Here is a 139,764-nt window from a genome sequence, read left to right on the forward strand (position 1 = left end):
GGCCTGGTTGCAATATTTTCAAAATGTCTTTATTGGGGAATTAATAATGGTTTACAGTCAACAGTAAAATACAATAGTTTGTACATGCATAAAATTTCCCAGTTTTCCACATAACAATACAACCCCCACTAGGTCCTCCACATCTACTACTTCTGAGTATCCTCCCCCCCTTTTTTTAAATCTCTTTTCTCTTTAGGGTCATGATGGAATTGGAGTTCAGAGCCCTCTGGTCATTATCATTCCCTAACATTTACCCCTCTGGGAGTATCCTTATTTCGCTAAGCATAATCATCTCCAGTTCCATCCATTTTGTCCCAAAGGACACAATGTCATCTTTTTTGGTTGCAGAGTAGTATTTCACGGAGTATATATATCCCATCACTTCTTTAGCCAGTCATCTGTCGATGGGCATCTAGGTTGCTCCCACTCTGGCTATTGTGGATAATACACTTATGAGCATAAGGCATAGGGGTGCATATGTCCCTCGGAGTTAGTGTTTCAGTGTCCTTTGGATAAATGCCTAAGAGTGGTATTGCTGGAAGGTCATTCCATTATCGTTTACTGAAGGACTCTCCAGTCTTCCAAAGGGGCAGTACCAGTTTGCATTCTCACCACAACCTCGGGCGAGCAGTTTGGAACTTGGGTGGTGAAGCCTGCCCTGCTCAACACTTGCATTGTCATATAATCTTTCAGTGAGGGTCCTAAGTCTAACATGTGTGGAAACAAGCTTCAAGGGGCCAGGGTAGTGGCTCAAGGTTTCAGAAGTAGAAAATGAGCAGAGCAGGCAGGATTGAAAGCAGACACTAAGGCCCCAGAACCCACTCTGGTAGTCACAAGTAGTTAAGTGCATCATAGGCAGAACCTCTGGATTACATGGGAGAAAAGGTTTCTCTGCTGAAAATTTGCTAAGTAGAAATTCCTCTTCTGATCTCAGCCATATATGGAACTTAAGAATTGAGGACAGAAGGGGAAAATACAAAGTAAAGGTTGGATTGAATCTGGCGTACTGCACCAAAGCAAAGGATCCTGGGGAAGGAGGGTAGGGAGGGGGCTGGTGCATGATGGTAGAAACGGACCTAAGTTGGGGGTGAGTGTTTTATAGACAACTGTCATGGGGAGATGAGAAATTGTACCCGTGTTTCAACAATTATACTGTAACTCATTTACCCACTCCCCCCCCCAACCATGAAGTGATAAAAATAATTCCCCTTCTCCTGAGGCGCATGGTTGTCACGCTTAAAAGGAAGTGTACAGGGAGTCAGGCGGTAGTGCAGTGGGTTAAGTACAGGTGGCGCAAAGCACAAGGACCAGCATAAGGTTCCTGGTTTGAGCCCCAGGCTCCCCACCTGCAAGGGAGTCACTTCACAAGCGTGAAGCAGGTCTGCAGGTGTGTCTCTTTCCCTCCCCCTCTCTGTCATCCCCTCCTCTGTCCATTTATCTCTGTCCTATCCAACAACGAAGACATCAATAACTGCAACAATAATAAATACAACAACAATAAAAAACAAGGGCAACAAAAGGGAAAATAAATAAATATTAAAAAACTTAAAAAATAAATAAATCCTTTAAAAAAAAAGGAAGTGTAGAGGGTATCAGACGGTAGCACATCTGGCTAAACACGTTACTATGCACAAGGACCCAGGTTTGAGCCCCCATTCCCCACTTACTTGCAGGGGGAAAGCTTCACAAGTGGTGAAGCAAGTACTGCAGGTGTCTCTCTGTCTCTCCCTATCTCCTCTACCCTCTCAATTTCTGTCTTATCAAATAAAGAAATTAAAAACAAGAAAGGTGAGCAGGTGGTGGCACACCTGGTCGAGCACATATGTTACAATGCACAAGGACCTAGGTTCAAGCCCGTGGTCCTCACATGCAAAGGGAAAAGTTTCACAATTAGTGAAGCAGTGCTGCAGGTGTCTGTCTCTTTACCTACCTCCTCCCACTTCCTGTCAATTTCTGGCTATTCTCTGTCCAATAACTAAAGATTATATATATATATATATATTTGCCTCCAGAGTTATCACTGGGGCTTGGTGCCTGCACTATGAATCCACTGCTCCTGGAGGTTATTTTTCCCCTTTTTGTTGCCCTTGATGTTTATCGTTGTTGTGGTTATTATTATTGTTATTAATGCTGTTGTTGTTAGTTAAGACAAACAAATGGATAGAGGAGGGGAAGACAGAGATGGGGAGAGAAAGACACCTGCAGACTTGCTTCACTACTTGTGAAGCGACCCCCCCCCCCCCGCAGGTGGGGAGCCGGGGGCTCAAACAGGGATCCTTACACAGGTCCTTGCGCTTTGCACCACATGCGCTTAACCGGCTGCGCTACCACCCGACCCACTAATAAAATTTTTTTTTTCAAAAAGAAATACAAAACAAGGGGTAAAATGTCCAGTGGGAGCCATGGATTCATTGTGCAGGCACTGAGCCCCAGTGACAAACCTGGAGGCAATAAAGATAAATACATATAGGGAGTCGGGTGGTAGCACAGCGGGTTAAGCGCAGGTGGCGCAAAGTGCAAGGACCTGCGTAAGGATCCCGGTTTGAGCCCCAGGCTCCCCACCTGCAGGGGAGTCGCTTCACAAGTGGTGAAACAGGTCTGCAAGTGTCTGTCTCTCTACCCCTCTCTTGTCTTCCCCTCCTCTGTCCATTTCTCTCTGTCCTATCCGACAACAACGACATCAATAACAATAGCAATAACTACAACAATAAAAGCCAAGGGCAACAAAAGGGAAAATAAAGAAAGGAATATAAAAAAATTAAAAGATAAATATATATAAATATTTTTAAAAGGCAATATACAAACCAGGGAGGTAAATTATTGGCAGAGCAAGCTCCTCGAGCATATGAATCCTGGGTTCATTCCCCAGTCCACCCCCCAAAATGAGGTATGCAACAAAGACAGGTCTTCTAATTGCTGAGCATGAAGCAGAATAAGTAGGGTAGGTTCTTCAGTGTGACCTCTGTGATGGCATCCCAGGCCCTAAGTGCTCACTGTTCCCATGACAATTCCATGTAATCAGTGGTGTGCCCTGAGTGCTGGTGTTATTCACTAGCTGCGTGCTGTTAACATCTCTTAACCTCTCTGAACTTTCTTTTGCTTATCTGGAAAATGGGGGCCACTGTATTGGGGGGTGGCTGAGGACTAGCGAAGAGTTTTAAGGAGCTGACTTCAAGATGCCATAACTACTGAGGAAGGCAGGTTGGAGGCAGAGGTCCTTGGGCCTGGTTCCAGGGAAGGAGGTGGAGGCCATCTGCTGGCCACTGAAGGGAGAGTTGGAAGGGTGACATGGGATCCAGGGCCATATGGAGGGTCTGGGACTGCTGGGGACTGCAGTCTGGGGCAGCCTTCTTTCAGCAGAGTTCTTTGGTCCTGGTGTGGGCTGTGTTTCATGGGTCCAGGGAGCTAGAAGAAAGGTGCCAGGGTGAGTGGGGTTGGGTGAGGTGCCCGAGCAGACCATGGGAGAAGGGGCTGAGACAGGTAGTCTGGGACTTTTTTTTTTTTAACCAGAGCACCATATCTCTGGTTTATGGTAGTATGGGGGATTGAACCTGGTAACCATGGATGAGTGTCTGTTTGCATGACCATTCTACTATCTTCCCCGCCCCCAAGTCGGACTTTGAACTGGAAAGGAATGCACATGGCCATGAGAGAGAGAGCAGATGGGGCTGGGGAGGGCAGTGTGACCCGAATAGTGGGGTGAGCAAAAGTGGCAAGCACTGCAGGAAGGGTCTAGGGCGAAGGCAAAGAAGAGCAGAAGCAGGTGCTCATGTTCTAAGTGAGTGTGGCAATCCCTGTTTTCTCCTCACTGGGCTCTGTCCCTGAAGACAGCCTCCAGAAATTAAGAATCCCCAGATGGGGAGTCGGGCTGTAGCGCAGCGGGTTAAGTGCAGGTGGCGCCAAGCGCAAGGACCAGCATAAGGATCCTGGTTCGAGCTCGGGCTCCCCACCTGCAGGGAAGTCACTTCACAGGCGGTGAAGCAGGTCTGCAGGTGTCTATCTTTCTCTCCCCGTGTCTTCCCGTCCTCTCTCCATTTCTCTCTGTCCTATCCAATAACGACGTTATCAATAACAACAACAATAATAACTACAACAATAGTGTGGTTCGGGAGGTAGCACAGTGGATAAAGCATTGGACAAAGCATTGGACTCTCAAGCATGAGGCTCTCAGTTCAATCACCAGCAGCACATGTACCAGAGTGATGTCTGGCTCTTTCTCCTCCTATGTTTCTCATAAATAAATAAATTAAATAAATAAAATCTTTTAAAAACATCCCTTAAAAATAACTACAATAGGGAGTCAGGCTGTAGCACAGCGGGTTAAGCACAGGTGGTGCAAAGCACAAGGACTGGCATAAGGATCCCGGTTCGAACCCCGGCTCCCCACCTGCAGGGGAGTCGCTTCACAGGTGGTGAAGCAGGTCTGCAGGTGTCTTTCTTTCTCTCCTCCTCTCTGTCTTCCCCTCCTCTCTCCAATTCTCTCTGTCCTATCCAACAATAATAATAACTACAACAATAAAACAACAAGGGCAACAAAAGGAATAAATAAATAAAATATTTTAAAAAATTTAAAAAATAACTACAATAAACTTACAAGGGCAGCAAAAGGGAATAAATATGTTAAAAAGATAAAAAATAAAAAAACCCAAATCCCCAGATGATCGGACCCCACTTCTCATTTTCTCTAGGGTTGTTGCTCTTCATTTCATGAGGGAAACACACCAGAGGGAACTCTCCCACTCAGGAAAACGCTTGTGATTTCCCGCTGCCATGTCTGAATGCCCTGGACTTGGCACACACCTCAAGGACCTGTTCTTTCCCCAGGCCTGGAGTTCTCCTGCCCTCTGCATCTAGCTGCAGTTTTGCGTGCCCTCATGGCGTCTCCTGGGGAGTAGGGTGCAGGCACAAACGGGCTGGCATGATGTGACCAAGCTGCAGTCTCCCTCCACCTGAACCTCGGTCTCTGTTCCCTAGGCCAGTCCTAATTCAAGTACCCAGCCCCAGAGGGTCTAGAGCCAGAGGCAGCTGGTAAAATTGGAACCCAAGTCTCTAGCAAGTGCTTACCTAGCATTTCATCCTGCCCAAAGAAAACCTACGCTGTCCGTTTGGAGCTGGGATGGGGGAATCTGATAAATGTTCTTTGGGTGACAGAGCACCAAACTCTGAGGGTTTGTGGTGTATTCAGGTGGATTAGAGTGCTGTTGGAGAGGAGGGGTATGTGGTTTAATTCCCATGGTCCATGCATTCAAACGGAACTCGGTTCAGTCTTTGAGGAACAGAACAAATACATTCAGATCTTTGGGTTGTTGGCAGGGCAGAATGAAAAGACAGGAGACAGGCTATTTATATGCTGCTTTATTTCTGTAAAGATACACTGAAACGTTAAGATGATAATAGCTAATGACAACATGTAGAAATCGGGTGTCAGTTGGGCTAACCACTCCTACGAGAATGGTGTATTGTCATTACAGGTTACTCTGATATCTCATTGTACTATGTCATATAACAGCGTCATAGAATATAGCAAATAGGTGATCCTGCATCTCACGTAAGCGCTGTGTGGTCAAGGCTTCCATCTACGGGCAGTGCCCCCCCCCCAGCCCTCCAGAGAGCCAGCTAAGCTCTGGAGGAGCAAGGGACTTGGCGGGCTTCTAAGTATACACGGATAATAAGACAGCTATTGTGTTACATGGGATTCAGCTTGTCACTGTCTGGAAATATCACATCCGTGTCAGTGATGGTCCTGGCGCCTGTGTAGCCAGCCTTCTAGAATGTTCAGCTGACTTCTGCAGGTGAAGCTTAAAACTGCAGGAACCTTAGGCAGGGGGTGAGGCTAAAATATTTTCATGCAAGTTTCCAAACCCATAAACTACATTGCTATGAATTAAAACAAATTAAAATGCCATCAATTAAAAAAAAAGAAATAAAAAACCACCAACAAAACAAAGAAGAAAAAGGAGAGAGCTGAGTTAGTTCTGTCAAAGCTTCCAGAAGCGTCGGCTGCGGCGCTGTTCCTTGGAAGCAGGCTCGTTTTCCTAGCTCTGCCTCTACTTTCCAAATCACCTGCAAGTCCCACTCATGAGAGGGGGACACTCAGAAAAACACACCACTCGGGCCAATCAAAAGTTAGTAAGGGATCGGGAGGAGATCAGTTGAGAAGTACAGCTAAGTTCAAAATGTCAGACTCCGGGAAGTTCAGGTTAGTCCTTTGAAAGCATAGAAGAACAGAAGGAAAATTCCAAAGAGGAAGTTAAACCATGCATTTCCGGAAGTTCTCTGCTCACAGAACAAGGGTGAGCAGCCAAGTTGGAGCAGCCGCTGCAACTTGTGTGTGTGTGTGTGTGTGTGTGTGTGTGTGTGTGTGTGTGTCCTGGTGACACAGTGTTTGGGATTGGGGTGGGGGGTGTGCATGGGGGGGTCTCTATGGTTTCTGAAGCTTCTTGCATACATCACTAAGCGGCTACTTGGTTAGCACTTTTCTGCTCTATGATAAACATGCAGTCAGTCTAGCTACATGGTGGCCATCTGACCGCAGCTATGGAGAAAAGGAATTCTGCACTAAGGCCTACTCTGATCGCTGGGTGCCCCGAGCTGGGGGCGAGTAGTGCTGTAAAATGGAGAAGACAGGGGTAGCAACTTGGAGGGGGTGTAGGATCCCTCTGTCCCTAGGGATGGTGCAAGGGCAGAGAGCGAGAGCACAAAAGATTGAGACTCAGATTCCATTTTACAGGATGGGGTTGTTCATCTACAGCTTTTTGGCACAGTCGGGGCAGTACACTTGCTCCGCGTGGAACACGAAACGCTTGTTTGCCAGGTTCATGGAGCATTTTTTGCAGTGGAAGCAGTAGTCGTGCCAGGATTGTCCTTCATAGGCCACCACACTGGAGCCTTTACCAAACCCTGGGGAGAGAGCAGAAGAGAACAGAAGGGACAGCTGAGTGGGTACAGGTGCCAGGCCAGCCGCTGCCGCCGCCACTGCCTTGTCCACAACAAGTGCCCGGCTTGAGGTCCCACCCCTGGCATCGTGCACTGTCCCCCACACCGCCGCCGACGCGACCCTGCTGCGGCTCTCATGGACCTGAGGAGATGCCCGAGTTCAGTCAAGGGCTCCCCCTCGAGTCAAGGAGCCCACATTCCCCTGGCCACCGCTCTCACCCTACCCTGCGCCGCACCGACCGCCCAACATAACCAGGTACTTTGATTTAGGTCAGGGCCGTGGCATCAAAGTGGCCACCAGGAGGCAAACTTGGACCGTTTGCAGGGTGTGCACTTACCGGGCCTCGAGGAGCTGCTAAGCTTCGATTTTTTCTATAAAGAACCACCACCCATGAGGGACAAGTCCTCTCTCCACCCGGATGCCTGCCCCGGAGGTTGGCGCTGGGAAACAGGGTGAGAGGCAAGCGTTTCCCGTGGCACACTGGGGGCTTCCTAGCTTTAGACACTGGGTGGCTCACTCTTGACACAGTCCTTTTCCCTGAGGATGGCAAAAGTCTTCTCAAATGGACATTTCAAGGCTTCGGGGGGCGATGGGAACAGGTGGAGGTGAGGGGGAGGGGGATGGGGGGACCCGGGGCATGTGGTGGACCAGCCGCGAGATGAGCAAATGAAGTGATTGCACCCCAATACAGCCCGCAGGCACCCCTACACTAGTCCTCCTTTATGTGGAGAGGGGTTCCCCAGTCTCCAGCTCTCCAGCCTCCCCTCTTTGCACTCCCACCCTCTCCTCCCTCCCTCCTCCCCCTCCTGCCCTCCCCCCTCCCCCCTCCCCCCAGTCCCTGGCGAAGTGCCTTCCCCACTCAGGCCGGTGAACTCCAGTGGCAGCAGAAGTTAGTCAGCGGTTGTCAGGAAGTGTTCTGTAGTGCGAAGGCTAACCTGGCCTTGGGGGGGAGGGGAGGTCGGGGGAACAGCTGGGACAGCGAATCCAGACTATGTGGGGTGGGAGGAGGAGGGCATTCATTCTCTGGGGCCTTTGTGGATGACACGGACACCGTAGGAAAATGAGAGATGGTTATTACCATGCGCAAAAACCTAGCCTGGCCGACTTAGCAAGGACTCTTTAGCCTACCAGTGATGGGGTTCTTGCATCCAGCACACTTCTTGGCCACAAAGTTCTTGTAGCAATCCACGCAGTAATACTGGTCCTCCACAGCGGTGAAACGCTGCCCAGCCAGCTTCTTAGAGCAGGTAACACACACAAAGCACTCGGCATGCCAGGGCTGATCCTGGTAAGTGATTCCTCCAGAGGTGATGGCCTAGACCAGGGAGTGTAGCACCGGATTCAGATTCAACAACCATTTTGTTGAATGCCTACCATGTGCCAGGCACTGTGCTGGGCGCTTTGGTATAACAGTATCTCATTTAACCGCCACGACGGCCATGGGAGGCAGGGGTGGTTATTATCCCCGAGTTGCAGGTGAGGACCTGAGGCTCAGACGAGGCAGACCCCCAAGCGAGGTCAGCCAGCCATAAGGGTGTGGGGACAGGCCTCAAGAGCTGGAACGGGCCTGCCCCTGGCAGAAGGGTGGTGCCCGGGCTGGCTGGCTCTGCCAGCCCCTTTTCCTCACCTGTAACTCGGGAATAATAACTCCTGCGTTGCAGGGCCGCCCTGACGATGGAATGGGATAGTGTGTGTGAAAAGTGCTCTGCAGGCTGTCTAAGGCTCCTGGAAACGTGGAGTGCCCTCGGCTACGTACCTTGTTGCACTTCACGCACTGCTTGGCAAACTTGGTCTCGTGGCAAGTCACGCAGTAGAAGTCCTCCCCCCGGGGGAAGAAGCTCCCAGTCCCGATGACTTGCTTGCAGTTGCTGCAGGTGAAGCAGTCTTTGTGCCACACAGTGCCCTTGTACTCCACGTTCTCATCACCTGCAGGGGAGGGGGGGGATGCCAGAAGATGGCCCCACCAGTAGGGCCCCTAAAGATCCCCCTGGGTCTGGGTGGGGCACATGCTGCCTGGGGCCCTGCCTCTCCGGTGGGGGGGTGGGGTGAGGACAGATCTCGATCATGCCTTCCTCCTGGGGGCACCCGCCCGTTTCCTTGAAGGGGGGTGCGGGGGGAGTGTGCTTTAGGACTAAATGCTTGAGTCCAGGTCCCCACTCCCCACCAGATGGAGAGACACAGCGGTGACCCGGAGTGACCAGGCACCCTGAGGAAGAAGCATGCTGTGATCACTTACTCCACCCAAGTCAGAAAGTGCTACATACTTTTCACTCCTTTCTCCTGCCACAGACAGTTCTCGTCAGCGTGCGTTAGCTCCGAGAGTGTGTGCGTGTGTGCTAGCATATATGTGTACGCAGACCTCCACGGAGTCAGGTATGCGTGCAGATATACGCTGACATCTAAGGACATCTAGAGGCGGCTGCAAGCCCTGCCATGGCCCTCTCCGCCCTCAGGCCTCCTCCCTGGCTGCCCGGGAAGAGAGCGTGGGCAGTACCTGCTACTATTGCCTTGAAGCAGCCCTTGCACTTGGGGGAATCCACCCGAGTGGCACACTTGTTGCACAGGATCTTGCTGTCCTTGGCCACAAACGTCTCACTGGCCAAAGGATGGTGGCACTTGAAGCAGTGGAAACAGGAGTCGTGCCAAAAGCGGTTCTTATAGTGTACCTCCTAGAACACAACAGAGGACAACAGGCAAAGGTGAGGGGGGTGGAACAGGGAGCTGGGGGTGGGGGCTGCTGTTATGACTCAGTGAGTCCCACCCTGGGCTGCCCACCAGGGGAGTGTTCCCATCAATAAGGGGTGACACTGTGGGGAGGCAGAAAAACTGTGACGCTCCAGTCCAGGAAGTGTCCAAGGTACCCGGTGTGAGTCCTGGACTAGATGGAGAGGGACACTGAGCCTGGAGCCTGGTCGGGGCCCAGGTTTCTGTCTCCATCCCCCACCCCCATCCAGGGTCTATTCCCCCCCCCCAACCCACCTTGGAGTCAGCACCAATGGGCTTGCGGCACTCAGCACAGGTGTTGGCACAGAACTTGTCAAAGCACTTCAGGCAGCAGTGGTGGCCATCCTTCTCCACATACTTCTTCCCCTGCAGGTTGTCCCTGCAGTAGAAGCAATTGAACTTCTCCGACATGGTGCCCACCTTGTATCTGGAAGGACCTGTGGGGACAAGCAGGCCGAGCAAGTGAGCGAGGGCAAGGCTAGCAGGCTCCCGGGGAACAGCCGCACACCACGGCATGGGTGGCCTGGTTTGGTGCGACACACGGGCAGCTGACACTTCTTGCAGGCTCTTTTTCTGCAACTTCTGGGGTGGAAGGCACCGTCACTTTCCACTCCTCTGCAGTTTCACTCATCTGAACCACATCAGACTGCTGGCACTGTGCTATGTTAGGCCTCGGAGCCAACTCTACTCACTGGATTAACAGATCTGCACCTTAGGTGCTGGTCGGTGGTGCACCTGGTTGAGCGTATACCTTACCACGTGCAAGGACCAGCCCTCCACTTGCAATGGGGGGGGGGCGCTTCAGGCGTGGTGAGAGGCAGGTCTGTAAGTGTCTTTTTCTCCCTCTCTATCATCCCCCCACTATTCTGAATGTCTCTGTGTCCTATCAAATAATGGGAAGAAAACTGAAAAAGAAAAGGGAGGGGCACAGTGAGAAATGGATTCATTGTGCAGGCACCGAGCCCCGGCAATAACCCTGGTGGCAGAAATGAACAAATAAATAAATAAATAAATATAAAATAAGATAGAATGGGAGTTGGGCGGTAGCGCAGCGGGTTAAGCGCACATGGCACAAAGCACAAGGACCGGCGTAAGGATCCCACTTCCAGCCCCCGGTTCCCCACCTGCAGGGGTGTCGCTTCACAGGCAATGAAGCAGGTCTGCAAGTGTCTGTCTTTCTCACCCCTCTCTGTCTTCACTTCCTCTCTCGATTTCTCTCTGTCCTATCCAACAACGACGACATCAATAACAACAGTAACTACAACAATACAAGGGCAACAAAAGGGAATAAATGAATACATATAAAAAATAAGATAAAATATCTGTACTTGGATGATGGAAAAAGACATAAGTTGAAGGTGTGAGTTTTCCACAGATACCTATCACAAGGAGATGAGAAATGGTGCCCCTGTGTCAACAACTGTAGTGTAAGTCCCCAACTATACCGTAATTAAGCCCCCAATAAAGCGAAACACACATACACAGACACGCAGACACGCAGACACGCAGACACACACACACACACACAGATAAACTTAGCAAACAGACGACTTTTAAACTCCAGGAAAGATCCTGAAAGATTCTGTCTATGTACTGACTGCTGAGCCCTGGGCAATCATGCACCAGAGAATCCATTAAAACCGGCATTCCCCCCCCCCCCCCCGGGAGCCGACAAGCCCTTGCAACTGTGACTCACTCATCACACGGACGTGTGGTCTTGTGATTCTATGCCAAAAATCAAGCCCCCCTCCCTTCCCAACTCTTGTTCAAGTAAGCAAGGGACAGAGAATTCCACAAAGTGCTGCTGTCTTGAGATTTCAGTATTTAAAGCGGTGAGCATTCTATATTATTCAGGGTGGAGAGGGGGGGAAAAAAGAACCTTTAAAAAAGTGTTAAATTCATGACATCAAGAGCGTCTTTTCCAGACTTCACATAAACTCTGCTGTCATTTCCCCACCCAAGACCACATGTCACCAGAGAGGTAGCAAGTATGATTCTCTATTCCCTTTCCACTTCTTTAAACAGATGCTAATTTATCCCCTCCCCCGCAAAAAAAAATCAAAACCATAAAACTCCCAATGATCAGTAGAGAATCATTTCACTGGCTAAGGAAAAACTGCAATTGAGGCTATTTTCTCTAAGCACCCCAAGTATAATTCAGAGAGAAAGAACGAGGGAAAAGAAATAAGCAGTTGCCTGGTACTCACCACAGCTCTTCCACTAACGAAATGGCCCCAAACTCCCACTCTGGGTCCCATTCCCAGTTTTTTAATTTTTTTTATACAAACACATGTCCAAGTTGTTTGCCTCCTGTTGCCACAGGCAACCAAACAGCAGAGAGTGAGCTAAGGAAACCACACCCTGCATCTCTGAGCCGCCTAGGTCGACTCTTACTCAGAACCAGGTCCCTTCCTGTGTGACCAGCTCCCAAACAAAGGGCACCAGGACACTGGCCAGCAGAATGTTCTGGGCCAGCTCCGGTTCCTTCTGCCTCCCAGACAGAACCCTTATTCTCTGCAGACCTGAGCACTGCAACACGTGAGCAACATTCTTGTGCAAAGACAGCTGCTATGGATACTTGTGTCCCTCTCTGTTCAGGAGGGTCAGCAAGACCAGAAAATGGCATTCCTGTACAACCCACCCCCCAAAAGAACCCCAGGATGTACTGTTAAATAATTAAAATAGAAACACAAAGTAAAGACACAATGAAACCAGGGTCTACCTCCCTGAGCCACACCTGTTCGCAGAAGGCAGCTGTTGCTTCTAGCCTCTGTGTGTCTGAAAAAAAATATGTACCCGTCACAGAGATTGTATATGGAAAATCACTCTCCTTGAGTCATTCCTGTTTCTTTCTCAGCGGTCACACAAAATCCTTGTCTTTTCCATATTGGGCCTGTGCATTCAATAATGACTGACTTTTCTTTTTTTAAGCTAGGAACTGAATAGAGAAAACTAGAGAATGGGAAGGCTATCATGGGAGAGGGTGGGTTATGGGGATTGGGTGGTGGGAATTGTGTGGAGTTGTACCCCTCCTACCTTATGCTTTTGTTCACTAATCCTTTCTTAAATAAAAAATTTAAAAAAAAATGAATCTCCAGTAACAGTGAAAGCCAGAAAATTGGATGATCAGTGACTTCTAAATGCCACTTGGCAGGAAATAACCATTTGTAAGATTAGACAGCATTGGCTTCCTGTATGGCTACTAACCGCAGCTACTTTGCTTCTTTAGAAACTATCTTCCTGGACCATATTTGAAACAAAACAAAACAAAAAAACCCTCATTCTCCCTTACTTAAGTCTCTGTTAAAAATAAACTTGAGACTAATCACTCTCTTTTGATGCCTTTCAAAGAAACAAAAAAATGAATTTCAAATAGTTGTGTATTACAAAATTCCAGACAGGATCCCATCGAAGGAAAGGGCCCCATACCTCATGATATTTGAGTCCTAGCCTTGTGACAGAAATGTACATAAGTTACAATGTCGTCTGTAACCTTAAAATAACATCACAAGAAAAGAAAGTCACACTAGCAAACAGTAAATTCTGTCTAGAGGTTTGGGAGAGAAGGAAAACTCCACTATGTACTTCAGTACCACACAGATCTTACCTGCCAAGTCATTCAAACTTTAAAACCACATATTTTCAGACCTTTATGTTGCCAAAGCCAAGTTCTCCACTGGTTACTTTCTGTGTTCTGAGCATGACTTGCTCAGAGTTTTGAGGCATCCAGATGATGGCTCACCAAAGAACACCAAAGAACTAGAGCTGGAACGTGGAGTCAGTCAGTGAAGTTGTTCACCACACTATCATTCCTATGGTCTAGGGTCTTAAACCAAGCAAGAAGAAACTACATGAATGAAGCCCAAGTTCATGGCCCTGCCAAGGAGACTTCCATCTCTTGGTGTTTTTGACTCCTCATTTGAGGAATTTTTCTGTCCCCCCCCTTCTTGAGTATGCAAAACCCAAGGCCCCCTTTTATTTCCCAACACTTCACACTAAAACCCAGGAAGTCTGCAACAGAGAAGGGCAGATTTTGCTAAGGGCATATCCTTTCAAAACTGATTTCACAGTTGACTCTAGGAGAGAGAGAGAGAGAGAGAGAGAGAGAGAGAGAGATATTACACTTATTTGCCAAGATAAAACAGACACTTCTAGGAATGTTGGATTTATTGCCTAATAAGTAAATAAGCTGGGAATAAATACTTAAAGCATGTTAACAATGTTGATGTCAGATTCATGAACTTTAGTACTTTTTTTTTTGAAAGAAATAACAATTAAGTGGAACTGTGGGTGACCCAAATTAGCTTATCTAGCTTTACGATTATTTATTTGGTCCAGGGCAATTTTAGACCTCCACACAGTGTGCTTGGGATGAAGTTTGAGTAATGTTTTCCTACTGACTTGATAGTTGCTGTGTCAAAACTTCGCAGAAAATGGCTTCAAAAGCATAATACTTTGTTACAATCTCTCTTCCGAGAGGCTAACAACTTTAAGAAAACTGCTCATAAATGGCAAGACCTTAGAGATTCCTGAAACACAGCAAATGACCTGGTCTGTGGGCCCCACAAAAGAATATGTGCCACAATCAAGTTCTGAATTCAAGAAATCACAAAAGACTTTGTACTTGCCTTTCTTTCCCTTTGTTAGAAATAAGAGAATATTGCTCAACAATTTGTTTCGCTTCGTATGTTTACTCTCTTTTCAGTCACCAGGTTCCAGATGTCATCAGGATGCTGGCCAGGCTTCCCTAGACTGAAGACCCCACCAATGTGTCCTGGAGCTCAGCTTCCCCAGAGACCCACCCTACTAGGGAAAGAGAGAAGCAGACTGGGAGTATGGACCCACCAGTCAACGCCCATGTTCAGCGGGGAAGCAATGACAGAAGCCAGACCTTCCACCTTCTGCAACCCTCAATGACCCTGGGTCCATGCTCCCAGAGGGATAGAGAATGGGAAAGCTATCAGGGGAGGGGGTGGGATATGGAGATTGGGTGGTGGGAATTGTGTGGAGTTGTACCCCTCCTACCCTATGGTTTTGTTAATTAATCCTTTCTTAAATAAAAAAAAAGAAAAGAAAGAAAGAAAGAAAGAAAGAATAGTCTACGGCCACACCACACTGAACACGCCCAATCTTGTCTGATCTCGGAAGCTAAGTAGGGTCGAGCCTTGTTAGTACTTGGGATGGGAGAAATAAGAGAACAGAGAAAAGCAAAGATGTACTTTATTTCTATAGGACTCTCTTGAATTTTACATGGTTATAACTACTTTGGCATTTAGCTCTTAGAGAATATTCTGGTACCCTCTGCAACTGGTAACTACATAAAATGTGAAGTCTTTAACCTTGTGAGACTTCCACATCTGTTGATCTTGATCTGTTTCTCTTCTTTGGGAAAGAGCATGTAATCAATCCTTAAATAAAACATGGGACACTGTACAGCAAACCATAACAAAGGGACTTTTCAAAGTTAACCCAATTAACAAATAATGTGATGATAACATTAACTATCGATTGTCTTTTTGAACCCTAAGACAGCAGGAACCTCACATCTCCACTATAGAGCCCCTACTTCCCCCAGTCCTGGAACCCTTGGATAGGGCTCACTTTCCCGTATGCCTCTCCCAATCCATATCAAATAATATTGCATCCGCCGACCACAACCTAACCAACGCAACGATTGCCACCTCAACAGGCTTCACCTCAGGCTGTATCCAGAGACTTCACGTGTGGAATGACAACCCTTCAGCTTCATTACTCGGGTGAGACCTTTCCTTTTATAGTACACTCTAATTTCATCTCAGGTAGTTCACTTTCTAACAAAGTCCCATAATCTAGATATACACCAGTTTCTGTGAGAGAGAGCTTATGTGCACACGTATCCATAAACTACTGCAAAATATATACCTGAAAGCAGAAGTACACTAGAGTTTGCAGTGAGTACCTCCCTAACACTTCCTCTCCACTATTCCAAGCTTGGGATCCATGATTGCTCAACAAATTGTTTGGCTTCATATGTTAACTCTCTTTTCAATCACCAGGTTCCAGATGCCACCAGGATGCTGGCTAGGCTTCCCTGGATTGAAGACCCCACCAATGTGTCCTGGAGCTCAGCTTCCCCAGAGACATACCCTACTAGGGAAAGAGAGAGGCAGACTGGGAGTATGGACCAACCAGTCAACGCCCATGTTCAGCGGGGAAGCAATTACAGAAGCCAGACCTTGTACCTTCTGCAACCCTCAATGACCCTGGGTCCATGCTCCCAGAGGGCTAGAGAATGGGAAAGCTATCATGGGAGGGGGTGGGTTATGGGGATTGGGTGGTGGGAATTGTGTGGAGTTGTACCCCTCCTACCTTATGTTTTTGTTCATTAATCCTTTCTTAATAAAAAATTTTAAAAAATTAAAAAATAAAACATGGGACACATATCATTATGACATATGTCCCTGCCCACCCATCTTTGTCCAGGACTAGTTGTCTGGGGTGGCTCTTTGGCTGACTGAATCTTCACAGTGCAGATATAGATGAGGTTTCCCTATCACAATCAAGTTTTCAAATACAGTTGGTCCTCAAGTTGCACTGTGCCATGATAACGCTGGTGAAGAAAAGGAAGCCTTAGCTGACGCAGAACACAATCGTGTTATCTGAGGACCAGGTTTCTGGTTTCAATACATGTTGTTTCACTAAGCGTTGCAGTTCTCAAGAACCTATTGATGGTATTAACTGGGGAGTGACTACACATTAGGGGTCCTGGGGACCATAGCCAGTGGCTTATATGCAAAAGTCACATATGTGTGACTGTAGATTCTGATAGATGGAGGTAAGTCACCATCACTACACTTCTAATTTTTTAAAACTATTTATTTATTCCCTTTTGTTGCCCTTGTTTTATTGTTGTTGTTATTGATGTCGTTGTTGTTGGATAGGACAGAGAGAAATGGAGAGAGGAGGGGAAGACAGAGAGGGGGAGAGAAAGATAGACACCTACAGACCTGCTTCACCGCCTGTGAAGCGACTCCCCTGCAGGTGGGGATCCGGGGGGCTCAAACCGGGATCCTTATGCCGGTCCTTGCACTTTGCGCCACCTGCGTTTAACCCGCTGCGCTACCGCCTGACTCCAATTTTTTAAAAAAATAAATCCACTTTATAACAAAGATTTCAGTTTTTTAATCAAGGAGGCACCTCCTGTTATCCTAAGGTCCAATAGTCCTTTACAGATTAGTAAAATGACCTTTACAGATTAGTAATATGTAATAGTCCTTTACAGATTAGTAATATTAGTAATATGAGAGACAACGTAATGGTCATATACCAAAAGACTTTTCATGCCAGAGACTCTAAGGTCCCATGTTCAATTCCCAGAATCCCCATAAGCCAGAGCTGAGCAGTGCTTTGGCCTTTCTCTCTTTGTATCTCTGTCATTAAAACAAACTATAAATAAAAGAAATGTGACTGGGAGACCTCAGTGTTAGTATATTTTCCAAAGTGGTAGCTTGACTTTCTTCCTATGCCTATTACAAAAGACACGTCATTCTTTAAACAAGCTTCTTCCTTCAGAAAATTGCTGAACTAAATCCAATGTGCTAAGGGGCACGGTACAGAAACCTCAGTATCTCAACAAAATGTTTTGCCTTCTGGTTTAATAGGGTACCCAAACAAGTGATATACCCCCGCAACATTTGGCAGTCATTTTCTATTATATGCTTCTTGATTACAGAAGACTCAGTTTGTATTTAATAGCCCTGATTACAAGTGTCTTTTCACTTGTATTTATTGTGAGTGCTCATTGTTTTCCTCATGCCCAATTGGCTGGAAAGTAGATTATCTAAGGAAAAACACAGTGTTATGACCAGGCAGCACTTTCCTAACTGTGTGCATTCCCTGAAGGGTATGATTTACAGTATAAACACTGAATAGCAACCCAAATGGAAAGAAAATCTGTTTATTTCTGATCTGTTAATTGCTAAGTCGAGCATACCAGTACCTTAGTCACTCCACGTGTAAATATTGGCTTCTAAAGAAAGGGTATGCATACTGCTTTCTTAAGAACATTCCACAAACAGAATGAAGCCTCAGTGATGACGGGGATGCTTGTGAAGTTGACATGCTAAGGCACCTGAAAGTGTTGTCAAACATGTGGGAATAAACACCTGAATAGCTGCAAGGAGACAGAGTTCATGAGTCATGGCCAAAAAGTCATCTTTTAAAGAATTGCTTGGAAAATCAGGAAGTCCATTTCCCCCCTTTGAAACAGAACCCATACAGAACAATTCAATGGTTTCTGTAGCCCCATTCAACTGCTGCATTTAGCAGTGAACATAAATGGGGGGGTGTGGTTAGTGAGAAAGGGATACTGAGTATACCAAACTCTGGAGGGGAGGTACTGAGAAAATAACAGTGCAGTTTTAGATCAGATCTGGTATCAGGCAGGTTGGACAGAGAGTATTAAACTTTGTGCCTCCACTGGTCCAGATTATAGTACTAGTAGATCCAGTACTAGTGTGTCTGTACATGAAATCCTTCTTTATGGGCACTATGTTCCACCATTCACGTACAGAGAAAAAGCACTTCCGGCCCAACAGCAAGAAAATATGTGTTTTTGAGTTATTCCAGTTGTGGTTAAGTAGTGGATGGTCGTCTGGCGGTCATTAAAAGCACAAAACATTCAGTCTTACCCTCGCCCAAAATCTTTTGACACTCATTTTTCAGTTATTTTAAGAGGCTTCTCACCCCACTGTTTTATTTCCCATCACTGTCCCAAGAGAAGATGGTGGGAGTGGGGAACCCACAACACGGCAGTGGGTACAGGGAATCAGTTGCTATTTAAAAGGGCAAGGGAGTGCCTGCACTCTGTCTACACCTGCCCCCCCACCCCCGCCCAATCCAGTCCTCAAACTTGAAAGGTCAAAGAGTGAAGGCATTGGAGCTACAGGATTTTGCAGACTGCAAGTGTTCACTCATAAAAATAGAAATTCTTGCCCTTGAAAATATAATCTCATATGAAATAAACTCTAGTCCAGTAATCCGTGTCTCTACTTTGTCCATATAAAGTCCACTCCAGAGCAGTGTGGATGTCCTTTCTGTGGAAATCTCTCTCCAGTCTGCTTCTATAGATCTGTGACCCTGCACACACCCCAGTTCAAGCCCCCAGCTCCCCACCTACAGGGGTGTCGCTTCACAGGCAGTGAAGCAGGTCTGCAGTTGTCTATCTTTCTCTCTCCCCCGTCTTCCCCTCCTCTCTCCATTTCTCTCTCCGTCCTAATAACAACGATATAGTAACTACAATAACAACAACAATAGTAACTACAACAACAATAAAAAACAACAAGGGCAACAGAAGGGAAAAAGAAAAACAAACAAACAAAAATATCTGTGACCCTAACACCACACACATTGTGGTTCCTGGTTTTTAGAAACCAGCGAAAAGGTATCAATGGTTTGTCCGGCATAAGTCACATTTGTAGCTTCCAGACTTAAAAGAACAAGAACATCAGGGTCTGTACAAGTGAAAACCCAAGATTGGGTGGTGCTATAATTATGTCACCTTTTAAATATATTTCCCTATTCTCTCACCAAGTAAGTAAATAAAATGGGGAGTCGCTACCAGTTAGCATGAGGTCAAGGTCCACTGGAGCAAGTGGTGCAGTCGAACAGTCTGCCCACACCCAGAGAAGTGTATCTACTGGCTGATTACCACAATCTCAGGCAGGTGGTACCATGTTTGTGCAAAGGCTCCTGGGGGCCAGGGTGGGAGAGAAACAAACAGTTCTTGAACATTTGTCAACAAGGGAGATATTGCACATTAGTTCATAGAAGCAGGGAACTCTGTTTCAGTCTATCTGTTTTAAAGCTTCAGAAGAGACATTTGTAAAAAGCATTCCTGTTGTCTAAATAGCAGTTGGCTCTTAAAGAGCTTGCAGAAGTAATTTTTCCCAAAAGAATGCCACTGGTTATTACTTTGTCCCTTAATCTGAGAGCCGGGTGACAGGACCAAGTGCCTGGTTTTGAGGAAGGAACTGTTAGCAGCTCAGGCAGGGTGTAAGAGAATAGCAGCAACATTTCTGGCCTTGGAGGAGAGAGAGCTGCTTTCAAAGCACTGGGCTTTCTGGAGAGGGAGGGGGGCTCCTGTCCCCTAGTCCCTAGTTTCAGGATATCTTGGTCAGAGGGCTTCCTTAAGTCGGCTTGCAAAACAAGAGGACAGCTCTGGTGCAGATGAGGGTGTAGAGGCTCCAAAGCTTGCGCTCCCTCCTTATAATAATTAGTAACCTCTTTGTCACCTTGAAAGCATCATGTTTCTGCAGGAAAGCTAAAGACACTGTTCAGAAAAAGGGGAAGATGTGGTAAGTCATTAAGGCCGTTTGTAGTCATAAACATTGGTGCCTCCGGTTCTGTATTCCATTGAGCTTGTCTAAACACCTGCACTTTGGTTTAAAGCACTGTCAAGATGAAGATTTCTATTTTATAAACAACCAAAAAAAAAAAAGTCCTAACTTCCCCCAAGTCTCTTTCCTCACAGTCTCTTACAGTTTCATAAAAAGTCCTGAAAAAGCTGGAGAGAGAGAGAGAGAAGACAAATGTTTGTCTTCTAAGATAAGTATGAGAGAGAGAGAGAGAGAGAGAGAGAGAGAGAGAGAGAGAGAGGAGAGAAATGTTTGTCTTTTAAGATAAGTATGCCATTCAAATTGTCCCTTTCACTTGACTGAGAACACTGACTGAAATATCAGCGTTAGAAAGAAGACAAAGACCTAAGGGACAGAGACCAGGAAGGACTTATTTACTACTTAGACAAGACTAATAAAACCATTTCCATCAAAAACAATCTTTAAGGTAAACCAAGAATTCATTGCTTCAACAAAACTGTGCTCAAGAGAGGAACAAAGAGCAGGCAGCGTTTACCTGAGGTTTTCTGGGAAGCCATGGCTCAGAGATCCAGTTCAGGAGCAGCACCTACTAGACCAGTCCTCCCTCCGGCCCAGCTGATAAGGCTGTGGCTCACTCTTGAACATACATTTAAGGGGAAGCGGCTAACACAAAAATAACCGAGAGCAGATGGCCCAACCCTCCCTAGAGATCACAACCTTAATCCCACTAGAAAATTCTTAACCATTTTAGGTGATCCATGGGAGAAGAATAGGGCCCAGTAAAAATACCAAACACTACATATAAATACCTGTGTGGCTACTCAGCGTCCAAATTAGCTTCAGAGCCAGAGAGGCCACACAGAGTCATCCTTGTACCGGAATAAAAGTTGGACTCAGCTCTGGCATAGCTGAACGCTGAGCTACCCTTAGCAATTCACTTCATGTGCCTACAGAGCTCATTCTGGGCCCCATGAAGGGCTCATTTTTGCACTGCTAGAGATAAAAGCAACTCTTAGGAGACAGACCAAATGTTGCCAGGAGAATTAAAGGGGATTAGACACTCTGAATATAGAGGCTGAGAGCATTATCTATGTCCTCCTTGGTGCATGCCAAAGACAGCTACCAGCCACCCAGTTCTTTCATGTGAGAAAGATCAGGCCTGTATAGGGCACGTCCACGTCCATACTGCTAAGTACACAAGGAAGCTACTACTTTGTGCTACCAATGTTTTGAAGTCTCTGGATATTTTCAGAGATAAGAAATGTGAGGAAAATGAATGACCAGGAATATGGCAGCCCCATGTCGTGTAAGAACTCACTAGGGCATCCCATGGCTAGAAGCTGCAGAACTAGGGAGAGCTGAGAGCCTGAAGTTGGCCTCAAGTCCCTGTGGGCCCCTGTCCTGCTCTCCCTTGGTCCTTTCACTGTAGCCTCACTGGCCACCTCCTGTCCTCTATGCTCTTGGCCATGTCACAACTCAGCGTCCAACAACCATTCCCTCAGCACAGCCTCTCATGGTCGCTGTTCTACTTCTATCAAGACTTTGCCAGAAGTCACAGTGAACGCTTCCTTTTCTGATCACCCCAACTCCATTCACAGCCAGGAAGCACTCCCACCTATTCTCCCCATATTTGCTCCCTGTAGAACTTAAGAACCTTTAGACACAGAAGTTACAGTACTTCTGGATCTTTCTAGTGGTCTGACTGTCCTCTCTGGTCCACAGGGACAGGACTTTGGTGGTGACATTCACTGCTGTGGCCCCAGAGCCTGAAATAGTACCCAACTCCTAGGAGGCCTTAAGTAACATTTGGTGACAAAAAAAAAAAAAAAAAAAGAAAAGAAAAGAACTAATAGTTTCACCTAGAGCGCTAACAGGGGCCTTTCCACTGAACTTCAAGGAAGGCAAGCCACTTCCGCTCTGGGGCTGGTCCTTGGCTCCGTACCTCACTGAAATTAAATGTTGAGGGGGGTGGCTCAGAGAAGGTGAGCAATGAATGCTTCCTGGAGAAATCAATGCAAGCTTTTCACATTTCTCAATCTCTTCAAATGTTTCAGGAAAAAGTTATTCACAAAGATACCTGAAATCATAGGTAACTCCTGTTTGGTTTTGGTAATTTTTTTTTTATTTGTTGGGGGGAGTGGCAGTGGGCTTGAATAAAGTGAAACTCAGGATGCTGAAGTGGAGTTATGATATGATAAGGATAAACAAGGAAGGGCAGGGACACCCAGAGCCTTTCCAGCCCCTTACTGGCAAGATGGGCCAGGTGTAACCATGCTGCCCCCCTAGAATCAACTCTGCCCAAAAGAGATGTGCTTCTTTTAGTAGGCGAGTCACTTTTATGAGCTATGAAGTTTAGCTTGCAGTGGGGTATATTTTTAGGGAGAGCCACGGTCTGTTTAAACAACTTTCCGGCACTTCTGGTAACAAGGGGTCAACTGTGTTTTATTAAATGATCCCCGTTAGGAAGTCAATTTGACTTGCAGGTCATGGATCACAACCTGTATTCTTCTTTGACATATTTCCATATTGTTAATTTTACAAGAAAGAGGTCAGGGCACCACTCTTCTGTGGCATATGTGGTGCCAGGGTTTGAACCCCAGGTGTCACTTGTGCATCATTCGACCCATGGAGCTACATCCCTGAGCCACAAGTGGGCGCTTTCCATTTTATATGTATACTTGTTTCCTTGGTCATTTGATCATTGTGAAGAGCAACAAGCTTAAAAGTTTGCAAGATCTTGTGAAATCACTTATAAAGGAGGGTAGGGGGAAGGAGAAGCAACAAAAGAATGTGGACAGACATACAGCATTATGACGACAGCGAGTAAACATCAATCTATTTTGCCTGAAGGAATAAAACTGAGAAAGAATAGGGAAGCTATCAAGGGAGGGGACTGGATACGGAGTTCTGGGGGTAGGAATTGTACCTCTCCTAACCTATAGTCTTGTCAATATTTCCATTTTATAAATAAAAGTTTTTTTTAAAGTCTGAAAGAAAAGAAAGAAAACCGAGAGAATCATTCTCTGGCCAGCAATTAGTCAACTTTGACCCAAGAAAATGAGCTGGGACACAACAAATAGCATTTAACTCACTTCCAGTTCAGGAAGCAGGTTAACCCTTTCTTCCCTCAAACCTCACAGAGTATGGCCTGCTGACAACTGTGCCCGCTGTCCATGTCCATGAGTCACAGAACTGCACCCGAGCAGAATAGGGCCCCTTTATAGAGGAATAAGCAAATTTCTCCTAGCTGCTACCTTTACCCTGTCTTGGATTAGTCCCAAGGTCCCATCGTTCTGAAACCATGTTGTTCCTTTGCACATACCCCAGACTGTCACCGATTTCATTAGTGGCTGAATCGACTTTGTTACACATTCACAGAATGATGGTGGATACTACTATCCTTGACCATCACTTGTGCTGTTTACAAAGTGCCTTTGTAGATTGTTGGTAGAGTAGCCATGTCTGGAGGCCATGTTCTCTGTCACCTAGTCTCCACGCTCTCCTGTGACAGGAAGGGGTTCTGAGGTCATCACAAGAGGTCCTTCTTGCTTGCCAACCTTTCAGAACCACCAATTGCAGCTACACCACCTTCGTTTGCAACTTTGCTGCAGTTAGATCACCATGCACACACTGTAAACAATGCCACCCCACCCACTCATTCATTTCATACAACTATAATTTATTGAATAGATGTCCTGCCACATGGTGGAGGACAGTTTGCTTGTCACAGAGAATGAGACACGATGTCATACCCCAAACGCACTAACTAAAATATCCAGATGACTGCCAGACTGTGGCAGGTACTGAGAGATGCCGAGTGCTACTGAGATGAGCTATGTAGCTGGCAGAGATGGTGGCAGGTTTGAGGAATCGGATTTAATGGATGTGAAGCTATTTCACCTGGTCCTCAAATAAGGAGTGAGGGTTCAACACATGGAGATGGTGGAAGGGCATTCCAAGGCCAAGTTCAGTGGGGGGGAAGCTTTTCTGGAAGTAGGAGGAGCCTGAAACCTGGGACTAGAGAGAGGCAGACATGAAATGCAAGGCGTAAAGAGGAGGGGAGGGCCTCAGGAAGGGGCAGGGAGGCTGGGAGAGGACCGGATGGTTCTGATGAGATGGGAAGATAAAGTGAGTGAGAAAGGCAGAGTGTGAAAGGAATGTTAGTGGAGGGTGTGATTCCTGGTAACCAGGAAATCAGTGGGCATGGCGGGGAGAGAGGTCTGGGGCTTTATACTGAGGTTCTTCTGAAATCCCCTTAGAAAGCCCCCTTTAAGGTGAATCCAAGCTGTCTAGTGGAGAGAAAAATAGGGCCAGGGGCGAGGTGCTGGGCAATCACATTGGCGGGGAGTCCCTAGCTGCTGTCTGCACCCACACTCTCCCCCACAGACACCACTGGGAGGATCAAACTTCCAGTTTCAAAGTGGTGCAACCCAAGAGTCAAACTCCACAAATTCAGTGGCCCAGTTGGCCCAAGCCCGAGTTGCCTGTGGTCACAGCTGGGCTTGTGGTCGCCCTTCTGCCTCTGCTCACATCTTCTTACTGCAAAGAAAGTTCTACATGGTTGAATGCTTAGTCAGGCAATGAATTGCTAACTTTCAATTATAGCCTGAGGCAAGAGGCTGATTGATGCCTGGTGTGGAGTCTTTGTGGATTCTATCATTATCTTTCCTTAATGCCCACCCCCCGCCCCCCCCGCCTCCTTAACATTCATCTTCTCATGCTTACTAAGTTCAGACATCACAATGTGTCTCTCGTTGTTACTTTGTTGGGCTACTGGCCCCTCTGCCAACAGTGTTACCCAGTGAGTCCAACTGCAAGATTTAGGCACCTAGTCATGTACTAGGATATGGTGTGATTACATGGTCAGCACTGCAGAGCATTCCTACGTGCTCTTGCCAGGAAAAGCCCAGGGCAGCAACCACCATCTCAAGTTCCTGTCAATCTTTAGAGTGGGAAGAGTATGTTTTTCTGACTGCCAAGCCCGATTTTGCAAAGTCATGACATACTTACTCCCCACCATGAGAGGCAATTTCATCACAGGAGACCCCGCTGGCAACCCACCCAGGATCCTTCCTGCCCAAAGGGTCTCTGAATTTCAGAGCCAAAGAGAGGAAGGTCTTGAGGAGGGAGGGTCCTATTGCTAAGGAAGTGTTGTAGACAGAAAGCTGGGTGTAGAGTAAAGCCTCTTGGAAATGCAAGGAGACCTGGTCATTTCACAACTGCCCATGCTTACTGGGGCCTACTGATAGCACTTACTTGTTCAGGGCTGGAGAATTTCAACACGTGCATGGCCTCTGCCATTTGGTTTCTGGAAATGTCATTCCATAATTAGTAATGACTTCTAAGTGTCTCCTGGCCCCATCCTGTACCACTACTGGATGCTCACCAGCATGTAGGAAAGGTCTCGATCACATCCTAGAGATACTTTTATAGACCTCTCAACAGAAATCACCACCATGACAACTTCGAACAAGTGATTTTCAAAGCAAACCGCTCTGATGACCTCATATTTTTATTTACTTTAAAAATATATTTTATATATTTTGGATAGAGACAAAGAGAGATTGAGAGGGGAGGAGGAAAGATAGGTAGGTAGGTAGGCAGGTAGGTAGACTGGTAGGTAGATAGAGAGATGGATAGATGAAGAGATAATGAGATAGAGAGACACCTATGCAGCCATAACATCATTTCCCCAGACAGTAACTTGGATCCACCTGCATTTCAGATTTCAGGTTCAGGGGGAAAAAAAAGCTAGTATAGCCACAGGCCCTTTGGAATATAACTAAAATATGCCTACTAGCTATCTACAAAACAGAGAACCCCCCCAACTCTTCATCTGCACTATTTCAGCCTTTAGGTTCATGATTAGTCAACAATTTGTTTGACTTCGTATGTTAACTCTCTTTTCAGCCACCAGGTTCCAGATGCCAGCATGATGCCAACCAGACTTCCCTGGACAGACAGCCCCACCAATATGACCTGGAGCTCTGCTTCCCCAGAGCCCCACCCTACTAGGGAAAGAGAGGGACAGGCTGAGAGTGTGGATCGACCAGTCAAAGTCCATGTTCAGCAGGGAAGCAATTACAGAAGCCAGACCTTCCACCTTCTGCACCCCACAATGATCTTGGGTCCATACTCCCGGAGGGATAAAGAATAGGAAAGCTATCCGGGGAGGGGATGGGATATGGAGTTCTGGTGCTGGGAACTGTGTGAAGTTGTACCCCTCTTATCCTATGGTTTTGTCAATGTTTCCTTTTTATAAATAAAATAAAAATTAAAAAAAGAAGGAAAAAGGAGAGAGACACCTGCAGCTCTGCTTCACCACTTGTGAAACTTCCCCACTGCAGGTGGGGAGCAGGGACTTGAACTCGGGTCCTTGTTCACTGTAAAGTGTGTGCTCAACCAGATGCACCACCACCTGCCTCTGACCTCATATTTTTAAAAGTTGTCTTTAGTGGCCCTTGAAAATGGAAGTAAAACAAAACAAACAAAATAATGATTCAGCTGCAGACCTGCTTCACTGATTGCGTACCACCTGCAGGTGAAAAGCAGTGCTTGAACCTGGATCATTTTTTCTTTTAAAATTATTGATTTATTATTGAATAGAGACAGAGAGAAACTGAGAGGGGAGGGGGCAGGAAAGAGACAGAGACACCTGCAGCCCTGCCTCCACTCCTTAAGAAGTTTTCCCCTGCAGGTGGGGAACAGGGGCTTGAACCTGGGTCCTTTGCACACTGTAATGTGTACACTCAACCAGGTGTGCTACCCATCACCTGGCCCTGACCTCATATTTTTAAAAGTTGTCTTTAGGGAGTAGGGCACTAGCGCAGCAGGTTAAGCACAGGTGGTGCAAAGCACAAGGACCGGCATAAGGATCGATCCCGTTTACAAGCCCCCGGCTCCCCACCTGCATGGGAGTCGCTTCACAAGTGGTGAAGCTGGTCTGCAGGTGTCTTTCTCTCCCCCTCCCTGTCTCCCTCTCTTCTCTCCATTTCTCTCTGTCCTATCCAACAACAATGACATCAATAATAATAACTACAACAACAATAAAAGCAAGGGCAACAAAAAGGAAATAAATATTTTTAAAAATGTTTTTTAAAAAGTTGTCTTTAGTGGCCCTTGAAAATGGAATTAAAACAAAAGAAACAAACAAACAGAAAGATAGATGTAAAGAGACAGAAACCAGAGGGAGTTCAATGAAGAAATAAATAATACAAATAGCTTCTCAGATCAGGGGGGAAATGAATGTTTCATGAAGCTGAGCAGCCGGCAGGGATAAATCCTTGTCATAGTTTAGGTGTTAAAATTCTCTTCCAGTCTATTTCTACCATCCACTTGTGATAGATCTGTTTTATTTCCATGTTGCCATGCGCTATGACTCCAAACACCCTTTCAATCATGTTAAATCCTGGCATTTACCAAGCCCACCTGTTAAGGACATTTCAAGCCTCTGATAGATGCCCAAGGGCTCAACATTCCATGACCCTGGTCTATAATTTACCCAGATGATTAATATCCCAAACAGGAAAGAACAAATAAGCTCCCACTGCCTTCTCCTTCATGCTACTGAGACCAACTGCCTTGGCTAGAGGCATTATATTAAGGCATCATGAGCCCTGTTTCTTGGTGCAAGATCTCAACTTGTTAACATATAATCTGTCTTCATTTACCAAAGCACTGCAATTTACACTTTGTACTGCACTGGTGTCTCCAATTCCCAAAGAGGAGGTCACCCTAGATTTCAGCTAAAGCGTGGTAGCTCTCCTGACTGGTGCCGTGGGATTTGGTCATGGTACCCAGGAGTTAAGAGCAGGGGCAGAGCAGGAGATGATCTGGATCTCTATTTGGTTAGGCAATGAGGGTGAAACTGTTTGGTAGCAGGATACCCAACACTTCTGGAGGACTTTAAAACCCAGAAGGTGAGAGCCTAGCTTAGTTCCTATCTGCCTCAAGTTTCCTTGAGGGCTGTCTTTTGTCTGCTTGAGCTGTGTCTCCATTGAGGAGGGTGGCGGCCAGGAGTGATTCATGCCTTGAGAGAGCAGACACCAGTGGCTTTTGGTGCAAAGAGTCCTTCATTCAGTCTTCAAGAACAGGCAATGTTAGGTGAAAACCCAGGGTGTTAACAGTGAGAGCCAGGAGAAGCAAACTTGGGTGTGGCCTGCTTGGGGTGGCGGTGGGGGATTGTTATCACAGCCCTGAAGGATGGCTTGTTTTCTGTCAAGTCTGTGGCTGGGGAAAAATGGGAAGTCTGTTGGTGTCCCCACTGTCATAAAGCCTGCTTAACAAAAGAGATGATGAACTGGAAGCACAGGGATTGGGGAGGTGACAGTGCTGCAGCCATCACTGCTGCTGCTGCTACTGCTGCTTCTCCTTCCCTCCCTCCTCTTCCTTTATATATTTTTTACCCCCAGTGATAATGCTTCTTCACTCAATGAACTGCAGCTCTAGGGCCAGATGTCCAAGCTACTGCTCCTAGAACCCGATTAGGCTGTCTCTAGCACAAGCTCCTTCCTCAGGACAGCTGGAACCTGGGTTCATGGCTCCCTAAACCACCCCCCCTTTTTTAAAGTTTTTTTTCATTTATTTATTCCCTTTTGTTGCCCTTGTTGTTTTATTGTTGTAGTTATTATTGTTGTTGTTGATGCTTCCATTGTTGGCTAGAACAGACAGAAATGGAGAGAGGAAGGGAAGACAGAGGGGGAGAGAAAGACAGACACCTGCAGACCTGCTTCACCACTTGGGAAGTGACTCCCCTGCAAGTGGGGAGCCGGGGGCTTGAACCGGGTTCTTACGCCAGTCCTTGAGCTTTAGTGCCACTTGCGCTTAACCCGCTGCACTACCACCCGACTCCCCCCCCTTTTTTTTTAACCAGAGCACTGCTCAGCTCTCATTTGTAGGAGCGTGAGGGATTGAACCTGGGACTTTGGAGCCTCAGGCATGACTGTTTGCATAACCATTATGCTATCCATCCCAGGCTCCTTGCCTTTTAATAGGGCCTTGTGAGAGATCAGGTGTCTGAATCCCTTGAGATGAAGGGACGGAGCTGTGTGATTTGTGTGTGATTTACAAATGAGCCATTTTATGGATTCTCTGGTGCTCCAACAGGCCAGTAGATAGGAGCCCCTCAGGAAGATGTAGCATGAGCCAGAGCTAATATAGACGGAGGAGCAGAGGGGCGACCTGAAATAGCCGTCACTTGAAGAGCACCAGTGAGTGACTATGGAGCTCTTCAGGTAGGATTGTGCACTCACACCAGGAGGCGTGTGCATGAACAGAGTGCCAGGAACACTAAGTCCAGCAAACAGGAGTCTGCGGCCAGAGTAGCAGAAGCCACCGAAGGTCACACCCTTGGAAAGATTACACAACATTTACCTCCAACCCCAGTGCTTCTCGCTCATTTTCAAGCTCTGTGACAATCAAAGAGAACAAGTATGTGACCTTGTACCATACTGTGTGAGTGAAACCAGATCGTCTAAGGTATGGGCAAGTAAACACAGAGTGTGGCAGACTATTCCATCGCATTAAACGGAACTTAGATAAAATGGTTTCAACTGGGGTCAAGTAGTGATCTGGATGCTACTTGTAACTCTTTCAAAGCTTCCATGAAAGAGTGGAGTCTCATTTTTACCTAAATTTTTTAATCTATTTATTTATTTATTTATTGGATAGAGACACAGAGAGAATTTGAGAGGGGAGAGGGACATAGAGAGAGGGAAAGAGACAGAGAGACACCTGCAGCCCTACTTCACCACTCGTGAAGTTTACTTGAGCCCGGGTCCTCACGCACTGTAATGTGTGTGCTTACTAGGTGCACTACCGCCTGGTTCCAGAAGTCTTATGTTTACATGAGAACAACTAACACTGTCTCAGGGGAAATAATGTGGACTTCTCCCTGCATGCATGCTCGTCTTCAAAATGGGGTCTGTTAATAAGAGTCGTGAGAAATAAAGTATTAGACACTTGCAAGATGTACGATGCCTGGAACAAAGTGAATGCCGTATCTTACTATTTAGTTAATTAGATTCGACAGTTATGGGTGTCCCCAGTAGCAGATTCCTGCAAAAAGAAGAAACGTCTTCAGATTTATGACTTCACAGGCACTATGTGATAGGAGCTCAAGACCGTGGCTGAGTATGACTCCAGCTGCAGGAATCAAGGGCCCAGAGAGTGAGTGAGGCACCAAAAAGCAATCCTGAAACTCCTTAGAACTCCAGAGGATTGGGCATCTGGAAGCCAGACAGTTCAGAGGACAGAACTGTCTGCCTCACATGAATAAGGAGTTTATGAACAGGAAAACAGGGACTTGGGCTTTTTCAGTCCTCTAGTGACAATCAAGGACCCAATCGGCCTACTGTAGGTCATCTGCTCAATCTTGGGGTGAGAATAGCTCTTTTCTACATCCCTCCTTGCACTGTTTAGGGGACCAGTTAGGCCAATGGAGGACCAGGCTTCCCCACATGCTGAGTAAGAGCTTGCTTTGATGAGCGCTGACTAATAAATATACACTGTCTACCCCACTCCCGACCACTGTGGTCAACACCCCTTCTTGACTGTGCAAGATAAAATCAGGTGAGAGCACCTGGGGTTGGAAAAACCAAAAGAAGAGTAACCAAACGACAGCAAGTCTGATGCTGCGATGACAGTGATCCTGTAGGACGCCAGTCTGCAATGACCCAGCATCTATGGACAGTTAAAAGACAAGGGGAGGAACAGCTTTTTCGTCTAGTCTACTGATCTCACCCCAGGACACCAAAGCCAATCAATCCCTCCACTCTGGGAGGGTTTCTGAACACGGCAGTTGAGTTCAACGCCAAGGAGCACAAGCAAGAGAACGGTGTGTTGAGGCGGGGGGTCATGGGCATAGGGCTGGGGGAGCTTTGTGAATTGCTGTGAAGAGAATGGGAGGACTGGCACCAATGATCTTTATTCTTTTGAAAACGCCCATAAATTTCTCTCCCACTGGCAGGGACGGAGGAAGGTCTGCAACCTCAACATCTCAATCCCAGAAGTTTTGAAAAGCCTTCAGTTGGTGGTTTAGCTTAAAGTGCCACCAACTGGGGACTGGGTCAACAAGATTCCCCTGAGAAGAGAGGACCACTGGTAGCTGTCAAAGCAGCTAAAAATATGGCGGACTCTGTCATCACTAGTGGCTATGTGTCAAATATTTTACAATGGAAATATCTGTGGGGCTGGGTGCTGATGCACCTCGTTGAGTGCACAAAGCACAGTGTACAAGGACCCGAGTTCAAGTCCCTGCTCCCAACCTGCAGGGGATAAAGCTTAAGGAGTGGTGAAGCAGGGCTGCAGGTGTCTCTCTTTCTCCCTCTCTGTCTCTCCCTTCCCTCTTAATTTATCTCTGTCTCTACCCTAAACAAACAAACAAACCAGAGCTGAGCAGTGCTCTGGTAAAAAGAAATTTAATTGTTATTATTTCAAGATGAAAAAAGAGCTCACCCACGTGGAGAGGTTCTGGCGCTATGGTGTGGCATCCTCCCCCCCCCCCACCCATACATACATATCTGAAATACAAAGAATTGAAAAAATGGTGCAGGAATGGTGAGACTGTGTATGTGTGAAGTCTCAGCACCATAGAACAGTACTATTAATTAATTTACTTCTTTATTATTGAATAGAGACAGAGAAATTGAGAGGGGCAGGGAGATAAGAGAGGGAGAGACACCTGCAGCACTGTTTCACCACTTGTGCAGCTTTCCCCCTGCAGGTGGGGACCAGGGGCTTGAACCTGGGTCCCTGCACATGGCAGCATGTAAGCTCAACCAGGTGCACCACCTTCCTGCCTCCTCCAAAGAGTTTTTATTCACTGATCAGATAATGGACGTGAGCTGCTTCAACTTTCTAGCTATTATGAATAATGCTGATGTGTTCTTTTTGTGTGTGTGATTTTGTTTTTAAAATATGTATTTTTGAAAAGATACAGAAGAGAAGTGCAAAGTTTTCCTTTCAGTTGGTTCCTGGACTCCTACTTTCCTCTCTCAATGACCAAGAATACTGGTACCACTTTTATGCTTCTAGAAAACACTTCACAGGAAAAGTGGGCAGTGACAGGCATTTTCTTTTCCCATTTTTACTTATTTATTTGTTGGATAGAGACAGCCAGTAATCAAGAGGGAAGGGGGAGATGAAGAGGGAGAAAAGAGACCTGCTTCACCGCTCATAAAACATCTCCTCTGCAGGTGGGGAGCAGGGACTTGAACCTGGATCCTTGAACTTTGTAACACATATGCTTTACCAGTTGCACCACCGCCCGACCCTGGCAGACTTTTCTTTCCCTATTTCAATAATATAGTGGCTGTACACTATACATTCTCTTTTTTTTTTTTTTTTTGCCTCCAGGGTTATCACTGGGGCTTGGTGCCAACACTATGAATCCACTGCTCCTGGAGGCTATTTTCCCCCTTTTGTTGCCCTTGTTGTGGTTGTTATTGTTGTTGTAGCTGTTGTTGCTGGATAGGACAGAGTGAAATCGAGAGAGGAGGGGAAGACAGAGAGGGAGAAAGAAGGATAGACACCTGCAGACCTGCTTCACCGCTTGCGAAGTGACCCCCCTGCAGGTGGGGAGCTGGGGGCTCGAACTGGGATCCTTACGCCAATCCTTGCACTTTGTGCCATGTGTGCTGACTCTGCTGTGCTACTGCCCAGCCCCCACTATACATAATCTTGTAGACCTTGTCTATTCTAGTTAATAGAGACTTTTCTATGATAATATACAAAGACTTTCCACTTGTGTATCATGTAAAAAACATTCAACTATGTAACTATCCCACGATTTAATCAGTTCCTTACTGATATTGAAGTTATTGCTATTCTTTTGCTATCACAAGCTATGATGTAAGAAAAATGTCAAATTTTCAACAATGGGATGAACCCACTGGGGGGAAAAATAATCAAGCTGTCTTTATGACCCAACAGAGATCGACTCGACCAAATGAGAGGGGTTATGATTGATAAAGGAGTGAGAAAAAGGAAAAAGGATAGAAAGTTCTCCAGTTGCAGGTGGTACCCACCAGAGCCTACTAAAATGGCAACTTAGTTTTGTTCCCGCAGAGATAATGCTATCTGAAAATCCCATGCCAGTGATGCTAAGATTACCATCTGCTAATATGCTACCTAGACCGGAAATGGCTTTTGAGTCCCAGGCTAGTGCTCTTTGCAGCAAATCATAATACCCGTCAATGACTAACAGAATGAGAAGCTCAAGTCATGTCCACAGCCTGACAATGGGGGCTGCACATGTGCTCGCACAGGGACGTGCCAGGATGGAGTCTCAATCATGGAGGAGGCACCACTCAAGAGTGCAGGGGACACTTCATGTTCATCGCATCCTGAGCCTGAGGAGCTATCAAGTGCACATGGCATTTGACTTTCCATCGTTCATAATATCTTCTTATCTATTTTTAAAGAGGAGAGGTAGCTGCTCAGCAGGAGATTATGATAGAGCAATTTGAGCTGGGCACATGCCCTTTTGGATGAGCAGACTGGCACGCTGTCATCAAGGCATGCCAAGGCCTGCCACAGCTTTGAGTCACAGGCCTGACCTTAAAGGTGCATGCTGGGACACAAACCCCCACACTCCGTTCACTCACTACAGAAGTATTTTCTAATTTCATCTGTATCTCACTGTTAAATTAATCCTGTGAGTGTCTCTCCGACCACCACCATAAAGCAGAACGGAAGCCCAATTTCTGTGGTGTCAACAGTCAGGCTTCTTAGTGGCCTGGGAGTTGAGGTTATGGCTGGTGAAGTGCTAGCCTTGCACACAGGAGGTCCTGAGTTCGATCCTTGGCATTGTATATGCCAGACGGATGCTTCTGGATCCCTAATAAATAATTATTTTAGAAAGGAATACTTTGAAAGGGAGCCCAGTGACTTGTACTATTTGTCACTGATTCACCAGCTTGGGTTGGACCTCCCTGTTTTGAGGGATAAACAAGAGAAAGGAATGTCACTTAGCACTCCCACTTCAACCTCTCAGTTGGAGACATAAAAAAAATCAACTCTTCTGATTTCAGGGAAAAGGCTCACTTTTGATAAAGCAGATCAGTATGTGCAATGATTTTTTTTCTTTTTCTTTGTGCAATGATTTTAAAAGTATGTCTATCAGTTATTTTCATTAGGTGTTAAACCAGGGAGCCTCAATCATGCAGCTATGGCAAATTTGCATGGCAGGTTGGGAGTGATTTAAAAGTCACAACAACTAACTAACTTGAAGTCATTGAAAACTCTCCTCCCTTAAAGTCACAAATAAACGCTGAAGCCTCTAAAATGCTCATATTGGAAGAAATGTACAGACAGCAGATTGACTCAGCCGCTACAAAACTGAACATTTAATTGTAAAGCAAGCTTGAAACCAATGACAAATTAACTTTGTAAAAATTAATGAAGACAACAGCTTATAACATTAAGTCAAGGGGTGGGAGACAAGCTCACACGTTGCCCTTCATGGGATTTTGGTTTGAACCCTGGCACCACGTAGGAGCACCATGGATGTCCATTCCCTCTCTCCTCCACCTCCATATCTCTCTCTCTCTCTCCTCCCCTCCCTAAATCCCTCCCTCTCTCTCTCCCCCTTAAAAAAAGGGGGGGGGGAATCAGGCTACAGGTCACTCACTTCATGAAAGTATGAAGCCATGGGTTCAATTCCTGGTCACATTAAAAGAAATAAAGCTCACTGATTTTTAAGCTCTCATAACAGAAAATATAGAGTAGGTTGTGTTGACCTGAATGCTTTCTAAATAAGGAAAGAGCATTAGGTGTGGAATAAAAAATCCTAGAATCTTTGATCGTTTTCAACTGCTCGTTAGCCATGGCACTTTTTCTTTCTTGCCTATAAAAGGGAGACATGTGCACTTTTCCTGTAGAGTTATCTCACATGCTTGGGTGCATGCCTTGCCATGCACGTGAGCCCTGGCAAGAGACTGCAGGGCCATGGCCCGAAAGTAAGCTCCAGTGCTGTGGTGTCTCCCCATCTATCAGTCACTCCATACATATACAAAATAAGAATGAAAAAGTTGGGGGCTTGGCAATAGCGCAGCGGGTTAAGTGCACATGGCACGAAGCGCAAGGATTGGCGTAAGGATCCCGGTTTGAGCCTCTGGCTTCCCACCTGCAGGGAGGTCGCTTCACAAGTGCTGAAGCAGGTCTGCAGGTGTCTATCTTTCTCTCCCCCTCTCTGTCTCCCCCTCCTCTCCCCATTTCTCTGTCCTATCCAACAACAACAACAACAACAGTAACAACAAGGGCAACAAAATGGAGGGAATGGCCTCCAGGAGCCCCAGCGATAACTCTGGAGGCAGAAAAAGAAAAAAAAAAGGATGAAAAAGTTAACCTGGTGAGTGGTAGCACACCTGGTCTAGTGTTCACATTACAATGCTTATGGACCTGGGTTCAAGCCCCAGGTCCCTACCTTCAGGGAAGAAGTTTTACAAGTGATAAAACAGTGCTGCAGGTGTATCTCTGTCTCTCTCCCTCTTAATCTCCCCCTCTCTTCTCCAATTCTCTCTGTCTCTATCCAAAAGAAATAAAGATTTAAAAACTGTTGGCCTGGCATGACAAAAAAACAATTGTTTTACAAGCCAAATTAAGCATGTTCAAGTAATACATGAATGGAAAAGTCATACAAAAATGTTAAAAATAATGGTCTTTAAATATATAAGATATGAACACATTTATTACATATACATGTATGTGTATGTATACACACAAGAAAACCCAGTCACACATTATTCTGGAAAGACTGGTGATCTTTTTTTTAAAAAAGAATTTATTTATTTATTTATTTATTTATTTATTTATTTATTTATTTATGAGAAAGATAGGGGAGAGAAAGAACCAGACATTACTCTGGTACATGTGCTGCCAGGGACCAAACTCAGGACCTCATGCTTGAGAGTCCAGTGCTTTATCCACAGCGCCTCCTCCCAGACCACAAGACTGGTGATCTTAATGATAGGAACTTTCTCTCATTGAGGCCACATTGTCATGGACAGAGAGTCTAGAAAATAATGATATGGGTCATTTAGATTTACTTAGGGTCTAGCTATTTAATCCTCTTGAAAATGAGTTAATCATTAAATCTTTGTAAACGTACATGTAGCTGGGAACAAATTTATGGGGTGAATTAGCTCCACATAATCTTGATGCTTTGCTTTGATCTAAAAATCAAAAGCATACTCCTTTGCATGCTTACAGAGGGTGATTTTAGTTGCGTTTAGTAGCTGCCATGGCTTATGCTTCATTCTTTACAGAAAGAGTGACGTGCAAAGCACTTGAGCAAGAGACATTTTAAGCTAAGGTTCCTCAAGACGTTTATTCTAGAAAAGTGAAATAAAATAAGGAGCGCTTTTCCTTTCTGTTGTCTGAAAGGCTAGAGAGATTTAGTAACAACTTGAAGAAGTGAGTTGATTCCTTTGTAGCCCAGCCAGAACAGGATTTATTTGACTACTGTTATGATGGTAACTTAGAACACACAGGACAACAATATCAAATAGCAATTCCCTCCAGAGTTGTGACTTTCTAAATGCAGCAACTAGCAATTCATCAAGATTATCATCTGACATAGAAGTGATTTCTATATCGCTGTTCGGACCTCTAAGGCTACTTCTACATCAAGTCCTCAAATGCTATCAAAGAAAACCCAGGTATTTTTTTCTTAAAATAAAACCACAGGTGTTACAGATGGATAAACTGGGACAGAAGAAAAGATTAAGTGTCTTGCCCAAGAGAGGGGAGGGGAAAGGTCAAACTAAGAATAGAAGCTCAAGCACTGTCACCTGCCCTGATCATAAATCTCGAAAACTTTCCACCTTCTTGCTACTAATAAGCACATACTCTAAGCAATCCTTGCATGTGTTTGACATACACTTTGCAGTAATGAATCTTCTAAATTGGTTTGTGTAAGATATTTAATCAAGGGTGGTACTATACTTATAAACTTTAGAATATAAAGCATTCATACACGTACCTTTTTCAAATAAAAATCTGGTTGGTGTAGCTCATTGTGAATATTTTTTAAAAATATATTTATTTTTATTTTTTAGTTATTTTCCCTTTTATTGCCCTTGTTGTTTTATTGTTATAGTTCTTATTGTTGTTATTATCAATGTCATTGTTGGATAGGACAGAGAGAAATGGAGAGAGGAGGGGAAGACAGAGAGGAGGAGAGAAAGACACCTGCAGACCTGCTTCAACGTCTGTGAAACGACTCCCCTGCAGGTGGGGAGCCGGGGGCTCGAACCAGCATCCTTCCGCCGGTCCTTGCACTTTGTAGCACGTGCGCTTAACCTGCTGTGCTACCGCCCGACTCCCGTGAATAATTTTTAAATGTGAGCTGTAACAGAAACTATAATGTGTTGGTTACAACTCACTATCTGCTAATTTTTTTTTTATATCATGTTCTACTGGCCAGTGAGGTGACTCAGTGGTGGAGCAGTGAGCCTCCAAGCATAAGGCCACATGTTTAATCCCTGGCACCAGTGATCTCATAGGAGTGCTCTGGAATTCCGTTCCAGCTCTCAATAAATTAATAAATCATTTATTTTCTTTTAATGGCAGGGCCTGCTGGTATATTTAAAGCCTATCTAACCACCACACGCTCAGTTCCCATCCCTCACTTAATTGATGCCCCAAAGATTTTTCTTGTTCTTACACATGACATCAATCTACAGACTGGGAACCTAGCAGAGACCTCCACTAACTCAGTCACAGCAGGTAGGCCAGAAGTAGAAACTACAATATTAGCTCCTACAACAGAGTGGGCAAAACTGCTGGAAAACATAAAGACTTTCTTGCAATTTAACTCCAAAGTATAAGTGACGACTTCCAGCTGAAAACAAGCCCAGCCAACCTCCTGGGTCAAGGGAGAACATGTTTGGACACAGTTCTTCTGGGAATCGCGAATAAAGAACAACACAGCTTAGCAAGAATGTAGGGAGTGCTTTCCACATAAGTAAGAGCAAAAGCCACACACAAAACATTTTCATCTCTATCTTGGTCTCACTGTTACAACAGTCACAGGAGTGCTCACAGGAGTGCTCATTAAAAGTTTGTGCTTCCAATAGCACAGCTATATACAAGATACTGGATACTGTACAGCAAACCATAACAAAAGGACTTTTCAAAGTTAACCCAATTACCAAATAATGTGATGATAACATTAACTATCGATTGTCTTTTTGAACCCTAAGACAGCAGGAACCTCACATCTCCACTATAGAGCCCCTACTTCCCCCAGTCCTGGAACCCTTGGATAGGGTCCACTTTCCCGTATGCGTCTCCCAATCCATACCAAATAATATTGCATCCGCCGATCACAACCTAACCAACGTAACAATTGCCACCTCAACATGCTTCACCTCAGACTGTGTCCAGAGACTTCATGAGTGGAATGACAACCCTTCAGCTTCATTACTCGGGTGAGACCTTTCCTTTTATAGTACACTCTAAATTTCATCTCAGGTGGTTCACTTTCTAACAAAGTCCCATAACCTAGATATACACCAGTTTCTGTAAGAGAGAGCTTATGTTCACACGTATCCATAAACTACTGCAAAATATATACCTGAAAGCAGAAGTACACTAGAGTTTGCAGTGAGTACCCCCCTAATACTTCCTCTCCACTATTCCAAGCTTTGGGTCCATGATTGCTCAACAATTTGTTTGGCTTCGTATGTTAACTCTCTTTTCAGTCACCAGGTTCCAGATGCCACCAGGATGCTGGCCAGGCTTCCCTGGATTGAAGACCCCACCAATGTGTCCTGGAGCTCAGCTTCCCCAGAGACATACCCTACTAGGGAAAGAGAGTGGTAGACTGGGAGTATGAACCGACCAGTCAACGCCCATGTTCAGCGGGGAAGCAATTACAGAAGCCAGACCTTCTACCTTCTGCAACCCTCAATGACCCTGGGTCCATGCTCCCAGAGGGATAGAGAATGGGAAAGCTATCAGGGGAGGGGGTGGGTTATGGAGATTGGGTGGTGGGAATTGTGTGGAGTTGTACCCCTCCTACCTTATGGTTTTGTTAATTAATACTTTCTTAAATAAAAAAAAAAAGTTTGCGCTGAGAGTTTGGGGTTGGATCCAGAAAAGACCACTCTACACTAAAGCTAACCTGTCTCATTGCTTTCCAAATATAATATATTTTTTTCTGGAATTACCAACAATTGATATCTAGAACATTTTTAAAGTCCATCCCGCCTCTCAATAAGAACCAGAAGTTAGGGTGGGGGAGATGGCATAATGGTCATGCCTGAAGCTCTGAAGTTGAAGTTTCAATCCCCTACACCGCCATAAACTGGAGCTGAGCAGGGGAGAGGAGGGGAGGGGATGAAAAGGACTTAAGTTATTGGGCCAATGTACCAGTGATGAGAATAGAACTTATAAGTATGCCCCTCTTTTTATTCAGGGTCGGCAGTGTTTGAGTCATAAAAAAAATAGTTCAGATTAAAAAAGACGGTACTCTTTTCCAACTTCATGATGGAATTCCAGAAAATCTGTTACTTTTAAAATCAAGCTCCTAAAATTCTTCCAGTGACAACTGGGGGCATTTATTGGTAATCTTTCACAAGACGTTGTGTAATGTTCAAAAAGTCAGACTCCCAAGTGTGTAAAATGCAAGAATTGAACTGAAAATGGCAGCATTTACTCTAAAATGTATCCAATAATATGGGCTGATGGATAGGGGGTTGGTAGGTATGTGATAAGTAGGCACAATAAAATATTAGTGGGCTCCATGAACAAAGGGATGTTTTTCCATTTCTTTGTGTCACTATTTCAGCAGTGTCCTTTAATTTGCACTGTAAAGGTCTTTTTGGTTCATTTGGAGCTGGGATTATTTCCTTCGATTCCTTTTCCTCTGATTCATCATTTGTGTTTAAAAATACCAGATTTACCTATATTGATTTTGTATCCTGCAACTTTACTGAATTAACTGTTAATTTCTCATATTTATTTAAATATCTTTTTTATATTTATTTTCCCTTTTGTTGCCCTTGTTTTTCATTGTTGTTGTAGTTATTGTTGTTGTTATTGATGTTGTCGTTGTTGGAAAGGACAGAAAGAAATGGAGAGAGGAGGGGAAGACAGAGAGGGGGAGAGAAAGATAAGACACCTGCAGACCTGCTTCACCGCTTGTGAAGCGACTCTCCTGCAGGTGGGGAGACTGGGGACTCAAACCGGGATCCTGACATTGGTCCTTGCGCTTTGTGCCACATGCACTTAACCGGCTGCGCTATCACTGACTCCCAATTTCTCATATTTTTTAAAAGTCTCTGAGGTTCTCTAGATATGTTATTATGTTATCTGCAAATAGCATGATTTAACTTTTCCCCTTCTGATAAATTCTCCTTGAATATCTCTTTCTTCCCTCATTTTAATGACAAAGACTTCCAGTAGTGTGTTGAATAGTTGTGACAAGAGTGAACATCCTTTTCAAGTCCTAAATTTTAGGGGAAAGACTTGTCATTTTCCTCCACTGAGTATGGTGCTAGCTAAAGGTTTATCATATATGCCCTTTACCATGTTGAGGAACATTCCTTCCATTTCCAATTTCTTAGCGTTTTTTGTTTTTAAATCATAAATGGATGCTGAATCTTATCAAATGCCTCCTCAGCATCTATTAAGATAACCAGGTGGTTTTCATATTTCTTTCTACTGATATGGTGTGTTACATTAATTGCTTTGCACACGTTGGAGCAAACCCATATCCCCTGGATGGATCCTACATGATCTCTTCATATGTTGTTGTATTTAATTTGCCACGATTTGTGTTAAGGATTTTCACATCAATGTTCATCAGTGATGTAGGTCTATAGTTTTCTTTCTTTTCTTTCTCTTTCTTGGGAGAGTCCTTTTCTACTTTCCTGGATCAGAGTGATACTAGCTTCGAGGAATGTGTTTGCGGGTGTTTCTCCCACTTCAATTTTTATTTGGAAGAGTTTGAGGAGGACAGGGGTTTGCTCTCCTAACTCTTGAAGACAGGTATACAGGTTTAACTGCAGGATCATTGCTCTCCTAACTCTTGAAGACAGGTATACAGGTTTAACTGCAGGATCATTTTAAGACTTTGCTTTTTGTCGCTCGGGGACCAGCAAGTCAGCTCATCTGGAAGGATACCTAATTTGCCTTGAATGAGGCTCTGGTTCAAGCTCTTGGTACACCATATGGGCATACTACACAGCACTCATGGAAGCTTTGGTGCTGTGGTGTCTCTCCCTATCTCTGTTTCCCTTTCTAACTGGAAAAGCTGGTCCAGAACTGTAATAACAAAAATAAAATTCATTCGAAATATTAAGGGAGGGCTAAGGAGATGGCATAATGGTTATGCAAAGTGACTTTCATCATGCCTGAGGCTCTGAAGTCCCAGGTTCAATTCCCAGCTCCATCATAAGCCAGAATTGAGCAGTACCTTTCTCTCTGTAACTGCCATTAAAATAAAAATCTTAAAAAAAATAGTGCAGAAAACTAAAATACAGAAATAAGCAAAAAAATATTAAATCTACTGTGGTTACAGTTAAACAGGTATTGGTTCCCAAATGGCCTTTTAGATCATGGACACAGAATGGGGGCAACCTGGGGGGAAGGAACCAATGAGAGTACCAGCCTCCAAGTGAGACATCTGCCTAAGTGATTGTAAGGTTCTTTTATTTTCCCCAAGGTTATTATATTTCATCCTTTATTTGGGTGATTAATGGCTTACAGTTGACAAAATACAGTATAATTTGTACATGTGTAACATTTCTCAAATTTTCCATAGAATAATCTAACCACCCCCACCCTGTCGCCTGCTGGTCCTCCTCTGCCATCATGTACCAGGATCTGAACATCCCCCCCCCCCAGAGTCTTTTACTTTGGTGTAATACACCAAATCCAATAGAGGTTCTGCTTTGTGTTTTCCCTTCTGACCCTGTTTTTCAACTTCTGTCTATGAGTGAGATCATGCCATATTCATCCTATGCTTTATCTTACTTAACATGATTCCTTCAAGCTCCATCCAAGATAAGATGAAGGTGAATTCACCATTTTTAATAGCTGAGTACTATTCTAAAGGCTTAGTCACAAAAGTGCCTAAATATCTCTTCATGAACTGTGATATTGCATACATTCATTTTCAGATTTCTGTTGGATATGGGCTTGGGGGCAGGAAGGAGATTTTTTTGGAAGCTTCCCTAATCCAATTGCGGAAGGATACCACTAGGGTCACCCTTTCCTGTCTCCTACTTCCTCTCCCCTTTTATGGTCGTTTCAAGTTGAAAGCATATACACATCGTTTTCCAGAATCCTAAACGTACTGGGTGGATCTAAATATAACAGACGGATAAGCATTCATGGTAATTAGAAACCAAAATGTAACTCCAGCTCCCTCAGGCCACTGCCTTAACACCATGGATTTAGTGTAATGGCCTGGCTGGATCTTTTGTCTTTATTCCCGTAACAGAAACATTATACTGGATTTTACAGATGACAGAGAAGTATTACTCAGATTATTTGACAGCAATAACCTTTTCTTATTCTCAAGTCAATCAAATAAGTGTTTGCCAGTATGTCAAAATTTACTACCCAACACAGCTAAGCTTTTAAATTTACTACCCAACACAGCTAAGCTTTTAAAAGAATAGTTCAATATATCTTTAAAACTAATTTGAATACCGGTGAAGGTCAGTGAGGTAGTAGCGACCAGGTTCACGTTCAGCCTCCAGGACACCGGGAGAAGCTTTAGTCTTATAATCAATCTCCCTTTCCCTCTCCCTCTCCTTCTCCCTCACAAAGTTGGCCCAGAGCAGTACAGTGAACAACAACAGCAGCAACAACAAATGTTGGTGATGGCCCAAGGTCACAACAGCAATCAATAAAATTGCCACCTTCTCTTTCAAAAATAAATGTTGGTGAAACCTGAGACATTTCCATGGATGCTAGGGTGCCACAGAATGAAATGTGAAAAACCACTAAACTAGAAGGACCATCTATTTGCCCCTCTATTGCTTATTAAGTCTATGGCCTTTAAGTAACAGTCACTGAACTCTCCCCTGTATTTCACACAGAAAGTAGTATCTTTTTGGGAATTTCCTGACTCTTGTCCCTTTCCCCATCCTTGTCAGTATTTAATTCTGATTTTTTTCTCTCCGCTAGTCTCAACCCCAGTTCTCCAGTTTTGCTCATATGCACTCAAGAAGAACAAATGTCTTCTTGCCAAGGCTGTCTTCCATCTTTCAACAACACAAAGAGTGTGAACTTGTAAAACGAGGGAAGGGAAGCAGCAATATTTAGGCTTGTATACCTGGTGGTGATAACAAGAACCAGAATTTAAAAACTGAGCTCCTGTTACATTCAACTTCCCACTTCCTTTTAGCTATCTAACACACACACGCACACGCACGCACCCAATGTCAGTAAATTTTCAAATCTGACAGCAGTTTCAAGAATGTCACAACTGAAACTACATGACACTTGTGCTGAAATATTCAGGAGGGAAGTGTCTGGAGACCTGAAATGGATTCTGAAATGCCTATGAAAAACTGTCAGGGAACACTGGATGGATAGACATGTAAGATAGCTAGCAGAGGGGGAAACATTTACTTATAGGATCTGGTTGGTAAGAATATGGGTGTGTTCACCATAGAACTTCAGTTATTCTCTGTCTGCTTGAAAAACTTCATAATAAAATGTTGGAAAAATGATGCCAGAATGAGGTAGGAGGGAGTTTTCCATGAGAAACAGCCCTCAAGTTATGTCAGAGTAGTGGTATTAGAGGAACAGAGGGCCAAAGATTCGAAGACGGCCCTGGGTAGTACCACCTTAATGCTAAGCTTTCAATTTACCAAATGTACTCGTTATTGTACCACTAATAGATTCCCACTAAGCCTCTAGCACTAAATAATAAATGTTATGGAGGATACCAGGGACTTTTTTTTTCTTCCCAAGAAGTTTCCAACGTCCTGGGGAAGAATGCAGAGTTTAATTTCCAGACTAAGTCTGACCTCATCTTTGACTACTTACTTTTGCGCTTTGCATTGACTCAGTGATAAATTCAGGAGAGGATCAAAGGAACTGGTTACGTCAAGATCCTGTTTGTAAAGTTGGTAGGAACTGACAAATAAGGCTAGTGTGTCTGGGAACATAAAAGAAAGGGCTAAGGAGAGCGGGTTAAGCGCAGGTGGCACAAAGCGCAAGGACCAGCATAAGGATCCCAGTTCAAGCCTCAGGCTCCCCACCTGCAGGGCAGTCGCTTCACAGGCAATGAAGCAGGTCTGCAGGTGTCTATCTTTCTCTCCTCCTCTCTGTCTTCCCCTCCTCTCTCTATTTTTCTCTGTCCTATCCAACAATGAACAACATCAACAATGGCAATAATAACCACAACGAGGCTACAACAACAAGGGCAACACAAGGGGGGAAAATGGCCTCCAGGATTAAGCTAAGAAGCCTACTTATAGTTTAAAAGCCCTCAGGGTCCCATAGCCTACAGGGAAGAAAAAGAACAAAAGAGGCTTTTAACAGCCTCTGTGAGCAACTCCCGTTGAAATAATATTGAAACAACTGTTAATTTCCACAACTGTGAAATCTTTAAGCACCTTACTTAGACACAAGTCAATCCAGGCAAGAGTGATCAGTAATTTGAAAAGTACTGAGAGAGGGAACTCATAACATAATATATAAAATGGTTAAACCAATAAGAAGAAATTTTGGATAAGTGAACCAGGACAAGACTCCATCTAAAAAAACCCCCAAAGGTTGAAGCATAAAATAATGAGGTCAACATGCAAACATTAGTTAAGGAAATAATCACAGGAGTGAGTAAAGAGTTTGAAAGAATTGTCATCAGAAATGCAGAAACAACAAATGAAACTCTGGAAGAAAACACTATCTCAAGGTTATTAGAGACCTGAAAGCTGAAATAGCTGAGCTAAGAACACAACTAGTTGAATAAGCTAAAACAGTATCAGAACATGGTAACAAAATAGATGAACTACAAAAGACAGTAGAGGGGAGAGAGAACAGAATAAATGAGGCTGAAGACAGAATTAGCAAGATAGAGGAGGAATTAGATAACTAAAAAAGAAGTAAGAGATCTCAAAAAGATATTAAGAGATATTAAAAACAACAACAGAGACCGATGGGATGACTTCAAAAGAAATAATATTCACATTATTGACTTACCAGAGGAAGAAAGCATTCTTCAGGCCATAATAGCTGAGAACTTCTCTAGTCTAGACAATAACAAAGACAAAGGTTCAAGAATCCCAGAGGGTCCCAAACAGAATTAACCTAGACTTAAATATACCAAGAAACATCATATTTAGAATGGATAGGACTAGGGATAAAGAAAGGATCCTGAAGGCTGCAAGAGGAAAACAAAGAGTCACCTACAGAGGAAAACCCGTAAGATGAGTGGCAGACTTCTCCACACAAACACTACAGGCCAGAAGAGAATGGCAAGATATCTATCAGGTACTCAATGAGAAAGGCTTTCAACCAAGACTACTGTATCTTGCTAGACTGTCATACAGACTATATATGGAGGTATAAAAACCTTCTCAGACAAGCAACATTTGAAAGAATCAACTATCACCAAGACTGTCCTGAAAGAAGTTCTGAAAGGTCTCCTATAAACAGCCAGATTACCACAAATAAGCCATATATAAGAAAATTCTAAAACTTTACAAGAATGGCATTAAAATATCTTCAGTCTTTGATATCAATAAATGTTGATGGCCTGAATTCACCTATTTTTTATTTACTCCCTTTTGTTGTCCTTGTTGTTTTATTGTTGTTGTTATTGATGTCGTTGTTGGATAGGACAGAGAGAAATGGAGAGAGGAGGGGACAACAGAGAGGGGGAGGGAAAGATAGATACCTACAGACCTGCTTCACTGCCTGTGAAGCTACTCCCCTGCAGGGGGGGAGCCGGAGCTCGAACTGGGATCCTTAACGCCAATCCTTGCACTTCACACCACGTGTACTTAATCTGCTGCACTACCACCCGACTCCCAGAATTCACCTATTAAAAGGCACAGAGTAGGAAGATGGACCAGAAAACACAATCTAACAATATTCTGTCTACAGGAAACCCACCTAACTCAACAAGACACAGACTCAAAGTGAAAGGATGGAAACTATTATACAAGCCAATGGCCCACGAAAAAGGGCAGGAACAGCTGTTTTCATATCTGACATGATAGACTATAAAATAAATAAAATTTAAAAACACAGTGATGGACACTACCTAATGCTCAGTGGATGAGTCAATCAAGAGAACTTAACAATTACTAGCATCTATGCACCCAATGAGAAGTCATCTAAATACATCAAACATCTACTAAAAGAGCTACAGCAATAGATTGACAGCAACACAGTCATAGTAGGGGACTTCAACACCCCACTCTCTCAACTTGACAGATCATCCAGGCAGAAAATCAATAAAGACATGAAGGAGCTAAATGAAGAGATAGATAAATTACAACTATTGGACATTTTCAATATCATTCACCCCAAGAAACTGGAATACACATTCTACTCAAGTCCACATGGGTCATTCTCTCAAGAATAGACCATATGTTAGGCCGAAAAGACAGCATCAGCAAAATCAAGAGCACTAAAATCATCCCAAGCATCTTCTCAGACCACAATGGAATTAAACTAACACTTAACAATCAACAAAAGATTAGGAATAGTCCCAAAATGTAGAAGCTCAACAGTACACTACTTAACAACTACTGGGTCAAAGAGAAAATAAAGGAAGAAATCAAAATGTTTTGAGAGTTAAATGAAAATGAAGACACAAGCTATCAAATTATTTGGGACACAGCTAAGGCAGTACTCAGAGGGAAGTTCATGGCCTTACAAGCATACATTAGGAAACAAGAAAAGGCACAAATAAACAGCCTGATTGCACATCTTAAAGACCTAGAAGAAGAACAAAGGAACCCTAAAGCAGCCAGAAGGACAGAAATCACTAAAGTTAGGACAGAAGTAAATAACATTGAAAATAAGAAAACCATACAAAAGATCAATGAAAGTAAATGTTGGTTCTTCGAAAGAGTGAACAAAAATCAACAAACCCTTAGCCGGACTCACAAAACAAAAAAGGGAGAAGACCCAAATAAATTGGATCATAAATAAAAGAGAAGATATCACAACAGGCACCGCAGAAATTCAACATATCATGTGAGGCTTCTATGAACAACTATACGCCACCAAGCTAGAGAACCTGGAAGAAATGCACAATTTCCTACATACCTATGAACTTCCAAAATTAAGTAAAGAGGGTGTAGATAACATGAACGGGCCCATCACAGCTAACGAAATTGAAACAGTTATCAAAAGCCTTCCCAAAAATAAATATCCTGGGCCAGATGGTTTTACAAATGAATTCTACAAAACCTTCAAAGAAGAACTAATACTTCTACTTTTAAAAGTCTTCCAGAAGATTGAAGAAGACACTGGAATACTCCCTTCCAGCTTCTATAAAGCCAGCATCCTTTGTACCAAAATCAGATAGGGACACAACCAAAAATAAAAACTACAGATGAACATAGATGCTAAAATATTGTAAAAAATTCTAGCTAACCAAATATAGCAGTATATTGAAAAGATTGTTCATCATGACCAAGTGGGGTTTATCCCAGGCATGCAAGGTTGGTTTAATATACGTAAATCAATCAACATGGTCCATCACCACAACAAAAGCAAGACTAAAAACCACATGGTCATATCTATAAATGCAGAGAAAGCCTTTGACAAAATACAACATCCCTTTATGATCAAAACACTACAAAAAATGGGAATAGATGGAAAATTCCTGAAGATAGTGGAGTCTATATATAGCAAACCTACAGCTAACCTCATACTCAATGATGAAAAACTGGGAAGAATTTCCCCTCAGATCAGTACTAGACAGGACTACCCACTATCACCATTACTATTCAACATAGTGTTGGAAGTTCTTGCCATAGCAATCAGGCAGGAGCAAGGAATTTAAGGGATACAAATTGGAAGAGAAGAACTCAAACTCTCCCTATTTGCAGATGACATGATAGTATACACAGAAAAACCTAAGAAATCCAGCAAGAAGCTTTTGGAAATCATCAGGCAATACAGTAAGGTGTCAGGCTACAAAATTAACATTCAAAACTCAGTGGCATTCCTCTATGCAAACACTAAGTTAGAAGAAGTTGAAATCCAGAAATAATTCCTTTTACTATGGCAACAAAACAATAAAATATCTAGGAGTAAACCTAACCAAAGAAGCGAAAGACTTGTATACTGAACATTATGAGTCACTACTCAAGGAAATTGAAAAAAGACACCAAGAAGTGGGAAGATATTCCATGTTCATGGGTTGGAAGAATTAACATCATCAAAATGAATATACTACCCAGAGCCACATACAAATTTGATGCTATCCCAAGCACAGTTTTTAGGAGAATAGAACAAATGCTACAGATGTTTATCTGGAACCAGAAATGACCTAGAATTGCCGAAACAATCTTGAGAAGAAAGAACAGAACTGGAGGCATCACACTCCCAGATCTCAAATTGTATTATAGAGCCAGTGTCAGCAAAACTGCTTGGTGCTGGAACATGAATAGACACACTGACCAGTGGAATAGAATTGAGAGCCCAGAAGTAAGCCCCCACACCTATGGACATCTAATCTTTGATAAAGGTGCCCAGACTATGAAATGGGGAAAGCAAGAGTCTTTTCAACAAATGGTATTGGAAAAAGTGGGTTGAAACATGCAGAAGAATGAAACTGACCCACTATATTTCACCAAATACAAAAGTCAATTCCAAGTGGATCAAGAACTTGGATGTTAGACCAGAAATTATCAGATACTTAGAGGAAAATATTGGCAGAACTCTTTTCTGCATAAATTTTAAAGACATCTTCAATGAAACTAATCCAATTACGAAGAAGACTAAGGCAAGTATAAACCTATGGGACTACATCAAATTAAAAAGCTTCTGCACAGCAAAGAAACCACCACCCAAACAAAGAGACCTTTCATAGAATGGGAGATCTTTACACGCCATACATCAGTCAAGAAGCTAATAACCAGAATATATAAAGAGCTTGTCAAAATCAACAAGAAAACAAATAATCCCATTGAAAAATGTGGAGAGGCCACAGACAGAATATTCACCATATAAGAGATCCAAAAGGCTGAGAAACACATGGGAATGTCAATTGGACCAACCTCTATGGAGAACAGCCTGGAGAACTCTCAGAAGGCTAGAAATGGACCTACCCTATGATCCTGCAATTCCTCCCCTGGGGATATAACCTCAGGAACCCAATACACCCATCCAAAAAGATTTGTGTATACCTATGTTTTTATCAACAAAATTTGTAACAGCCAAAACCTGGAAACAATCCAGGTGTCCAACAACAGATGAGTGGCTGGGCACACTGTGGTCTACATATACAATGGAATAGTCAGCTATTAAAACAGTGACTTCATCGTTTTCAGCCGATCTTGGATGGAGTTTGAAGAAATCATGTTAAGTGAAATAAGTCAGAAACAGAAGGATGAATATGGGATGATCTCACTCTCAGGCAGAAGTTGAAAAAGAAGATCAGAAGAGAAAACACAAGTAGAACCTGAACTGGAGTTGGTGTATTGCACCAAAGTAAAAGACTCTGGGGTGGGTGTGTGGGGGGATTACAGGTCCAAAAAGGATGATTGAGGACCTATTTGGGGTTGTATTGTTATGTGGAAAACTGAGAAATGTTATGCATGTACAAACTCTTGTATTTACTGCCAAATGTAAAACATTAATCCCCCAAAAAAGAAATTTTTAAAAAGTCATAGGGGGAAGAATAAAACTCTACTAGGAGTCAGGTGGTGGAGCACCTGGTTAAATGCATGTATTACAATGCATAAAGACCTGGGTTCGAGCCCTCCAGACAGGGCTGTGTGTGTTGCCCTTTCTCCTCCTCTATCTCCCCCTACACTCTCGATTTCTGGCTGTCTCTGTTCAATAAATAAAGATAAAAAAAAAAAACTGGGAGTCGAGCGGTAGCGCAGTGAGGTTAAGCGCACGTAGCGCCAAGCGCAAGGACCAGCATGAGGATCCCGGTTCAAGCCCCCGGCTCCCCACCTGCAGGGGAGTTGCTTCACAAGCAGTGAAGCAGGTCTGCAGGTGTCTATCTTTCTCTCCCCCTCTGTCTTCCCCTCCTGTCTCCATTTCTCTCTGTCCTATCCAACAATGACAACATCAGCAACAACAACAATAATAACTACAGCAATAAAAACAAGGGCAACAAAAGGGAATAAATAAATAAGTAAATAAACTCTGCTGGTTATTGGAATAAGCACTTGGAATATCTTTTTTCATTTATTTATTGCACAGAGACATCCAGAAATCCAGAGGAATGGGGGGGATCATAAAAAGGGAGCAGGACAGCCCCAACACTTAGAATATCTTTTTAAAAAGTATTTACATATTTATTTATTTATTTTCCCTTTTGCTGCCCCTGTTATTTTATTGTTGTAATTATTATTGTTGTTGTTATTGATGTCCTCATTGTTGTACAGGACAGAGATAAATGAAGAAAGAAGGGGAAGACAGAGAGGGGGAGAGAAAGATAGACACCTGCAGACCTGCTTCACCGCCTGTGAAGCAACTTCCCTGCAGGTGAGGACCCAGGGGCTCGAACCAGGATCTTAGAGCTGGTTCTTGCACTTTGCGCCACCTGCGCTTAACTCGCTGTGCTACCACCCGACTCCGCACTTAGAATATCTTAATTGAATTATCAGTCCATAACCTTAAAAATACATAAAATTGTCATAACACAGTTAAAGAGATGCCTAGAGACTCACAAAGACAACAGATTCTAATCAGATGAACTAAGGAGCACTGTTTCCCGACTTCCATAAACAACAATTACAGATGTGAGTCATCTAGCCAATAAATTAATATAATTTACTGAGAGATGCTACACCAACTGTGAAGTTTATCTAGATGAAAGGATGTGAGAATTAGACTACTGTCCTAAATACATCTGTATATATGGCATCCTTTTATCTAAATGGATTTGATCCCTCGAGCTGTTCAAACAGAATTGAACTGTTAACAATTAACGAAATAGTGAAATAAATTATGGATATCAGCACAGCTGTCCGCACTGGGCTCTCAACACAGAAGGATGATATGGTAATGGTGAGGACAACGCTAATGGTGACAATAAAAGCTCATCTTTCTCAAGCATTCTTAAGGATTCCAAGCTTACCCTTTCGATTTCTATGAAAGCTTTGATCTCAGCTTCGGTTATTGTATGGGCACAATAAAACTGATATAAATTAGCTTTGACCTTGATCTAGTAAAATTTCTTGAGTTTATGGTTTCAAGACATATGGTCACGGTTTCATACTTCAGCTGGAACTTACTGAGAATCCAACATTTGTCTTACAAATACAAATCTGTTGTTGGCTTCTCTAGTCTCTTAACTATTAAAAGAAGAGTTGCTCACGAAGATCTTGAAACAACTTCCATATCCACCCGAGTTTTATGATGCTAAGAATCCTAATAACAACATTAGGCATTCACAAGTTCCTGTTAGACTTGGACTGAACTTGTAGACAAATTTAAGTTCTAATATCTTCTGTCTGCAGAATAAAGAAGTGAAAGGCTACCCTTGCTCCAGCCTATGCACAGTCCTTTACACTTACTAACTCCTGTGTCTTGAGTTTCAAAGAGACGACACTTAAGGGAGTTTGTTCCTAGAAAAGGTACAAAGACTTGCTAGTGGACAAATTATCCATGAGTAAGCTGATACAGCATACTCAAACCAGGGGCAAACATATATTTTGGGATAAATTACTGAAGTTTCCTAAAACTAGATTATATTTGTAACTCTCAAGGTATCATATGGAAGAGGATTTTTAAAAAGGGTCCTTTGAACCAACTTAAGGCCAAGATGTCAGATAGCTACATCTTCATTGCACATCAGTCTGGTACCAGGAGGGCGCTATGTCTGGATTTCAGTATACAAATCTGACTTCTCCCATGAGAATTCTAGTCAAATCCAACCCTTTCCATAGACTTCCATGGTACAGTCTAATGCACTTGAACTCTGAAATAAGGTTCAAACATATATGTGAAAATCCCAAACTCTGTAATGGATAGAGGAGACACCTTTTGAATTCATTTCATATGAGATAGAAAGAGCTTCAGATGAGAAAAAGGAAAAGAACCCCACTCCAGTGCACAAAGTACAGGAGATTAAACCAAGAGCTTCAGATGTGCAAGTAAAGTCCTAGTTCCACCAACTTGAATGGCAAGGAGATACCTTTTAAAATAAAAAAGATGTACAATCAATATTCCCAATGATTTAAAATTCTTACCAAAGGGTATCTTATAAAATAGTTCCCAGAGATAATTTATTTACATTAAACACTCTTACTGAAAGGAAAAATTTTCCTTTAGGCCTTCAAAACATAACATAAAAAGTTTACCTTTGGGAGTCTAGCAGTAGTGCAGCGGGTTAAGTGCACGTGGCACGAAGCACAAGGACCGGCATAAGGATCCCGGTTTGAGCCCCCGGCTCCCTGCCTGCAGGGGAGTCACTTCACAAACAGTGAAGCAGGTCTGCAGGTGTCTTATCTTTCTCTCCGCCTCTTGTCTTCCCCTCCTCTCTCCATTTCTCTCTGTCCTAGCCAACAATGACGACATCAATAACAACTACAACAATGAAACAACAAGGGCAACAAAAGGGAATAAATAAAAAGTTTTCCTTCAGGGATGCATGTAATTCTCAGCATTCTTTTTATTATATATTTATTTGATAGCGATAAAGAAATTGAGAGGAAAGAGGGAGATAGTGAGGAAGAAACTAAAAAGAGACACCTACAGCACTGCTTTACCACTTGTGAAGCTTCCCCCCTGCAGGTGGGGAGTGGAGTCTTGAACTGGGGTCCTTGTGCACTGTAGCATACACACTTACTTGAGTGCACCACCACCTGGTCCTTTCAGCATTCTTTTAAGTGCTATATGAACCTTGATGGAAAATGGCATAAGAATTCAAGACTAGGGTTGGGGAGAGAGTATATTGGTTCTGGTTTTTGTTTTTCTAATTTTAATTATTATTGGATAGAGACAAATTGAGAGGGCAGGGGAGAGACAGGGAGAAAAGGTGGGGACACCTGGAGCTCTACCCCATCCATCATGAAGCTTTCCCCATGCAGATGGGGACCAGGACCTTGAACCCGGGTCCTTTCACACTGTAATGGGTGCTCTTAACCACCTGGTCCTGAGAGCATAATGGTTTCTCAGAGAAGACGTTCATGCCTCAGACTCTGATGTCCCAGCTTCAAGTTCCAGAACCACCATAAGCTAGAGATGAGCCGTGCTCTGGTGTCTCTATGTATCTCTCTATCAAATCACTCTCATTTAAGTAAATAAAATATTAAAAAATAAGTTCATGGGCTGAGGATATAGTACAATGGCTATGCAAAGTTTTTCATGCCTGAGGCTCTAAGATTTCAAGATCAAACCCCGGCACCACCATAAGCCAGAGCTGAGCTATGCTCTGATCTATGCCCCACCCCATATCTCTCCTATTGAAATAAAATAAAAAAGAAGTTCAATCAATGAAGGGTTGTAGGGAGGATGATATAAACTCTACCTAAAATAAATAAATAAATAAAAAGAATTCAAGACTCCAGAGTCTGAGGAAATGGCTTAGTATTTCAAACATGTGCTTTATAAACATAAGGTTCCGGGTTCAATCCCTAGCACTGCATATTCTAAAGGTATATGCTCTGGTGTACATCTATCTACATCTCTCTCTCTTTCTCTGTGTAAAAATAAGTCTTTTTTCTTCTTAAGTTCAAGTTTCTGAAGACTCCCATTTATGATAGTCCAGTTAAGCCACTTTCTCTAAGTGAGTTGGTTTTTCTCCTACAATGAAAAAAAAAATCCTGCTATATCTGAGGCTGGGAAAGCTAGAAGATGTACAAGAGGTCAAAATTAAGTCCATTAAATCCCAGCCCTGGATTTAGTCACCATAGAGACAGGGGAGATAAATAAACCAGCAACCTTAACAAATGTTCTGCACCTTTGCCAGACATATCTTGGACTTACCATCATTTTTTCTGAAGTATCTTTTAGTCCAAACGTAACTGATGAATGAGACCAAACAGAATGAGACCCAAAAGCAATAGGAGCGTTAATGCTGGCAAAGGGCAGGCAACGAATCAAGATCCCCCGCCCCAGTAATATGCTCTCTGTTCCCCTTAAAAAATGATTGCAACACGAAGCTCCAGAGGCAATGACATATGGGGAAAATATGCGGTGTGAAAGCCAGAGGAAACCATGTCAAAAAAGAAAAACAGACATGAAGTAACTGACCTAATTAAAGGAGAAAAGTGTACTTAGAGCAAGGCAAGCTAGTGATTTGAAAGAGGGGATAGAACTGGAGGAGGGGGACAGCTAGAGGCAGGCAGGCAGGGCACAAAAGGGAGTCATTGCTCATCTCAAGCAAACCCGGCAAGTGAAGTGGGCATAGCCTTTGGAGGTGGGGGGCGGCCAGCTCCTTTAAGTTTTCCCTCTAGTGATCGGTGAACCTTTCACAGGAAGGTCCATTCTCTGGCTACAGATTAACAAAGAGCTCTGAAAATGAGTTCTTTCGACTCTGTCGTACTGGACGCCGAGAATCACAGAAAACCAGAAGGACAGAATAAATGGCAACTTGGGATAATGGAACAAAGCAAGTAAGGAGGAATTGTAATTGTGTCAGCAGAACTCCAAGTCTAGGCTCTAGGTGGGCTGCTTTTTTTCAGTCATGTCCTAACCACCTCTGTGTTGACCTTGCTGCTTACGGTGTGGTCCGCTGATTTCACGAGGCAGTAGCTGAAAATCCTTGGGCTCCAAAAATGCACAGACAATAGGAAGACAACATGAATAAAACCCTGGAATGCTACTTACATGTGTCCATGGGCCTTCTAGTTTTTATCCACGTGTATGTATCATTTTAGGTTAGAATCACAACACTTATAAAACTGCACATCCTGTAATGTTTCAGCAAGACTATGTTATACAAGTTTTTTCATACTGCTCAGCAAACAAATATTAACCGTGGGCAGACTCACAGAATTCCACTGCACACAGATAAAATATTCAATCACACAGATTTCATGAATGAATATATCTCTAATGCTACACATTTTAAGTTGCTTTTGATTTTTTTTTTTTTGTCCTTACAAATAACACTGTGGTGAATACCCATAGTGTATAGGCTTTTTTTTTCTTCTTTAGAACAATTTCATTTTTTAGATCATTTCCTAAAACAGACTGGTGATCTTTGTGACTTTTGCCATGTAGCACCCAAAAGCATTTTTAAAGGTATGTGGCCAACTCACAATGCTACCAGCAATGAGAGTTTATCAATTTCAAGGCAGACAGATCAACACTGGGCTCTCCCTTTGTCTCTGTTGACTTAATAGGTGAAAATTGTTCCAAGTGGCTGTTTGAATGTGTTTCTCTTCGCATACCAGTGAAGCTAAACATTTTCTGTATTTACTTTGTGGCAGAATACAAATGTGTGTGTGTCTCTCTGTCTCTCTCTCTCTCTTTCTCCTGCTTCCTCTACCAACTGGGAAGTTCACTCAACCAACTGTTCCAGGGCATTTACTAGGCCTCTGCCAGATCTTACAGTCTATAAGGGTTCTGTGGGTATTACAGAAATTGTATCGTCAAATCTGCTGCAAACTCCTTAGTGGATTTTCCCTGCCTTTATTTCTTTTTCTAGTTTTAGTGAGGTGTAGTTAACATATACTGTATAGATGTACTGTATATATTGCATACACATACATCTGGGTCTTTAAGAACTGGTCTCATTAGGGGCTCGGGTGGTAGCGCAGCAGGAAGCACACGTGATGCAAAGTGCAAGGACCAGCATAAGAAATGGTCTGATAAACAGTGTTCTGCGAATGGCAAACACACCTTGTCCTTAGTGTCAAGGAGACACTAGAGCATGGTGGATGGAGTCTGTGGCAAATCTCAGAGTGAGTGCTTTTTCTTAAGACACGGCAGTCATTTGGCTTTGGCCCAGTGCTGCCAAGCAGAAATGCAGGTGCAAACTTGCCAGATCTTTGGATCTTTGAATAAAAACTGAAGATTTGGCCTTTTTAATGAAAAAAAATCTCTTCATTTTTAAATACTGGCAATCCACTTCTAATTGTAAAAGAACACGTCTGTGTGTCAGATTCAGCCCACTCATTTGAGACCTTGGCTCTAGACTGTTGGTGTGCAACTCTGTGAGCCTCTGTGATGCTTTTTATGTTTCTAGCAGTGTGTTGAAGAGGTCACACCGATAGAAGGGGCCAAAACCAAGTCACGAGGACTGCTGTAGGGAACAATTTTGTGAACCTTAAAAAGTGCCAAATCAATAATGAAAGTGACCATATGTCACTGAGACAAATATTTCCTAGATGTGCAATACAGGTCTAAGTAAGTCATAATATTGTCTCTACTGGGGAAACACAGAGAGTAATCAGTTCATGCTCGTGTTGAAGAACTGAGTTCTGTTCAAGTTCTTGCTTGCAAATAATTCCACAACAGATAAGGTGGCCACATGGAATCGCTTCAAGTTTTTGAACTACAAAGTCTATGTGGTAAGTGTTGTACTAAACATAAAAACCTACTTATCATTACACACACACACACACACACACACACACACACACACACACACATCCTGATGTGGAAACTGGTCTGGTTTTTCTAAACCATTCAATCATTCCAAATGTCCCTGGAAAAAGAAGAGCGTGTTAAACACAGTTTATATTTTTTTCATTACAGGGGGTGGCGGGGGGGGGGTACCTGTGTTCCAGGCACAGATCTGTCCCCTGCAATTATCACATACTTGATGATTTGCACATGTTCCCCCAGAGGTGGCATCAATCACAGGCTCCAAGAGCCAACTAGAGGCAGGGCCCTGAACTACACCCTTGTGCCCAGTCTATCCAACTCAATATTGCACAATATGGATACATTTTTTTTTTTTTTTACAAAGCAAAAGCCTGTAAAACCTTTTAGGTTCCCTGTGCTATAAAGGGAAACTCATCTAGGAAGACAGTCAACTGGGAGATTATCAGCCCACATGGTATTAATATTTTTGTTTTGCTTACTCCTGCATAGCTAGCCCACCCATGACAGAGATGAATGAATGACTGAATGAAACTTAAAAAAAAAAAAGCAAAGAAAAAAAAAAGCATAACGTGCAGTAGCACTGTGACAATTGAACCAATCTTTGACATCAGTTCTATGTTTCTGCTGTGATTAAACATGTGAATGGATTCTAGCTAGCTAGCCCAATTGAGACACAGCTCTAAAAGAAGTCAAAGGTAAGTTTTGATCAAATTAAAAATTCCAATTCTTCCATGTCATCAAATTGGCGCTTGAAAAAGCCTCCTTTAAAATGTCTACACTATTTATATCAGGGTGTTATATATCCTGAGGAAATTTGCCCAGTTAAGAAATTCTGTAGAGCTCTCTCTGTTTCTCTCTCCCCCCCCTCTCTCTCATGCCCTAACATGTAAATGTTCTCAATTTTCTCCAAATAAAGTTTAAAGTACCTCAAAAAAAAAAAAAAAAGAAAAAAGAAATTCTGTAGAATCAGTAAAGGTGAACCATGCATGTGAGTGGTTGAGTTTCACCTAGCTATAGTTTCTTACTAAACTGATATTGTACTCTTTGCTGCATCTCAGTAAATCAACATTTTTTTTTCCTGTGGAAAAATAAGAGCTATGAAAGGGCACAGAGATAGAAAGGAATAAAGCGGTGGAGAGATAGTATAATGGAGATTCTCATGGCTGAGGCTCCGAAGTCCCAGGTTCATTCCTCAGCACCAGTACTCTAGTCGGGGCCTTCCCTTCCCTATCTCTCTGTCTCTCTCTCTCTGTCTCTCTCTCTGTCTCTCCCTCTCTCTCATTAAAAATAAAATATTTCTAAAAGAAAGGACAGAATGAATGAAGAACTGACTCTCTGCACTTTAGACAGACTGGACAGATCTCTGCTTTCCAACTGCCTGTGGGCTCCACAGTACCCCACTTGGGCCAAAGCAGCTCTTATCTGGGCTCTCTACCAGATCTTGACCTAAGATAAAGATGGGTTTCTGACATTTACTATATGTGTTATTATTTACAGAGAAAATTGAGAGGGAAGAGGGGATAGAGAGGGGAAGAGAGACACCTGCAGGACTGCTTCACTGTAGGTAGGAGTCAGGGATTTTAACCCAGGTCCTTGCGTGTTTAACATGCACACTCTATAGGGTGCACTACCACCCAGCCCTGGTTTCTACCATTTTGAAAAAACAGAACTGAATTAAAAAAAAAAAAAAGGACTTTGAGTGACAGCAATGCTGGGCTTATCTTCAAACATGGATTAGCCCATCTCTGGCAGCTGAGAGAGACTACTGAGCCATTTGTCAGCTGGTCAGTCTAAGGCCCCAGGGCTCTGGGTCAGACTGCTTGTGATCACTAATTCATTTGATGAAATTCATAGGATTCTGTGGAGCAAACACTTCTAAAAGGCCATCCCTTTATGGTCCTCCTGGCAACGTCCATATTAAGCAGAGAAGACATTATAGAAGCCAGAACTCCCACCTTCTGCATCCCCAAAATTATTTTGGTCCATACTCCCAGAGGGGGAGAAATGTTAGGGGAAGATGACCAGAGGGCTCTGAACTCCATCCAAATTCCATCAGGACCCAGAGGGAGAAGCGTGGTGGGGAGAAGAAAGGACATTCCAAAGTATTAAGAGGTATAGGTGTGACTTAGAAAAAAAAAAAAGAGGCAGGGCCATATAAAAACGGGGAATATAGATAGATAGTTATAGAAGTTATAGTCAATCCATATCTGTGATCTTGGGGGAACTACTGCAGTTCCCAATGGAGAGAATATGGGGACACAGAACTCTGGCAGTGGGAATAATGAGAAATGATACCCTTGTTGTCTTATAATTTTGTAAATCAGTATTAAATCACTAATAAAAAAAGGCTGTCGAAAATGGGTGGTGGCGCACCTGGTTGAGCACACATATTACAGTGAACAAAGACCCAGGTTCAAGCCCCCAGTCCCCACCTGCTGGGGGAAAGCTTCACAAGTGGTGAATCAAGGCTGCAGGTGTCTCTCTCCCTCTCTATATCCCCCCTCCTCTCTGTTTCTGGCTGTCTCTATCAAATAAGATAATTTTTTTTCTTAATTTGTTTATATTTATTTCCCCTTTAGTTGCCCTTGCTGTTTATTATTATTGTTGTAGTTATTATTGGTGTTGTTATAGATGTCATCGTTGGATAGGACAGAGAGAAATGGAGAGAGGAGGGTAAGACAGAGAGGAAGAGAGAAAGATAGACACCTGCAGACACCTGCTTCACCGCCTGTGAAGTGACTCCCCTGCAGGTGGGGAGCTGAGGGCTCGAACCGGGATCCTCAAGCCGGTCCTTGAGACTGGTGCCACATGTGCTTAACCCGTTGCACTACTGCCCAACTCCCAATAAAAAAAAATTAAAGGCTGTCCCCTTTAAATATCATTAAAAATCTAATGAATACAAGTGTGTGTATATATATATTAATCACACACATATATATTTGATTTATTAATGAGAAACATATATATGATTTATTAATTTGAAAAAAAGAGAAAGAAAGAGGTAGCCAGGCAGAACCAGAGCATCACTTTGGCACAGACAGTTCCTGGGATCCAATGCAGGACCTCATGACTGAAGGTCCAACTCTTGATCCACTTTCCTACCCCCAGGTATATAATCTGTGAAGAATTCTGCAGCAGGTAGATGTAAGGAAGGCGACTATTGCCACCTAGTGGGCATCTACCCAAACTCCCCAGGGGAAGCAGGAGTTGACTGGACTAACTGGCTGCTAGAAAATGTTGTGTCCAGAACCAGGGAGAGAGCTTGGTACACCTGATCACCCCAGGCAGGCTGACTCCTCAGCACCATGCTATGCCAGAGTCGAATGACACTCTGGTTTCACTCTCTCCTCTCATAATAAACAGAGAGAGAGAGAGAGAGAGAGAGAGAAGAAGAAGAAGAAGAAGAAGAAGAAGAAGAAGAAGAAGAAGAAGGAGAAGGAGAAGGAGAAGGAGAAGGAGAAGGAGAAGGAGAAGGAGAAGGAGAAGGAGAAGGAGAAGGAGAAGAAGGGTAAGAGGAGCAAGGAAGGAAGGAAGGAAGGACAAATGGCCCCATCCGAGCACAGGAACCCAGTTCTTGCCAAGGGGATAGTACCTATATTTTACTACTATTCCTAACATTTCATTTCACTAGTAAGAAATCTTCTTATTTTATTTTTTTAACTTTTTTTTTCCTCCAGGGTTATTGCTGGGCTCGGTGCCTGCACCATGAATCCACCGCTCCTGGAGGCCATTTTCCCCCCTATTTTGTTGCCCTAGTTGTTGCAGCCTCGTTGAGGTTATTATTGCCATTGTTGACGTTGCTTTGTTGTTGGATAGGACAGAGAGAAATGGAGAGAGGAGGGGAAGACAGAGAGAGAGGGGAGAGAAAGACAGACACCTGCAGACCTGCTTCACCGCCCGTGAAGCGACTCCCCTGCAGGTGGGGAGCCGGGGGCTCGAACCGGGATCCTTACGCCGGTCCCTGCGCTTTGCGCCACGTGCGCTTAACCCACTGCGCCACCGCCCGACTCCCTATTTGTTTAACTTTTAAAAAATATTTTATTTATTTACTTATTAGGTGGAGACAGAGAAATTTAGAGAGGTGGGAGAGATACAGAGGGAAAGAGAGACACCTGCAGCGCTGCTTCACCACTCATGAGGCTTTCCCCTTGCAGGTGGGGACCAGAGGCTTGAACCCAGGTCCTTGCACACTGTAACATGTGCCCTTAACCAGGTGTGCCACCACCTGGCCCCCTATTAAGAAATCTTTTGATTCCATTTTACTCTTTGCAGTTCTAGACATTAGATTCTAGTTTAGCCATACTGACTTTTTAAAGGGGGGGTTGATATATATACAGTTTTTCAAAAAGGGACATGTTTCAGTCCTCAGTGCTGCCTTCTGTTTTACAGGTACACATTTCCTAGTAGAGACAACTAGGAAAATCTACACTGTGAGGTCTTCCAACACAGACTGGGGGCTGTTTGTCTGAGCTGCATATGGAGTGGGACTGAGCACAAATATTGCTCTAACAGACTGGGGATAGTGCAAGAAAAGTATAATATAGTACAATAAATAATGTTCAATTTCTATTAGAACATCTCATCCAGTCTTATACATGCAGGGAACCTGAGGCACAGATGGGGCCCAGGTGACCCATCTTTTGAGGTTCCTTTTTTTTTTTAGTATTTTATTTATTTATTTATTTATTCCCATTTGTTGCCCTTTTTTTATTATTGTTGTCATTGATGTCGTAGTTGTTAGATAGGACAGAGGGAAATGGAGAGAAGAGGGGAAGACAGGGAGGGAGAAAGACACCTGCAGACCTGCTTCACCGCCTGTGAAGCAACCCCCCCTGCAGATGGGGAGCCGGGGGCTGGAACCAGGATCCTTACTCTGGTCCTTTTGCTTTGCGCCATGTACACTTAACCCGCTGCGCTACCACCCGACTCCTGAGGTTCCCTCCTTTTATTATTACAAAAGTGAGAGTCCCATCTCTCAGAGAGAGAGAAGTGACTAGCCCCAGATCATAACAGAGCAGAAAGTAGCCATGACAGGTAAATGCAGGCGACAGATCTGGGCAGGCTGGCTGCAACATAGGAGGAGGGCATTCTCAGGGGTTCTTACAGTCCCCGACCTGGGGACCTTCTACTCAGAGGCATAAAGATCCCTGCCAGCTGACTGGGTTGGCTCAGCCTTCCCTAGCTGTCAGCAGAAGTCTCCTCCCTTCTCTAGCCCTTGCTATGTACAGCTCTCCTGTACCCTACCATCAGAGTTGGTACATGTGCAGACTTTTCAGACAGACCTCCTAACAGTCCTGTGTCCTTTGGAACATTCCCTCCTCATGTCCCCCTCCCCCAATTGAAAGCTAATGAGACTGGTTGTCCCCCTTGAAAAGGCATTCCCCACAGAGCTAGTATTGGGGGGGGGGGGTAGTGATAATATAGGTTAGGTTAACAAAAAGCAAGCCCTCTTGGGCCTCCAGTATCAACAGTTTTTCACGCACTGTTGCTCCTAATGCCCACACACCATAAGACTGTGGAAAGAATAAGAACTTGTGGCAAGTCCTACAACTTACCTCACGTGAGATCTGCAGAGAACTGGGATGTACTTGGAAAAGCAGGACACAGGTGGCAGCAACTTCCAAAGTGCCTAGGTCAGGGCAAAATGAGAATCAAAAGGCAAAGTCACTTTTTCAGAAGCAAAGGGAGAAACAAAAACAAAAACAAACAAACAAAACCCAAAATAAACAAACCCCCCAAAACAAAAACAAACAAAAAAATACTGCTATCCCAAAGCCAACTTTTCCTTGTAATTGGTTCAGGGGAACACATTCTACTTTGTATTTACAACCCTTAAAAGTCCAAGGCCAGGTGCCAAGATGTGCTGCCTAGTTCCCCGCAATGTCTGTTTATTGTATAACACTGCCTGGGCAGCGGATCTGGCCCCGTCATTATCAGGCTGTATTAACTCAAAACACTCAGCATTGTTAGTGGAGTGAGCTCATGGCCTATTTCAGTTTTAAATTAACATTTGGCAATCACCCGGGTAATCAAAACAAATGACTCAGTCGTTTAGAATAGAGTTATTAGTAGAGCCCCCCCACAACCCCCTTCACTTTTAACATCTTTAGACTTTTGTGCCACAGGAGGGCTCAGATCCAGGCTGATTGCGGGCACAAGTGTGTGTGTGGGGGGATTTAGAGGTGTTGTCATGGAGATGAGGGACAGTGAGTGTGACCACTGCAGTTATCTCCAATCAACAGGAGGGTTAGGATGCAGGCGCATCCCAGGGCAGGCCATCTGCCTCACTAGGAAACAGGTGGGCCCTGTGCTTTGCCCGGGGGGGACACAGACTCTGTACATCATCTTGACCACACATTACTCAAAAAAGAACTGGCCAGGGCTAAGGAGGAAGGAAGATTGTTCTCCCTGTGTCAGCTCCCAAGCGTGAGATCCTGTAGCTCATACAGAGGTTCTTCTATGCCAAATGGCAAAAGTGCATGAGTGGAGGAAGTTGGGGAGGACGGTGGCTCCCTGAGAGGTGGGGGCCATCCACTATGTTCTGTGCTCTGTCCCCACGCCCAGGACAGTGCCTGGCACACAGGAGACTTCCCAAGAAGTTATTATCACGCCAAGCAAGACAAACACACACCAAGAACTGTAGCTACAATCAGAGTCTCCTCCCACCTCCATTTTCTAAGTGAATCATCAAGGAAGAAGTAGTTGGGGAGGGAGGGGGTGGATGCAACCAAAACAGGGCTAATATGTGCCAAGTCCTCTATTAACGTCACCAGGTTTTGGGGAACAGCTGCTTTACGCCAACTGACGTCACACAAAACCAGCTCCCCAAAAAGCGTCATTTCATTCAGTGAGCCAAGATTGCTTTTCTCGCCAATGTTGCAGTAAAGTAGCAGTGTGGGAAGCTTTTGTTCAGCCACCTGTTTGTTGTGTGCTGGAAAAGATATCGTAGCTGGTCCAGTACACACCAGAGGCTAGTGGGTTCGTCTGCGTAGGCATCTTCCTGGAAAAACAACGAAGACAACTCTGCCTGACTTAAGATGGATGTTAGGGACGGAGTTCTTATCTGCTGGATCAAAAGCACCAGAAAGAAGGTGACTCTGAACCAAGGATAAAGAGGTACCTTTCAAAAATGAATGTGTCAGGGCACCAGAGATAGATCACACGGTACAGCACGTGCCTAATCATGCACAAGGACTCAAGTCTGATTCCTGACACCACGTGAAAGCACCAAGCATGACACCGGGAGGAAGTGCCACGAATGATGAGGCAGTGCTATGGACTCTCTCTTTCTCCCCTTCTCCTTGTCTCTAGCTCCTTCTATCTGAAAGAAACATGACAAAGGTGACCCAGAAACTTGGTCAGCAAGACAGCTCAACTAGTTCATGCCTGCTTGTCATACACTTAACCTTGGGCCAAGCCTGGCACTTACTGGCCTAGAGAAAGCTTTGGTGTCATGGTGTCTTTTTCTCCATGTCTCTGTCTTGCTCATCCTATCTGGGGTGAAAAAGTCATCCCAGAGTAGTGAATGCCCTGTGACAATGATGACAACAACAAAAGTTGACCTTGGAGCATGAAACTGTGCAGGTGTGAGGTCCCGGTACAGCCGGCGCAGCCAGAACAGAAGTGCATGTTTCAAAGTGATGGGCTTCCAAAAAACAGTCTTCTATTTCTTTCCCCACCTCCCCTCAAGTAGAGGCAATCTTCTCACATTCTACTAAATGGATACAAATTCTTCCTTTGGCATCCAGCTAGGTCTGTTCCACGGGACTTTGAGTTTCCCGGAAGCAGGGATAAAAACATCTCACCTGGGGAAGGGCGGTAGCACAGCAGATTAAGCGCACGTGGTGTGAAGGGCAAGGACCAGGGTAGGGATCCCGGCTCAAGGCTCCGGCTCCCCACCTGCAGGTGGGTTGCTTCACAGGCGGTGAAGCAGGTCTGCAGTTGTCTATCTTTCTCTCCTCCTCTGTCTTTCCCTCCTCTCTCCATTTCTCTCTGTCCTATACAACAAAACCAATAATGATAACACCAGCAATAACAATAACAACAATAACAGTAAGGGCAACAAAATGGAAAAAAAAACAGTCTCCAGGAGCAGTAGATTTATAGTGCAGGTCCCAGCGATAACCATGGAGGTAAAAAATAAAATAAAAGTCTCACCTATGTACACCACAACACATATACACACTGACCTGAGCCCTGTTGACCCCAAGCTCTTGGGCTGAGATCTTACTCGTCCTTCATTCTAACTGTTCAACATGCCAGCAGAACCTTCTGTGACCTCATTTCCCCCCACCATACACACTCCTCCCCCCTACAGTTGTATGTAACTCACTGGTTCTAGAAGGTACCACACCCTCTGGTGGAACAGATGTAGGCAGAATGGCACAGCTGTTTGCAGCAGGGTTGTGAGTTGGCCTGCCTGAGATGATACTGTTTGCAAATGCCCACCATGCCCCGTTGCTCTCACAATGGCACCCTACCTCACAGAAGGAGCTCCAAGGGATCAGGAGGACCAACCTGTGCCAGGTGCTGGGCCACACCATAGCATGACACGTGGCTATTGTGAACATAGCCTGAATATACTATTTCATCTTGCTCTTCGGGAATTGCTTTGTCTGTCTGTTTTTTGTTTTTTGTTTTTTTCTGCGTGGAGGAAGTCACTTGCAGGGGACTGAATGAAGCAGAACTGCTTCATCTATGGGACTACAGTCTGCCAGTGCCTCTTCTCTGTGGCTGGCTTCTACAAGTTTAGGATTTGAGGGGCCTTGTAATGGGGAAGGGCAGAAAGCCTAATTTAGAAACCACACCAAGCCCTTGGCTCTGCCACTCCACTCAGGGGACAGTCCTTGCATTGCATGTGCCCTGACACCCTCCAGAGGGCAGAAGAGAGTAGTAGGTGGCTTTTACTCTGGAGCCTTGACTGTGTGTGTGTGTGTGTGTGTGTGTGTGTGTGTGTGTGTGTGTGTGTGTGTGTGTGTGTGTGTGTAGAAGAAAGAATGCAGGGGGTGGGTGTGAGTTGAGGTCCTGGTGCATGATGGTGGAAAAGGACTCAAGTTGTGGGTGTTTCACAGACACCTATAATGGTGAGGTGAAAAAATATATTTTAAATTATTTATTTATTCCCTTTTGTTGCCCTTGTTGTTTTATTGTTGTAGTTATTATTGATGTCATTGTTGTTGGATAGGACAGAGAGAAATGGAGAGAGGAGGGGAAGACAGAGAAGGGGAGAGAAAGATAGAGACACCTGCAGTCCTGCTTCACCGCCTGTGAAGAGACTGCCCTCCAGGTGGGGATCCTGGGGGCTCCAACCAAGATCCTTACACCGGTCCTTGTGCCTTGTGCCATGTGCACTTAACCCACTGCGCTACCGCCCGACTCCCAGATGAGAAATTTTACCCATGTGCCAACAAATATACTATAAACCATTAACAGCCACCACCCCCCAATCAAAGAGGGAAAAAAGACACAGGTATTCAGCCAGCTCTCACCCACATGTGTGTCTCCATCCCACTCTGCCCTCTGTGCTAGTAGGTAGTCCCCATGTAACCTTTTTTTTTGCCTTCAGGGTTATTGCTGGGGCTCAGTGCCTGCACTATGAATCCACTGCTCCAGTAGCTTTATTTATTTATTTATTTATTTATTTTATTTATTTATTTATTTTGGATAGGACAGACAGAAGTTGAGAGGGTAGGGGGAGAGAAAGACAAACACCTGTGGACCTGCCTCACTGCCTGTGAAGCGAGCCCCCCCCCCGCAGGTGGGGAGCCGGGGGTTCGAACCAGGATCCTTGCACCAATCCTTGCACTTCGTACTATGTGCGTTTAACCTGCAGGACGATGGAGGCACTCCTGGTCAGTAAGCAAGTGGATTTGTGTGGGCTTTTCAGTCTGCAGGGAACCCCTGACTGGACACACTGTTAATTATGTGGATGATGTTTCTCAAAAGACTGAAAGCACAAAGGCCACCAGATAAAACTGGATAAAAGTTGATGACAGCAAAGTCATCCAAAATAAAACTCAAAACACTTTGAGGGTTAGTCGTGCTTTGAAATAAATCATGATAAGGCTGTCTTGCCATGCCAGAATTTTTAAAAAGAATTTACTTATTTATTTATTTATGAGAAAGAGGAGAGAGAGAGAACCAGATATCACTCTGGTACATGTGCTGCTGGGGACTGAACTCGGGACCTCATGCTTGAGAATCCAATGCTTTATCCACTGCACCACCTCCTGGACCACAAGAAAGACTTCTTATTTATTTATTTATTTATTTATTTATTTTACCAGAGCACTGCTCAGCTCTGGCTTATGGTGGTGCCAGGGGATTGAACCTGGGACTTCAGAGCCTCAGGCATGAGAGTCTCTTTGCATAACCATTATGCTATCATGCCAGAATTACTGAGGAAAATTAGACAAGCCATTTCTGCCTGAAGAAACCAGTGGCTCTGTCCTAGCAATATATGGGAGCTTTTCTCTGCCCTGATCCAGCTTTCTAGTCCTACTATCAACTCTCAGACAATATTTTTAGCCCTCCTGCATGTTAGCTTTTGGGCTCAGGCAAAAATTACTGAAGTCATGGGCCCCTTGGAAAATACCTAAAATAGACTTCCTAGCTTCTTCCAACATGAAGACCCCAAATCTCATCTGCTGTATTCTTAGCCTTAGGTTCCTGCTTACTAAACAATTTGTTCTGATTTATATTTTAATGGTTTTCAGCCACCAAGTTGCAGATGCTGCCATGACACCAACATGACTTCCCTGAGCAAACGACCTCACCGATGTGTCCTGGAACCCCACCTCCCCAAAGTCCTACCCCACTAGGGCAAGACAGAAACAGGCCGGGAATATGGATCATCCTGCCAATGCCCATGTCCAGCAGAGAAGCAATTACAGAAGCCAGAACTTCCACCTTCGGCACCCCATAAAGATCCTGGGTCCATGCTCCTAGAGAGATAGAGAATAGGGAAGCTTCCAATGGAGAGGATGGGATGTGGAACTCTGGTGGTAGGAACTGTAACCCTCTTATCCCACAATCTTGTCAATCATTATTAAATCTCTAATTTAAAAAAAAGTTGTGGATAAGGTCATATTTTCCCCCTAGACTTTTGTAGTTCCTACATCAAACTAAAATCAGGGCTGGGGAGAGCCTAATGCTTATGTAAATGACTTCCATGCCTGAGGCTCTGATCCAAGTTCAATCCCAAGCACTACCAGAGCTGAGCAGTTCTCCGGTCTCTCTCCATCCTCTCTCATTAATATAAATAAAGCTTTATTTTTTTTTTTAAAGAAAGCTTTAAAAAAAGGGGGGCTGGGTGGTGGCGCACCCGGTTGAGCGTACATATTACAATGCTCAAGGACCCAGGTTTGAGGCCCCAGTCCCCACCTGTAAGGTGGGCTTTGTGAGTGGTGAAGGAGGGCTGCAGGTGTCTCTCTCTGTCTCTCTTCCTATCACCCCCTTCCCTCTCAATTTCTGACTCTCTATCAAATAAAGAAAAAAAATAAACCTTTAAAAATAATTTAAAAAGAAAGCTGAAAGCAGATAGTTTTATCAAAGTTAAAGTGGTTGAACATTTTAAAATTTTGGATTAGAATGTATAACCCTTTAACGTACTAAATTTGCTTTAGCAGCTTTTCATCCTAGTTGTAGAAAGTGAGAGACAGAGAGAGGAAGAAAGAATGGTATTTTCCTTCTGAATATAACATGACTTATAAGCCTAAAGTGATACCTCTGCTAGACTCCCCCGACATCCCCTCCCCCCCAAAAAAAAAACCCCACAAAGGTACTTTTTCAATGGGCCATTTCTAGATGCAAAGGAAAATATCTTCTGGTAAAAAGGGTAAATAAGAAATGAAAAGATATTTGCTTTTTTAACTGGAAAGCTAAATGAAGAACACTCACAAATGAAAAACAACCATCAATAACAGGATAGAGGAAACTAAAATTATCAGGCCTGAGGAACCAGTGGGGATAACACACACACACACACACACACACACACACACACACACACACACACACACACGGTGAAATCCAGAAAGGAAAATGGAGTGGCAAATATGTGCTGAAGTCAAAAGGTGAAAGTTTGAAATTCTTGTCCTTTGCCCTAATGTTCAATAGTATTTTTGTTTGTTTTAAAAATATGGAGATTAATGTCCTTTCAATGACTATTACAACAGCTCCCAAATAAAACAAATGATAAAACAAAAATCTACTTAGTTGACTGATGGGCTTGAACGGGTCACTGCTGAAACTAACTTTCCCACAACTGCAAGCATTCTTTCATTACCAAAAACAGGACTACACACACACACACACACACACACACACACACACCACCACCACCACCACCACCACCACCACCACCACCACCACCACCACCACCACCACCACCACCACCACCACCACCACCACCACCACCACTACCACCACCACAGTGTAGCTTTCTGGGTGATTACAACCCTATATTTACACATAAGTCACTGGGAAATAATTGTCTACTCCCCAACTTAGAACCCCAAAGTCACAAGGGAAAGATAAGCACAGATACATCCAGCAAAACAATTCTGAAAGATGCATTGAGAGTGCTGGCCATCCCGGAAGTCTGAGAGGAACTCCTGCCCATCTCACACTGCCCATCTCACCTACAACTACCTTTCCTGCAAGAACTTGAACATTTTGCTGTCCTTGCCATCTCAATTCAACAGACCTTAAATCAGCCCTTATCACTTCACACCCTGACTACTTCAGACAGAACTGTGTACTCTGCTGCCTGTTCTTGACTTCTGTTACAGACACTAACTTCCAATCTTTGTATAGCTGCCAAAATAATCTTTCAAATGTGCCACGTTCAGTGCATTTCTCCCTTCCCTCAACCAAATATATTTCCCCCCTTTTCTTTTCATTTATGATTTGTTATTGCCACCAGAGTTATTGTTGAGGCTTGGTACCTGCACAATTAACTTGATAGAACAGAGAGAAAGGCACCCGCAGCACTGTTTCACCACCTGTGGAAACCCCCCACCCACCCCCCCAGCAAGAGAGCACCAAGGGCTTGAACCCTGGTCCTTGAATATGGTAAGGTGCTCACTGCACAGCCCCTCCCAGACCAAATTTCTAGCATGAAAGTTAAGGCCTTCAAATCAGACTTGAACCTGTTTTTCATTGCGCACCCCTCCACACCTCCAATACTGAACTCTGACTGTGGCTGACTCCCTTCCTCTGAAATTCATTGTAAATGGAGAATAGCAAGTGCTCTGACTTATACAACCCTTCCCCCAAACCAATGATTCTCAAGATGGCTGCACCTAGGGGAACCAGAGAAGACTGACATCTCTGTGCCTTCCCGCAAAGACCCCCACCTCTGATGAACCTAACTTGCAGGCAAGTTTGAGAACCATGGCGCCCCAAACCCTATAGCTTATAGTTGTCAATGTGTAGTGATGGACTGGGGGCTTTAAGTATGTGTTCCAGCAAGTTCCAATGCTGGTCCACAGATCACTCTGTGAAAAGCTGACTTGCATTCTAGAAACGACAATCATCAGTACAAATACATGCGCGAGACATAGAACAGCAACTTCATTTGGCAAAAGAAAATGGACCACCTTCTGGAAAGTTCTTCTATTGCTGCCTTGTACTTTGGTATGATTTCTAACACATGTGTTCATGAACCAATCCCCAGAATATTCTCAAGTCCATAAGAAATGACATAGTCTGAGTCCATTTCTGCAAATTGAGATCCCAAGACTTGAGGAAAGGATGTACCCAAGGGATCCGATGTCTCGCGATAGAACTTGGGCTAGGAGTCAGAACTCCCTTCTCCTCCTCCCCCTCAGTTCAATACACTTCCCACCAAACATCCTTAGAGCACTTCTTAACAGCTTCTCCAGCTCAACAGTACTCTTGCTACATGAGATGGCTTTCTGTTTTCAAAGTTCACACAGCCTTGAGCGAGCCTAGGAATGCACCTTGCACATGAGAGCAAGAACTCGAGAAATGGCTGCTCGGGAGTCGGGCGGTAGTGCAGCAGGTTAAGCGCAGGTGGCACAAAGCACAAGGGCTGGCATAAGGATCCTGGTTGGAGCCCCCAGCTCCCCACTTGCAGAGGAGTCGCTTCACAGCTGATGAAGCAGGTCTGCAGGTGTCTTTCTCTCCCCCTCTCTGTATTCCCCTCCTCTCTCCATTTCTCTCTGTTGTATCCAACAACAACGACATAAACAACAATAATTACAACAATAAAACAAAGGCATCAAAAAGGGATAAACAAATATAAAATTTTTTTAAATGGCTGTTCATTTCATCTTAGAAAGTACGCAGCTTCTGGGCCTGGTGGTGGTGGTGGTGGTGCACCTGGTGGAGCACACATGTTACAATGCGCAAAGTCCCAGGTTCAAGCCCCTGGTGGCCCCACACCTGCAGGGGTAAAGCTTTGTGAGTGGTGAAGCAGTACTGCAGGTGTCTCTCTCCCTCTACCCTTTCAATTTTTGGCTGTCTCTAATTTTTATTTTATTTTATTTTTTATAATTTTTATTTATAAAAAGGAAACACTGACAAGAGCCATAGGATAAGAGGGGTACAACTCCACACAATTCCCACCACTAGAACTCAGTATCCCATCCCCTCCCCTGATAGCTTTTCTATTCTTTAACCCTCTGGGAGTATGGACCCAGGATCATTATGGGGTGCAGAAGGTGGAAGGTCTGGCTTCTGTAATTGCTTCCCTGCTGAATATGGACGTTGACAGGTCGATCGATACTCCCAGCCTGTCTCTCTCTTTCCCTAGTGGGGCAGGGCCCTGGGGAAGCAGGGCTCCAGGACACATTGGTGGGGTCGTCTGCCCAGGGAAGTCTGGTTGGCATCACAGTAGCACCTGGAACCTGATGGCTGAAAGAAGAGTTAATATATAAAGCCAAACAAATTGTTGACTATTCATGAACCTAATGGCTGGATTCGTACAGATGAAGATTTGGGGGTCTCCGTTTTGTAGATAGTTAGTAGGACTATTTTAGTTATATTCCAAAGAGCCTATGACTATACTAGTTTTTTTTTTTCTGAGCCTGACATCTGATATGCAGGTGGACCCAAGTTATTGTCTGGGGAGATGATGTCATGGCTGGAAAAAGGACCAGAAAGCTGTATCAGGGAAGAGAGTCGCTCCCAAATATGGGAAAGGTATATAAATATTGTTGACTATAACCCCCATCAATTTGATGTGATCTGGGGCCCATATTCAGCTTAGGAGCCTACGTGACCTTTGCAACCCTGTAGGTCTGAGCTCACATGCTGTGGTCATGAGTAGGAACATTCCAAGCTGCCCCAATTTCAGGACCCATCTTCCTCAGGTATAGCATAGAGTATGTTGCCTAGCCTCCCTTAGGAGGATGGAACACTGTTTACCGTGTCTCTAATTTTTAAAAAGTATGCAGCCTCAGACTCCATAAGCTGGATCTGGCTGTCCATAAACTGTTTGCTTCCATGCTGGTCATTGGAACGCTCTGTTCCCATCAGTTGAGAGAAAAGAATAAGAATATGACATAGCAGCATGCATGTGTCCAGTCTTTGCTATGGGGACAACAAGAAGCATGGAAAGAAATCACAGGGGTTCAAAAGTGGAAGGAATGTGTTTATAAGATGACACAACCCCACTTCCAACTTGCATGTCTGAAAGATTTCACGAAGTCCCCTAAGCCCTAGCTGGTCCTTGACAAAGCAGAAACTTGGCAGGGCAGGACATCTGAAATACTACTGCTCTGCCAGCTTTGATACTTGGGCCAATGGCTCCTTAGTTCCTTGTGTCGAGTTCCTCACACATACCCTTGTTCCGTAACAGAAAAATTCCAAAGGAACTGAAGGAAGGACAGAGAGCAAGTGGAGGGGATGGAAGACTCAAAGCTTCAGCGCAGCTGGAAGCAGCTGGATGAACAACTAATTGGAGGCTGTCATCCCATACCTGGCCAGCAGGTGTCCCCATTCTTTCCGGCAGCTGACCCAGTCTGTCTCGAACAGCAGCACAAATAAATACACTGAACTGGTCACACCGTTGCTTTTGCCACCTGTCCAGTGGATTGCTGGACAACTACATGAGCTACAGAGCTCAACGTCCCTTGTGAAGGCGACCACAAGGACTGTGTTGGCTGTGTCCCTTTTTGGATCAGATCACCACCAGGTCACAGAAACCTGTGAGCTTGGCAAGCTGTGAACTAGAACCCCTGGCCTCCATCATGGGTTGTAACCTCAGTAAGAAGTCATTTCTGTCCCCTCCCTTTCTGTTTCCCCATTAAAATTTGCTTTTTAAAAACTGATTAACGGGGGAGTCAGGCAGTAGTGCAGCAGGTTAAGCGCAGGTGGCTTCAAGCGCAAGGACTGGAGTAAAGATCCTGGTTCCCCACATGCAGGGGAGCTGCTTCACAGGCGGTGAAGCAGGTCTGCAGGTGTCTGTCTTTCTCTCCCCCTCTCTGTCTTCCCCTCCTCTCCCCATTTCTCTCTGTCCTATCCAACAACAGCGACATCAATAACAACAACAATAATAACAAGGGCAACAAAAAGGGAATAAATATTAAAAAACTGATTAACAGGTTGATGGATTAATTATTGATTATAAACAAAAGACAGAGGAGGGAATGAGGGAGAGGGGATTAGATGAGCTCTGGCAGACACAAAACACCTAATAACATGTGTGACAATGAGAGTATCTAATACATAGAAGGTTACAGTTGGCCACAAGACAAATTTAAAAAAATATTTATTTATTTATTCCCTTTTGTTGCCCTTGTTGCTTTTTTATTGTTATAGTTATTATTGTTGTTGTTATTGATGTTGTCGTTGTTGGATAGGACAGAGAAATGGAGAGAGGAGGGGAAGACAGAGAGGGGGAGAGAAAGACAGACACCTGCAGACCTGTTTTCACCACCTGTGAAGTGACTCCCTTGCAGGTGGGGAGCGGGGGGCTCGAACTGGGATCCTTATGCCGGTCCCTGCACTTTGTACCACCTGCTCTTAACCTGCTGCACTACCGCTCGACTCCCCACAAGACAAATTTTAATGACTGGGTTAGGTAAACTCTATCAATGCCCTGTTCCTTGTTGTCCAGGCAACTACATGAACTTTTTCAGCCTGAATCTAACCACAGCAGATGGACAGACACATCCCATGAGTACACACACCCTAAAACATACTCATTTCCCACATGAGCACCCCGCTCGTGTTCTCATCGTTGACACAATGTCAGTTGCCTCTTCCAAAAAATTCATTTTAGTCTTTTTAGATGAGGAACAAAGAAAAAAAGAGAGTGAGTGAGGGACAGATACCACAGCTGTGACGTTTTATTCAATGCAGTGGGGGAATTGGGCTTGAACTTGGGACACACACACACATACACACACACACACACACACACACACACACACACACACACACACGGCAAAGCAGCGTGATAGCCAAGTGATAAGCTATTTTGCCAGCCCTTTCCCAAAACTTTAATGTCATCGGGTTGGTGGGTTTCCCTCCTCTCAGGCCCAATCCACCCCTCTACTTCCTACCGCCTACTATTAAATATTGCTTTCACAGTTGTTATATGAAAGTGGCACATACTCACAGCCTTTCCTAGTCATCTCCCAACTTGAATCTACAGGACCTGTGGGAAGCCTACTCCTTCTGCACAGGCCTACTGCCAACAGGCCACACGGCACGCCTGCTGCCAAACTCTGGTGTTACTTCAAAAGCTGCTGCAGTCCTATGGTCCAAAGTGATCAGACTCTGACCTGGACATTGGTTCAAAGAGTTGGTACAAGCTCATCAACTGTCACCATTGCTAGTGATGCCACAAATACCGTGGCCAATAAAGGGTTCACTGGGCAGTAGAGCCGGTCATTTGTTAAGTCTGGGTCTTCAGGGCACCACCAAGATGGCATAGTGCCCCAGTGGTGACAGGCAAAGTCTCAGCCCAATGCTCACAGGGGTCTGACTAGTAACTACCACATGACTAGACTGAGTGGGGAGCACGTAGAACAATCCTGGGTGGCAAAAAGTGACTCAAGAAGCACTCCTCTTGCACTGCTGCTATGTACTTTTATTTACTTATTTTTATTGGGGGATTAGTGGTTTGCATAAAATACAGTTGTTGGTATATGTGTTAAACTTCTCAGTTTTCTTATGCATGTACAAATTACTGTAGTTACTGTCAGCTGTAAAACATTAATCTGCCAATAAATAATTTAAAAAAAAACCCTCAGTTTTCTGCAAAACACTCTCACCCCCAGCCTAGGTCCTACTCTACCATCTTGTACCAGGAACTGAACCCCCCCTCACCCCAGAGTCCTTTACTTTGGTACAACATGCCAAAACTATGTACTTTCCTAATCAACAGACATTGCCTTCTAATCCTGACTGATAAAGGGTCTGAGACATTCTTTACACTGCTGAATCCCAAACATATGAAGTTTCTTTTTAATTAATTATTTTCCGGTCATCACCTGGTCTTTACCAGTTTGAGCCGACTACTTATTTGTTTTCAGATAGACAGAGAGAAAGAGTGAGAGTGAGAGTGGGGGAGGCACCACAGTACTGAAGGTTCTCCCAAATGCAGAGGGGACTAGGTTCAAACCTGGGTCACCTCCATGGCAAAGTATGCACCCTCCCCAGTGAACTCTCATATCACTCATAATTAATATATTTTAAAAGTTTCTTGATTTTATGGGGAAGAGAGCCAGAGACAGACAAACACACTGACCACAGCACTGCTCCAGCATATACAGAGTCAAGGCTCAAGCTCAGGGCTTCACACATCCAAGGGATGTGATCTACCTGCAGTTACCCCTCCAATAACAAGGAACTTTCTGAGCAGGGCTAGGCTTTTCATGAAAATTGAGTGAAAAGTAGTTTCAACATATCTCTTCAGCCCCCCCCCCATGTACCCCAGTTTGATCTACCAGGGTAACTCACATCTTGCCTTGATGCTGTGCATTTCTGTTTATTTTATTTTATTTATTTATTTATTGGGGATTTAATGTTTTACAGTCGACAGTAAATACAATAGTTTGTACATGCATAATATTTCTCAATTTTCCACAAAACAATACAACCCCCACTAGGTCCTCCTCTGCCATCCTGTTCCAGGACCTGAACCCTCCCCCACCCCACCCCAGAGTCTTTTACTTTGGTGCAATACACCAGCTGGAGTGCGTTTCTTACAATCATGAGAAGTACTGGCACACTACTACTGCTCACTGAGATCTACAATTCACACTGGAGTTTATCTTTTTGTGTTCTGCATTCTATAGAAATGTGACAAAGGGGGAGTCGGGCTGTAGTGCAGCGGGCTAAGTGCAGGTGGTGCAAAGCACAAGGACCAGCATAAGGATCCCAGTTCGAACCCCGGCTCCCCACCTGCAGGGGAGTCGCTTCACAGGCGGTGAAGCAGGTCTGCAGGTGTCTTTCTCTCCTCCTCTCTGTCTTCCCCTCCCTCTCTCCATTTCTCTCTGTCCTATCCAACAACGACAACAACAATAATAACTACAACAATAAAACAACAAGGGCAACAAAAGGGAATAAATAAATAAAATAAATATAAAAAAATTTTTTAAAATGTGACAAAGGTTGGAGTTTTTTTTTTTTTCTAAATAACCTTCCAGTATATTCTGAGGAGCAATACATCACCTTACCTCAAAACAATTTGCACTGTTTTAGTTTTCGAGGTAGGAATGATACTGTAATAATAGGAGAATGATATATTGGTAGGAATGTGACTGTGTAAATGATTTATTTCATTTTAATGCTTCGTGGCTTCTTCTTCTTCTAGCGTTTGCCCTTCTTCCGTAGCCAGTTAACAGCATCAGGTTGAGCCTGATGTAAAGTTTCGAGACCTCCTTTGAATCTGGAGAGGTGGCAGTCGTTGACTATGTGGGTCATAGTCTGTCTGTAGCCGCAGGGGCAGTTCGGGTCGTCTCTGGCTCCCCAGCGATGGAACATAGCGGCGCACAGGCCATGGCCTGTTCGATAGGATTGAGGAGAGCCCAATCATAACGTGCTAGGTCAAAGCCGGGTTGACGCTTGCAGGGGTCTGTGATGCCGCATCCCGACGAATATCTGGCGGGGCGATGTTGCTAAGAACTGGCAGCCATGGAACTGGGGTGGAACGGATGGTTCCAGAAATTATCCTCATGGAGGAATATAATTTGGAATCGACCAAGTGGACATGGGGGCTACGGAACCATACTGGGGCACAGTATTCTGCAGTGGAATAGCATAATGCTATTCGTGGCTTAAAACTTATCACACGACCCCCACCTCACCCCCCCACAATAAACATTGGGCAGCTGAAAACCAACCATTCACAAAGCCCGAGCCTCCAGCATGGCTCCCACCTGAGGAGTCTACAGAAATTAATGGCCAACAAGACAAAGAGTGAGAAGATGACCTCTGAGATGCTGTCTGACATGTCAGAATCACTCCGCCTGCCAACAAGGTAGCCTGGAGCTATTTATAAGAGCAGTTTTGTACTACAAAAGTGGATATGGGCAAGAGACTGGTTCACTAAATGATGGCCTTTTTGATCAGTACCAAGATATTCCATCATCTGGGCCCTAGTTAGAGAATCCTTGGATTCCCACATAGATAGGATGGGCCTAGATCTCTAATAGATCCCTCTCTCCACCATCACTGGTCACTTCCACCAGGAACATCATCATAAGCCCTCTTGTGGACCTCTCCAGGACCTACCTTCCCCTCACTGTAGAGCAGTAATGATAGGGACTGCCTCACTCTCTGAAGAGAGGCAGAGTCATCCTACTCTGTAACTCAAGTAAAAATGGTCCTGAAAATGAGTGCAGTCTACAATGTTCCCAGCTGTGACCATGAACTGTGCGCTCAGACTGAAAGGGAGTCAGAGGTTATACAGGCTCCTGTGCTAAATATGAATATATATAGGCCTTAGGTCAGGTAGATGGGGGTAAACAGTTAATTTTATTCATAGATTTTTTCCCCTCAAGTTTGGGAGCTACTCTTTGCCCTGATCCAACTTTCTAGCCCCATTTCCAACTGACACTACCTTCTCAGACAATATTTTTTGTTCAACTTCATATTACCAATCAAACTCAAATAAAAACTATGAAAGTTATGGGCCCCCGGGAACATACCTAAAATAGACTTCCTAGCTGCTTTCCACCCTAAGATCTCTATTCTCATCTGCTCTACTCCTACATTTTCGGTCCTGTTCATTAATCATTTTTTCCTGCCTTATATTTGTCTTTTAGCCACCAAATTGCAGATGCTACTATGATTCCATTCTGACTTCCCTGGGCAGACAACCTCACCAATGTGGCCCAGAACCTCACCTCTCCAGAGCTCTACCCGACTAGAGAAAGACAGAAACAGGGAGGATCAGCCTGAAAATACCCATGTTTAGCAGAGAAGCAATCACAGAAACCAGAGCTCCCATCTTCTGCACTCCAAAAATAATTTAGGTCCATACTCCCAGAGGGCAAGAAATGTTGGGGGCAGATGACCAGAGGGTTCAGAACTCCAACTCCATCAATTCCTGGAGAGAGAAGAGGAAAAAAGGAGCAATGTTTGTATGTAGTAATAGGTATAAGTGTGACTTAGAAAAAGGAAGAAAAGGCAGGACCATAGAGGGAAAAAAGGAAGTATATATGAATATAGACAGACAGTTACAGAAATAATAGTCAACCCATATCTGCAACTTTGGGAGAACTACTGTAGCTCCCAAAGGAAGGAACAGGGATACAGAACTCTGGTGGTGGGAATGGTATATAATTATACCCGTTATCTCATAATCTTGAAAAACAATATTAAGTCACTAATAATGTTTAAAAATAACAGCAGCTTTGTGAAGAGAAAGCAGAGTAGTGCAAAAGAAACAACAATATCAGACAGCAAGAATGAAGTGGAAGGAAGTCTGGGAAGGAAGAAAAAGTAAAGCCAGGGAATAGCAAGAGGAGAAAAACCTGAATGCTCCAAGTAATTTTACCCTAATAGAGGAGAAAAATTAGTTTTGGACATAAATCTGATCTTTGGGTAGAGAAGGAGCCACAGACTTTTCAGCTGAAGATTAGACAGCAGTTCTAAGACAAAGGCAGATGGGGGTGGGGGTGGGCAGTGGTGCACCGGGTTAACTGCACATAGTATAAAGTGTAAGGATTCCCCTGCTCCCCACCTGCAGGGGAGTCGCTTCACAGGCCGTGAAGCAGGTCTGCAAGTGTCTATCTTTCTCTCCCCCTCTCTGTCTTCTGCTCCTCTCTCTGTCCTATCTAACAACGATGACATCAATAACAACAATAATAACTACAACAACAATAAAATCAACAAGGGCAACAAAAAGGGAAAATAAATATTTTTTAAAAAATTTAAAAAATGGAAAAACAAACAAAAATGCAGATCAGTGGTTGCCTTGGGAATGGAGGCACAGGGAAGAAGGTATGTAGAAAGGGTGCCAGGAAACGTGTGGGGGGGGGGGCTGGTAAAATACAGTCTACATCCTGGTTGTGGCAGTGGATCCATGGGTATGTGCAACTAACTGTCACAGCTCACTGAACTGCATGCCTTAATGGAGTGCAGCTTGTTGTATGTAAGTGACACTCTATGAAGTTGACATTGGGGAAACAGATAGTTCACCTGTTAGAGGATGTACCCTCTTGAGTGTGGGGCCCTGGATTCAATCTCCAACATTCTGGGCTAGGGAGACAGAATACTGGTTATGTAAACACCTTTCATGCCTGAGGCTCCAAGGCCCCAGGTTCAATCCCCAGTACCACCATAAGCCAGAGCTGAGCAGTGTTATGGTCTCCGTGTGTCTCTCCCCACCTCTCTCCCTCTCCCTCTCTGTCTCTCCACTAAAATAATAACAAAATAATTTAAAAACGAAAGTCCATCACCACATGGAGCATCATGGATGGCACCAGGGGAGCTCTATGGGTGGTGGAGAGGTCTTGTCTCTTCTGCTCTGTCTCTTCCTCTAAAAAAAATAACGTGGGAAAATGGCCAGACTACCATCGCTGAAAGAGAAGCAAATCTGGAAAACAGCAAAGGAAATCAAGCACCGTCTCTCCTATCTGAGAGAGAAGGGCAAAAAAGGAAGGCTGCTTGTATCTTTATTTTTATTTATTTATTGGATAGAGACAGCCAGAAATCAAGAGGGAAGGGGGAGATAGAGATAAAGAGAGAGACAGAGAGACACCTGCAGCTCTGCCTCACCACTTATGAAGCTTTCCCCCCTGCAAGTGGGGACCAGGGGCTCGAACCTGGGACCTCACACACCGTACGTAACATGTGTGCTCAACCAGGTGCGCCACCACCTGGCCCCCAGGAAGGCTGCTTGTAATAGGTGTTTGTGTGACCTAGAAAGGAAGAAAAGGCAAAACCATAGAAATATTGGGCAAAAACATATAGATATATACAGACAGACAGAGATAGTGATAAATTCAACCAATGCCTTTGACCTTGGGAGGATTACTGCTGTTTCCAATGGGAGGAATGGGGACACAGAACTTTGGTGGTGGGAACAGTGTAGAATTATACCTCTATTACTTTCTAGTCTTGTAAATCAGTATTGAATTACTAATAAAAATTATTTTTAAAAATGGGCCAGAGAGGGGGGCCGGGCGGTAGCGCAGCAGGTTAAGCATACATGGTGCAAAGTGCAAGGACCAGCGTAAGGATACCGGTTCGAGCGTCTGGCTCCCCACCTGCAGGGGAGTTGCCTCACAGGTGGTGAAACAGATCTGCAGGTGTCTATCTTTCTCTCCCCCTCTCTGTCTTCCCTATTTCTCTCTGTCCTACCTAACAACAATGGCATCAATTACAACAATAATAATAACTACAACAATAAAAAACAACCAGGGCAACAAAAGGAAAAATAAATGACTATTAAAAAATAATAAAAGAATTTTGGTCCATATTCTAAGAGGGATAAAGAATAGGGAATCTTCTAAAGGGAGGGGTATGGAACACTGCTGGTGGAAACTATATGGAATTGTACCCTTCTTATCCCACAATCTTGTCAATCATCATTAAACCACTAATAAAAAAAGGTAATTCTAACATACCCACATGAGCTATTAATGCAAGCATAAACCTCCATTTGGTTGTGGGTCCCCCCCAGTGTTGTTATGGGGTGCTTGATTAGTACACTGGTGAAGCCCTTCCCAGTTCCTTCCCTTAAAGAGATAGGGCTTCTCATGTCCTAAAAAGGAATGGGCCTAGGACTTGAAAGCTTGAATTGGCTGACCCTGGGAGAATCTTTGATATGGTGCCTAAAGTGTCTCCTCCTTGCCAACTAGAAGGCTGATAATTTTCCTTTCTTTCTTTTCTTTTCTTTCTTCTTCTTCTTCTTCTTTATTTTATTTTTTTTTTTTTTGTATTTGACACTGTCATCACCTATATGGTATTTCTTAGGAACTATTGAGAACATCAATTTGGCTCATTCAAATAGCTAGAGTCACTGCTATGGCTCACTGGCACAAGCATTCTTGAATCTACAGTGTGTGTGTGTGTGTGTGTGTGTGTGTGTGTGTGTGTGTGTGTGTGTGTGTGTGTGTGTGTGTGTTCTGGTGGCTCTGGAGCCTGGAGAACATCTGTTAGCTCAGTTTGCCTGGCCACATGCAAGTGCAGATGACTGAGTCCACAGGCAGACCCTCACAGCTGACTCAAGAACCAGAAAAATGTGTGAAGAAGCCTCTACCTGGCAGAGGTTCACTGGAAAATCCATCTAGAATGTCCTCCTGAGAATTCACACCTTTCTGGTTTGCCAGGAGCCAAGAAGACTTATTATACTTGAAAACTGAAGGGGAAAGTGAAAGACATTAACCAATACATTTTTTTTTGCCAGAGAACTGCTCAACTCTGGCTTATAATGGTGCAGGGGATTGAACTTGAAACTTTGGAACCTTAAGCATAAGTCTCTTTGCATAACCATTATGCTATCTACCCCCACCCTTACCAATCCACTTTTGACATTTAATTTTGTGCCATCTCTGTTAAAAACCACTGTTGAAGGAGTCGGGCTGTAGGACAGCGGGTTAAGTACACGTGGTACAAATCACAAGGACCAGCGTAGGGATCCCAGTTCGAGCCCCCGGTTCCCCACCTGCAGGGGAGTCGCTTCACAGGCGGTGAAGCAGGTCTGCAGGTGTCTGTCTTTCTCTCCCCTCTGTCTTCCCCTCCTCTCTCCATTTCTCTCTGTCCTATCCAACGACGACTACAACAATAAAACAACAATGGCAACAAAAGAGAATAAATAAATGAATAATAAATAAATAAATAAATAAACCACTGTTGATGGTAAAACCTCTGCCTTCCCAGCTACCACTGCCTTAATATTGAAAAGGAAAAGTAAACTCATATGTGTGCATGCATATGCGCGCATGTTTGTAATAACCATACCTACGGAACACTGAATGTCTTGGAGTAAGTATAAGATCCAGAGAGTTTGAGCCGAGGAGACAGCAGATGTTTATACAACAGACTTTCATGCTTGAGGCTCCAGGGTCCCAGATTCAATCCCCAGCACCACCACCATGAGCCATAGTTGATCAGTGCTCTGGTTAAAAAAAAATCCAGGGGGCTGGGCGGTAGCACAGCGGGTTAAGCGCACATGTTGCAAAGCGCAAGGACCGGAGTAAGGATCCGGGGCGTGGGGGGATCGCTTCACAAGCAGTGAAGCAGGTCTGCAGGTGTCTATCTCTCCCACTCTTTTGTCTTGCCCATCTCCCTTGATTTCTCTCTGTCCTATCCGATAACAGTGTTAAATAACATGGGCAACAAAAGGGGAAAAAATAGTCTCCAGGAGCAGTGGAGCCCCAGTGATAACCCTGGAGACAAAAAAAAAAAAATCCAGATAATTTTCATGTGGGTAAATCTAATATATTGATAAAAGACCAGTTTAACAATTCTCTTTTGTCTCAGATCACTGCATTAAAAGACATACACACAGTTCAGGCTCAAGCTTGGTTCCCACTGCATTGAAGGAAGCTTCAGTCTGTCAGTATGTCTGTCTCTGTCTCTGCCTCTCTGCTTTTCTTTGGTGTAATGGCACAGTAACTTTGGTGATGGGTAAGTCTTATACACACACTAACATACAGATATAAAACTACACTTTTGGGGGCTGGGCGGTGGTGCACCCAGGTAAATACACATAGTATGAAGAGCAAGGACCAGCACAATGATCCCGGTTTGAGACCCTGGCTCTACACCTGCAGGGGGGGAGTCACTTCACAAGCGATGAAGCAAGTCTGCAGGTGTCTCTCTCTTTCCCACTCTATCTTCCCCTCCCCTCTCAACTTCTTTCTGTCCTATCCAATAAAAAAAGGAAAAAAAATCGCCACCAGGAGTAGTAGGTAAGTGGTGACAGCATAGAGCCCCAGAGATAACCCTGGAGGCAAAATAAGTAAATAAACACATAAGTAAAACTGTATTTCTAAATTCTTACAATATTGCAAGCCAATTGAAGAAAACATCACATATGCACCTTTTGTGGACAGGGACCTCGCACTAACACAATGTCACCACTCCTAGGCTACTTTTTCAGAGACAGAAAGAGCGAGACTGAGAGGAGAGACACTACAGCAATGGAACTTCCCCTCAAGCCATGGCATCCCGCCATGTGGTGTCAAACTTCAGCTGCATGCATGGCAAGGCTGGTGGTGCCCTTCCTAGTGAGGGCTCTCTCTCTCTAGTCTTACATAAGTGCCTTATATCTGTACATGGTACAACCCTAATAGTTCAAAAGCAATGTACACGTGACTCATAGTGGTTTCAATACAGAGGAAAACCATGTGGAAAGAACCAGTGAAGTACGGAGAGAATTTGGAAATGGCAAGTACTAACAAAGTACAGAATCATTCGCGGGCAGTAATGAGCAATAGGAGCAAAGTACAGAGACACACACCCCGAGGCAAGGGCCCAGTGTTGTCATTTGTTCTACTCGCAAACCTTGGGCAGTGTTATCTGTGTGGTTTCATGCACTTGCAGTGGCCCTGGTTCAAAGGAGGGAGGCCTCTGCTCATGGGTTCACATGGGTCTGCAGCCTCTGCATTGCAGATCATTCTACCCTGTCAGTCACCTGGGAGTGGGGGAGTGGGCTAAGACATATAGGCTAGAAAAAGTCTATACTCCCCCAAAGGGTAGGTATTAGGGGAAGATGACCATAGGGCTCTGAACTCCAATTCCACTGGGACTGAAACATCTATTACCAAGAATCACTGTTTTTTTATACCATCACTGAAAGGAAAGAGAATCTGGAAAACACCAGAGGAAGTCAGGCACGGTTTCACTTACCTGAAAGGGAAGAGGAAAATGGAAGGACACTCAGAAGAAGCAATAGGTGTAGGTGTAACTTAGAAAAGAAGTAAAGACAGTCATAGAAGTGAATAAAAACGGACACACACACACACACACACACACACACACACACACACACACACACACACACACACTCAACTCATACCTATGACCTTGGTAGAACTATGGCAGTTTCAGTTGGAAGATGGGGGCACTGAATTCTAGTGGTGGGAATGGTATGTAATTACAGCCTTATTATCTTGTCATTTTGTAAATCACTATCAAATCTCTAATATAAATTAAGGTGTTAAAGAAAAAAAAAGTCATTGAGTGTCAAACAGACCACCCGCACAAGGAGACACAAAGACAGTGATCACACTGCAACACACAGGAATCAAGGAGGGCAGGGAAAGGTAGGGAAGGTTAAGGACATGCTTTTTAAAAAAATGTTTTGTTTCTTTTAAACATTTAAAAAATATTTTATATATTTCAATTTATTGGACAGAGACAGAGAAATCGTGAGGGAATACGGAGATACAGACAGAAAGATATCTGCAGCACTGCTTCACCACTCATGAAGCTTTCTCCCTGCAGGTGGGAACCAGGGGCTTAAACCCAGGTCTTTGGCCCCAAGACCTGTATAATAATGCCCAATTCAAATAACTGTGCGTGTGTGTGTGTGTGTGTGTGTGTGTGTGTGTGTGTGATAATGCCATATCACCAACATTTGCTACAGTTTGTGAATATCCTAAGCCTTTTTCTTTCTTTTCTTATATATTTTTAAGATTTTATTTATTTATGAGAAAGACAGGAGGAGAGAGAAAGAACCAGACATCACTCTGGCACATGTGCTGCTGGGGATCGAACTCAGGACCTCGTACTTGACAGTCCAAAGCTTTACCACTGCACCACCTCCCGGACCACATCCCAACCCTTTTTCAAATATAATTTTATCAGTCATTTAATAGTGGTTTACAAGATTAGAAAACTACAGGGATATAGTTCCAAACTTCACCCTCCACCAAAATTCTGTGACACTACCCCCATAGTCACTGTTCTTCTCACAAAGTCTGAGACAGTTCGGTGGCTTTTTTTTTTTCCTTTTTACAGATTCATATACTTTGATTCTCTGTATTCCACATATGAGTGAAACTATCTTGTAGTAGTCTTTGTCCTGTTTACTTATTTCACTAAAGACAATCACCTCCAGTTCCATCCATCTTGTCCCCCTCAAGGATACAATCTCATCTTTTTTTAATCGCAGAGTAGTATTTCATTGAATACGTATTCCATAACTCTTTTCTCTAGTCAACAGTCAGGGGAACAAAGTTTTTAAAAGTTGAAAAGGGGGCTGGGAGATGGTTTAGCAGGTAGAGTACACACTTTTCCATGTGTAAGGTCCTGGGTTTGATCCCTACCACAACATAGAAGGAGAATCTATCTTTACAATTGCTTTCTCCTATCAAGGATGGGATGGGATATGGAGATCTGGTAGTGGGAATTGTGTGGAGTTGTACCCCTCTTATCCTACAGTTCTGTTAATGTCTCCTTTTTTTTATTGATTTTTTTTCCTTTTGTTGCCCTTGTTGTTGTTTTTTTTATTGTTGTAGTTATTATTGTTGTTGATGTCGCTGTTGGATAGGACAGAGAGAAATGGAGAGAGGGAGGGGAAGACAGAGAGGAGGAGAGAAAGATAGACACCTGCAGACCTGCTTCACCGCCTGTGAAGCGACTCCCCTGAAGGTGGGGAGCCGGGGTTCGAACCGGGATCCTTATGCCTGTCCTTGTGCTTTGCGCCACCTGCGCTTAACCCGCTGCGCTACAGCCCGACTCCCTAATGTCTCTTTTTAAACAAATAAAAGAAAATTTTAAAAGATTGCTTTCTCACAATTTTACTAAACTTTTCATTTTTTTATAGTAGAAAAAGTGCTTTCACATGGCAACAGCTCTAACTGTGAGTTTCCAAGTTACTCTGTATAAAGATTCTTTAAAAGCCACTGCCCAAGCTGGCAAAATAGCTCATTTGGATGGCACACAGCCTAGGTTCGAGCCCAGCCCATACTGCATTGAAGGGGCTTTAGGGCTGTGGTGTCTCTCTTTTGTCTCTACCTAAAAATAAATAAAGGCATCATCCTTTTTAAGCCATTATTAAACTTTAATTATTTAATTTGATAGGACTGAGAGGGGCAGAGGATAGAGAAGGAAGAGGGAGGGGTGGGGAGGAAGGGAGGGATAGGGAGAGAGGGAGGTAGGGAGAGAGTGGAAGAGAGAGAGAGAGAGACCAGCAGCCTTGCATCACCGCTTATATAGCTTTTCCCCTGCAGGTGGAGACCTGGGTCTTTGCACATGGTAATGTGTGTGTTCAAGCGAATGTGCTACCACCCAGCAGTCACACTGTTTTAGTTTCTTTTTATATGTATTTTTACTATTTTTTTTAAATTTATTATTGGGTAGAGACAGACAGAACTTGAGAGGAGAGGAGGTAGAAAGGTAAAGAAACACAGACACCTGCAGCCCTGCTTCACCACTCATGAAGCTTCCCCTCTGCAGGTGGGGACCAGCGGCTAGAACCTGGGTCCTTGTGCACTGTACTGTGAGTGTTTAACCAGGTGTGCCACCACCCGGCCCTTGCCATTATTCATCTTTGTAACTACTGCTGTGCATAATTTAACAGAAGATGTACACTCTTGAGAAACCTTATGTGATTCTGTCATTGTGTGCATGTCACACAACATACTTACTTACACCCAGGTAGAAAGAGCAGATACAGAGACCAGCATCAGGTCATATATGTGATCTGTGATTGCTCAAAATGGTGTTGGGCATGCCTGGCTAGGCACAGCTGAAATGCCTTGGCACTTAGCCTGTGAGTCAGGGAAGTGAAAATAAGGGTTAGATGCATGAAAGAGGTTCCTCACAACTGGTGTTCAATAAAGCATACATCATAAAGCTGCACGCGACTGTATCCATGACTCGAGAGACATGCGGTCTTGGTGGACATCCTCTAGTCTAGGTAATATGCTTCTACCAGAGAAGCTGTCCCAGTGGATCACACAGTCCCACACACTCAGGAGTACCATGAACAGAATCTGAGGAAGCTTCATAAACAGTGAAGCAGTGCTGTGATGTCTCCCTTCCCCTCCCCCTCCCTTACTCTGAAATTAAAAGAAAAAACAGAAACAGTCCACTGGAGTGGTGGAGTCGAGTTGCACAGGTGTGAGGCTCCAGTGCTGTCACCCCCCTTTAAAAAAAAAACTTACCCTCTTAAGGGACAGACTAATAAAATGTTCTTGACTGTAAAATCTTCACTTCATAAATTACAAACTCATGTACTTGCAGAGGACCTAAAACTTCAAACCGGAACTCTGGCGGTAACGTTTTATATGGCCTTGGATCCGGTGGTTGTGGTTGAGCTCTTTAAGTCTCAGTTGCCCCACCGGTAAAATGAAGGGGGTGGATAATGACACCATTTCTAGCATTGAACTGTTATTATGCAAACTGGAAGAGGAGGCATTTTAAGGAGGCTACATGAGGTGGCCTAACTTGCTGGCAGTGATGTCATGTCATGCTCATGACTAACATCTACCAAGAGATACCACAGTAATTAAAAAAAAGGTAAAGTTCTTTTTTTTAAAAAAAAATCTCATACTATATTTACAAACCGGAGATGGTGCAATGGACATTAATCTGCCATGGGGAAAAAAAATTCTGACTGCAGTTTTCAAAAAAACACAAAACACTATCACCTGACATATAGTGGTGGGTTATACAGTTAAAAATGTTTTCATCTTCTTCTGTAGTTTCCATTTTTTCCAAGAAATGGAAATAGACCACTGCTATCATTTGCTGTTCCATCTTTGAAAGGATTTCTACAAGTTCTATTGGAGTTTATTCTGAATGACGGGGGGGGGGGGGCAGAGTGGGGGTGGTGACAAAACCAGGGGGTATCATAATACATGTCTACACACTGCGGTTGATCATCCAAGTGTGGCTGATTGCAGGAGTCACAATTAGGACACTGTTATTATCATCAGAACGTATGGCTCTCAGTCCTATGTGGAAATCAAAGCATGCATTTTCATCTAAATAGCATTTTTCTTTTCTTTCTTTCTTTTTTTTCCCCACCACCATTCTGGCCCTGGAGAATCATGGTTAAAATTCCTTTTCAATTTAAAGTAAATGGAATGAAACACGAGGTCCTTCTTCTGCCCACAAAAAATATATATATACTTACCAGACAAAATATGATTGCTATTGAACTGTTACGTGTTTTCTCTCTTTGTATGCTCTTAAAACACAACACACATCCAAAGTTTAAAATAAATATTTAGCTGTCAAAACAAAACACATGTCCTGTGTGGAAAACACAAGTATGAATTTGATGATGTTTGTTATAAAAACAACTTCCATAGCAAAGACAAATGTTTAAATTGTGTGTAAAAGACGGCACAACCAAATGCCGCCATGACTGAGTTCCATGTGACAGTTCCAAGATAGGCAGAAAGTGAACTGTTAAAAAGATTGTTTCAGGCATCAGGCGGTAGCGCAGCGGGTTAAGCGCAGGCGGTGCAAAGCGCAAGGACTGGTGTAAGGACCCAGTTCGAACCCCCAGCTCCCTACCTGCAGGGGAGTCGCTTCATAGGCAGTGAAACAGGTCTGCAGGTGTCTATCTTTCTCTCCCCCTCTCTTGTCTTCCCCTCCTCTCTCCATTTCTCTCTGTCCTGTCCAACAACGACGACATAAATAACAATAACAATAATAAAACAACAAAGGCAACAAAAAGGAATAAATATTTTAAAAGAATAAATAAAATAAAAAGATTGTTTCACAGTCACTGAAACATTACTTGAGGGGTGGATCACATAAGATAGGAAATGAAACTCTTAAGTTTTAATTTGGGCGGATCTCAGAAACAATTTCCACATTAAACTCAATTCTCTCGAAGTGAAAAGGGTCCAGTAATACCCTCTCCTTCATTCACGATCTGCATATGATATATACATTTTTCCCACTGATGCCCTGGCTACTATTTCTCTCTCTAGTACCAGTTACTTGCCTCTACAGCAATCTCCTTCCTCAACCCCAAGCTTTAGAGTGCTCAGACAGGGACCAGGGGTTTAGACTGCGGAAAAAAATTCAAATCCCAACTCTGCAGCTCATTACTTGGATGATCTTAAGACAAGCTGCTTAAGCAAACTCAGCTGTAAGCTGCATATCAGAGATGAATGTGAGGCTCGGATGACAAAGTGGGAGTATTATCAAATTGAAAAGCTTCTGCACAGCAAAAGAAACCACCACCCAAAGAGACTCCTTACAAGATGGGAGATCTTTATATGCCATATATCAGACAAGAGGCTAATAACCAAAATATATAAAGAGCTCCCCCAAGGCAGCAATAACAAAAAACAAATTACCCCATGCAAAGATGGGGAGAGGATAGGACAGAATATTCACCAAAGAAGAGATACAAAATGGCCAACAGACTTATGAAAAAAATGTTCCACATCATTGATTGTCAGAAAAAATGGAAATAAAGAACACAATTAGATACCACTTTACCCTTCTGAGAATGTCATACATCAGAAAGGATAGCAACAACAAATGCTGGAGAAGTTGTGGAGGCAAAGGCACCCTCCTGCACTGCACTGCTGGTGGAAACGTAAATTGGTCCAATCCCTATGAAGAGCAGTCTGGAGAACTCTCAGAAGACTGGAAATGGACCTGCCCTATGACCCTGCAAATCTTCTCCTGGGGATATATCCTATGGAACCAAACACCCAACCAAGGAACCAAATATCCATCCAAAAAGATCTGTGCACATCTATATTCATAGCAGCACAATTTGTAATAGCCAAAACCCAGAAGCAACCGAGATGTCCAACAATAGGTGAGTGGCTGAGTAAGTTGTGGTATATATACACAATGGAATACTACTCAGCTATTAAAAATGCTGAATAAGGGGGTTGGGCAATAGGGCAGCAGATTAAGCACACATGGCACAAAGTGCAAAGACCAGCATAAGGATTTCAGTTAGAGCCCCTGGCTGCAAGGGGGTCACTTCACAGGTGGTGAAGCAGGTCTGCAGGTGTCTGTCTTTCTCTCCCCCTCTGCCTTCCCTCCTCTCTCAATTTCTCTCTGTCCTGTCCAACAACAACATCAATGATAACAATAATAACAACAACAAGGGTAAGAACAAGGGCAACAAAAATGGGAAAAATGGCCTCTAGGAGCAGTGGATTCATAGTGCAGGCACCGAGCCCCAGCAATAACCCTGGAGACAAAAAAAAAAAGTGAATTCACATTCTTTACCCCATCTGGGATGGAGCTTGAAGATATGTTAAGTGAGATAAGTCAGAAACAAAAGGATGGGAAGATCTCACTCATAGATAGATGTTGAAAAACAAACACTAAGCAGAACTTGGACTGGACTGGTGTACTGCACCAAAGTAAAAGACTCTGGGGTGGGGTGGGAGGGAGAGTTCAGGTCTTGGAACATGATGGCCAAGGAGGACCTAATGGAAGATCTCACTCATAGATAGATGTTGAAAAACAAACACTAAGCAGAACTTGGACTGGACTGGTGTACTGCACCAAAGTAAAAGACTCTGGGGTGGGGTGGGAGGGAGAGTTCAGGTCTTGGAACATGATGGCCAAGGAGGACCTAATGGGGGTCGTATTGTTATGTGGAAATGTTATACATGTACAAACTGTTATATTTTACTGTCAACTGTAAACTATTAATCTCCCAATAAAGAAATTTAAAAAAAGAAATCGTGTTAAATGAGATAAGCCAGTAAAAGAAGGATGAATACGGAATTACCTCACTCACAGACAGAAGATGAGAAATAAAAACAGAAAGGGGAAACAAAAGTAGAACTTGGTCTAGGTTTGGTGTATTGCACCAAAGTAAAGGACTGGGAGGTGGGGGGGGGGGGCTAAGGACCTGGTATATGATGGTGGAGGACCTAGGCTGAGGGTTAAAATGAGAAATTTTACACATGTACCGTTAACTATATTTACTGTTGGCTGTAAGCCATTAATCCCCTCCCAATCAAAGCGGGGGGGGGGGGGGTTCTAGGACTACTGTAGACCTGCAAGTAGGCTGGTTCCCTTTTCCCTTTCTCTGGGCCACACAACTCCAAGCATGATCAAAGTTGCTGCTCCCACTTGTAATGACTCTCAAGCAAGCTCACTGGTATGTAGGCCATGCTTGGACCTTACATTTTGTGAAGTGAGCTACTACAGAGGTGCTAAGATGGCATATGAACCCCAAGTCAGATTATCTTTTTTATTTTTTAGATTTTGCTTATTACATGAGAGAGAGAGAGAGAGAGAGATTTACACAAGAAAGAAATAAACCAGAGCACCATTCCAATACATGCGGTATGAGGGCAGGAACTGGAAGCCTTGGGCATACAAGTCTGATACTCTATTAGCTGAGCTCTTTCTCTGATGTCCAAGTCAGACAATGTTATTATTATTTTTAACTATGTATTTGATAGACAGAGAAATGGAGAGGGGAGGGGAGATAGAGAGACACATGCAGACTTGATTCACTGCTCCTGAAACTTCCCCCTTTCAGGTGTGGACCAGGGATTTGAACCCAGGTTTTTGCATATGGTAATATGTGTTATCAACTGAGTGTGACATCACCCCAGCAGTCAGACTGTTTTAATTTCTTTTTAAATTGTTTTTTTATTATATTTTGCTTATTATTGGAAAGACACAGAGAAATTGAGAGGGAAGGAGGAGGTAGAGAGGGAAAGAGACAGAGAGATACCTGCAGTCCAGCTTCACCACTTGTGAAGCTTTCCCCCTGCAGGTGGGGACCAGGGACTTAAACCTGGGTCCTTGCGCACTGTAATGATTAACCAGGTGCGCCACCACTTGGCCCCAACTGTTTTAATTTCCATGCCAACTTCCAACCTTGCTCAGCATGAGACAGAAAGGCCTGTCACTTAACCAACCCCCTCAGAGCGTGCATAACCGGCTGAAGTGCCTGACCCAGTGTGGGTCCCATAAACAGTAGTTTTTAAGGGGTGTTTAGGTACGCAGGTCCATAAACAGAAGCTAGTAACTTTAAAGGCTAATAAAGTGAGCCCAGCAAATTGCTCAGTCACATCAAGATGCTGTTGCTATTCTCTACTCCCCTCGAGTTACGTTTTACTGCACTCTGATGAGGAAATTGCATCAACCTTAGCAAGACTGACTGGATAATTCTTTTATGGAGTGGCTGCCTTACGCCTGGTGGAATGCCTGGCCACTAAGGCCTAGACACCCATGGCTCACCAGCCCCTCCCCGCCACAGGACCGTGGCCACCAGACAGGTCTCCAGATTGCTAAATGGGCCCTGGGGGTGAGGTTGTCTCATCTGAAAGCCACTGTCTGTGCTTGGGAAAACCTCAGAAGGCAGCCTGACAGCAGAGCAAAGGCTTCTCTGGGCGCCATCCTCCCTTTTATATCCAGAACTCAAAGGTGGCTATAGAAAAACAGAATTTCAGGGAGTCAGGTGGTAGCGGATATGGATCCCGGTTCGAGCCCCTGGCTCCCCACCTGCAGGGGAGTCGCTTCACAGCCATTGAAGTAGGTCTGCAGGTGTCTATCCTTCTCTCCCCCCCCCCCCCCGTCTTCCCCTCCTCTCTCCATTTCTCTCTGTTCTATCCAACAATGATCATGACAATAATAACTACAACAGCAATAAAACAACAAGGGCAACAAAAGGGAACAAATAAATATTAAAAAAAGAAAAACAGAATGTCAGCCCACCTTGCTATCAGAAGATGTGGGCCTGGCAAACAGCTCAGTGGATAGTGTACTGCTTTGTCGTGTATGTGACTCAGGTTTGAGCCCTGCCCCCAGTGGTTTGCTGCTGTGGCCTCTTTCATTTTCTCTCTGCCTCTCTCTATATATCTAAAAATAAATAGATAAATAAATATGTAAATTGATGTGTTTGGGGCCAAGGAGAGAAAGCTCCACTATTGAGCAAAAGGCTTACAAACCTAGGGTCACAGTTTGGATCCTCAGTACTGTGTATGCCAAAGCGGAGCAGTGGTCTGGTATCTCCCTCACAAAAATAAATAAATAAATTATTTATTTATGAAAAAGGGAGGACAGAGAAAGAGAGAACCAGAGCATCACTTTGGCACATGTGATGCCAAGGATGGAATTCAGGACCCCTTATTTAGAATCCATGTTTTATCTACTGTGCCACCTCTCAGGCTGCTAAATAGTGTTTTTTTTTAACTTAAAAAAGTATGGGGGAGTATGTGTTAAAGTCACAGGAAAGGAAGCTGCCCTGGCCATCAGCTTTTGTGTGTTCTATCCAGGGAGATGGACTTACGGATCAAGAAATCCACTGTGTCCTTTTTACTCTAAAACTCTTGTTTAAAAGAGACCATCAGGAGCCGGGCGGTGGCGCAGCAGGTTAAGCGCACATGGCGGAAAGCGCATGTACCAGCATCAAGATCCCAGTTCAAGCCCCCGGCTCCCCACCTGCAGGGGGTTCGTTTCACAGGCAGTGAAGCAGGTCTGCAGGTAATCTATCTTTCTCTCCCCCTGTCTTCCCCTCCTCTCTCCATTTCTTTCTATCCTATCCAACAATGACGACAACAATAACAATAATAATGATGACGAAAAACAAGGGCAACAAAAGGGAAAAAGAAAAAAAATACCATCAACCTTGTGATTATATAAACAATATTATTACACCACCACTCCCCCACTCTCCTCCACCCCGCGCCAAAAGAAACTACTCCGTGGCTGCGCGGTGGCACATCTGGTTAAGTGCACATAGTACAAAACACAAGGGCCACCATGCAAGGATCCCAGTTCGAGCCCCTGGCCTCCCTACCTGCAAGGGGGTCACTTCACAAGCGGTGAAGCAGGTCTACAGGTGTGTCTGTTTCTCCCTATCTTCCCCTCCCCTCTCAATTTCTCTCTGTCCTATCAAAAAATAATCAAAAAGTGGCTGCCAGCAGCAGTGGATTTGTAGTGCAGGTAACCTGAACCCCAGCGATAACCCTGGAGGAAAAAAAAAAAAAAGACTATGCCTTAGTTGGAGAGATGAGAAAGAATATGCACAGAGAAATGACCCAGCCAGTATCTGCAATGTATAATATGTACAAAAGTGATCGATCTTTTTGTGTCCAAAGGATTCTGGCAAATCTTTATTGCTGCCAACAAAGTCACTGATTTTCATTTTGACCAACCACTGCCAGAAGGCAGGAGTTCCTGTCCTCTGTGTGCCTGCAGTCACACACAGTCACCACCACAGGCAGTGTACTCAATGTTTGTTGAATAAATGAATAGTCATATAAGTTAATTAAATACTCCCTGGGCAAAAAAAAAAAAAAAAAAGACTGGAGAGGAAGGAAGAAAGAAAACCTTTCATTGCTCTCATCCAACAGGAGCTGAAAGGCCTTTTAAAGGAAAAAAAATTACAACTAACTCTCTTTTACCCTAAATCCAAACAACTGGAAAGTCTGATCAACCAATATAAATAAACAAATAAATAAAATAAATATGTTCTAGACAAAAGTTCGGGAGAGCAACCAAATAGGGAAGGAAGGCCTGGAGTTCAGGCAATCAGGAACATTTGTTCAACTCCCACAGGGTTATAAAAGCCAGTGTTGTCAGGATGGTGGGGGGGGAGGAGGGGGGGAAGAAATCCAAGATAGGGAGCATAGCAACAGGAACCAGACTCAGGGTGAGCCAGCAAAGCCATCATTTCTTTGAGTGTCAGAATCTGAGAGAGGAAGGATCACTTGCTTATGCAAAGTCTACAGTCACCAATTACTTTGCAAATGGATGCAGGCAAAATCTTTAGGATACAGTATCTATAGAGATGCTTCTGGGAGTTTTTTGTCAGCTTCTGAAATCTTTCATCTTTTCTTTGAGCCCCTCCAGCCCCACGGGACAAACAACAGGTTCTTGAAAAGCCCTTAAATGACACTCCATTTACTTCTTTTGTGCAGAGAAACTGGAGGCCTACAACCTATCAGTACGCTTCTCTTCTTGAAAGATCTTAGCATTCCCAACATGCTATTCAGAAGAAAGGAAGGGGGGTAACTGGGCTTAAATTGTATTTTAAAAATGGCATCTTTTCTGGTTGCTGCTTGTCTATAAAGGGGCAGCAGATTAATACTGTAACTAGTAGTATTGTGGTGTTTATTAACTACGTCTTACTTAAATGCATTCTCATCAATGTTTGAGATTTAGAAAAATCTGCATTTCCACTTAAACAAATCCTCTTATCTTATTTAAGTGGCCTACCATGGCACAAACTAAATTATCTCTGGTGCACTGATATCATACAACAAGAATCTTACCAACTAAAGTCTTACAGAAAATTAACTTTCATTTCACTAAAATAAATGTAGGTTTGGGGAAAAGAAAACAAAAACATCACTTTACACTTCCTCTCCACTATTCCAAGCTTGGGATCCATGATTGCTCAACAAATTGTTTGGCTTCATATGTTAACTCTCTTTCCAATCACCAGGTTCCAGATGCCACCAGGATGCTGGCTAGGCTTCTCTGGATTGAAGACCCCACCAATGTGTCCTGGAGCTCAGCTTCCCCAGAGACACACCTTACTAGGGAAAGAGAGAGGCAGACTGGGAGTATGGACCGACCAGTCAAGGCCCATGTTCAGCGGGGAAGCAATTACAGAAGCCAGACCTTCTACCTTCTGCAACCCTCAATGACCCTGGGTCCATGCTCCCAGAGGGCTAGAGAATGGGAAAGCTACCATGGGAGGGGGTGGGTTATGGGGATTGGGTGGTGGGAATTGTGTGGAGTTGTACCCCTCCTACCTTATGTTTTTGTTCACTAATCCTTTCTTAAATAAAAAATTTAAAAAAAAACATCACTTTAAAAAATGCAATAGTGGGGCTGGGTGGTGTGGCGCACCTGGTTGAGCGCAAATGTTACAGTGCACAAGGACCCAGGTTTGAGCCCCTGGTCCCCACATGCAAAGGGAAAGCTTCATAAGCAGTGAAGAAGGGCTGCAGGTGTCTCTCTCTCTCCCTCTCTATTAGCCCTTCCCTCTCAATTTCTGGCTGTCTCTCTCTATCCAATAAATAATGATATTACAAAAAAATTAAAAATGTAATAGGGGAATAAACAGTAGCTTAGAATTAAAAAAAACATAAATGGGTGTAGGATCTATATGAGTCTAAGCTATATATTTATTGTGAGGTGGTTGGTTTGGATGAATCATGATCAGACCAATTTCCTGTTGCATAAAGATTATATTTGCTCTTGAAAATGTTAAATAAGCATTTTTAAAGACTGAAGGTGAAGACTAGATTGAAACCTTATGCAACCGAATTGGGAAGACACAAATGGCCTCACCACAGTAAAAGGATTATGCCTTTTGCAGATAGATGTAGCTTTCTTCAAGCAAATGTAAGTGGTAGTTTCCAAAGGCAAAGCTACCATCTCAGAAGCCCTAGCTTCTTCAGTGGGGAGCTGAGGGAGGGCTCTGTTCCTGGAGATGAGCTGGGAATGGGAATTTTTGCCTTTGCAAAAATTCCAAGGGGATCTTCTGCAAATGTTCACATTTTCCAAGAAACCACATAAAACCCACATCAAGTGTCTTAATTGGGCTAGGAAGACAGTGTAATGGTCTGCCAAAAAGGAAAAAAAGGAAGGAAGAAAGAAAGAAAAGAAAAAAAGAAAAAAAATTATGCCTGAGGCTCTTGAGTTCCTAGGTTCAATCCCCCCCCCCCCCCCCCCCCGCACCATCACAAGCCAGGGTTTATCAGGAGTGAGAGAAGAGAGAGAGAGAGAGACCCGCTGTTCAGATGCCTGCTAAAAAGGTTTGATAACCTAGGGAAGAACTCCAGGCAATTACAGGATGATGGTGCCAATTAGGCAAACTGGATCCATTCCAATTCAACCCAAAGGGGGCTCAGACCATCTCGATGGAGAGATTTAAATGGGTCTTGGGAACTTCCAGCAGGGACACGCGTTTGTTCCAGCCCCACACCAAAAGCCCAGCAAAAATGCTACTACGCCGATGACGCCATTATCTCTTGCCCTTCGGGGAATTCAAAATCCAAACCTCGAAGTCTCCTTAATCAACTGCGTTCGCGTTCTCATTCTCTCATTCTCTCTCTCTCTCTATCTCTCTCTCTCTCTCTCTCCCCCTCCCCGTCCCCTCTCCTCTCCTCCCTGCCTCTCCACTTCTCTCTCTCCCTCTCCACTTCTCTCTCCCTCTCCCTCCCTCCTCTCTTGTAAAATTTTCATCGCAAAGGCCAACTCAAACCAACAAGAGGTACCCGCACACTCTCGAATGCTGGGGGTTTCATAACATCGATCTCGGGAAAGTACGCTTAGTCTGGCTTCGTCCACTCAAGAAGCCCTTGCTAGTCCTGGGGCGACTAAGCCGAGGCCCCGGGAATGGAAGAGAAAGAGAAACTTCGAAAGCAGACATCTCTCTCCTGGGAACCTAGGGATTTCACGCTTTGGAGAGCCTGAAAGGTTACACCCTGCAGTTTCAAAAAGCCACCTACTAGGGTTCAGCCCACGTGAGGGAACCTTCCACCAGCTTCTTTAGGTTCCACGCAAGAGCTGAGCAACCCCCCCTCCCTGCCCCCATTCTCCAACTCTCTCGACACCCCCTTTATAGGGTGGACCTTCTGCCTCCCTCCCCATTCTCTCCCTAACCACCCCCTGCTCCAGTCACCCCTCCCCAGCACCTTCAAACAGAAAACCTAGGCGAACCCCCTTACCTCCAGCTCTTGTGGCGCACCCCCTTCCTCACTCACCTTTCGAGCCAAGGCAGGTCCCCCCCACTCGCCCCTTAACCCCCGTCATCCTTCCCGAGGAAACCCAGGGGACCCCCCCACTTCGTAATCACCCACTCCCCACAATTCCCGTCAGCCAGCCTTACACAGGGATCCCAGCTGCCCCCTCCTAGTCCCACTCCCTCCACTGGCCGCCATCCCCAGAGAGAAAGCCCTGCACCCTTCATCCCCCCCCCATTCCACAGAGAGAAAACAAGAACCCCTCCATTTTTCTCTCTTGCCCCCCTCCCCCCACCCTCTCCCTGCGCCGCCCCCCAACCCCACGAGGCCTCCGCACGCATCCGAGGGGGACACCCCCACCCGCTGTCCCACAGACCCCCAACCACCCCGATTCCCACCCCTATCAGGGGGCCGAGGCCCCAGGCCGCAGGTTCCCTGCAGAAGGGCTGGAGGACAGTGGCTCCTCCACGCACATGCGGAGGGAGAGCGGGCTTACAGGCTGGGCTGCTGGCAGGGCGGCGGGGTCGGGGGCCGCTGCCCGCTCCTGGCCGATGCGCGGTGGCGGCAGAGGCGGTGGCGGCGGTGGCGGAGGTAGCCACGACCGACTGAGGCCCCTCGGCCGAGCGCTGGATGTAGGGCGCGGGAGGGGCACGAGGGGAGGGGCGCGGGGAGGCGGGGAGGGCAGGGCGCGCGCGCGGGGGCGGGGCGGGGCGCTCTGACCACCGGGGCTGCGGTGCGGGGCGCGCACGCGCGCGGGCGCAGGGCACGGGGAGGGGGACGAGAGCACCCCGCGCGCCCACGTGCCCCACCCCGCTTCTGCAGCCGCCTGGCCGCGGGCCTCGCGCGGGCGCGCGGGGAGGGGCGGGGCAGGGGCTGTGCGCTGCGGCGAGCGCTCCCGGGGGCCTGCGCGCGCGCGGGCAGGGGGCGCTGAGGACCCGCCCCTCGCTGGCGCCGCAGCCCGCAGCCCGCGGGGAGTTACGAGCCATTGCGGGTGGGCGGGCGGGCGGACCCAGGAGGGGGAGCCAACAAAGAGCAGGGCGGGAGCCGCGCCTGGCTCCGGAGGGGACTCCGCCAACCTGCGCACTTGCCAGTGCGCCCTGGGCCTGCGGTGCCTCTCCTGGGGGGCCTGGGCTGCGGAACCCTACTCCTTAGTACTGAGCCAGAGGGAGCCAAAGAAGCCCCTTGCAGAAGGCACAGGCCACCACCTGCTCGTGGGCCACGCCAAGAGGCACGTGGCGACGCCTTCCGCCCTCTTTCGTTCCCCTACACGCGGGTAACTGAGCGGACACAGCATCACCCATCCTGCCGCACTGGCTCACGATCTAGTGGGAAAAGTCAAACGTGGAATCAGGGCTGTGCAGGGAACCCAGAAGGTGCAAGTTGTGAGGTTAGGATAGGAGGAGTCACTGGACTGAGCCCTACAAGTTTTTGACAGAAGCAAGAGCAGAAAGAGCAAGGGGGGAAAGCCTAGCAGAGAGAAGAGGTAGAGACATGTATGGAAGCTCCTTGGTGCCTTAGAACTAGGAGATGGTGATGGGAACTAAGAGATCTGTGGAGACAGACATGATCTAAGGCTGAACAGACAGACAGGCAGGGGACCAGATGGTGGGTTTGCAGCGCATTCCACCACACTCAGGTATACCAGAAGCGAAGGGAAGCCATTGAATGAATGACTGTACCTGGGGGTATAACATGACCTGATTCACATTTCCTGCTTATTCTTTGGGACTAATTGTGGATGTACATACATATGTACGAAATAACAGGAAAGATGCAATGTGCCCCTTCCTCACTTGTTCTAATGGTAAAAGATCACAGCCAGCGTATTGGTCATTTGCACAATCTAAGAACCTTATTCATATTTCTCTGGTTTTACTTGTACTCCTCTGTGTACGTTTGAGTTGATGCTATCTTATCTCTGGTGTAGGCTCATGTGGCACCACCACAGTTCAGATACAGAGCACTTCTGTGAAGCCAAGTCTCCATCCTGCTAGCCCATCTCCCCAGACCTCCTGGACCCTCGCACATTGGTCCTCATTGATCTTTTCCCCATTTCTGTGATTTTGTCACATTCAGAGTGTTAATGAAAATGGCTCACATGATGTGGAGTCTTGAAGGGTTGGCTTCCACCCCACACACACTCCGCTTAATTCCATTGAGATTCATCCAAATGTTTGCTTGTAGCCATCATTCGTGCTCTTCCTTTGCTGAATAGTGTGCCAGTTCTGATTTGATTTCTGGAATGTTTTACAGTCGACAGTAAATACAATAGTTTGTACATGCATAACATTTCTCAGTTTTCCACACAAAAACACAGCCCCCACTAGGTCCTCTGCCATCTGTTCTGATTTGATTTTTTACAAGAGGGAAAAACAACAACAAACAAGATGTATTGATTTAATGGTAACATGTGTGCCTCTTGTATGCATAGGAGAAGCTAAAGAAGACTGAGTGACTTGGATTTAGATTCATTTCACTGTAATTGATTTTTAATTTTATTTATTTATTCATTGTTGGATAGAGACAGAGTTGGGAGAGACAGAGAGAGAGAGAGAGAGAGAGAGAGAGAGAGAGATCTGCAGCCCTGCTTCACCATTTATGAAGATTTCCCCCTGCAGGTGGAGCATTTTAATTGATTTTTAAATGGTTATTTTTCTAGGAGTGAGAGAGCCCAGAACACTGATCTGACAAATGCAGTCATTCAGCTGGGGGCCCTAGGCATACAAGGAGTGTGCTATACTTGCTGGTCACTAAGCATCAGCCTCTTAAAACTTTTGATTCTATGAACATGGAAAGTAGGGGGGGAGAATTGAACCCAGGGTTTCTTTGCTCTACCCACTGAGCCTGGTCCCCAATCTACATTTTTCAAAGACCACTTGGACTCACTTGTGCACGAAGGTTCAACAAGAGATTAAGAATCAAAACAGGTATGAACCCCATATTCATAGCTGTAGCCAAAGAGTGGGAATCTAAAAGGCCATTGACAGGTGACTGGCCAAAGAAGCTATGGGACATATATTCCACTAAAGATTACTCATCAGTTTTTTTTAAAAGATTATACTTGGGGGGGGGCAAGTGGTGACTCACCTAGTTGAGTAGACATGTTATAATGCCCAAGGACCCCCTTTCAAACCCCATCCCCACCTGCAGGGGGAAAGCTTTGCAAGCTGTGAAGCAGGGTTGCAGGTGTCTTCTTCTCTTTCTTCCTCTCTCTCTATCTTCCCCTTCCCCCTCAATTTCTCTCTGTCTCTATCCAAGAAATAACTAATGAATAAAAACATTATGTTGTGTCCTTTAGGACAAAACGGATGGAACTGGAGGTGATTATGCTTGGGACAATAGTAAAGGGATGAAGGACAACTACAGGATGGTTTCACTCATATGTGAAATCTAGAGAGCTGATACACATGTACTTGTAAAACAAACCAAAACAGAAGCAAGCCAACTCTTTCTGAGACTTGTGAAAACTATGGTGGTTATCTTTAGGAGGTGGGAGGGTAGAAACATAGAACTATGACAGTGGGTGTGGTGTGGAACTATACCCTGTAATCCTAGAATCTTGTGACCTGTTTTTAAAATGAAAAAAAAGTAAAGGAGGAGAAGGAGGAAGAAAAGAATAAAAGCAGAGCGGCCAGGTTGTGGCACACCTAGTTGAGAGCACGTTATAATGCACAAGGACCCGGGTTACAGCCCCCACTCCCTGCCTGAAGGGAGGGGGGAAGCTTCAAAAGTAGTGAAGCAGAGCCAGGTGGTGGCGCACCTGGTTGAGCGCACATGTTACAGTGCGCAAGGACCCAGGTTCAATTCCCTGGTCCCTACTTGTAGGGAGGAAGCTTCATGAATGGTGAAGCAGGGTTGCAGGTGTGTCTCTGTCTCTCTCCCTCTCTATTCCCCCTCCCCTCTTGATTTCTGGTTGTCTCTATCAAATAAATAAAGACAATAAAAGAATTTTTTTAAAAAGTAGTGAAGCAGGTCTACAAATTTCTTTCAGTCTCTCCTTTTTCAATTAATTAATTGATTTCTTCTTCTTCTAGCGTTTGCCCTGCTTCCGTAGCCAGTCAACAGCATCAGGTTGAGCCTGATATAAAGTTTCGAGACCTCCTTTGAATCTGGAGAGGTGGCAGTCGTTGACTATGTGGGTCATAGTCTGTCTGTAGCCGCAGGGGCAGTTCGGGTCGTCTCTGGCTCCCCAGCGATGGAACATAGCGGCGCACCGGCCATGGCCTGTTCGAGACGTCAAGCGTTGAACAGGGTGGGCGAAGATATCCGCGTATATTGGCAGGTCCGGTCGAGCGTAGACGTGGGAAATGAACTTAGATGATGCCGCATCCCGACGAATATCTGGCATCACTGTGGCAATGGGATACAGAGGATCAAACTCAAGACCTCATATTTTCAGATTCAGTGCCATACTCACTGTAGCAACCTCCTGGGCTCCCAGGTTGGTTTTTAATAGAGAACTTGGTGCTTTCTATCAATTACCCCCACTTTTGATCAATTAGAGTCATTACAACATCAATACATAGAACTTCTTCCTTAAAATATCAATACATCCAACACTACCCTCTGTTGTCTCCACTTCAGCTCCAATTCTCTCTTTATACCTACTCCATCAAATCCTTCCACTTCCCCACACTGGTACCATCTTAATGTAGACCACAACCATAAACATTGTTAGGGATCATTGAGGACATATCCTAACTAGTCTCTCTGCTTTGAATCATTTTAAATCAATTAAGCAGCATCGCCCCGCCAGATATTCGTCGGGATGCGGCATCATCTAAGTTTCCCACGTCTACGCTCGACCGGACCTGCCAATATACGCAGATATCTTTGCCCACCCTGTTCAACGCTTGACGTCTCGTCACCCAATCTGGTCCCCTACGCCTACACTGAACTTCTCTGTTCCAGTCTCTTGGAAACAGAGTTGGCAGTCAGCTGAGGTAAAGAACAAACACCTCATCACAGACCCCTGCAAGCGTCAACCCGGCTTTGACCTAGCACGTTATGATTGGGCCCTCCTCAATCGCTATCGAACAGGCCATGGCCGGTGCGCCGCTATGTTCCATCGCTGGGGAGCCAGAGACGACCCGAACTGCCCCTGCGGCTACAGACAGACTATGAACCACATAGTCAACGACTGCTACCTCTCCAGATTCAAAGGAGGTCTCGAAACTTTACATCAGGCTCAACCTGACGCTGTAAACTGGCTACGGAAGAAGGGCAAACGCTAGAAGAAGTGATGCTCTAGTGTTCCCTCTCCCTCTCCCTCTCCCTGTCCCTCTCCCTCTCCCTCTCCCTCTCCCTCTCCCTCTCCCTTGCCCTCTCTTTCTCCCCATCTCTGTCCCTGTTCTTCTCTCTCTCCCCATTCCCATTTCTCCCTGATAGCACACCTCTGAAAAATAGTATAAACAAAGGAGTAGAATTAAGCCATTCTGAGACACCTTCTGGACTCAGCACTCATGGATCTGAAGCTTTCTCCAGGTTTTGGTGAAAGCCATTAGGAACTTTCTATACAAAGTGGCCTTTCCCTCCCTGAGAACAGATTCTGTAAGGAACTCTCCAGATCTAAGCACTGATATGTTGTAGAAGTTTTCTGAACCCAGATTTCTTGATATTTGTTGTTAGTAGAAATTCTATTGCTTTTACCTAAAGCCTCCATGTTTACAAAACATGTCTGGTTGATCGGTAACAGGTGCCCAGTAACTGAGGCTCCAGGCTCCTTTTTGTCACAGTTCCTCCCCCTTAAGGCAGAAGTATGAAGAGTGTCAGGGAGTTATAATGGCAGCCCACAGGCCTAGAGATTATGCAGAATGCAAATCTGTAACTCTGACCTCTGGCTACTTCCCTGAAGGGTTTGGGGGTTTGTGCACAGTAGAATGACCTGAATATTTCTTGAGGCATCAGAAAATTGCACCTGACTAACAGGCATTCAGACAAAGACTACTGTGATCAAGGTTTAACACATTCTTGAATCTTGATGCCTCCCATACCTTGAAAGTCATTTCTGCTTTGACAATTGTTCCTATTGTGTTTACCTAAAAGCATCTTTTATCTTCCTGTTCCTTTTGCTGTCATGTGATTTATTTGTTTATTTGTTCATTTATTTTTATATTACAGAATTACATGCTGACAGGGGTTTGAATCCACACCATTCCCACCACCAGAGTTCTGAATCTTCACTCTCCCCACTGCAATCCACCACACTTCCCTTAAGGTGGTAGACATGGGCCAACCATCTTCTCTACAACTATCTGTCCACATTTATACATAGTTGCCCCCCCTTTCTAATTCAGTCCTCTCTTCCCCCTCTAAGCCAATCATGACATCTTAACTACTTCCATATATCCTCCCTCTCCTTTTCCTTCTCTCTCTCTCTGGTGCTGATGGAGCTGGAGTACAGAACCTTCTAATCTTCATCCTATCACTTCTCCCCACTGGGAGTGTGGATCGAGGTTGTTGTTGGGGAACAGCAGGTTCTGGCTTCTGTAACTGCTTCTCCTCTGAGCATGGGCGTTGACAGATCTATCCATACCCCCAGACTGTTTCTATCTTTCCCTAGTGAATCAGAGCTCCGGAGATGTGAGAGTCCAGGACACATTGGTGAAGTCGTCTGCCCAGAGAAGTCGGAATGGAGTCATGGTAGCATCTGTAGCTTGGTGTCTGGAAGGTGGTATGATCTAAGGTGAGACAAAAAGGTTAATGAATAGGAACCAAGAAATAGGATTAGAGCAGGTGAGATTAGGAATTTTAAGGTAGATGAAAGCTAAGAAAACCATTTTAGGCATTTTCCTGGGGGCACACAACTATGGTAGTTTTGCTTGAGTTTGGTAGCTAGCCTGAGTTTGGATTAGAATATTGCCTGAAAGGGGGTCAGGCAGTAGCACGCGGGTTAAGTGCACATGGCGCCAAGCACAAGGACCGGCATAAGGATCCCGGTTCGAGCTCCTAGCTCCCCACCTGCAGTGGAGTCGCTTCACAGGTGGTGAAGCAGGTCTGCAGGTATCTTTCTCTCCCCCTCTGTCTTCCCCTCCTCTCTCTATTTCTTTCTCTCTGTCCTATCCAACAACGACAACATCAATAACAACAACAATAACTACTACAACAATAAAAAAACAAGGGCAGCAAAAGGGAAAAAATATTAAAAAAATAAAAAGAATATTGTCTGAGAGAATGATTTTCTCTATAACTACTGTGGCTTGAATTCTGATCAGGGGCACACCTGACATTCTCCCATCTGGGGGTGTCTAGGTGCTGTTTTGCCAAACTCTTGAGATAAATTATGAAGTGACTGGAGTTATTATCTCTCAATCTTGAGAGCGTGGGTTCTCAGGATCCTGGCGTCTGGCTAAGGTTTTCCTACCCGCATATAAGCCATATCGATACCAATGGTATTACATACCAATGTCTGGCTCTTTATTTTAGTTCTTTGTACCCATTTCCCCTGTTACTCCCAAATGAATTGTTTTTTCTTTTTCTTTTCTTTTTTCTTTATTGAGAGGACTGATGGTTTACAGTCAGCAGTAAAATACAGTAGTTGGCACAGCTGTAACATATATGTTTTCCACATTACATTCTAACCCCTCATTTAGGTCCTCCTCCACCATGATGTTCCAGGACCTGAATGCTGAATTCTGTGTTTATGTTGTTGTAATGTGAATTTCCCCTCAACATATTGTATTGCATTTATATATGATTGGCTTGAGTCATAAGTGAATTCTCTTCACCCAAATGGGAGATAACATTTTTGAGATCTGCACCTCATTCAACAGGCAGACAATATTTTTTTCTTTTTAAAATTAATGATTTAATAATTATCAACAAGATTATGGGATAAGAGGGGTACAACTCCACACAATTCTCACCACCAGAGTTCTGGATCCCACCCCTCACCCCCACTGGAAGCTTCCCTATTCTTTATCCATCTGGGAGTATGGACCAAAGATCTTTATAGGGTGCAGAAGGTAGGGGGTCTGGCTTCTGTAATTGCTTCTCCACTGGACACAGGTATTGACAGGTCAAGCCATAACGCCAGTCTGTTTCTATCTTTCCCTGGTGGGGTAGGGCTCTGGGGAGGTGGGGTTCCAGAATACATCGGTGAGGCCATCAGGCAGGCAACTTTTTTTGATCTGTTAATAGAATGTTGACAAGAAAAGAAGACCTGTTGATTTCTTTCTTTCTTTCTTTTGCCTCCAGGGTTATCGCTGGAGTTATCGTAGTGCCAGCATTCCGAATCCACTGCTCCTGGAGGCCATTTTTCCCATTTTGTTGCCCTTGTGGTTGTTATTGTTATTGTTGTTATAGCTATTGTTGTTGGATAGGACAAAGAGAAATCGATAGAGGAGGGGAAGACAGAGAGGAGGAGAGAAAGATAGACATCTGAAGAACTGCTTCACAGCCTCTGAAGCGACCCCCCTGCAGGTGGGGAGCTGGGGCCTCGAACCAGGATCCTTACACCGGTCCTTGCACTTTGCGCCATATGTGCTTAACTTGCTGTGCTACCACTGCCCAGCCCCCTGTTGATTTCTTAAAAGAGGAAAACCCACTAGGTGAGATGGCATGAGAACTAGATTCCAAGAGAAGAGTGAGCCTCCCACCCACTGAAAGGTGTTCTTCACTGAAAACACCATGGAGGTGCTTGGGGGCCAGGTCAGGGTAGCCTGGCATCTGTATAGATTAGCTCAATCCAGCCTGATTACTTATCCTTTCTCCTTGGTACACAAACTGTGCTGGCCTCTTTTAGAAGAGAAGAAGCAATGTAAACCCCTTCAACGTTCCCTTCCTCTCTCTGACACCAGTAACCTGACCCTTTCCTTTCCCTTTTCAAAACCTTCAGAAACACTGAAAGTTACTCTTTCTGACTAGGAAGAGGTCCTCCCACCTCATATTCTATTCTTTTTTAAAATTTTTCTTTATTTTTTTATTGGATAGAGACAACCAAAAGTGGAGAGGGAAAGGGGAGGTAGAAAGGGAGAAAAACAGAGAGGTACCTACAGCACTGCTTCACCACTCACAAAGCTTTCCCCCTGAAGATGGAGACCAGGGGCCTGAACCTGGTTCCTTGTGCACTGTAACATGTGTGCTCAACCAGTGGCGCCACCACCCAGCCCCTATTCTATTCTATAAGAAAAAATAAGCTGATCTGCCCCACCCTGACCCAAATGAGGCTCTTGTGAAATTTAATATAAAGTGGCCTTTATTATTTTTTAAAATCATTTATGGGGGTAGTGGTTTATAGTACAGTGTCTGACACCTGGATTAAATTCCTCATCTTGCCATGATAATATTCAAAATACCCTCACCACCAACTTAGATCCTTTTCCACTATCATACACCAAGGACCCCTACTCCCTGTCCCAGCCTGCCCTTCCTTTACTTAAATGAGATCAAGAGGAAGAGAGTCCCTACTGATATGTAATCAGCAAAACCAGTAAGTCTTGCATCTCTGATGGGATGCACTGGCACTTCCTCACCATAACAGAAGGTGGAAGAGGGCAGGCAGTTTGCAAGGCACCTCTCTAATAGATGCATAAAGGGGTGCTGATCTTGAATTAGAGGGTATACTTGTGGATCTTCCTATGAGAACACATTCTACAAACCACCTTTTTGTTGTTCACCTTTTGTTGTTGCTTCTGAATAAACCCATTTTGTTGGTGACACAAATCACTGTTTTTTGTTTAAGGTCAATACTCTATCCAACATAGCTGCAGGCAACTGCCTAAATGGGATGCCAGCCCCAAAGAAATAGCCAAGAGACACCCAAGACAGAAAAGTCTAGATGAATGGCTCTAGCCCAGGGACTCTTCTGGCCATCTGTTAGCATTTAATCAGTGTTACTTGTGGTCCATTCCTTACAAGAGTCCTTCCTCTTCCGTTTCCCTGCTGCAGATGTTCCTGATGTGCTCCCACCAGATGCAAGACATGGGTCTGCACATCTCCCCTACTTGGTCTGCACTCAAGATCAGCCCTATTTGCCTCATAACACTTCATCTCTCTGGGTTTGAAATCAACTTTTGTGGGTCACAGAAATACATAGTTCCACTTCAAATATGTGGGGAGACTGTTGCAGAATAAGCAAAAGCAAGAAGAGGACAGTGGCTGCCCAAATTTTGAGCTTGTGTGTTGTGTTCTGGTAATGTTTCCAGACTTAAGCAAAAAAGAAAAAGGAAAAAGAAATTAAGCAGACTCAAATCAGATGGAAAGACTTCAGATCTTATCCTTTTTATTTCTGTTTTAGTAAGTAGGTCTTAGACGTCAACAAAACTTAACGTACAAACATCCACACTGACCCTCCACCCAGAGACTTTTTCCTTTGGTGCCCTACTCCAAACTCAGTCAAATCCTGCTTTGAGTTTCCCTTTCTGTTCTTCTTTCTCAACTTCTGTTTAAGAGTGGGATCATCCCTTAGTCTTCTTGTCTTTCTGACTTAGCTCACTGAACGTGATTCCTTCTAGCTCCATACAAGATGGGCCAGAGAAGGTGGGTTCATTGTTCTTAATAGATGCATAGTATTCCATTGTGTATACATACCAGAGCTTTCTCAGCCACTCATCTGTTGTTGGGCACCTGGAAGGCACTATGAGGCATTTGTCAGACTACAAAATCAACAGGCCTTTGGCTCTTTTTCACAGAGTACCAGTACTAATGATTCTAAGTTACTGAAACTATATTTTATGTCAGTGTACATGAATAGTTTTATTTGCCTCTTGTTTTATATATTTTTTTTAAAAAGCCTTTATTTATCTATTATTGGATAGAGACAGAGAGAGAAACTGAGAGGGAAGGGGGAGATAAAGATGGAGAGAAACAGAGACACCTGCAGCCTTACTTCACCACTCATGAAGCTTCCCCCTGGTACATGGGGACCAGGGGCTTAAACCTGGGTCCTGGGGGTCAGGTGGTGGCACAATGGGTTGGGTGCATGTGACACAAAGCGCAAGGACCGGCGTAAGGATCCCAGTTCGAGCCCCCGGCTCCCCACCTGCAGGGGAGTCGCTTCACAGGCGGTGAAGCAGGTCTGCAGGAGTCTATCTTTCTCTCCCCCTCTCTGTCTTCCCCTCCTCTCTCCATTTCTCTCGGTCCTATCCAACAATGAACAACATCAACAATGGCAATACTAATAACCACAACGAGGCTACAACAACAAGGGCAACACAAGGGGGAAAAATGGCCTCCAGGAGCGGTGGATTCATGGTGCAGGCACCGAGCCCAGCAATAACCCTGGAGCAAAAATAAACCTGGGTCCTTATGCACTGTAATGTGTCCATTTAACCAGGTGCACCACTGCATGGCCCCCTTCTCATTTTATCTACATTCCAAAGTACATGCTGTTATTCCCACATAGCAGATGAGGAAACTGAGACTCAAAGAAACTAAGCAACTTTGAAGTCAGATTTTAAACCAAGCAGTGTGACTCAAGTTCACAATTCAATATACTAGACTCCCCAGACAATGAGAAAAGAGAGTTCATTTCTTTTACTAAGACCATCCAGCATGATCACTTCTTTCTGGTGACTTTTTTTTCCAAAGTGATATTGAGTCCTTTATTTTTTTCCCCTATCAGTGGAAGCCATGGTTCAAGCCTCTCCTCCTATAAGGAACCTCAGTTCAAGTCTATAGCCCCCATTACACAATCATCACACTTCCAGTGATGGTGGAGTCCAGCACAATTCCCAGTGAGCACACCTGCCTCTCTGGTCAGCCTCTCTTCCCTTTCTGCTCAGCTCCTATGGAATATCAGCTTGGTTTAGGTGAATCTTGAGACATTCTGTGCATTACTCACTGGAAATCATTAGAACTGTGGTCCCTTCTACCCACAAGAGTTTCAATAGATTCCTGTCTATCTCTGCATTTTATAGACATCTACACCAGTAGAGCCAAGATGAAGTCCTCCATACCTGACCCTACCCCATCCCATTTCTCTTTCTGTGTTTTCTGTCTTTGTTAGTAGTTTCTCACTTGTCCAGGTACCAAAGATAAAGCCTTCCATGACCAGTAGGTCATCAAGTCCTATAAATTATACCTGTGAAACTGTAAATTTCCAGTCTCACCTCATCTTTTAAGTCATCTCTGCCTAACCCATTCTCGGGCAGAACCCACTGCTCCCTATAGCACTAGCTTCTCTTGATTAGTACAGCAAATAATCCCTTGCAAATGCTGTGATTATACTGGTCTATTTCCTTCCTTCCTTCCTTCCTCTCTCTCCCTCTCTCTCCCTCTCTCTCTCTCTCTCTCTCTCTCTCTCTCTCTTTGCCTCCAAGGTTATTGCTGGAGGTCTGTGCCAGCACTATGAATCCACTGCGCCTAGCAGCCTTTTTCTTTTCTTTTCTTTTCTTTTTTTGCATTTTATTGGGTAGGACAGAGAGAGATTGAGAGGAGAGGGGGAGGTAGAAAAAAAGAAAGAAGAAAGACACTTGCTGGGAGTCGGTTGGTAGCGCAGCAGGTTAAGTGCACGTGGCGCGAAGCGCAAGGACCAGAGTAAGCAGGTAAAGCAGGTTTGCAAGTGTCTGTCTTTCTCTCCCCCTCTCTGTCTTCCCCTCCTCTCTCAATTTCTCTCTGTCCTATCTAACAATAACAACAACAATAACCACAACAACAATAACAAAAAACAAGGACAACAAAAGGGAAAATAAATAAATATTAAAAAGTTCTTTAAAAAAAAAAGAAAAGGAAGGGGTTAAAAAAAGAAGAAAGGGGGAGTCAGGCTGTAGTGCAGCGGGTTAAGTGCACTTGGCGCAAAGTGCGAGGACCAGCATAAGGATCCCGGTTCGAGCCCCTGGCTCCCCACCTGCATGGGAGTCGCTTCACAGGCGGTGAAGCAGGTCTGCAGGTGTCTATCTTTCTCTCCTCCTCTCTGTCTTCCCCTCCTCTCTCCATTTATCTCTGTCCTATCCAACAATATGACAACAATAATAACTACAACAATAAAAACAAGGGCAACAAAAGGAAATAAATACTTTAAAAAAAAGAAAAAGAAAGACACTTGCAGACCTGCTTCATTGCTTGTGATGTGGCCTCCCTGCAGGTGGGGAGTCGGAGGCTTGAACTGAGATCTTTGCACTTTGTAGTATGCGTGCCTAACCCGGTGTGCCACCAACCACTCCCCCATGGTCTATTTATTTATTTAAAACATTTTATTGGAAAGAAAGAGAGATACCAACCAGAGAACACTCAGCTCTGGCTTATGGTAGTGCTGGGGACTGAACCTGGAATCTCAGAGACACAGGCACAAAAGTCTTTGGCAGAACCACCATGCTATCTTCCCAGTTCTTGTAGTCTGTTTCCACCAGCAGATTACAGGCCTCCAGCAGATTACTGGTGTTCCATTCAGACTTTTGGAACAAGGACAGTCATTAACTTCGTGTTTCTTCTAAAAACTTGTTCCGATTTAATAGAAACAGGAAACATAGAGTGATGAACTTATATTCACTCAATGCCCTGCTTCAACAATTATCAACACATGCCCAATTTTGTTTCATTTTTCTTCTCCTGCCCATTCCCTTCAACACACACGGTGAACTATTTTCATTTATTTATTTATAAAAAGGAAACACTGACAAAACCATAGGATAAGAAGGGTACAACTCCATGTAATTCCCACCACCAGAACTCCATATCTCATCCCCACACTTGATAGCTTTCCTATTCTTAAACCTTCTGGGAGTATGGACCCAAGGTCATTGTGGGATGCAGAAGGTGGGAAGTCTGGCTTCTGTAATTGCTTCCCCACTGAACATGAGCATTGACAGGTTGATCCATACTCCCAGCTTGCCTCTCTCTTTCCCTAGTGGGGCGGGGTTCTGGGAAATCGGAGCTCCAGGACACATTGGTGGGGTTGTCTGTCCAGGGAAGTCTGGTTGGCATCATGCTAGCCTCTGGAACCTGGTGGCAAAAAAGAGAGTTAACATATAAAGCCAAACAAGTTGTTGACTAATAATTAACCTAAAGGATGGAGTAGTGTGCAGTGAACTATTTTTAAGTGACTGCAACACTCCATGTCTCTCCCTCCGGAAATATTTGAGTATGTATTGCTAAAATATAACAACTTCCCATTTTAACATAGGTGTAATATCATTATCACACCTCAAAACAAGTAACTAAAATGCCTTAATTTCAACACATTCAACACATACTCAGAATTCCCCAGATGTCACCTAAACATTTTTTAACAGTTTATTTCAACTAGGATATTTTAAAAGGCTCATTTAGTTGATATGTCTGTACTTAACAGTTCTTGGGTGGATGGAAGAATAAATGAATGAGTCAATGAATTAATCAATGAATTAATCCTACTTACTGTCTTTCACCCCTGACTCCCAGAGTCCAAATTCTATCCATTATTTTTTATTTTAAAGATTTAATTTACTTATTAATGAGAAGGATAGGAGGAAAGAGAGAAAAGAACCAGATATCACTCTGGTACATGTGCTGCCAGGGACTGAATTCGGGAATTCATGCCTGAATTTTTTTTTTTAATTTTATTTATTTATTCATGAAAATGATAGGAGGAGAGAGAGAGAGAGAGAGAGAGAGAGGGAGAGAACCAGACATCACTCTGATACATGTGCTGCTGGGGATTGACCTTAGGGCCTCATGGTTGAGGATCCGATGTATCCACTGTGCCACCTCCCAGACCACACTTTTTTTTTTTTTTTTACAATTTTATTAATCTTTTTCCCTTTTGTTGCCCTTGTTGTTTATTGTTGTTGTTATTATTGTTAGTGTTATTGTTGTTGGATAGGGCAGAGAGAAATGGAGAGAGGAGGGGAAGACAGAGAGAGGGAGAGAAAGATAAGACACCTGCAGACCTGCTTCACAGCTTGTGAAGCGAGCCCCCTGCAGGTGGGGGGCTGGGGGCTCAAACTGGGATCCTTACACCAGTCCTTGTGCTTTGGGCCATATGAATGCGCTTAACCTACTGCACTACCGCTCAGCGCCCCACATCTATCCATTTTATGAACATCTGTCTATCTGATTATCAGTTGTCTCTGATACCCCAGGTAAATGTAATTTTTCTCCCTGATTTTCACCCCATCACCTCCCCCAAATAATCTGTTCATAAATTCACATTATTTCATAATATTTCCTATGACCTTAAAGCTCTACATGTTAAAAAAAATTTCCGGATATGGGTGACCTTAGTAGATAATGTAAAAATTATATGAAAATGTAAAAATGATTTAAATGTACAGTGTAAAAATTGAGAACTGACTTAGCAACGAATGAGTTGTTTTTCATTTACTTTATACATATGTAGATAGACCTCAGTCATTGCTAGAAAGAAACATGATTCCATACAGATTTTATTTTTATTTTGTTTTTCACTGTTGAAAAATGGAACCGTGAAGAAACTTGCTAAAAAAAATGTGAGAGAGATGAAACATTTTCCTCACAGTGTGGTCATCCAATTATTTGTGCTTCTACATTACATGCCAAAATATCCCATCCTGATCTCTCATCAAATATTAATTTTAATGATTTACCAACTGACAATTCCATTAGCGGCTTCACTGAAAGCAAAGAATCAGAAACCACCTGTGTTGTAAAAGGTCTTGTTAAGTGGTAATTAGGGTCATTCCTTTTTTTTCACACCAACACCCTTAATTTGGCTTGTCCCTTTCTTTGCTACCCAGAGGGTTTCTAACCTTCCAACCTCCTCCACCACCCCCCATCCCTGGAGGGAAATGTAACAAAATCAGATTACCACAGTTGTGGGGGAGGGAGCTGGAGGAGGATTGCCTTTCTTCCGTAAAGTGAGAGAAGAGCTCTTGAGAGAACAACAACAACAAAAAGAGGTGAGAGAAGCTGAACCCATCTGCCAGAGACTTGGTGTTCTCAGGCACATTATTTGGGGAAAGCTGGGAGTCCAGAAATTGATTTTTTAGTAAAGGAAATCTCTCTCTTTCTCACTTTCTCAATTCATTTTTTTTTTTTAATAAGAGAGAGTTACAAAGAGACCAGAGCACTGCTCAGCTCTGGTTTATGGTGGCCCTGGGGACTGAACCTGGGATGTCAGAGCCTCAGGCTTTAAAGTGTTTTTGTATAATCATTATGTTGTCTTGCCTGCCCCAGAAATTGATTTATTTGCCACCGAATGTAGCCACAGACTTGTAGCAATTCCTCATGTGTCCCCAATGACATTCAGAACCTGGTGTGACTTCATTTACTTGATCCACAATTTGGGACTGGCATCATCTAAATGATAGGGTCACTGCACGGATAGTATTGCAGGGCACACCATATGTAAAGTATCAAGTTCATCAGGCACCTAGTATAAGATTCCTGCCCTACTTTACCTCTTGACATACCCATTTTTTGCACAGGTATAATTATCTTTATTTTTCTCCAGTCTACACAACATGCTAAAAAATATTATAAAATTTGACCACGATTGCATATGGAATCAATAAAAAATGGGCTGACAGTCTAATCCAGCACATTTTCGTACACATATTTTTGACCTTTCAGACAATTTTTTTAAAAGTACAGAAACACATAATAAGCACTCATGTTCCCACCACTCAGAACAGCCAGTTGTGAATAGTGTATTATTTAATCCACCATAAGCCCGAGCTGAGCAGTGCTGTGGTTAACAAAAATAGTGTGTTTACTTTAAGTCTCTCTTTGGGGAAATGAAATAATCACATATTAGAGATTAATATTTAATATTGGCCACTGCCTTCAGTCCTACTCTTTCCTCTCTCCCCAGTGCCGCTTGTGTGAGTTGGTTTTGTCTTTCGAGTTTATATTTAATGTACATTAGTAGTACCACTAGTACATATCATTCTGCTGCTTGTTTTTGTTTAATCCTCACTCAACATCAAGGCTTATCTATTACACTTCTCCCTCTCTGCCCCCAGTGTCATCGTATACATTGTGCACTCTGTCTCTGACCCAGTGCAATGAGAATCTCTGTCCTCCTAATTTAGCCCACCTCATCCCTAACTCTGCTGGTTTGGTTTTGTATTTGTATGTCATATTGATTTAGTACTGCTCCTTATTGAAATAAGATGGCCATGGCACTTTCGGTCACATCAGTTTGTTTTAGGACTGATATACAATTCACCTACCACAAAATCCACCCTTTAAAAAATATTTATTTATAAAATGGAAACACTGACAAGACCATAGGATAGTTTGGGGTGCAATTCCCACCACCAAAGCTCCGTATCCCATCCCCTCCCCTGATAGCTTTTCTATTCTTTTTTATTTATTTTCCCTTTTGTTGCCCTTGTTGTTTTATTGTTGTTGCAGTTATTACTGTTATTGTTGATGTCGTCATTGTTGGATAGGACAGAGAGAAATGGAGAGAGGAGGGGAAGACAGAGAGGGGAAGAGAAAGAGACATACCTGTAGACCTGCTTCACTGCTTGTGAAGTGACTCCTCTGCAGGTGGGGAGCCAGGGCTCGAACCGGGATCCTTACGCCCACCCTTGCACTTTGCACCACGTGCGCTTAACCCACTGTGCTACCAGCCGATGTCCAGCTTCCCTATTCTTTAACCCTGTGGGAGTATGGACCCAGGATCATTATGGGGTGCAGAAGATGGAAGGTCTGGCTTCTGTAACTGCTTCCCCGCTGAACATGGGCGTTGGCAGGTCGATCCATACTCCCAGCCTGTCTCTCTCTTTCCCTAGTGGTGTAGGGCTCTGAGGAAGCAGGCCTCCAGGACACATTGGTGGGGTCATCTGCCCAGGGAAGTCTGGTTGACATCATGGTAGCATTTGGAACCTGGTGGCTGAAACGTGTGAACATATAAAGCCATACACATTATTGATTAATCATGAACCTAAAGGCTAGAGTATTGCAGATGAAGATTTGGGGGTCTCCGCTTTGGAAATAGCTAGTAAGTCTATTTTAGGTACATTCCAAAGGACCCATGACTTTATTAGTTTTTGCCTGAGCCTGACATCTGATATGCAGGTGGACCCAAGTTATTGTTTGGGGAGATGATGTCATGGCTGGAAAAAGGGCTAGAAAGCTGGATCAGGGAAGAGAGTAGCTCCCAAATATGGGAAAAGTGTATAAATATTGTTGACTGTAAACCCCATCGATTTGTTCTGGGGCCCATATTCAGCACAGGAGCCTATGTGACCTCTGCATCCCTGTTAAACATGTATGCGATGCATTAGCTTAAAGTATATCCACAAAGTTTCACAACCATCACCACCATCTAGCTGCAGGATACTTTATCACCTCCCCCAAAGAAATATCATCAGAATCTCAAAGAAATTCCCATCTCCTCCTCATCCCTGGCCCTAGCCATACCAACAGTATATTTTCTTTCTTCAGGCTTTTGTCTATTGTGCATGTTCCATATAAATGCAGTTATGTATTGTGCAGTTTCTTGTGACAAGCTGTTTTCACTTAACATGTTTTCAAGGTTCATCCTTTATATTGCTGAATAATAGACCATTATATGGATATTTTATTTGTCCACTGAATTTTGTTCTCCATTCATTACTTGAAGGACATTTGGTTTGTTTGAATACAAAAGCAATACGAATAACGTAGTAGTATAAAGTATGTTTCCATTATACAAGCTTTTGCAAGAACATATGTTTTCAATTCTCTTAGATATAGTCCTAGGTATGGGGTTGCCGTATCGAATGGTAACCATGAACAAACTTGGTGGTGGAGGGGAGAGGAACTGCCAAAATGTTTGCCAATGGGTCTGAACCATTTTATCCTCCCAGCAGGAACGTAGGAGGCTCCCAAAATCTCTGTGTTCTTGCCAACAATTGTTATGGCTTGTCTGTTTTAGTATGATCATGCTAGCATGTATGAAGTGGTATCACTTTTGTTTGCATCTTCCTAACTAGTAGTGATGTTCAGCATCTTTTCATAAACTTGCTGCCTGTGTGTACATCTTCCTTAGACAAATGTCTATTCAAGTCTTCTGATCATTTCAAAATGCCAAATATCTTCTTATTGTTGAGTTGTAAGACCTTGTGATATGTTTTAAGTATAATGCCTTCTCAGATACATGATTTGTAAATGTTTGCTCACCTTCCCTGAGTTGTCCTTTTTACCTTCTTTTTTCATTATATTATTATTATCATTATTATTATTATTATTTTGCCTCCAGGGTTATCGCTGGGGCTTGGTGCCTGTACTGTGAATCCACTGCTCCTGGAGGCTATTCTCCCCCCTTTTGTTGCCCTTGTTGTTTATTGTTGTTGTTATTGCTTGTCGGGTTCCTCGGGGGAACGGGCCAGCCAGGCTCCCACTTCACCGTCCAGTCTGTTGGCTGCCAGAGCCTAGAGGGAAAGCGGGGAACCTCGGGCCAACAGCGGCAGGGGTGAGCTCACTGAGCGCTCTTCCAGCGTACTGTGGCAACGGACAATACAACAAACCACCTCAGGGAACCGTGGCAGTGGATGGACGCTTTATTGTTTCAGTTACAAGTTTATAAAGGGGTAGCTGTGCAGGGGAAGTAGTCAAGCTGGCCAGTGAGGCCAATGTCTCCTTATAAGGGAAAAGAGAGCAAGGCAATGAGAAGGTATGGATGGTGATGCAGGAACGGGGAAATAGAAATTTAAAGAAGGCGAAGCCCACCAGAGGGAGGAGGGGTGGATGTGATGCAGAGAGGCTTATAGGCTGGTTGGAATTCCCCCTCTTACTCTGGCCACATCTCGCTCAACCGCAATGGCTGGCATGCCAAGAGGAGACTGGTAGACGAGCTTCCAGGGGGTCAACCATCCATGCTCAAACACACATTAGACCTACAATTGCTGTCATTGTTTGATAGGACAAAGAGAAATCGAAATCGACAGAGGAGGGGAAGACAGAGCAGGGAGAGAAAGACAGACACCTGCAGACCTGCTTAATCGCTTGTGAAGTGACACCCCTCCCTGCAGGTGGGGAGCTGGGGGCTCCATCCGGGTCCTTGTACTTTGTACCATGTGTGCTTAACCTGCTGCGCTGTCGCTGGGTCCCTTTTAAACCTTCTAGATGGGCTCCTTTGAAGTATGGGCCTGCTTGGGCTGCTATAACAAAAATACTGCAGACTAGATGGGTAAATTAACAGACATTTTGATTCTCACTGGTTTGGGAACTAAAAGTCAAAGACTGAGGTGCTACCAAGGTTGAGTTCTGGTGAGGCCTCTCTTCTTGGCTTGTAAACAGCTGCCTTCTTTTGGCTGTGTCCATGCTTTGCCTTCCCTCAATGCACACAGAAAGAGGGAGTTCTCAGGTTATTTTTAAAAAGTCGTTTTTTATTCCCTTGCGGTGCCAGGAATGAACCCAGGGGTCTTGTACATGTGTGATACCACTAAGGCATCTTCTGACCCCAATTTTTGTTGTATATATATTTGCCCTCATGGTTATCACTGGGGCTCAGCACTGGCAGTATGAATCCACTGCTCCTGACGGCCATCTTTTTTCCATTGTTGTTGCTGCTGCTGTTGTTTGTTGTTGGATAGGACAGAGAGAAATAGAGAGTGAAGGGGAAGATAGAGAGGGTAAAGGAAGATAGACACCTGCAGACCTGCTTTACCTCTTGTGAAGCGAACCCCTCCTGCAGGTGAGGAGGCTGAGGCTCAAACCCAGATCCTTCGCTTTGTACTATGTGTGCTTAAGCCGGTACACCACTGTCTAGCACCCTGTTCTATATTTTTCAGAGTGAGAGACAAGAAAGAGAAGAAAGTTGGAACAAGACTTAGCACTGTTCCACCATGCCTGGAGTCAGCACCTTCAGTTCAGTGCTGACCATTGTGCTTCTATGTGGTGCCAAGGGTCTCATTCATGAACCCAGGGTCTCATTCATGATAAAGCACGTGCTTTACCTGCTGAGCTATCTCCTGGGACTCCTTTTCCTCTTATAGGGACATTAGTAGCAATGACTAGAGCTTTACCTGTACCCCCCCTTTTTTTTTACTTCAATCACCTCCCTAGAAACTTTATAAATAGTCACATGATGTTAGAACTTGATCATATGAATCTGGGAGAGAGATAATTCAATCCATAACCAATCACAAAAAGTATTTAATTTTGATGGAACATGACAATTTAACTGATATTTTAGTTACCTGAACTAGGGGTCACAGATACAACGGTCTTATATAACCCAGGCTCACCAATATGTATGCTTATATTTTGTCCCAAGAATTTTATAGCTGGACTATTATACTTTGGTCTTTGATCCATTTTGAGTTCATTAACACATACAGTAAGTCTTCACTTAATGAAATTGATAAGTTCTTGGAAACTGTGACTTTAAGTGAAATGACAGCTAATGAAGCCAATTTTACTAATTGATATAAAAAGAAGTTACATTCCACTAGCATATGTTTTGGTTGTAAACATGTCACCAAGCTTCTAAGTAAAGGCCCAAACAATTCTAATATTAAGCAACATTTGAATTCATTGATTCATTCATTTTCCAACTCACTTACTTCACCTCAGAATCTGGATGGTAAGAGCCTATCTCAGCAATTCAAGTTCTAAGGACTCGACCCTGGGTGGGATACTCTTCCATCCTGGGCATCTCTCTCACACATGCCTGCACTTTCACTCAGAGTAGGGGTAATTGAGTAACATCAATGTACTTCTCATGCACGTATCTGGAATGGAAAAGAAAATAGATTAACTGGGGAAAAAATCCACACATACACGCCAAGAATGTGCAAACACTGACAGTGACCTTAGCCAAGAATTGACGTTCTTCCTTGTCAACATTACAGACAGCGAGGACATTGAACAAAAGGACATGATTCAAGGATCTGCTGTATGATGTGAGGGAGGGGTCTGATTTAATTGCTTGATATGTAGCTATTCAGTTATTTTAGCATTATTTGTTGAAAAAGGTTGATTCCTCCTCCCCCGTTGGTTTGTCTTGGAATCATCATTGAAACTCAGTTTACTATGTCAGCTTTAATGTCTGAATACTCTAATTTATTCCACTGATCCCTATGTCTGTCCTTATAACTGTGCTACATTGTTTTGATTACTGCAGGATTATAGTAATTTTTTTAAATCTAATTTTTTTTGCTTTCCCCCCCTTTTGTTGCCCTTGTTGTTTTATTGTTGTAGTTATTACTGTTGTTGTTACTGATGTCATTGTTGTTGGATAGGACAGAGAGAAATGGAGAGAGGAGGGGAAGACAGAGAGGGGGTAGAGAAAGAGACACACCTGCAGACCTGCTTCACTACCTGTGAAGCGACTCCCCTGCAGGTGGGGAGCCAGGGCTCGAACCAGGATCCTTACCCCTGTCCTTGCACTTCACGCCACATGCACTTAACCCGCTGCACTACTGTCCAACCCCCAGGATTATAGTAATTTTTAAACTGAAGTGTGAGTCTTCTTCCATCTTTGGTCTTCCTATTTAGGATGACTTTTGGGTATTCCAAGTTCTCTGAATTCCTATCATCTAAAAAAAATATCAGCTGGGAGTTTGATAAGGATTACATAAGATACAAAAGATAAACCTGGGAAGTACTGACATGCCTGCACATTAAGTCTTCTGACTGATGTACAGAGGATGTCTTTCATTTTGTTTGGGGCTTCTTTAAACAATGTTTCATAGTTTTCAGAGCGTAGGCATTACTTATACTTCAGAGGTGGGTGGAATTTATTCCTGAGTATGTTATTCTGTTGATGATTCTTATATCTGTTTGTGAGTTCCACAGTCAGGGCTTCGAACATGAGTGACTACTACAACTGGGTCGACTTTTTCATCTCCCCCCTCCCCGATATATATAGAAAGACAGAGATACCACAGTACTACTTCAACATCCATGGCTACTCTTCAACCCAAATTATTTTCTTTCTCCCTCCCTCACTCCCTCTCTCCTTCCTTCCCTCCTTTTCTTTCTTTTTTTTTTGTTTTTGTTTTTAATTTTTAAAAAATATTTATTTTATTTATTTATTCCCTTTTGTTGCCCTTGTTGTTTTATTGTTGTATTTATTATTGTTGTTGTCGTTGTTGGATAGGACAGAGAGAAATAGAGAGAGGAGGGGAAGACAGAGAGGAGGAGAGAAAGACAGTCACCTGCAGACCTGCTTCACCGCCTGTGAAGTGACTCCCCTGCAGGTGGGGAGCCGGGGTTCGAACCGGGATCCTTATGCCGGTCCTTGTGCTTTGCGCCACCTGTGCTTAACCCGCTGCGCTACAGCCCGACTCCCGCCTCCTTTTCTTTTATCCTTCCTTTTTTCTTTCCTTTTCTCTTTCTCTTCCACTTTCTTTCCCTTCCTTCCTTCCTTCCTTTCTTTCTTTCCTTCTTTGTCTTCTTTTGTCATTGTCAGGGCTTTATTGTTCTGGGTCAACCTTTTCAGAGAGAGAGAGACAGTGAGATAAAGACATCACAGCACCAAAGCTGCCCCCAGTGTGATGAGGGAAGCTGGGCTTGAACTAAGGTCATGCATATGGAAAAGCAGCTACTCTTGAGGGTGAGTTGCCTTATGGGTCCCAGAATCGTTTTCTTAATTTCAGTACAAATTGTTTATCATTAGTCTGTAGAATCACAATTTATTTTTCACACCCTGAAACATTGTCAAATTCATTTATTTGCCGCAATAGTTTCTCTTTGTTGGTTCTATAGAATCTTTCACACACAAGACCATTTCATCTGCAAATAAAGGTACTTTTAATTCTTTCTTTTCCAATCAAGATGTCTTTTCTTTCTTTTTCTTGCCTGATTACACTGGCTGGAACCCTAGCACAATGTTGAGTAGAACTAGCAAGAGTGGGTTTCCTTTTCATGTCTCTGATCTCATAGTGAAAGCATTCAGATTTCACAATTAGGTATAATGTTATCTGTGGACTATTTTTTTCTCTCTAAAATATGGTCCCCTCTATTGCTAGTTTATTGTATGTTTTTGTCTTGATGGGATGTTAAATTTTGTCAAATATTTCTTTCTAAGTGTAGTGAAATGACCATGTACCCTTAATTCTAAGTTAACTCGACTGATTCTATTGTTATGTTGTATTACATTGATTGCTTTTCTGATGCTTAATTAGCTTTACATTCCTAGAATAAAATCCTACTTGACCAGGTGTATAATATTTTATATACATTACATGTTGCTAGATTAAGTTAGCAACTTTTTCTTGCAGTTTTGAATTCATATTCATAAGAAGTTATTATGTACATAATGTATAGTTTTCTTGTGATAGTTTGGTCTTGGTTTTTTTTTAAAAAGTTATTTATTTAAGAAAGGAGACATTAACAAAACCGTAGGATAGGAGGGGTACAATTCCACACAATTCCCACCACCCAATCTCCATATCATCCCTCCCCTGATAGCTTTCCCATTCTCTATCCCTCTGGGAGCATGGACCCAGGGTCGTTGTGGGTTGCAGAAGGTAGAAGGTCTGGCTTCTGTAATTGCTTCCCCGCTGAACCTGGGCGTTGACTGGTCGATCCATACTCCCAGTCTGCCTCTCTCTTTGTGGTATATATACACAATGGTTTTGGTTTTAAGATTAATACTGGATTCATCAATAACTTAGGAGAAGTTTCATTTTCTGTTTTTTGGAAGAGTCTGTGAAGAATTTATATTAATTCTTCTTTAAATGTTACATTAAAAAAACTCACCAGCAAAGTCCTGAGTTTTTCTTTGTGTGAAATTTAAAGGTTACAGGGCAGGGGTAGATAGTATAATGGTTATGCAAAGAGACTCTCATGCCTGAGGCTCCAAAGTCCCAGGTTCAATCCCTTGTACCACCATAAGCCAGAGCTGAGCAATGCTCTGGTTAAAAAAATAATAATAATAAAGATTTATGTCTCAAAGTTTCTCAAAAGACAAACTGAATCTTTTTAATATATAGGCTGTGTATTTGATATGCGGACTCTCTCAAAAGCCTAGACCAAGTAGATTAGAAGCATCCAATAGCACAGCTATATACAAGATACTGGATACTGTACAGCAAACCATAACAAAGGGACTTTTCAAAGTTAACCCAATTAACAAATAATGTGATGATAATATTAACTATCGATTGTCTTTTGGAACCCTAAGACAGCAGGAACCTCACATCTCCACTATAGAGCCCCTACTTCCCCCAGTCCTGGAACCCTTGGATAGGGCCCACTTTCCCGTATGCATCTCCCAATCCAAACCAAATAATATTGCAACCGCCGATCACAACCTAAGCAACGCAACGATTGCCACCTCAACATGCTTCACCTCAGACTGTATCCAGAGACTTCACGTGTGGAATGACAACCCTTCAGCTTCATTACTCGGGTGAGACCTTTCCTTTTATAGTACACTCTAATTTCATCTCAGGTGGTTCACTTTCTAACAAAGTCCCATAACCTAGATATACACCAGTTTCTGTGAGAGAGAGCTTACGTGCACACGTATCCATAAACTACTGCAAAATATATACCTGAAAGCAGAAGTACACTAGAGTTTGCAGTGAGTACCTCCCTAACACTTCCTCTCCACTATTCCAAGCTTGGGATCCATGATTGCTCAACAAATTGTTTGGCTTCATATGTTAACTCTCTTTTCAATCACCAGGTTCCAGATGCCACCAGGATGCTGGCCAGGCTTCCCTGGATTGAAAACCCCACCAATGTGTCCTGGAGCTCAGCTTCCCCAGAGACACACCTTACTAGGGAAAGAGAGAGGCAGACTGGGAGTATGGATCGACCAGTAAACGCCCATGTTCAGCGGGGAAGCAATTACAGAAGCCAGACCTTCTACCTTCTGCAACCCTCAACGACCCTGGGTCCATGCTCCCAGAGGGCTAGAGAATGGGAAAGCTATCATGGGAGGGGGTGGGTTATGGGGATTGGGTGGTGGGAATTGTGTGGAGTTGTACCCCTCCTACCTTATGTTTTTGTTCATTAATCCTTTCTTAAATAAAAAATTTAAAAAAATAAAGATTACTAATTCAAATTCTTTATTTACTAGAGCTCTAATTAGGTTTCATTTTTTTAAAATCACTTCTGTAGTTTGTGTCTTTCTAGGAATATTTCTGTTTCATCTAGGTTATCTAATTTCGGGCACATATTTGTTCAGAGTGTTTATTTTGTATTTACTTTAATTTTTTTCATAGTGTTGCATTGTAATCCCAATTTCTGTAAGTTCATGATATGCTTTCACTTGAAAATTCTAGAATCTATTGATTTTTTTTACTGAATCAGTTGTTACTCTGGGGTCTATAAAATGATAATTTTCTTCTTTTCTCATTTTTCTAAATTAGTAGTTGACATTCTATAAACAAAAACTTTCTTGTCTTGAACATTTTTTGGTGTCAATATGTATTCACGGCATTTCTTTGTTATTACTCAATAGATTGTTAGCCATGACTGCCCTTATTCATTTTTATGTCTCAAATTTATCTTGTCGAGATCACTTCTAGCTGACTTCTATGTCAACTTTTGAGCATTTTCATTTTCTCAAGTAACAAGACATCTCAGGCTGATTTTATTCCTTCCTTGTTCCTTATGTAGAATGGGGTATTTCTACATGATCTCTCTCTCCTTCTAGCGGGGGAACAGAATGGTAGAAATGGCAATGTGCTGTCTAGATCTCTCTTTGGGAAAGACCTTGCTGCCCGGTTGGGAGGAGTGTGAGTGGGCAGCTGTCAAGTACTTCACTGTCTGCCTCAACTGTAAAACCCGATTACCTCTGTCCATGTCCTTCCTGGGCAACCCACATACAGTGACTGAATGAGACAGGAATAGAATGACCCAGCTTTTCAACCTGATGTGGATCACTGTGTTGGAGCAAAAATCCAGTCCCAGAGCTCTGTGCTGGGTTGACTAAAGCTTTATCAAGTCTGCAACACATTTTATCTTCTTTCTCTTCTTGATCCCACTTTCTCCCTCATCTTTGTACATTTGCTGATCCTTAGTAAATATCTCATGTTTTGTACTCCGTCCCACCATATGTTTCCAGTGAACCCAACCTGAATCATGAGGTGTTTTGAATACAAGATCGAAGTGCTGTGTGCTCATTATGACAGGGATGTCACTGTTTCTGGGTCCTGTAAACAGACAGTAGATTTTAAAGTTATGGCTTCTTACTACTAGTGTTGTTCTAACCCAGCATCACATGGTTCTTTTCCTCTCTTCGCTACGACAGATTTTATATGTCCCTTTACCCATAGTGGAAACCCAATGCACAGTAAATCACTATGTATTTACTTATTTACCCAATCCAATGATACACACACACATCTTCAGAGTTGCTAGACAAAATATTAGCAATAATAAACCTACTAAAATATCCAAGACTGCTCTGCAGTGGGGCTGGGCAATGGCGTACCTGATTGACTGACCACTCATGTTAATATGAACAAAGACTTGGTTCAGAATTCCAGTCCCTATCTGCAGGAGGAAAGTTTTACAAATGGTGAGGCAGTGCTGCAGGTATCTCTCCGTCTCAGTTCTGCTTCACCACTCATGAAGCCTTCCTCCTGCAGGTGGGGGCTGGGGGCTTGAAGAATAGACACCTGCAGACCTGCTTCACCGCCTGTGAAGTGACTCCCCTGCAGGTGGGGAGATAGGAGTTCGAACTGGGATCCTTATGTCAGTCCTTGCACTTTGCGTCACATGCATTTAACCCACTGTGCTACCGCCCAACTCTCTAAAAGGGGCTTTTTATGTAATAAAGAAAAATTCATGAGCTGGCAAGACAGTTTACTTGGTTAGTGTATCTACTTTACTATGCACATGACCCAGTATTTTACTGTTGACTATAAACCATTAATCCCTAACTAAAGGAATTTAAAAAAAATTAAAGAAAGAAAGAGGGCCAGGTGGTGGCATACCTTGTAGAGTGCACATGTTGCCATGTTTAAAGACCCAGATTCAAACCCCTAGTCCACACCTGCATGGGGAAAGCTTCACAAACAGTGGAGCAAGTGCTGCTGGAAATTTATTTAAAGAATTTGTGCTTCTGGGCACACCTTTTACTTAAACTGACATTTCTCCTCTGACAAATGTCTACTTGGGCTGTGTGTGTGTGACGCTTTTCATGATTATTGTGTCTCACATCTTTTTGATCCTCTAGAAATGCTAAAATTAGATGGGTTTTCAGTCTCTGGTTCAATGGTGAGACAAAAGGCCTCCTCTGCTCTTTGATATTTAACAGGCTGATGCGCTGACTAATTCTGCAGCCACAATCTCCATTAGTTCAGTGGCTAAATATAGCCGCGGACATGGTGTCTGATAAAAGCAAGTTAATTAAACATTACTCTTCATTCATTAATAGTTCAGCTGTCCACTGTTTAAGCACACACAATATCTCTGGAGAAAAAAAAAAACAATTTGAACCACATCTATATCCAGAATTTTTAAATGTAACACTTCATCATTTTTCTGTTTCTTAGGAATCCAAACCACTGATAACTGTAAAACATCTCTCTCCCGTATGTGATCACATGCATCCTAGTTTCAAGGTGCCTTTTTAGAATAAGGACAGAGCTAAGAGAGAACACAGAGGAGCCAGCTTAAGCTTGGGGTGTTAGTTCTGCTTGGGGTCCAGTCTTGTCCAGATTGCTATGCGCAGACTTCCTCCATATGTATTTATGGGACCAATCAACACATCGCCTCTCAGCCTGGGTTTATTTATTGACTGATTTTGAAAGACATGCTTATTTATTTGTATGTGCTTGAAAGAGAGAAAAACCAGAGCAATGCTTGGCTCTGGCAAATTCCATGCTAGAGGATCAAAACTTACTCGGTGCATATATGCCCTGTGTTCTACAAATGAACTATCTCCTTAGCCCTCAGTCTGGGTTTAAATCAGGCTTAAAGTTGGCTGGAGCTTAGCAGAAATTAAATTATGAAGAAGTAGATCATTTATGTTGTTTTGTTGAGTAATGGCTTTGGCAAAATTGAAGGAAAAGGAAGCAAATGAATTCTTGACTTTGTTTTCGAGACTGAAAGATTTAGGAGTGAGATCCACTCTCAGTCAAGATTAGGCCTATATTTGGAAATAGGGTAATAAGGCTAATTATGAAGCTGTCACTAAATAGAAGACAGTGATTGAAATTGCAGTAACTTAAGGGGTCTTTGTTTGTTTCTGGCTCCCATTCCTCAAGTTTCCTAGTTCAGATAGCACATTCCTTTCAAAAACAAAATTCTATTGATTTACTATTAGTTTAAAATACTATAAAACTTTGGGTGTAGGGGGTCGGACAGTGGTGCACCTGGTTAAGTGCATGTGTTACCACTCACAAGGACCTCAGTTCGACTCCCCGCTCCCCACTTGCAGTGGGAAAGTTTCATGAGTAATGAAGCAGTGTTGCAGGTAGCTCTCTGTTTCTTTCTCTTTCCCTCTCTCCGTGTTCCCTCTCAATTTCTTTCTATCCTATCAAATAAAATGAATAAAGTTTAAAATACATATTCTTAAAAAAGAATTTAGTTTTTTTTTTAAAAAAAGCAACATTGGGTATACAGCTTCATCCCTCTATCTGTGCACGAGTCTGACCATACTCACTACCAAAGCTCTAGTAACATTTCCATTACCAGACTCTCTCCCTCCACCAGTCTCTTCTAGTCCCCAGCTTAAGACCCCAAAGCTCCCCCCGCAGCCAGGCCCTTCTCTTCCCCTTCCTCCCCAGAGTCCTTTGCTCTGGTGCAGTCCACCAACCCCAGTCCACATTTTACTTTGTGTTTTCCCTCTGTGTCCCTGTCTTCCAAGCTCTGCCTCTTAGTGAGGTCATAAGGTGTTCAACCCTATCTTTTTGACCCACGCCACTATCATTGGTCCTTCAAGTTCCACCCAAGGTGAGGCAAAGACAGGAAATGTTTTCTTCTATGTATTTTAGAGTTTCAGATCTAATAGCCAGATCTTTGAGCCATGTTGATCTGATTTTGGGGCATGATGCTAACTGGTGGCCCAATTTCTCTTTTCTACAATATGGCTCTCAAGTTTTCTTAGCACCATGTACTGAAGAAATGTTTTCCCCCACTAGGTGATTGTGGCCCCCTTGTCATGTTAGGTGCCTGACTTTTTTTTTTATACACAAGAGGCTAGACTCTGATGACATCTGCTGACAACTTTACTTTGCTCATTTGAGTCTCTGATTTGCAGACCTTCTTCTTTCTCCAGAGAAGGATTTTGGGGTTCTCATGACATCGTGTAAGATATAAAAATTCAGCAACCCTTCAACACCTGCTCCCAGCCCCCTGATTTTAGCCTAAGGAAATAGTATTTTGCAAACTGGGTGTTTCTGAGGCCTGCTACTGGCAACCAACGTCTAGAAGACTGTATGGGGTTGATGAATTAGTAAGTATTTATCTACTTTTATTTTATCTTCAGCACTAGCCAGTCTGCTGTGGATGACTCAGAAGATATCTTAGGTATGGCCAGTATACTGGAAACCCTTCCATTGGCTTCCAAAGTTTGATAAACTTCAACCCACTTGCCATTATCTCCCTCTAGTAGGTCAAGACCTTGCCTCCCTCCCACATTGAAGCTCCTAGCAGCTCCCCACTCTCTTTTCCTGCAACTGGCCCCACCGACCTCTGCCTTCACTGACTACATAAAGTCAATTTCTACTCTAAGGCCACTGGGCTTGCTTTTCTCTCTGCCTAGAACAATCTCCCTGACACATTGTCATCAAGTCTTCTCTAATAACCGTATTCCACTTAACACCCACCCTGTCAACATCATATTGTCCTGTTTTTGTATATAACTTCACTGTGTCTGCAGCGATCAGAATGAGACCCATTTAGTGAATTGATTGTTCCTTTCTCTCCAGAGAATGTAAACATCACCAGGGATTTTTGCTGTCTGTACTGTCCCACGTACTTAACAAAACACCTGGCACATATTATAGCAAAAACCATTTTACTCATGTGTTTTTGACACACAACTTGAATTTCATCAGATTTATTTGGGGTGGTACAGGGGTGGCACAATGGATAAAGTCTTGGACTCTCAATCATGAGGCTCTGAGTTCAATCCCTGGCAGTGTATCTACCAAAATGATGCTCTGCTTCTCTTTCTCTCTGTCTCTTTCTCTCTCTCTCTCTCTCTCCATCAATAAATAAATAAAATAATTTTAGAAATATAAACTAAAAATAATAAAATAAAGAAATATTAGGCAAATAGTTTGCACTGCAACCTTGATTTCAGTAAAAGCAGTTTTTTACATTGTACAATGTTGAGAGTGAAGATTAAAAAATAGTTATGGGGTGAGAGGTAGGGAGCATAATGGTTATACAAAGAGAATCTTATGCCTAAGGCTCTAAAGTCTCAAGTTCAAACCCCTACACCACCATAAGCCAAAGATGAGTAGTACTCTGAGAAAAAATTATCATATGTATTCATTTACATCAGTTCGGATTGTTATTTTTTTTTTATTGGAGGATTAACGGTTTACAGTAGAGATAGTTGCTGATACATGTGTAAAATTTCTCTGTTTTCTGCAAAACACTCTCACCACCAGCCTAGGTCTTCCTCCACCATCATGCACAAGTACGTGAAAGCCCTCTACCCATGCCCACAGACCTTTATTTTGGTGCAATCCACCAAACCCAGTCCAAGTTCTGCTTTGTGTTTCCCCTTCTGTTCTTATCCCTCAACTTATGTCTGTGAGTGGGATCATCCCATAGTCATCCTTCTCTTTCTGACTTATCTCATTTAACAAGATTCCTTCATCTACGGTCATACCACCCTGAACACGATTATGCTGCTATGAACATAGGTGTACACACATCTTTTTGGTTGGGTTTCCTTAGGAATACAATGTAAATTTCAGGTGTACAACCACACACCCACACACCATACCACACTTTCCATCAAAGGTGTAGTTTCCTCCACCATCTCTGATTGACCACTTCTACTGCAAAGAAATCTTGATTGAATGAACAGTTAAATACTAACTGACTTACCATCTGGATATATAAATAAGTTACAGGCATTCAGAAGTAGGGGACATTTTGGGAGCCAGGCAGTAGCACAGCAGTTTAAGCCCACATGGCAGAATGCACACAGACCGGCACCAGGATCCTGGTTGGAGCCCGTCAGAAGGGGATGTCCCTTCACAGGCGATGAAGCAGGTCTGCAGGTGTCTATTTTTCTCTCCCCCTCTCTGTCTTCCCCTACTCTCTCCATTTCTCTCTGTCCTATCCAACAACGACAGCAATAACAACAACAACAATAAACAACAAGAGCAACAAAAGGGGAAAAAATAAAATTTAAAAAAATACTCATTAAAAAAAAAAAGGAGAAATTTTAACCAAGATTGATTTTAAATTGCTAGAGCACTGCACATCTCTGGCTTATGGTAGTGATTGGCATTCAACCTGGGAATGATTCAGACATGAAAAAGTTGTCACAGTTGCGAAGGCACCATCTCCTAGGCTTAGGTGTTGGTGGGGGGTATTCTAAAGCAGTAGACCAGAGTTAAACTGGAAAATGTGTTTATAAAAATGATGTTCCAGGGGGCTGGGTGCTAGTTCAGCGGGTTAAGTTCACATGGCACGAACCGGCGTAAGGATCCAGTCCCTGGCTCCCCACCTGTAGGGGGGTCACTTCACAATAGGTGAAGTAGGTCTGCAGGTGTCTATCTTTCTCTTCCCCTCTCTGTCTTCCCCTCCTCCCTCCATTTCTCTCTGTCCTATCCAACAACAATGACAATAATAACAACAATGACGATAAACAACAAGGGAAACAAAAAGAGAAAAAATAGCATCCCAAAAAAATAGCACGCAGGAGCAGTGGATCTGTAGTGTAGGCACCGAGCCCCAGAGATAACCCTGGAGGAAAAAAAAAAGACAAAAATGATGTTCCAGAGCACATTTTATTGGGTTTTAAATGAAATGGATCTTGGGTTAGTGTTGTTAAAATTCAGGGGCTCCAGCTGGCTGGGCTAGCGTCACGGCGGTAGACAGAGACTCGAGGATACACGGCTGGGCAGGAAAGCTGTATTTCTTTATTCAGAAACAACGATTCATAAACTAACCCAAACTAATCACCAAACAGAACTCTCCTGCATCCTTCTCACATGGCGGCACCAAGAACTCTCGAACTCTGGAACTCTGGAACTCTCTCGGGGTTCCTTGGGGCGGGGACAAGCGGGCCCGCGAAACTAGCAGGACTGAACCAATTTTCTTGGCAGGGGGAGAGCTAGAACAACCCAATGTAAAGCACACAACAGGTTAGCTCTGGCTCCTTTAGCTTTTCTACCAGTTAATAGCATTTAAGAAGCCTCAGTACATCAATGGAGATGCCAGTCAAGCAAAAAAATCTAAATCTAGCACATTTGGAATAATTAACCCTTCCCACATTTATCTGTTGCATAAAGAATACCCTTGGCATTTCCCTCAAGACAAATTGAGAAATCAATAATTAATTAGCTGTTGAATGATTTTGAGTAGTAATGATCTCTGCAATCCTCTGGAGGGGATTGAATTAGCGCCAGAATGATAAGAGTCACAGGTCACCTGTAGCCAGGCAAGTCACACAGGGATGCCCTTACCAAACTGAAACACACATGTCCTCACATGTGCCCTGCAGCAGGGGGTCTGACATAGCGAGGGTCACTTACCTTTTCAAGTCAATAATCCAGTTTTTTTATGTGAAACTGCCCTCTTTTTTTATGTTGGCAAGTATTCAAAATAATTTTAAAATGTTACAGGGGCCAAACAAAACATGTCTGTCTACAGGCTGAACTTGGCTCACAGACCCTACCCTGGCTTTCTAAGATCCATTCCAACTTCTCAAATACCTCCAGGCTGTGAAATTTCTTTTAAAATGTTGACACAAAATCTGAGTAAACATGAAAAAGTCCTGATTAGCATAGGGACTTGTTTTAAGATGGAAAAAATTTTTCAAGTAAACTAAATTAATAATAACAGTCTACTTGAGTTCTGACCCACAGCTAAATGGTTTTTTTTTTTATAAAATTCTTCAATATTAAATTAAGCAAAAAGCAAGGAAGCAGGAATCTAAAGAGAAGAGAGTATGCTAGCTATGATGACTTTAGACTAGGAAGGAGAAGAAATTCAGAAACTAGTGTCTCTAGGAGAGATTATGGTGTAAATTTGTGTACAGTGAAAAAATTCCCTAGAAAATTAACAAGAGTCCTAATCTGGGTTACTGAGAAAATTTCAATTTCATTGTATCAGATTATCAGTTCATTAAGTTCGTATGGGGGGACTAATACAAGCATAAAGAAATTCTCAGTGTCCTGTAGAATAAAAGACTATATAGAAATTCCTAGCCATCCAGTAAGCATATGAAAAATGTTTATAATTTGCATACGCATTTCTGAAAGAACCAAAAAGAGCAGTTTCACATTAATTTCTCTCAGGAAGCATGCAGTTGACCTGGGGGGAAGAGCTATTCCTTTGGTAGTGAACATATAGTTGGAGACTAAATAAGCATTTAATCTAAAAAAAACAGTTTACTGTATTACTGGAAAGTTTTTGATTATCTAGATTAATAAAGTTGATTATTCCTACATAACCAAAAGATACAAATCTAATAATTTCTTAGCTTTGTTGGTGTGCACACCATTATAAAAAGATTGGGATTCCTGGGGGAAAAAAACCTAAAATATTAACAACCTTTGATTTCAAACTTAGAGGTCGTTATGGTGATTATTACCTTGATCAAAATGTTATAGTAACAACTTGAGAATAAACATTTAAGACTACATTTTAATTGGATCAAAAAGAAGAAAACACAGGAATATTTTTATTAAGTATTTATTTATTCCCTTTTGTTGCCCTTGTCTTATTGTTGTAGTTATTGTTGTCGTCGTCATTGGATAGGACACAGAGAAATAGAGAGAGTAGGAGAGAAAGATAGACACCTGCAGACCTGATTCACCGCCTGTGAAGCGACTCCCCTGCAGGTGGGGAGCCGGGGTCTCAAACTGGGATCCTTACACTGGTCCTTGTGCTTTGTGCCACCTGTGCTTAACCCGCTGCACTACCACCGACTCCCATCATAGGGATATTTTTAAGTATATATATTCTTTATTCCGCTAGGAGTATGGACCCAGGATCATTACAGGATGCAGAAGGTGGAGGGTCTGGCTTCTGTAATGAGTGTTAGCAGGTCTATCCATAGCCCCAGTCTTTTTTTTATTTATTTATTTCCTTTTGTTGCCCTTGTTGTTTTATTGTTGTAGTTATTATTGTCGTCGTTGTTGGATAGGACAGAGAGAAACGGAGAGAGGAGGGGAAGACAAAGAGGGGGAGAGAAAGATAAGACACCTGCAGACCTGCTTCACCGCCTGTGAAGCGACTCCCCTGCAGGTGGGGAGCCGGGGTTCGAACCAGGATCCTTATGCTGGTCCTTGTGCTTTGCGCCACCTGCGCTTAACCCGCTGCGCTACAGCCCGACTCCCTTTTTTTTTTTTTTTAAGAATTTGTTTATTTATTCATGAGAAAGATAAGTAGAGAGAGAAAGAACCAGACACCACTCTGGCACATGTGCTGCTGGGGATTGACCTCAAAACCTCATGGTTGAGAATCCAATGTTCTATCCACTATGCCACCTCCTGGACCACCCACAGTCTGTTTCTATCTTTCCCTAGTGGGGGTAGGGTTCTGGAGAGGTACAGTTCCAGGTACATTCCAAGAGGCCCATGACTTTACTAATTTTTGCCTGAGCCGCACAGCTAACATGCAGGTGAGTTAAAGGTATTGTCTGGGAAGATGATGTCAGAGTTGCAAATAGAACTAGAAAGTTGGGTCAGGGCAGAAAGTAGCCTCCACATATGGAAAAAGTATATAAATAATATTAACTGTAAAACCCATATCGATCTGATCTGGGACCCATATTCAGCACAGGAGCCTGAATAATCTCCTATCGGTCTGAGCTCACATTCCATAGTAATAGCCAGGAACATTCTAGGCTGCACTCATTTCGGGACCCATCTTCCTCGAGTAGCAGAGTATGTTGGCCCAGCCTCTGCAGAGGCCCACAAGCGGCTCCATGACGTTGTTCCTGCTGGAGATGACCAGTGACAATGGAGAGAAGGATCTGTTAGAGGTCTGGGCCCATCATATCAGGGAATCCCAGGGCTCCCTGTCTAAGGCCCCAGATGATGGGGTGGCCTGGTATTGATCAAAAGGGTCATCATTAAAGTGTGCCGGTCTCTTGTCCTTATCTAGCTTTTGTAGTCCTTACTTTATCTGACAAGGTTAGCCTTAGAGTGACTGAGGGAAGTGAAATAGGAAGTAGGTGAGGAAGGTATTTAGGTCTTAGTAGAAACTATTTGATTAAGTAATTTATGGTGTATTTTTGCATTCATTATTCATAATAGCTGAGTAGTATTCCATTGCATGTATATATATCACAACTTTCACAGACATCCACCTGTTGTTGGGCATGTGAGTTGTTTCCAGATTTTAGCCATTACAGATTGTGCTACTACGAACATAGGTGTACACATGTCTTTTTGGATGGTTGTGCTTGACTTCTTAGTATCAAAGATGTTTGGGGGTAAATAAAAAAGGAACAATTTTCAAAGCACAAATGACTTTCAAGGTTTGGGAGACATCAAGAATGTGTTAAACCTTGACCACAGTAGTCTTTGTCTGAATGCCATTAGTCAGGTGCAATTTTCTGATGCCTCAGAAATATCCAGGTCACTCTACTGTGCACAAACCCCAAATCCTTCAGGGAAGTAGCCAGAGGTCAGAGTTACAGATTTGCATTCTGCAGAATCTCTAGGCCTGTGGGCCGCCATTATAACTCCCTGACACTCTTCATTCTTTACTTTAAGGGGGAGGAAGTGTGACAAAAAGGAGCCTGGAGCCTCAGTTACTGGGCACCTGTTACCAATCAACCAGACATGTTTTATAAACATGGAGGCTTTAGGTAAAATCAATAAAATTTCTACAGTGTCAGAAACAGGTGAATCTAGAAATGCCAATAAAATCATCTTGTTGCAGTCAGGGTGGTGGTTCAGCGTGAGACCCTGAGTTCAGTTCCTGACACTGCATATGACTAACTGGTGCTCTGGTCTCTCTCTCTCTCTCTCATATCTCATCTCATCTCAATAAATCTTTCAAAAAATAAATATTGGGCCAGAGCTGGGTATTGGTACATTCACTTGAGTGCACATGTTATCATGCTCAAGGACTCTGGTACAAGCCCCTAATCCCCATCTGCAGGGGGGATGCTTCACAAATGTTGAAGCACGGCTGCAGGTGTTTCTGTTTCTCTCTTCCTCTCTATTTCCTCCTTCCCCACTCAGTTTCTCTCTGTTTCTATTCAATGAAATAATAAATAAAATTATATATACATATATATATATATATATATGTATATATATATGTTGGGGCCAGTTGATGGCACACTTGGTAGACATGTTGCCATGTACAAGGACTTGGGTTCAAGCACTGGGTCCTCACCTGCAGGGGTGAAGCTCGAGGAGTGGTAAGCCTCTCTCTTTCTCTCTCTCTCTCTCTCACTCTCTCGCTCTCTAGCTCTCTTTCTCTCCCTCTTTATCTCCCCATTCCCTCTCAATTTCTCTGTGTCTCTATCCAATAAATAAATTAATTAATTAAACAAAATAAATGTGGCTATAATGACTGAGGAAATAGCTAAGTCAGTGGTTGTCTCTGTAGAGCAGTACTAGGGTGTGGTAGGGGGAGGGGGCATATCTTTTCATTATGTGCGTTTTTGATTTTGTATTATTTGCTTTTCATGAACAATATTGTATTGATTCATATTACTATACATGTGGTAAGAGAAAAATGGAAAATGCCATCTAACTCCAGATATGTGATAAAGGCTGACTTGGAAAGGGTTAGCATTTAATTAAAAGGATAAAACAATTGTCTTGAGTAGAGAGAAAAAAGACTGGAAGTGAACTGGCTAAGCAAGAGTTCACAGCCTCATGATACACTTCGTAGTCACAAAGACCCAGTCGGCCGAAAATCTCATTATAGGAACCAGAGGTTTTCCCAACAGCCAGCACTATACCTGGCACCTGCAGAAGCTCAATGAATATTTGTCCAGTGGGTGAATGAATGAATGAATAAATGAATGCATCTCAACACATTTCTGCAACCCTTACCTGTGACCTTGGGAGAACTACTGTAGTTTCCAATGGAGGGAGATGGGGAAACAGAACTCTGGTGGTAGGAACACTGTGGAATTATACCACTGTTATCTCATAATTTTGTAAATCAATATTAAATCACTAATTAAACATTACATATATCTGAAAAATAGTATAAGGATAGAGATAATCACACACCAGAGTGCTACTGCTAGTATGTCAATACCCCTGAAAAGAAGAGAGAAATAAACTCTCAAGTTTAAAGGAACCAGAAAAAAGCTATTACAAATATAATATGCTAAATTTAACAAAAGGCAGGGGACAGGCAGTGGTGCACCTGGTTAAGAGCACACATTATGGGGAGTCGGGCAGTAGTGCAGCAGGTTAAGCACACATGGCACAAAGCACAAGGACTGGCGTAAGGATCCCGGTTCGAGCCCACGGCTCTCTACCTGCAGGGGAGTCGCTTCACAAGTGGTGAAGCAGGTCTGCAAGTGTCTCTCTTTCTTTTCCCTTCTTCGTCTTCCCCTCTTCTCTCCATTTCTCTGTCCTATCCAACAATGACGACATCAGTAACAACAACAATAATAACTACAACAACAAAACAACAAGGGCAACAAAAGGAAATAAATAAAAATAATTTTTTAAAAAAATTAAAAAAGAGCACACATTACAGTGAACAAGGACCTGGGTTCAAGCCCCTAGTCCCCACCTGCAGGGGGAAAGCTTCATGTGCGGTGAAGTAGGACTGTAGGTGTCTATCAGTCTCTTTCCCTCTCTATCTCCTGTTCTCTTCTCAATTTCTCTCTGTCTCTATCTAATAAACACACAAAAATAAATAAGTAAATATCATTCTCTTCCGATTCCTAAGGTGATGTTTATCAGCAAAGTGAGTGTTTCCGAAGAAAAACAAAATAATGGGGGGCTAGGTAGCATAATGGTTATGCAAAAAGACTCTCATGCCTGAGACTCCAAGGTTCTAGGTTCAACCCCCAAAACCACCAAAACCAGAGCTGAGCAGTGCTCTGCAAAAACAAAAACAAAAAATAGAGGTCATATGTCCCTTTCAATTAGTGTTTCTGTGTCCTTCGGTAAATGTCTATGAGTGGTATTACCAGATCAAAAACAACGGCCACATCATCTATGTGTCTCCTTTCTTTCAGAAGACAGACTAGCATGAGACTACTTAGTCTGGAGGAGTTCAGGACGGCAGCTGAGCTCAGAAGCACAGGTGAGGTCTGTAACACTGGCTCGTGTATTCTGAGGTAAATGGTTTGAGGGGCTGGTATGAGTCAGGCTTGTCTTCGTTAGACCTAAGCATTTTACAGTTTCCAAAATGCCATTCTCTTTATCTTTAGCAAAATGGAACCTGACCAAATGTAGAGCTGAAAAACCACAATCTGAATGTTGTTGAGGAAGGAGTTTTAACAGCATTTTGTACAAGACCATCACAGGCTTAGTTGGCATTTGGGAAAGCAATGGTTCAAGAGGCTTAAGTGCCTGAGAAACTGTTAGCTCAAGTTATATAGCCGTCTTTACAGAGAGACAAGAATTCTGTGTCAGTATATTAGAAAATCAGAAAGAGCTCTTGATTACCCTCTAGCTGCACACTACAGAGTGCAAGCTTAATATGCCAGCCCACTGGTGGAATTCTCTTGGAATTCTGAAGACTGAAATTTGAAGCAGAAGCTCTGGCAGCAAAGAATGTAAGAGTCTATCGAAAGAGTCTATATGGGAATAAAGAGGGTAGCTCAGCGGCAGAGCCCAGAACTTACACACCTGAGGTCCCGGATTAATACTTTGCACTGCATATGCCTGAGCTAAGCGATGATCTGCTTTTTCTCTTTGAGTCTCTAATAAAACTAAAATAATGGCCAGGAAGTTAAGTGCACACGTTACATAAAGTGTGCAAGTCCCTAGGTTCAAGCCCCTGGTCCCCACCTGCAGAGGGGAAGCTTCAGGAGTGCTGAAGCAAGGCTGCTGGTGTCTCTCTGTCTCTGCTCCACTCTATCTCCCCCTCCCCTCTCAATTTCTTTCTGTGTCTATTCAATAATGAATAAGTAAACAGAAATATTTTAAGAAAGAGTACACTAAAATAATAAAAATTAAAATTAAGTGAATATTTTTTCAGTTTTAAAAATGATAACTCATTGTTATGACAGGTAATTATCTGATAACTAGTAATAGTGAGCATTTTTTTTAATATTCCTGTGGCCATTTGAATATCTTCTTTGCTTAGGACACTGTTTCTTTCTGCCCCTTTTAATGTGATTGTTTATTTTACTGCTACCGAGTTCTGTGCATACATATCTTGGTTATTAGTCCTTTGGTGTATGGCATGTAAATATATTTTTCTCATTCTGTATTGTATCTCTCTGTCTTGGTGATGGCTCTTTTGGTTATGTCAAATACTTTAACTTTTTTGTTTTGTTTTGCTTTTTTTTTTGCTTTTACTAGTGATTTAATAATGATTAACAAGATTGTAAGATAATAGCAGTACAATTCCACACAATCCCCACTATATCCGTATCTCATCCTCTCCACTGGAAGCTTCCCTATTCTTTACCCTGCTGGGAGTATGGACCAAAGCTCTTTATGGGGAAGAGAAGGTGGAAGATCTGGCTTCTGTAATTACTTCCCTGCTGAATATGGATGTTGATAGGTCGATCCATACCCCCAGCCTGTTTGTACCTTTCTGTGGTGGGATAGAACTCTATGGAGGCAAAATAAGGTCGTCTGCCCAGGGAAGCCAGGATGGTGTCATGGTAGCATCTGCAACTTGTGGCTGAAAAGTATTAAGATATAAAGCAGGACAAAAATGTTTAATTCAGGAACCTAAAGGTGATGACAGAACAAATTTAACTGGGGAGTCGGGCTGTAGTGCAGCGGGTTAAACGCAGGTTGCGCAAAACGAAAGGACCGGCGTAAGGATCACGGTTCGAGCCCTGGCTCCTCACCTGCAGGGGAGTCACTTCACAAGTGGTGAAGCAGGTCTGCAGGTGTCTATCTTTCTCTCCTCCTCTCTGTCTTCCCCCTCCTCTCTCCATTTCTCTCTGTCCTATCCAACAACAACGACAACAATAATAACTACAACAATACAACAACAAGGACAACAAAAGGGAATAAATAAAATACATATAAAAAACAAAACAAAACAAAAAAAAGAACAGATATAACTAAGGATTTTTGTGTGGGAAGAAGATAGGAAGTCTATTTTAGGTATATTCCAAGGGGCTCATGACTTGCCTAATTTTTGCCTGAGCGTAATAGCTAAAATGCAGGTGAGCTAGTGTGTGTGTGTTTGTGTGTGTGTGTGTGTGTGTGTGTGTGTGTGTGTGTGTGTGTGTGTGTGTGTGTGTGTGTGTGTGTGTATAAAACTGTTAACCCCATCGATCTGACCTAGGGCCTATATCTATTCATATTTATGATAGGAGCCTGTGTAACCTCTGCATCCCTGTCAGTCTGATTAGGCCCAGTGATTCATTTTCTTCCTTTTGTTTTCCTTGCTGTTGAGCTCAGCTCTGAAGACATTTCCAAACCAGAAATGTGCTGCTATTGATTTCTCCTATGTATTTATTTTTTATTTTTATTATAGTTTTAATTAATGATTCAATACTGGCTTACAAAATTACAAAATAACGGGGGGTAAAATTTCACACAGTTCCCACCAACAGAGTTCTATGCCCCCATTCCTTTCATTGGAAACTTCTGCGGTTTTCCCAAGGTCACAGATATGGGTTAAATACTATTTCTGTATATATCCATTTTTTTTCTGGTCCTGCCTTCTTTTCCATTCTAAATCACACCTACACCTATTACTACTTCTAAATGTCTTTCTTTTTTTTTTTCCTCTTCTCTCTCTGGGTCCTGATGGAATTGGAGTTCAGAGCTCTCTAGTCATCTTCCCCTAAAGTTCCTCCCCTCTGGGAATATCGATTAAAATTCTCTATGGGATGGATCCATACCCTCAGCCTATTTCTTTCCCTAGTGGACTATCTTTTATAATGTAAAAAAAAAAAGTTAATTGAGGCGTCGAGGGACAAGAAGTACCTGGAAGGAGCACACACTGCTGCACCAAGCCAGGATACACATCCCCCTGGGCACTATGTGCC

At 43.7% G+C, this 139,764-nt stretch overlaps 1 protein-coding gene and 1 long non-coding RNA gene across 7 annotated transcripts; one reads left to right on the top strand and one right to left on the bottom strand.

Annotated features, from left to right (window-relative positions):
* Positions 1–5,340: 5,340 nt before the first annotated feature.
* Positions 5,341–98,605, bottom strand: FHL1 (four and a half LIM domains 1). Of its 6 annotated transcripts, none has more exons than XM_016193151.2 (8): positions 98,212–98,605; positions 62,235–62,308; positions 9,917–10,098; positions 9,432–9,606; positions 8,694–8,863; positions 8,066–8,252; positions 7,275–7,474; positions 5,341–6,900 (listed from the first exon to the last, which is right to left on the bottom strand). In XM_016193151.2, exons 3-8 carry the CDS (start codon positions 10,070–10,072, stop codon positions 6,817–6,819), a joined length of 972 nt encoding a protein of 323 aa, XP_016048637.2. In that variant the 5' UTR covers positions 10,073–10,098; positions 62,235–62,308; positions 98,212–98,605; the 3' UTR covers positions 5,341–6,816. The 6 variants fall into 6 exon arrangements, with proteins under 6 accessions (XP_016048637.2, XP_060038799.1, XP_060038800.1 ...); XM_060182816.1 differs by lacking the exons at positions 62,235–62,308; positions 98,212–98,605 and adding exons at positions 12,384–12,437; positions 20,552–20,641; XM_060182817.1 differs by lacking the exons at positions 62,235–62,308; positions 98,212–98,605 and adding an exon at positions 20,552–20,708.
* On the top strand, positions 54,415–67,740 carry LOC132535780 (uncharacterized). Its single transcript, XR_009547487.1, has 3 exons — positions 54,415–54,520; positions 54,607–54,740; positions 67,395–67,740. It is a non-coding gene; the product is annotated as an uncharacterized LOC132535780 (long non-coding RNA).
* Positions 98,606–139,764: the final 41,159 nt, after the last annotated feature.

Source organism: Erinaceus europaeus, chromosome X, assembly GCF_950295315.1.
Source record: "Erinaceus europaeus chromosome X, mEriEur2.1, whole genome shotgun sequence".
NCBI classification, from domain to species: domain Eukaryota; kingdom Metazoa; phylum Chordata; class Mammalia; order Eulipotyphla; family Erinaceidae; genus Erinaceus; species Erinaceus europaeus.

Bases quoted from the DNA above. Each gene is read 5' to 3' on its own strand.
- FHL1 (XM_060182816.1), bottom strand. From the start codon at position 20,573: ATGGCTTCCCAGAAAACCTCAG. The intron at 10,099-12,383 runs GTAGACCCTGGT...TTGTCCCCACAG, and splicing joins AACAGGTGTGGCTCAGGGAG to GTCCTTCCAGATACAAGGTG. The intron at 8,253-8,693 runs GTACGTAGCCGA...TCCCTGGTCTAG, and splicing joins AGTGCGTGAAGTGCAACAAG to GCCATCACCTCTGGAGGAAT.